The sequence below is a fragment of the Macaca fascicularis genome, chromosome 16 (genome assembly GCF_037993035.2).
Source record: "Macaca fascicularis isolate 582-1 chromosome 16, T2T-MFA8v1.1".
NCBI classification, from domain to species: domain Eukaryota; kingdom Metazoa; phylum Chordata; class Mammalia; order Primates; family Cercopithecidae; genus Macaca; species Macaca fascicularis.
In genome coordinates, this window is record NC_088390.1 from 87,777,651 (window position 1) to 87,915,547 (window position 137,897).

The window sequence follows — 137,897 nt, forward strand, 5'->3', positions numbered from 1 at the left end:
ACAATCCACGGCCGGGCGCGGTGGCTCAAGCCTGTAATCCCAGCACTTTGGGAGGCCGAGACGGGTGGATCACAAGGTCAGGAGATCGAGACCATCCTGGCTAACACGGTGAAACCCCGTCTCTACTAAAAAATACAAAAAACTAGCCGGGCGAGGTGGTGGGCGCCTGTAGTCCCAGCTACTCGGGAGGCTGAGGCAGGAGAATGGCGTGAACCCGGGAGGCGGAGCTTGCAGTGAGCTGAGATCCGGCCACTGCACTCCAGCCTGGGTGACAGAGCGAGACCCCGTCTCAAAAACAAACAAACAAACAAACAAAAAAAAAAAAATTCACAATCCACACGTGCACTGTCACTGAGGCCAACCCCAACCACCAACCCCAACCACTGCCCGCCCCAGGTGCTGGCCTCGGCCCAGTGTCCCTAACCCCACAGAAAGACCGCAGGCAGGAAGTTCATGGGGGAGCCACAGGGTACGTGGACTTGAATAGGACATTATCATCTTTTAAAAATTATTTGGAGGGCCGGGCACCGTGGCTCACACCTGTAACCTCAGCATTTTGGGAGGCCAAGGCGGGCGGATCATGAAGTCAGGAGTTAGAGACCCAGCCTGGCCAGCATGGTAAAAACCCATCTCAGCTAAAAAATACAAAAATGAGCCAGGTGTGGTGCTGCGCACCTGTAGTCCCAGCTACTCGGGAGGCTGGGGCAGAAGAAGTATCACTTGAACCCAGGAGGCGGAGGTTTTGGTGAGCAGAGATCGCGCCATGGCACTTCCAGCCTGGGTAACAGAGCAAGACTCTGTCTCAAAAAATTAAAAAAAAATTTTTTTGGGGGGGCTTGTTTGGTTTTGTGGAGTTTTTTGAGGCAGGGAGTACAGCAGCAGGATCACAGCTCATTGCAGCCTCAACCTCCCAGGGTCAAGCAATCCTCCCACTTCAGCCTCCCAAGTAGCTGGGACCAGAGGGTTTGAGCCACTACACCCAACTAATTTTTCGTGTTTGCTGTGTAGAGATGAGGTCTTGCTGTGTTGTCCAGGCTGGTCTGAAACTCCTGGCCTCAAGTGATCCTCCCTTCTTGACCTCCCAAGGTGCTGGGATTACAGGTGTGAGCCACCACACCCCGTCCCACTTTTCTTTTTTTTTTTTTTTTTTGCTAATCAACCCCAACTCATTATTCATTTTCACTGATCTCTAACTAAAATTTGACATTCCCTTCAGAGATGAATGTACGACGTAACTGAAATAACTAAAATGACTCAAATCATGCTGTGATCGTTGCAGATATCATTTTTTTGAGACGGAGTCTTGCTTTGTCACCCAGGCTGGAGTGCAGTGGTGCCATCTTGGCTCATTGCACCCTCTGCCTCCCGGGTTTAAGTGATTCTGCTGCCTCAGCCTCCCAAGGAGCTGGGACTGTAGGTGCACGCCACCACTTCTGGCTTATTTTTGTATTTTTAGTACAGATGGGATTTTACCATGTTGGCCAGGATGCTCTTGATCTCCTGACCTCATGGTCCATCCGCCTCGGCCTCCCAAAGTGCTGGGGTTACAGACGTGAGCCACCGCGCCTGGCCAGCCACGCTGGTCTTAAACTCCTGATCTCAAGTAATCCACCTGCCTTGGCCTTCGAAGTGCTGGGATTACAGGCATCAGCCACCACACCCGGCCACAGATATCTTTTTTTTTTTTTTTTTTTTTTTTTGAGACGGAGTCTTGCTCTGTAGCCCGGGCTGGAGTGCAGTGGCCGGATCTCAGCTCACTGCAAGCTCCGCCTCCCGGGTTTACGCCATTCTCCTGCCTCAGCCTCCGGAGTTGCTGGGACTACAGGCGCCCGCCACCTCGCCCGGCTAGTTTTTTGTATTTTTAGTAGAGACGGGGTTTCACAGTGTTAGCCAGGATGGTCTCGATCTCCTGACCTCGTGATCCGCCCGTCTCGGCCTCCCAAAGTGCTGGGATTACAGGCTTGAGCCACCGCGCCCGGCCCAGATATCTTAAAATACTGTTTCTGTTCATCATAAACACATGTACTGCATGTACCAGAACTTTTGTGATGCATTAATATGTATAATTAATATGCATTAATGTGTACAAGTATAAAAAATATATGCAGGGGCGGGGCGTGCTGGCTCATGCTGTAATCCCAGTGTTTTGGGAGGCTTAGGAAATAGGATTGCTTGAGTCCAGGAATTCAAGACCAGCTGGGCAACATGGGGAGGCCTTGCATCTCTACAAAAAATTTAAAAATTAGCTAGGCATGGTGGTGCATGCCTGTGGTCCCAGCTACTTAGGAGGTTGAGGCAGGATTGCTTGAGGCCAGGAGTTCAAGGCTGCAGTGAGCCATGATTGTGCCACTGCACTCCAGCCTGGGCAACAGAGCAAGACCTTGTCTCAAAAAAGAAATTAAGAAAGAAAGCAAGAAAAGAAAAAAATATATATATATGCAAACTCATATACATTTATTATTTCAGTGTAATTGGTTCTCTTTATAATCCTATATACTTTATTTTAAAAACACTTTTGAGATGGGGTCCACCGACTTCATCAGTGCCAAGAGGGGTCCGAGCCAATTATGGTGACCATGGTCACAGCCGGGCTGGGTGGATGTGGGGCAAGAATTGCACGCTGGACACAAGGGCAGTGTGCCCCAGGGCTGCTGGGGGAGACGCTCTCCCTTCCTCTGGATCCCCTGGGTGTAAATGGGACACCTGCCCCTACCACAGTGCCTGCCAACTGACTTGCTCCTGTCCTGAGTCAGAGCTGAGAAGTGGAAGGACTCGGGACTGGGAGGCGCTGGGGCCTCTGGGTGCTGCCCCTGCACCTGCCCATCTCAGTCGTGTGAAACGTTCTGCTTCTTGATCATAGAGGTCCGTTTGAGGCAGAGGCTCTGTGACCCGCACACACCTCCCAGAAGAAGATAATGCAGAAACACTGAAACTGGAAAGAGAGAAAAAGTCACCCCACACAAAGGTTCTGTTTTTTGACCCGGGTGTAGGCTGCATGGGTGTGTTCATTATGTGAGCATTCGTAGGACAGTACATTGAAAATAGGTGTACTTTGGGCCGGGCGCGGTGGCTCACGCCTGTAATCCCAGCACTTTGGGAGGCCGAGGCGGGCGGATCACAAGGTCAGGAGATCGAGACCACGGTGAAACCCCGTCTCTACTAAAAATACAAAAAATTAGCCGGGCGCGGTTGTGGGCGCCTGTAGTCCCAGCTACTCAGGAGGCTGAGGCAGGAGAATGGCGTGAACCCGGGAGGCGGAGCTTGCAGTGAGCCGAGATCGCGCCACTGCACTCCAGCCTGGGTGACAGAGCGAGACTCCGTCTCAAAAAAAAAAAAAAAAAAAGAAAATAGGTGTTCTTTGATATATGTTTATTATCCTTCAATAAAACAGACAAATGCTAGCAAAAAAAGAAACAGATATCATAATATTAATAAAAGACACAAAGAAATAAAGACCACCAATATGGGATGGGTAGAAACCCATATGATTTCCGCTACAACCCTCGCAGAGATATGCCAGCTGGATCAGCTGCTTCTATAACCGTCCAGCTACAAATGACAGGAAACTTCCCAGCGCACGGGTTTGTCCTACTGCAGTGCAGTGAAAGAGGGTAGAAGTCCAAGGTGAATGCAGCCACCTGTGACATCATCTCAGATAAGGGTTCTGTCTCTTGGTGGTTTTTGGCTTCTGTCCTTGTGGTTGGGGGATGGTTGCTGCCCCCCAGTCAAGATATCCTGTTCCAGAAGAAGGAAGAGCTGAAGCAACAGGCCATCCCCACAAAGCTTCTCTCTTTCTACCTACATCTCCTTGGCCAGAACCAGGTCATATGGACAACCCTATCTGTGAGGGAGACCAGGAATCTGGGCATTTCCCTTGAGAAGAGGAAGGCAAAGAGAAGGGTGGGAGTAGGTGACGAGCCTCTTTCTTAGAGTCTGCCACACCAGTTGTGAACTACCATGGACCAACCAACATATCTTCAAAACAGAGAGAGCAAAAAATCATAGAAGCACACATATTAATAAATCCACATTTAGTCTCAGAAATTGAGACACAAGCAGACCCAAAGCAATTAGGGATATAATAGATTTGAAAAGCACAAATAGGCCGGGCGCAGTGGCTCACGCCTGTAATCCCAGCACTTTGGGAGGCCGAGGCAGACAGATCACGAGGTCAGGAGATCGAGACCATCCTGACTAACATGGTGAAACCCCGTCTCTACTAAAAAATACAAAAAAATTAGCTGGGCATGGTGGCGGGTGCCTGTAGTTCCAACTACTCAGGAGGTTGAGGCAGGAGAATGGCGTGAACCCAGGAGGCGGAGCTTGCAGTGAGCCAAGATTGTGCCACTGCACTCCAGCCTGGGTGACAGAGCGAGACTCCATCTCAAAAGAAAAAGAAAAAGAAAAGAAAAGCACAAATAACAAATGATCTAATGGATCTATATAATGGAACTTTATAATCATTGAACAGAGACTATATTATTTTCACACATAAGTCAGTCCCCAGAATTAAACATTTATTGGACCACAAAAGAAATCTCAATAGGTTACAAGCAGAAACCATACAGTTCACATTCTTTGACTATAATGAAATCACTTAGAAATTAAGAGTAAGAGCCAGGTGCAGTGGCTCACGCCTATAATCCCTCCTAGCACTTTGGGAGGGCAGGAGGACTGCTTGAGGCCAGGAGTTCGAGACCAGCCTGGTCAGCCGGGCCCGGTGGCTCATGCCTGTAATCCTAGCATTTTGGGAGGCAAAGGTGGGTGGATCACGAGGTCAGGAGATCAAGACCATCCTGGCTGACATGGTGAAACCCCGTCTCTACTAAAAATACAAAAAATTAGCCGGGCACGGTGGCACCTGCCTGTAGTCCCAGCTACTCGAGAGGCTGAGGCAGGAGAATCGCTTGAACCTGGGAGGCGGAGCTTGCAGTGAGTCAAGATTGTGCCACCGCACTCCAGCCTGGGTGACAGAGTGAGACTGTCAAAAAAACAAAACAAAACAAAACAAAAAACAACGCCACCAGGCCCAGATGGTCAAAAAAAAAAAATTTTTTTTTTTTTTTGAGATGAAGTCTTGCTCTGTTGCCCAGGCTGGAGTACAGCGGCATGATCTCGGCTCACTGCAAGCTCCACCTCCCAGGTTCAAGTGATTCTCCTGCCTCAGCCTCCCAAGTAGCTGGGAGGACAGGCACCCACCACCACCCCCATCTAATTTTTTGTATTTTTACTAGAGATGGAGTTTCACTGTGTTAGCCAGGATGGTCTTGATCTCCGGACCTCGTGATCCGCTTGCCTTGGCCTCCCAAAGTGCTGGGATTATAGGCGTGAGCCACCACGTCTGGTCCTCTCTCCCTGTTTTTTTGACCCATTTGAGAGTAAGTTGCAGACTTAATGCCCATTGTTCCTTATCACTGGAGGGCATGTTTCCTCAAACAGGGAAAGCGCCCGTGTCTCCCCTTAACCACAGCAGACCATCGCAACCAGGGCCAGATCCAGATATTGGCATGACATCACCATGAACCACAGACCCAGGAGAATTTCACGGGCGGCCCCAGTGACATCTTTTATGGGTCCAGATCCAATCCAGGCCCCCGTGGTAGTTTGTAGTGTGTTTCTTTCGCCTCCTTCAATGAGGAATTCACAGCTTTCTCTGTGGCTTGTCCTGTAAGGGTTTTGTTCCACATTTGAGTCTGACAGTTGGAGTTGGCTGCTTGGAGTCTGGTGGGGAGGGCAAGGGGAGCGTGTCTAGCCGGTAGGCAAACTGAGGCCAGAAGGCTTAGAGGCCTGCTCAGGCTCTCACTGCAAGGTGACACAGGTGGCAGGGTTTGGGGGCTCACTGGCCCTTCCCTAAGACCACTGAGGGCTGGAGCAGGGACTCTTTTTTTTTTTTTTTTTTTTTTTTTTAAAGATGGAATCTCACTCTGTTGCCCAGGCTGGAGTGCATTGGCGTGATCTTGGCTCAATGCAACCTCTGCCTCCTGAGTTCAAATGACTCTCCTGCCTCAGCTTTCCGAGTAGCTGGGATTATAGCCACCCATCACCTATAATTTGTATTTTGGTATTTAATCTGTATTTTGTATTTAATCTGTATTTTTAGTAGAGATGAGGTTTCACCATGTTGCCCAGGCTGGTCTTGAACTCCTGGCTTCCAGTGACTCGCCTGTCTCATCCTCTCAAAATGCTGGGATTACAGGCATGCACCACCATGTGTGGCTAATTTTTGTATTTTTTTTTTTTTTTTTTTTTTTTGAGACGGAGTCTCACGCTGTTGCCCAGGCTGGAGTGCAGTGGCACGATCTTGGCTCACTGCAAGCTCCGCCTCCCGGGTTCCCGCCATTCTCCTGCCTCAGCCTCCTGAGTAGCTGGGACTACAGGCGCCCGCCACTGTGCCCGGCTAATTTTTTTTTTGTATTTTTAGTAGAGACGGGGTTTCACTGTGGTCTCGATCTCCTGACCTTGTGATCCGCCCGCCTCGGCCTCCCAAAGTGCTGGGATTACAGGCTTGAGCCACCGCGCCCGGCCTAATTTTTGTATTTTTAGTACAGACAGGGTTTCACCATGTTGGCCAGGCTGGTCTTGAACTCCTGACCTCAGGTGATCCACCCGCCTCGGCCTCCCAGAGTGCTGGGATGACAGGCGTGAGCCACCACGCCGGCCTGGACTGGGAACTCTTGAATGTCACTGTTGACTGATAAGGCGGGCCAGTGAGGTCAGAGAGCAAGAGGACCACTCTTTGAAAATCTAATTTAAAACATGATCCATTTTTATTTTTTGAATTTGTCTTTCTTTGTATTTCATGACTGTGGTATTTTTGAACAGTACAGACTGGTTACTTTGTAAAATATCTCTGAGTTTGGGTTTGTCTAGGGCTTCCTGATGATTGGATACCATTTCTGCAGTTTGGGCAGGTGCAGCACAGAAGTGATGGTGTTCTCCTCGGTGCGGTGTGTCATGAGCCACACGATGATATGCTGGGACTTGTTCCACCCTGGTGATAGTACAGTTTATTATCTGGCTAAGGTGATATCTGCCAGGTTCCTTCACTGTACAGTTAATGAATTTACTTTGTACTTACTAATTAACAAGTAGTAAAGAGTAAATGCTGTGTGAGGAGATTTGAGGCTACACGGATTGCCTGCTTCCACCGGCCTTTCACCAGTAGTTTTAAGTGCTGGAGTTCACGCTTCCCTGAATCAATTAATATGCTGGTTGCCAAATGGAAGTTCTCTTTCTTTTTTTTTGTCTTGCTCTTTTGCCCAGGCTGGAGTGCAGTGGCGTGATCTCAGCTCACTGCAACTTCCACCTGCCGGGTTCAAGCGATTCTCCTGCCTCAGCCTCCTGAGTAGATGGGACTACAGGGGTGTGCCACTATGCCTGGCTAATTTTTTGTATTTTTTGTAGAGACAGGGTTTCACCATGCTGGCCAGGCTGGTCTCAAACTCCTGATCTTATGATCTGCCCACCTCTGCCTCCCCAAGTGCCAGGAATACAGGCATGAGCCACCATGCCTGGCCTACTTTTTTTTTTTTTTTTTAAGACGGAGTTTCACTTTTGTTGCCCAGACTGGAGTACGGTGGTGTAATCTCAGCTCACTGCAACCTCTGCCTCCTGGGTTCAGGTGATTCTCCTGCCTCAGCCTCCTAAGTAGCTGGGATTACAGGTGCATGCCACCATGTCTAGCTAATTTTTTGTATTTTTAGTAGAGACAGGGTGTCACCATGTTGGCCAGGCTGGTCTCAAACTCCTGACCTCAGATGATCCTACCTGCCTCAGCCTCCAAAAGTGCTGGGATTACAGGTGTAAGCCACCATGCCCAGCCATGCCAAATGGAAGTTTTATAATTCCATTATTCCTTCTGTTGCACCCCCCATTTATATATAAATTGTCCTAGGTTTGGCCAGAGGGAAGCCCCTTGAGCCATCTCTTACCTTTTGACACATCTCCATCTTTATTTTGAGATGGTCTCACTCTGTTGCCTGGGCTGGAGTGCAGTGGTGCAATCTTGGCTCACTGCAGCCTCGACTGTCCCAGCTCTAGTGATCTTCCTGCTTCAGCTTCCTGAGCATGTGGGACCACAGACATGTGACACTGATATGGTGTGGCTGTGTCCCCATGCAAATCTTGTCTTGAATTGTTGCTCCCATAATTCCCCTGTGTGGTGGGAGGGGCCCAGTGGGCGGAAATTGCATCATGGGAGTGGGTCTTTCCCGTGCTGTCTTCATGAGGTAGTAAATAAGTCTCACGGGATGTGATGGTTTTTTTTTTTGAGACGGAGTCTCGCTCTGCCGCCCAGACTGGAGTGCAGTGGCGCGATCTCAGCTCACTGCAAGCCCCGCCTCCTGGGTTCATGCCATTCTCCTGCCTCAGCCTCCCGAGTAGCTGGGACTACAGGCGCCCGCCACCACGCCCGGCTAACTTTTTGTATTTTTTAGTAGAGACGGGGTTTCACCGTGTTAGCCAGGATGGTCTCGATCTCCCGACCTTGCGATCCGCCCGTCTCGGCCTCCCAAACTGCTGGGATTACAGGCGTGAGTCACCGCGCCCGGCCGATCTGATGGTTCTATAAAGGGGAGTTCCCCTGCACACGCTCTGTCTGCCTCCATGGAAGACGTGACTTTGCTCCTCCTTCGCCTTCCACCATGATTATGAGGCCTCCCCAGCCATGTGGAACTGTGAGTCCATTAAACCTCTTTCCTGTATAAATTACCCAGACTCAGGTATGTCTTTATTAGCAGCATAATAACAGACTAATACAGACCATTCCTGGCTAATTTTTTTGCGTGTCTGTTTGTAGAGACGGGGTTTTGCCATGTTGGCTAGGCTGTTCTGAAACTCCTGGGCTCAAGCAATCTTCCTACCTTGGCCTCCCAAAGTGCTGGGATTACAGGCATGAGCCACCGCGCCCGGCCTGTTTCCTTGAGTGCTTCCTGACTTCCTGGCACAACAGGATATCCCAGGCTCATCTCAAACATTCCCTGCCCCAGCCCTGGATGTAGCCTTCGCTCCAAAGAACCTCTGTTCCTGTTAGTGGGAAACGGAACTGAGATCTGGGCAGGGCATTGTGCACATGACTACTGGGACTTCATTGTTTCCGGGCCCTTCTGACAGGCAGAGCTGGGAACTGCACACACACACACAAACACACACCCCTCTACCTCGCTATATTCATTTACTGTATGAAAAAGCATGAAGCCGTGCATGGTGGCGCATGCTTGTAGTCCAAGCTACTCAGGAGGCTGAGGAGAGAGGATCAGTTGAGCCCAAGAGTTCGAGGTTACAGTGAGCCTTGATCACTGCACCCCAGCATGGGCAACAAGAGTGAGACCCTTAACAAAAGAGAGAGAGAGAGAGAGCAAGACCGGGCGCGGTGGCTCACGCCTGTAATCCCAGCACTTTGGGAGGCCAAGGCAGGCGGATCACAAGGTCAGGATTTTGAGACCAGCCTGGCCAACGTGGTGAAACTCCATCTCTACTAAAAATACAAAAATTAGCTGGGCGTGGTGGCGCATGCCTATAATCCCAGCTACTCAGGAGACTGAGGCAGGAGAATCGCTTAAACCCGGGAGGCGGAGGTGGCAGTGAGCTGAGATTGTGCCATTGCACTGTAGCCTGAGTGACACAGTAAGACTCCATCTCAGAAAAAAAGAAAAGAAAAGTTACATGCATTCACACCAATACTGCAATTGTAGTCCAGCACATTAGCGGGGCATGGTGGTGGGCACCTGTAGTCCCAGCTTCTCAGGAGGCTGAGGCAGGAGAATGGCGTGAACCCAGGAGGCGGAGTTTGCAGTGAGCCAAGATCTTGCCACTGCACTCCAGCCTGGATGACACAGCGAGACTCCATCTCAAAAAAAAAAAAAAAAAAAAAAAACCCACAAAAAAACCACAGTGTGGCGTGGGACATCTCCCATCCACCCATATGTCACCCAGGACTGGCTCAGCACCTCCCACCCGCCACCACTAGCTCACCCATGACACATCACCTCCCACCTGTCACTGCTGGCTCACCTGTGACACCCCAGGCAGCTCAGATGCTCAGCAGGTCCTGCTGGTGAGAAGGAGGCAGCAACCTGTGCTGTCTGGGACACAGGCATTGCTGGGCACGGAGGGACCTGGGACCTCAGCCACGCTGGAAGCTGGCCTCTCGTACAGACGGTGCCTGGCAGATGTGGACGGGCTCCTCAGGCTCCTGGCAGCCCACCCCTGCATTCTCACCATTCCTCCTGGAAGTCTCCTGGCCAAAGAGGACTCAAGGCCTGTCCCATCTGTGCCTGGGGCTCACTGTGGCTCCCTTCAGTGGGGCTCTGCTCTCTCCCCACCTGCTTCTCCTCCAGCTCCCGGGCTCTGCCCCAGCACCCGCCCTGAGCCTCTTCCATTCCTGGCCCCAGCCTGTCCAGGGATCCCAGGGATCCCAGGGGGTGCCTTCGCCAGCCCAGCCCCTTGCCTGGTGGATCACCACTTCTGTCTCCTGCTGCTCTGCCCCCTGCCCCAGGCCTGAGAAACCTGGGAGGACCCTCAGGGAGGGTCAGGGATGTGTGATGCCAGCAGGAGACCAGCGAAGCACACTGGCAGGAAGCACACTGCACAGGGAGCCTGCTGCCATGCTGCCACCCGCATGCACCTGTCAGGCCGCAAGGAGTGATGCCCAGGGCGGGGCGGGCAGTGGCTGCTGTGGGGGAGGCACTCTGGGCAATGCTGTTTCCTGAGAAACTGCAGCCCCAAGGGGCCTAGGCAGAGCCTGGCCTGAGTGGGGTTGAGGGGGAGGTAGGGTGGGGATGCCCTATGATGTGAGGCCTGTTGCGCCCTGGGGAGGAGACCCAGTGCGGTGGGGCCCAAGCTCCAGCGTTCAGACTGCGTGGGAGCCCTGAGGCTCCCTCACCCCGCAGGACACCCCATCCTGTGTGGAGGGGAGAGTAGGGTGGGCCAGAAGGCCCACCTGGACAACTGAGGCCCCTCCCCGCCTGCTACCCCATCTGCTTGGGCCCAGGAAGGGAGGGGCCAAGGCAGACCCCTCAACATACGTGCCAAAGCCCGATGTGGAGCCGCCCACACACCAGGAGCCCAGATTCTGGCATTCGGCATTTTTTCTGACATCAAAAGAGTCTCGGCCGGGCGCGGTGGCTCACACCTGTAATCCCAGTACTTTGGGAAGCCGGGGCGGGTGGATCACCTGGGATCAGGAGTTCGAGATCAGCCTGGCCAACATGGTGAAACCCTGTATCTACTAAAAATACAAAAATTAGTCAGGCATGGTGGCGGGTGCCTGTAATCCCAGCTACTTGGGAGGCTGAGGTGGGAAAATTGCTTGAACCCGGGAGGTGGAGGCTGCAGTGAGCCGAGATCATGCCACCTGCACTCCAGCCTGGGTGACAGAGCAAACTCTCTCTTTAAAAAAAAAAAAAAGGCCCGAGCCCGGTGCAGTGGCTCACACCTCTAATCCCAGTACTTTGGGAGGCCAAGGTGGGTGGATCACCTGAGGTCAGGAGTTTGAGACCAGCCTGACCAACATGGAGAAACCCCATCTCTACTAAAGATACAAAAAATTAGCTGGATGTGGTAGCGGGTACCTGTAATCCCAGCCACTTGGGTGGCCGAGGCAGAAGATTTGCTTGAACCGGGGAGGCAGAGGTTGCAGTGAGCCGAGACCACGCCATTGCACTTCAGCCTGGGCAATAAGAACGAAACTCCATCTGGAAAAAACCAAACAAACAAATACTGAGCCAGCTCACGTGTGTCGCTTCACCTTCCTCAGGACTCGGTCCTGTCTTACTGCTCCAGTTCAGCGTCATGCCTGGGAGATTCGTCTGAGTCGCCACGGGCATCGGTGGTTCCTCTTTGTTGCTGAATTGTATTCCATTGTAGGAATAAACCACAGCACGCTGACCCAGCCTCCCACTGATGAACATTTGGGTTATTTCTGGTTTGGGGCTTGTTGAATGGTGGCACCCAAAAGATGTGTCCACCCAGATCCTATGAAAGGAACCTTCTTTGGAAAAATAATCTTTGTAAATGTCATTCATTAATGACATTGAGCGGAGATTATCTTGGAGTTGGGTGGGTCCTAAATCCAATGACAGGTGTCCTCAGAAGATCGAGGCGGAGGGAGTCTAGACACAGATACACGGGCGGCATTGCTGCAGCCCCCAGCAGCTGGGAAGAGGTGCTGGAAGGATTTTCCCTCAGAGCTTTCAGAAGGAGCCAATCCTGCCCATGCCTTGATTCCAGGCCTTGGTTTCCCAGACTGTGAGAGAATGCGCTGGTGTTGCTTTAAGCTGCCCGATTGGGGAACTTTGTTACGGTATCCCTAAAGAAACGCACAAGGGCTGTGATGAGGAACTCTGCTCGGTAGGTTCCTGTTTGTGTCCCTTGGTCATAGAAGCCCTTCTCCATCTTGGGTGTGTATTAGCCGGGGTTCTCCAAAGAACCAGAGCCAACAGGAGACAACACCCGTCTCTGTATCTGGAGAACGAGATCGATGAGCAGGAATCTGCTCTTGTGATGATGGAGGCTGACAAGTCCCGAGAGCCACAGTTGGCACCCTGGAGACCCCGGAGGGCGATACCACTGCTCCAGGCTGAAAGCTGGCAGGCTTGAGACCCAGGGAGAGCCGGCCCTCCGATTCCTGGGATTTCTTACTCCATCCCAGTGTTTCCTCAGCTGAGTGCATGGGGCCAGCCCACACTGGGGAGTGCGGTCCGCTTCACTGAGAGCCCCCAGTCATCTCATCCAGAAACACCCTCGAAGAAACAGCCCAAATTGTGCTGAGCAAACATCTGGGCACCCCGTGCCCCAGACAAGTTGACACAGTAAATTAACCATCACAGGTTAACTCCACCTAGGAGCGGAATTACTGGGTCATAGGGAAGGCATAGGAATTCACAGAAGTCACCAAATGGTTTCCAGGAGGTTGTGCCACGTTAAACTCCCACTGGAAGGAGAGGAGAGCTGTGGTTGTTCCACATCCTCACCAACGTTTAGAATAGGCAGTCTTTGGCCAGGCGCAGTGGCTGAAACCTGTAACCCCAGCACTTTGGGAGGCCATGGCGGGTGGATCATCTGAGATCAAGAGTTCAAAACCAGCCTGGCCAACATGGTAAAACCCCGTCTCTACTAAAAATGCAAAAGTTAGCCTTGCGTGGTGGTGCATGCCTGTAATTCCAGCTACTTGGGAGGCTGAGGCAGGAGAATAGTTTGAACCCAGGAGGCTGAGGTTGCAGTGAGCCAAGATCGCACCACTGCATTCCAGTCTGGGCAACAGAGCAAGACTCTGTCTCCAAAATAAATAAATAAAGATGGAATAGTCAGTCTGTAATTTTAGCCTTTGTGAAGGTATGAAGTGGCATCTCAGTGTGGTTTAAATGCTTATTTCCCTGGTGACTAATGACTTATTTCCTCAGACTAATGAGGCTGACCAGTTTTTCACTGCATTTAGCCCTTTCAACGTGCTTCAGGTCTGTGAAGTGCCTGTTCAAGTGTATTGCCCATTTTAAAAATTGGTTTGTTTATCTTTTTCTTATCAGTTTGTAGGAGTTCTTGATATATTCTGGGCAGAAGACCTTGGTCCAGAATCTATGGAGACACACCAAGGCGAACAGCGCATTCGTCTGCAACTTACCTTTTCACTCTCTTGATGGTGTCTCGAAGTGGTTGATTTTAAGGAAGTCCAGTCTTTTATGGCAAGTCCCTTTGTGTTCTATGTTAGAAATCTTTGCTAACCTCAGTGTCTTCTTTTTTCTTTTGAGACGGAGTCTCGCTTTGTCACCCAGGTCGGAGTGCAGTGGCGTGATCTCAGCTCACTGCAACTTCTACCTCCTGGGTTCAAGTGATTCTCCTGCCTCAACCTCCCAAATAGGAGGGATTTCAGGTGCCTGCCACCATACCCAGCTAAGTTTTGTATTTTTAGTAGGGACAGGGTTTCACCATGTTGGCCAGGCTGGTCTTGAACTCCTGACCTCAGGTGATCCGCCCTAAGCCTTACCTCAGCCTCCCAAAGTGCTGGGATTACAGGTGTGAGCCACTGCATCTGGCCTGACCACAGTGTCTTGAAGAGATTTTGCTATGTTTTATTCTAGAAGCTTTGGGGCTTATTTTTCACACTTTGTTCTACGTCTTATTTTATTTCATTTATTATTATTATATTTCGAGACAAAGTCTCGCTCTGTCACCCAGGCTGGAGTGTGGTGGTGCAATTTCAGCTCATCGCAACCTCTGCCTCCCAGGTTCAAATGATTCTTGTGCTTCAGTCTCCCGAGTAGCTGGGATTACAGGAGTGCGCCACCATGCCCAGCTAATTTTTGTATTTTCAGTAGAGACAGGGTTTCACCACGTTGGTAAGGCTGGTCTTGAACTTATGGCTTGAAGTGATCTGCCTGCCTCAGCCTCACGAAGTGCTGGGATTACAGGTGTGAGCCACCGTGCCCAGCCCGCTCTATGACTCATTTTACATTAATTGTGGGGATGGGGTCACTTTCTTCTGTCAATGTCCAACCGATACTAGATACCTGGCAGGGAAAGGCCACCTCTGCCCCCTGCTCTGCAGAGGCCTTTGTTATCGATCAGCATAGGGGAGGCGCCGCTTTCTGGACCCGCCCTTTGGTCCAGGGTCTCTTTGCTTATTCCTGCGCCAATCATCCAGGCCCCGTGCCGCCATCAGTGCACCGCCGGCTTCAGCAGAGGAGGCTCAGGGCTGGGCTGTGGGGCCAGAGAGTTCATCGTAGTGTCCTGGGCCCCTAGGTCAACTTGCTTGTCCTGGCCATGGAGCACAGCTACCTTGACAGCAGCCTCTGCAGTCATCCCAGGCGCTCCAGACAGGGGCCCAGCCCGGGGCCAGTCTCTGAGTACCCTGTGGATGAGGAAGGAAGCAGCTCTCAGGGAAGGGGCACCCCATGGGTCAGCCGGCTGCCTGGTTCAGTCACCACATGGGCACATAGGGCCAGTGTGGGTGCACAGGAGCTGGGACACGGCACGGAGCCAAGCGCTGGCGCCTACGTTGTCGAGAGTGTGCATAGCTGCTCGAGGGGCTGCATGGGGGCTGCAGTGTTCAACGGGGCAGCCAAGGTGACCTTGAAGCACAGTACTGCAGGCAAGGAGGAGGCGTACAGCTGGGGGCATTTCTGATTAGGGGACTGGAAGGCACAAAGGCCCTGGGGCTTCCAGGAAGGAAAGGAGGCAGCTGGGCCTTCAGTGGGGCAGGAAATGGGGAGGAGAGAAGGGATGGGGTCAGAGGGTTTGAGCCGGTGGCTGGATTCCAGAGGTCTTGGAAGGCCGAGGGGAAGACTTTGGCTCCGGGACTGTGCCTTGGGAGGTCCGTGGAGTTCTTGGAGCCTGGGCTGCTTACAGGGAGGGAACCAGAGGGGGTCCCAGTGGAGGGGATGCAGAGCCAGGGAGGAGGTGACGGTGCTGGGTCGGGGAGCGAGCCGACTGGCTGGGAAGGCCCAAGCTGGACATTGCCTGGATTTTGAAGATGCCCTAGATCTGTTGTGGGTGTTCATGTGGGTGTGGGGGACACAGCCACGGGCCTGTGCTTCTGGGGTGGGGGGGTCCTCACTGAGATGGGTGCCAGAGGGCCAGCAGATTCCATGGCAACTCAGGGCTCTGCGTGGCCGTCTGCCAGGCTCAAAGAAGTTGTCAGGCGGCCGGTTCGAGCAGGAGCATGTGAGGGACGCCTACTTGGCTTGGAGATGCGGACTCCAGAGCCTGCCGCAGAGCACGGAATGGGAAACCGGTGTGGATGAGGTCATCTCAGGGACGCTGGACACAGGATGGAGCTTCAGGAGGGAGGAGGGGCCGGGAAGCAGAGACCAGAGACACAAGAACGCCTCCTGGAAGCCTCAAGAAGGGAGGTCCCACCAGGAAGGAGTCATCCCCGGGTTGACTAAGAGGCCGAGTGGTGTCCCTTGGAGCTAACACTGTGGAGGCCACGTGACCTGCACAGGCCCTGGTCTCCCCCGACACTCAGGCTAAGTGCCCAGGCACAGGCCGGATCGCCCCAAGCCCGTGTGTGGCCGCAGTTCCAGGGCCCCTCCCTGGAACAGCCTGTTTTCTCCAGCCGCAGCATCCAGAGCTTTCAGGAACCCCACCCTGCGCTTCCTGGGCCCACGGGCATTCCTGGGAGGCGGAGCTCCCTGAGGCCTCCCAACCTGCCCTGGAGGAGGGAGGAGCCCTGTCCCATCCTGCTCCTGGGAGACCCCCCCCAAGCACTGACCCTGGCAGCAGAGAGTCCCCCTTACCCTCTGCTTCCCCAGGACTCACACATAGCTGGGTCTGGGCCTTGGTGTCCTCGGCTATGCAACAAACGGCCACAGACTGGGCACTTCAATGGCAGGAAGTTCTTTTCTTACGGATTGAGAAGCCAGAAGCTGGCCACCGACGTGTGGCGGTGTGAATCCTTCCGGGGGCTCTGCGGGGAGGCCTGTCGCAGCCTCTGTCCCAGCTTCAGGTGGTCTCCAATCTTTCTCTGCCTCACTCTTTTTTTCTATATTCTTTCTAAAATTGCATATTGTCAGGTGGCGAAACTGAATGAAGTATTTCAGTAACTTGCCTGGTAACAACGCCGGGTTTGAATTTGTCCATTTGGCTTCATATACTCAAATGCCCTGCAAGCAAACCTCAAAATCAGAACCATTTGCAATTTTTCCTTTTTTTGATGGGTGTGTGTTTGTTTCCCTAGGAGTTGACAGATGAAAGCTGCCGGCGGGTGGTGCGGTCCCTCACTGTGTACACGCCCCACAACTTCAGGCTCCTAAAATTTTATGTGATTATTTTTAAAATTGTGGTTATATATATAATGTACCATTTTAACCATTTTTAAGTGCACAGTTCATTGGCATTGGGACTGTCTCAGTGTCTCACTTATTTATTTATTTATTTATTTATATTTTTTGAGATGGAGTGTTGCTCTTGTTGTCCAGGCTGGAGTGCAATGGCATGATCTCAGCTCACCGCAACCTCTGCCTCCTGGGTTCACGTGATTCTCCTACCTCAGCCCAAGTAGCTGGGATTACAGGCATGTGCCTCCACACCCAGCTAATTTTTTGTATTTTTAGTAGAGAGGGGGTTTCTCCATGTTGGTCAGGCTGGTCTCAAACTCCCAACCTCAGGTGATCCACCCGCCTCGGCCTCCCAAAGTGCTGGGATTACAGGTGTGAGCTGCCGCACCCGGCCGACCCTATTTCTAAATAAGGTCACATTCACAGGTATGAGGGTGTCAGGACTTGGACATATTTGGGGGGCACAATTCCACCTTCTGAGTCAGGCTTGAAGTGAAGGGGATGGATGACCCGCTGGGCCGGTTCCCGACTCCGGCAGGCAGTGACATCAAGTATGATATCACAAACTCTCAAAGTCCATCTCAGGAAGGGCTTCCTGCTTCTGGTGGAGACGGCCAGCTTAGCCCTGTCCCCCGCACCCCTGCCCCCGAGGCCAGCACCTCCTCTCCTTCCTCCTCCTCTGGGACCCGGCTGCCTCTAGCATGTGCCTGACCCCATAGGGCACTGCAGTTTCCATCCAGATGTGGCTGCTCCTGGCTCCAGTAGGTTCCCAGGAACCCTGAGGATTTTTTTTTTTTTTTTTTAGATGGAGTCTCACTCTGTCACCCGGCTGGTGAGCAGTGGCACCATCTCGGCTCACCACAACCTCCGCTTCCCGGGTTTAAGCGATTCTACTGCTCAGCCTCCCGAGTAGCTGGGATTACAGGCACCTGCCACCACGCCCAGCTGATTTTTGTATTTTTAGTAGAGACAGGGTTTCACCATGTTGGGCAGGCTGTTCTTAAACTCCTGACCTCGGGCGATCTGCCCACCTTGGCCTTCCACAGTGTTGGGATTACAGGCGTGAGCCACTGCGCCCGGCCGACCCTGAGGATCTTTGCTCTAGGACCCAGCCTTGAGAGGGTTGTTTTGAAGGAGAAGGTTTAGAAAATGGGAGAGGAGCCCTGAGGGAAAGAAGGAAAAGGTGAGAGGCTTGAGGGTCAGAGGCTAGGCAGGCTCTGGGGTGCCAGGGACCAACGGCCCAGGAACTGAGGCTCGGCGACTTCCCCAGGTATCCAGGGCTAGGCCCCCACCAGGAGTAGGGTTAAAGGCTCTGTCTGCAACAGGTCCCAGGACCCCACAGGAAACCACCTTCTCCCAGATCTGCCTGTGCCTGTGGGTGACCAGGTAGCTCCAGGCCCTGCTGAGCCTCATTTGAAAATCAGACTTAAGGCCGGGCGCGGTGGCTCAAGCCTGTAATCCCAGCACTTTGGGAGGCCGAGGCGGGTGGATCACGAGGTCAGGAGATCCAGACCATCCTGGCGAACACGGTGAAACCCCGTCTCTACTAAAAAAATACAAAAAACTAGCCGGGTGAGTTGGCGGGCGCCTGTAATCCCAGTTACTCGGGAGGCTGAGGCAGGAGAATGGCGTAAACCCGGGAGGCGGAGCTTGCAGTGAGCTGAGATCCGGCCACTGCACTCCAGCCTGGGTAACAGCGCGAGACTCCGTCTCAAAAAAAAAAAAAAAAAAAAAAAAGTAAAGAAAATCAGACTTGGCTGGGAGGGGTGGCTCACACCTGTAATCCCAGCACTGTGGGAGGCCAAAGCAGGCAGATCATGAGGTCAGGAGTGCAAAACCAGCCTGGCCAAGATGGTGAAACCTTGTCTGTACTAAAAATACAAAAATTAGCCAGGCGCGGTGGCAGGTGCCTGTAATCCCAACTACTCAGGAGGCTGAGGCAGGATAATCCCTTGAATCTGGGCGGCAGAGGTTGCAGTGAGCTGAGATTGCGCCATTGCACTCCAGCCTAGGTGACAGAGTGAGACTGTCTCAAAAAAAAAAAAAAAATGGCCGGGCGCGGTGGCTCAAGCCTGTAATCCCAGCACTTTGGGAGGCCGAGACGGGCGGATCACGAGGTCAGGAGTTCGAGACCATCCTGGCTAACACGGTGAAACCCCGTCTCTACTAAAAAATACAGAAAACTAGCCAGGCGCGGTGGCGGGCGCCTGTAGTCCCAACTACTCGGGAGGCTGAGGCAGGAGAATGGCGTGAACCCGGGAGGCGGAGCTTGCAGTGAGCTGAGATCTGGCCACTGCACTCCAGCCTGGGCGACAGAGTGAGACTCCGTCTCAAAAAAAAAATAGGACTCACACAAGTCTCTCTCAGGGGGTGCCTGGGAGAATGAGGTACCCCTGGGAGAATGAGAGGGGGTCATCGGCTCCCAGCAGTGACCAGGAGCAGGGCCAGCCATGAGGAGGCACTGGCGTCTCAAAAAAAAAAAAAAATCAGACTAAGCCAGGCATGGTGGCACATGCCTGTTATCCCAGCATTTTGAGAGGAGGATTGCTTGAGGTTAGAAGTTCAAGTCCAGCTTGGGCAACATAATGAGACCCCCACTCTACAAAATAAAAACAAAAAATTGCCTGGGTGTGGTGGCACGTACCTGTAGTTCCAGCTATTCCAGAGGCTGAGGCGGGAGGACTGCTTGAGCCCAGGAGGTTGGGGCAGTATTAAGCACTGATCCCACCACAGCCTAGACAACAGAGTGAGACCCTATCTCAAAAAAAGAAAAGGGCCAGGCACGGTGGCTCAAGCCTGTAATCCCAGCACTTTGGGAGGCTGAGACGGGCGGATCACGAGGTCAGGAAATCGAGACCATCCTGGCTAACCCAGTGAAACCCTGTCTCTACTAAAAAATACACACACACACACACAAAACTAGCCGGGCGAGGTGGCGGGCGCCTGTAGTCCCAGCTACTCCGGAGGCTGAGGCAGGAGAATGGCGTGAACCCGGGAGGCGGAGCTTGCAGTGAGCTGAGATCGCGCCACTGGACTCCAGCCTGGGCGACAGAGTGAGACTCCGTCTCAAAAAAAAAAAAAAGAAAGAAAGAAGAAAATAGGACTCACACAAGTCTCTCTCAGGGGGTGCCTGGGAGAATGAGGTACCCCTGGGAGAATGAGAGGGGGTCATCGGCTCCCAGCAGTGACCAGGAGCAGGGCCAGCCATGAGGAGGCACTGGCGCCCCCCTGCTGGGGTCAAAGAAAGGCTGACAAAGATCCACCAGGCCCGTGCTGCAGGCCATAAGACACACCCTCTGGGCATTTATCTTGCGTTTTGTATGTCCTCGCCAAGGCTGCCGAGGGACCCCATCTGGATGCGAGCTCCTCACAGCCCGTTTCTCTGGAGCCTTCCTGTCCGGCCCCCCGGAGTTTCTGTGAAGGCAGATCATGGCTGGGGAGCTCCGGGGCACATTTGTGCACGTGAAGAGCCAGCCCAGAAAGGGCCTGCAGCTGCCCCAGGACCTCCAAGCCTCCCGGTCTCCACAGAGAAGGCCTGGGGGCACGAGGAACCCTGAGCTCTGGCGAGGGTCCTCTGCCACCCCTCTGTACCCTGCCTCCCCGCTAAGGCTGCCATGGGCCCACTGGGCAGAGAGAGCAGAGCTGCCCCTGGACCTTGGGGCTCTGTACTCTCCGCCCACCCCCAGCAGGGTGCTGGTGCATCACAGAGCTCCAGCCCGAGACTGCGTCCAACATGGAGAAGGAAGTTCCAGAGCCTTGGTCAGCGGGACCCAGGGCCCAGCCTTCCTGCACCACCTTGTTCTGCAGACCTACACACAGGGACACCGTCACGAGCCCCAGACTCCAGGGCAGACCCAGCAGGGCTGGGAGCGCAGAGCCTGGACAGCGGCCACCTGGTTCTCTCGGCGCCTCTCCGTGAAGGCAGCAGCAGGACCAGATCAGTCCCGCCCGAGAATGGCCGCTGGGGCCCGTCTGTTGAAAGGTAGCCCCTGGCTGGGCACAGTGACTCACACCTGTAATCCCAGCACTTTGGGAGGCCGAGGCGGGTGGATCACTTGACATCAGGAGTTGGAGACCAGCCTGGCCAACAATGGTGAAACCCCATCTCTACTAAAAATACAAAAATTAGCCAGGTGTGGTGGCGCGTGCTTGTAATCCCAGCTACTTGGGAGGCTGAGGCAGGAGAATCGCTTGAACCAGGAGGCAGAGGTTGCAGTGAGCCGAGATTGCGCCACTGCACTCCAGCCTGGGTGACAGAGCAAGACTCCATCTCAAAAAAAAAAAAAAAAAAAAAGTTGACCCCTGAGCTGTCCCACTGGGTAATCCCACCAGCCCCGAGGCAGCCACCGTGATGCCGCTGTCCAAATGAGCACCAGAGGTCCCTTGTCCAAGGCCCCCCAGCTGTGGACAGAGCCCAGGCAGCCTGACCCAAACACTGCACCTGCTGGCTTTGGGGTTGCCACGTGGGAAAGCACCACAGGAGGTGGGTGGGGACTCCCCAGGGGTGCAGTCTGGGATAAACCGCCTCAGCTGCACCAGGCCTGGCCAGCTGGTCTTTGCATGGTCCACACTCTTGGCTGCACTCGGTTCTGAGGCCTCAAATACACATCGATGCCTCAGTGGTAGCTTTCGACGCCTTCCTTCTTACCACCACCCCCTCCTCCTTGTGGGCCCTGGACACAAGGCCAGTCCGGGAAGCCTGGGCTTGGGGAAAGGGGCGTTGTGGGGGTGTCGAGGTGTCCTAGCGTCCAGATGTCCATGCTCCAAGTGTCCAGGTTCCCAGGTGTCCAGGCGTCCAGGTCCCGCTTGGACAGTCACCTCCTCCCAGGACATAGACTCTGCATTCATAGAGCTGGGGCCCCATTAACCTCCAGCTTCTGATTGACATCTAATTTCCAGACGAGGTCACCCTGAACTTAGGTTGGGCCCTAAATCCAATGATACTTAGACTTTGGAGAAAGAGAAAGTCAGAGGGTGACTGAGACCCAGAGTGGAGACGGTGCGCCGAGGCGGGGCGGAGGCTGGAGCCCTGTGGGGCGGTGTGCGGCGGTGGGGGCGGAGGCTGGAGCCCTGTGGGGCGGTGTGCGGCGGTGAGGGCGGAGGCTGGAGCCCTGTGGGGCTGCAAGCCCAGGAGAACCTGGGGCCGCCAGAAGCTGGAAGAGACCAGGAAGGATCCCCCCGGCCCCGCCTCCCCGGGCGCCTCCAGAGGGAATGCGGCCCTCAGGCACCTTGATTCTGGACTTGCGGCCTCCAGACCCGTGAGAGAATGGAATTTTGTTGTTTAACATAAACAACTTTGTGGAAATTTGTTACAGCAGTTTAGGAAAGTAAAACAACGCTGCTTTTACACCTCAAAGGCATAGAAGATTATACTGTTTAGGGACCCTCCAGGCACCGTTCCCCTCCCATTTGGTTTTAGCAAAGTCCCACCCACGGCGCGGGCGTGGTCCACGTAATCTCCTTCTCAATGGCTACCAGACTCCATGGCCTTGGCTCACCTCTCCCTTACCCAGCCGCCCCGTCCCAGGCACTGAGCCTGCGTCCAGCTCCAGGTGCCGCCGGCACGTTCCCACAAATGTCCTGCCTCTACATCGTGGCACCCTGGTGGGACTTGGTGGTGGGAGAGATCCCTGGAAGTAGAATTGCTGGGTGAAGAGCATTTTATTGGTTGAAGGTGGCTGGAGGAGTCTCTCCAGCAGTCACAGGCACCTCCCTTCCCACCCCCAGCTGGACTACTTCACAGGAAGGACTGAAGGACCGGGGACCTGCAGCCCAGGGCAGGCCTGGCTGTAGCACCTGGCACGCGGGGCTTCCTGCGGGGCTGGCACCCGCCACAGCCCCTGCCCACGGGCCAGAGCGCTCTGGCTGCAGGAATCTGTGGCCATGAAGGCGGGAGGGAAGGCTTGGCTCGCTCCCCGGGCGTGTTGATGGACACGCAATTAACCTGCCTGTGGTTATGTTGGCACTGAACTGGAACAGGAAGTTAGCATATAAACCAGAGCCTTTCAAGTTATGACAAATTCATCAAATGAATGAACCCGTGAGCGCAGAGGGCGGTGTGCGTCCAGCCCCTGGGCGCTCTGGTGGAGATAAGCGTCCACTCCCAGGCCCTTTCCAGCCTTTCCTCTGAGCTCTAGGCCCGCGTCTTCCGGGCCCCAAACAGAACCTTGCCCAGGGCAGAGACGGGGGCTGGTCCGGAGCAGACACAGGCAGGTGGTCCCATCCCACCAGTGACTCCACACGTCTCTCTGGGCCTCAATTTCCCCAGCTCTCCGGGGCGAGGCCGCTTCCATGATTGGCCCAGCAATGTCTGATTTTCCTTCTGAATTCCAGGCGCCAGCTTTGACACAGTCCTGCTAAAACGCGACAGCATCCCAGCTGACGCTGCTGCGAGAGCAGGTTCCAGAGCCGGTTCCCTCCAGGGGCGGGGTGCTTAGCAACACCCAGGGGGCAGCCCTCTCCGGCCTCCGTGCCAGCCTGTGCTCAGCGACGGTGCTTATCAGGCTGGGGGTGTCCTTTAAGTCAGGGGTCCTCAACCCCCGGGCCACGGACCTGTTGGTGTCCTGTTAGGAACTGGACCACGCAGCAGCAAGTGAGCTGCGGGCGAGCCAGCGTCCTGGCCTGAGCTCCGCCTCCCGCCAGGTCAGCGGTGGCGTTGGATTCTCATAGGCGCGGAACCCGAGAACCCTACTGTGAACTGCGCATGTGAGGGATCTGGGTTGCACCCTTCTTATGAGACTCTAACGCCTGATGGTCTGAGGTGCAACAGTTTCATCCCAAAACCACCACCACCCTCACTGTCCGTGGAAAAACTGCCTTTCACAAAACCCATCCTGGGTGCCAAAAAGGTTGGGAACCGCTGCTTTAAGTTGTAAGCCCAGCACAGGGTTCTAAATGGCCCGATGCTGCCGCAGAGCTGGAAGGGCGGCCTCCGGGCAGGGGTGCTTGTGGGCACCAACTCAGATGGGGGCCTCCGGTCAGCCCCTTTACTGGACATGAAGGAACTGAGCCTGGGAGGTCTTGACTCTCACTCAGGGTCACTCAGCTCACACTGCGGGCAGCGCTGGGACTGGGGGAAGCCCCCTCACAGACCCCCTGGGCAGTCCAGGAAGAGCCACTCTGGCCTTCCCAGCCTGTTGGACTACAAGTGGTGTGAGCCACTGCGCCCAGCCCCAGGCCACACTGTTTTTTTTTTGTTTGTTTGTTTGTTTGTTTTTTTGAGACAGAGTCTCGCTATGTCGCCCAGGCTGGAGTGCAGTGGCCAGATCTCAGCTCACTGCAAGCTCCGCCTCCCGGGTTTTTACGCCATTCTCCTGCCTCAGCCTCCCGAGTAGCCAGGACTACAGGCGCCCACCACCTCGCCCGGCTAGTTTTTTGTATTTTTTAGTAGAGACGGGGTTTCACCGTGTTAGCCAGGATGGTCTCGAACTCCTGACCTTGTGATCCGCCCGTCTCGGCCTCCCAAAGTGCTGGGATTACAGGCTTGAGCCACCGCGCCCGGCGTTTCCCACTTTTAAATGAGGTGACTCGAGACCCTCTGAGATGAAGGGACCCTGGACATTGATCATTTTGGCCTCCCATCTCTAGGAGCATGTCCAGAGTCTGCCATTCCTTCCAGAAAGGAAAAAGGAGAACTCACGCCAAGGTCTCCCTTGTTTAGCCAGGGAGGTGGGAGTGGGGTCGGGGGGCAGCCAGGAAACACGAGCACATTCGTCATGGAGGGCAGGAGTCCACGGTCAGCACCAGCGGCAGACTGTCCTCTCCCTGTGCCTCAGTTCCCTTCTGTGTAAAACAGGAGAACTCTGCACCACCCGCCCCCCATGCCGAAGTGTGGGGCAAAGCTGCGAAGGTGCTGGTGCCCGGCCACCCTCAGTCAAGGCGGCAAGAGCCCCTCGGTGAGTGGGCATGGCCCCACAGGGATGGAGGGGATGAGGCAGAACCCAAAGCTCCCCAAGCTCCCAGTCCATGCTCCCTTGCACTCAGGCCCACCCGCCGCCCTTTCCAGAGAGAAAAAGAAATTTCTATCTAAAGCCTGTCAGAACAGCCCCAGACTCCACACTGGTGACGTCTGCATCCCCCTGGGAACTGGTGTGGCCTCAGTCCTTCCTCCCAGCCAGTTCACGCAGCCCTTGCTCCCTGCCCGCCCCCAGGTCCTGGTCCTTCTGCCACAGGCTGGCAGGCGCCCAACGGCCCAATGGCAGCTCATTGAGACTGGGGTCCTGGATCTGCTGGGGGGAAAGTCACAGCCACACCCTCCACCGGGCTGGGGACAGCTGCCCATGGGCCAGGCCAGTGCTGGGATTATGTCTGGGGCCACCCAACAAAGGACCACAAATGGGGCAGCTGCAAACAACAGAAGTTTATTCTCTCCCTGTCCTGGTGGCCGGAACCAAAATCAAGCTGTCGGCAGGACTGTCCTCGGTCCGCAGGCTGCAGGGCAGGTTCTTTCCGCCTCTTCTGGCGTTTGGTGGCCCCAGGCGTCCCGTGGCCTTGGCCGTGTCACTCCTCTCTCTGCCTCGTCTTCATGTGGCCTCTCTCACCTCCCTCTCAAATCTCCTCCGACCTCTATCTTCTAAGGGCCTTTGTCTCTGGACAAAGACCCTTTTCCCAAATAAGCCTGTTGTGTTCACAGGCTCCAGGTGGACCAATCATTTGGGGGCCACCACTGTGCCCACTGCAGTGGAGCTTCTACACTACTTCAGAGTCGGGGACAGGGCCACTCATGGCCACGAGGCCACAAATGGGTGTGGGGCCTGAGAGCAGCAGGCAGGTCACCCAACACCAGACAGGAGCAAGCCCAGGCAGGGGCGGCTGAGAAAGCCGGGAGGGTGATCGGGTAAGGCGCCTGCCCTCAGAGGAAGAGACGGGACAGGGCACACGGCAGGGCCTCACCCGCAGCCTCTGGTTCTCCCCGTGCCTTGGGGCCACCCCCACTCCATCCTGTTCTTTCACTCCCCTGTTGGAGAGGGTTTTCCCACAATGGCCTGGACATGGAGGGCTCGGGAGGTGGGTGACCTGCCCAGTGTGCCCAGCTGGAACTGGCCGACTTGCACCCAGGTCCGTGTGAGTCCCGGGCCCCGCCGCCTCCTGAGACCAAGGAGCATTTCTCTCTCTGGTGATGGGCACGGGAGTTCCCACCCTGCGCTTCTGGCAGGATGGCGACCGTCCGGCAGGCCCCGAGAGGAGGCAGCTGCTGTACCCTCTGCACTGGCTCTCAGGGATGGCTGGGCTGTTAGGCCCGAGCTAGACCTGGGGCCACCGTGTGGAGAGGAGGTGGCCCCAGGAGCCCACTGTCTTGGATGTGGGCCACCCCCATGCCTGTGCCTGTCCCCATCACACACCAGGCAGGCCCCACCAGCGCCCACACCCTTACCAGGGCTCTCCACGGCCCCTCCTCTGGTCCCCACCCATATGTCAGCTCCTCACAGTTCCAAGGGGCCACTCAGCATCCCCGGGGCCCAAGCCCTTGGAGGATGTGCTCTGGGAGGGTAGGACAGACACCTCTTCCCCAGGCCTGCCTCTGATGTGTCACCCAAACCTTTAAACTTTGCACCTCAGGTTTATTTATGTATTTATGTATTTATTTATATTTTTTTTGAGACAGACTCGCTCTGTTGCCCAGACTGCAGGGCAGTGGCGTGATCTCGCCTCACTGCAACCTCTGCCTCCCAGGTTCAAGCGATTCTCCTGCCTCAGCCTCCAGAGTAGCTGGGATTACAGGGGCGCGCCACCACACTAATTTTTGTATTTTTAGTAGACATGGGGTTTCACCATGTTGGTCAGGCTGGTCTCGAACTCCTGAGCTCAAGTGATCCACCTGCCTCAGCCTCCCAAAGTGCTAGGATTACAGGCATCAGCCAACGCGCCTGGCGGGACCTCAGGTCTAAATCATCTAAATCACCCAACAGGGGGAGGCAGCAAGACCTGGGCAGCCAGGGCCAGGCAGGAGGGCCATCCGCTTGTCCCCTCCACCCCCAGCTCTCCCAGGCACTACAGCCTGGGGCAGCCCCTCCCCCAGGGCCCCACCCTTAGCCTCCCGTGCGGGTGAGGAGGAGCAGGCAGCCTCACTGGAGCCCAGATGACCAAGCCGAGGCGCTCCCCTGCCCCACCCCACCTGCATTTGAGGGGTGGGCTCTGTTTGTGGCCATGGGGGAGGACAGACCACCACACTCCACAAAGCCCTCCCCTTGACTGCTCGGGCATCTGGGCCAATTCTGGTGGTCCTGAACCAGAGGCCACCAGTGGCCCCTGTGGGGGCTCAGAATCAAAATCCCACATTCTTGGAGGCTCTTGGGGTCCTCAGGGTTGGGTAGTGCAGCAGCGTGCAGGCTGGGAGGGAAGCCTGGGATCACATCCTGCCTCCCCTTCTTCCTGTTGGGTGGCCTTGACAGGGAGTGAGGGCTTCCTGGTGACTGAGCCTCGGTTTCCTCGTGTGTCCCGGGCTCGGAGAAGTCCCTTCTGGAGGCAGGAGGGTCCCTTCCTCTTGGTCAGGGCAGGGAGGAAATGCGCCCCAAGGAAGGATGGCAGCGCCCACTGCGCCCGTTTCTTCTTCCCCCCACTCCGGGATCCTTCTCTGATTCTGTGTTGGGGACTCTTTCCCACCCCTCAGAGTCTGAGGCTTCTAGGCCTGCGCTGTTCATACCCTGACCCCACCCCAGCCCCCATGTTCACAAGCCCGTGTCCGCCGGAGCCGCTTGTCACATACAACCCTCTCCTAGAAGTCCCTGGGCTCCACTCGTCCCCACAGGGTTTCCAGCCTGCTTGCAGCCCCAGGGTCCTAGGATGGGTGCAGGGAGGCGAAGTGGCCCCCAGCCCACGGACCCACACCATGCAGAAAATTCGGCACAACCCAGCTTCCCCCGAGTGAGGTGACTGTCCCAGGGCAAGCTTGGTGAGGGCATTGTTGCCCCCCTGTCCCTTGGCCTTGGCAGGGTGAGGTTATGGCATGGGCAAGACTCAGGGGTACAGAAATCAGAAGGGGGATCCAAAAGGGGGTCCAGCCCTGCCGGGCAGCCTCACCACCTGGTGGCTCATCACCCCCATGCTGGGCGATCCGCTCCCCCTCCAGGGCGGGGCTCCAAACCGCTCTGGGGGAGGCTGGCCTCAGCCCGGTGTCGGGGGGCCTGGGCCCATGTGCCTGGATGCTGCCAGGCACCCTGCCCCTCTGGCTCCCTGGGGCCCTGGGCCTCTCGCGGGCAGGCATGCTGTCTGTGCGGTCTGGCCAGGGCTCCCCTCACTGTGCACACTGGCGTTTTGGGGTATGGGAAGGAGTTCGAGCCTGGTTTCCGTCTCCCCATCAAGCCCTGACTGGAGTGCTGGCCAGTGGCTCCCCGGGCACCTAGGGGAGGCTGTGGGCAAACTGAGACAGTCCAGAGCCTACAATCATTCCAGGAGCCTGTGGGGCAGGGATGGGGCTGGGGGGGCCTGGCACCCTGTGGGTTCCCCAGCTGTGTGGCTGGGGACAGAGCCCACTTTGCAGCCTCTGATCTCTGGCAGAGGGAGGCTGGACATTTGTTTGGAATAGTGTTCATTGGTTTGCTTTGTTTTCTTTTTTTTGAGACAGAGTCCCTCTCTGTTGCCCAGGCTGGACTGCAGTGGCGAGATCTCGGCTCACTGCAACCTCCGCCTCCTGGGTTTGAGCAATTCTCATGCCTCAGCCTCCCAAGTAGCTGGGACCGCAGGTGCCTACCACCACGCCTGGCTAATTTTTGTATTCTTAGTAGAGACAGGGTTTCACCAAGTTGGCCAGGCTGGTCTTGGACTCCTGGCCTCAGGTGATCCACCTGCTTCAGCCTCCCAAAGTGTTGGGATTACAAGTATGAACCACCATGCCTGGCCTGTTTTGTTTTCTGATTACAATATGAATACATTTCAAAAGGGCAATTTGAAAAACATAGAAAATTCTAAAGAAGAGAATATAACCCACCCATCAACCCATCACACTATATACCCAGGTGCACTACCTCCAGCTTCCAGGTCTCCCAACCTTGGCCGAGGGTCTCCATATACTTCTCCCTTCTGTAATAGGGTCGTCCTGCAGGGGCTGGGGCCTGTGTGGATGGATGCCCAGGGTGGGGGCTACCTCCTCTGGACCACCAAGACCTCCCCAGCAATGCGGTGCATGCTGGAACCAGACCAGGACCGGTGCCTACTCACCATAAGCTTCTGTTGCCATCTGGGCCTGGGTTGGGAGCAGGAATCTTTGGGAAAGGCCAAGCATATTTCAGAGTCATCAGGTTCAGGACCACCCTCTCCCTCCCCCAGTGTCTGCAGCCATTTTCATAGGAAAAAAACTGGGTTTAAAAAAGCTGTTCCAGACCTCGGGACCTGAAACTGATTTCTACCCTTCCGTGTGGCCCTAAGGCTCCCCGGCACGAGGCACATAGCTCAGGAAAGACAGTGCCTCTGACACCCATTTAAGAGTTAACTGAGGCCAAAAAGCAGCTCTGCACGCCCCTCCTGTTCAGAGGCCCACTGATCCGCTGGTCCCATGGTCACCACGGGGTATGGGTGCAGACAAAGCCGTGTTCATGGAAGCCCTGGGCCTGATGACAGTGGCACAAGGACCCCATTCTCTACTGTCCCCAGCTGCATCCCCTCCCCCAGCGGACCTGACATCAGAGACAGCGGGTCAGACATCCTGGGAGCTCCCACTCCCACCCCAGGGCGCAGGCTCAGCTGCTGGGGCTCAGGGAAATTCACAAGGGGGCCTGTGTCGGGGAGACAGGGGGTGGATGAGCTGCCTGAGTGGTGCAGACAGCTGCGGCTTGGCCCAGCAAGTCTTCAGTGGGAAGCTGCCTGCATTTTTACAACTGATTTTTGAACCTGAAAGTGGAGGTTCACATACAGCCTGTTCAACGTAATCTTGTTGGTTTCAGTCCAACGTGACCTTTTGGAATCTGCTTTCCAGACTCTTGCCATATATTAGCAGTTCCTCCCGGCTGCAGGCTGCGATCTGCCTTGCTGGGGCCTCATCCCAGTGACAGAGAAACAGGCCAGCCGCGAGCTTTCGGAAGGGCTTCCCAGGGAGAGCTGGACCCTGACACATCTTTCCGTGGGTGCTGTGGCCAAGATGCCCAATGGCTGGTCACGAGGCCCATTTTGTTCTGCTCCTGGTCTACAAGGTAGAAGTCGGGACGCATCATGTCTGCCCCAGCCATGAGTCTTAGGGTGGTCCGAGGCCCAAAAGCCAGCCAACCCTAGGACTAGTTTTCCAGAAGAATCCACGGCCTAGGCACCCAGGCCCCAGGTGTGAACAAGGGCATGTTATTTGTTCTCACAGTCTCCTTCTGCTCATCTGTAAAACAGGCATGGCCACCATGCTCTCTGTGTCCCAGGCTGTCTAGAGGGTTGAACAGGCAGGGTAGGATCTGGTACCCCCGCTGCCCACAATAACCACGCAGGCCAGAGGGGTGAGGAATGGAGTTGGCTCAGGCAGCGCAGGATTGGAGTTGGCTGAGGCCTGGCCCTCCCGTTCCCTCTCTGGGCTATGAACCAGGGTTCTGTCCGTCCCCTGGGGCTGTCTCCCTCAGGCCAGGGCTCCTTTATTCTCCCTGTTTGGCCCCAGGGGCGTGGGGATGGCAGCATCATTTCCCCAAGCAGCCCCCACAGGGCTCCCTGGATTCCTCTCTGAGAAACACATGCGCTGGCTCCGGTCATGGCTGTGTGTAACCCAGCACGACAGGACAAGTGCCACAAGACCAACGCCTGCAGGGCCGCAGCAAGTGCCCCGAGGGGCGGGGGAGGGGGTAGGGGTTATGCCGGCGCCCGGCAGTGTCGCTGTCCCCGCACCACCCCCCAGTGTGACCTTCCCTGACACGCAGACAAAGGCCAGCAGAGCAGGCAGCGCCTTTAAGGACGCGGCGCGGCGGGTTCGGTGCCAGGAGGCACCGGGGGGCGGAGGGAGCGGGCGCTCGAGGCCAGAGGAGCGACCCCCGGCAGCCACCCAGGCGCGCCCCGCTCGTCTCTAGCTCTCTTCTACCACTTGCGCCGGCCGAGGGCGGGGCGCAGCGGCGAGGGTGGGGGCTGGGCAACCGGGGTCCTCCCTCCCCAGCTGTGCTGGAGGCAGCAGGGCGCTCTCCGGAGCTGGGGCGCGGAGGGAGGGCCGAGGGCGCGTCTGAGCCTCATCCGACCTGGGCCCTCCGAGCGGGAGCGACCCGGGTGCGGGGCCCCACTCTGCCTGGCCGCCCCAGGCACGTGGAACGGGAGCTGAGGTTGCGAAGGGGTGCGGTCCGGGCGGGGGTTGCGCGCCCGAAGCACGCGGCCTGGGCTCTGGAATCCGGGAGGTCTCCGGCACGGGCTCCCGAGCGCACAAACTCGGGGACGCCCTTGCTCTGGTCCCTGGTTCCCCCCCGAAAAGCGAGGGGGACCGGGCTGGAGGGAAAGGGATTCGGCTTCGCTCCGCTCTCGTCAATTTTCTGTTTAATGTCACCGGGGCCCACTGTGGGAGTAGGAAGCACGTCACCCGGGCCATAAATTTGCGGTGATGGCGCCTCCGGCCGCCTCCCCAGACAGAGGGACAGGCCCGACTCCGGAGCAGGTGGGGCCGCCGGGACTCGACCCCCGTGGTGGGCGCTGTGCGGCTTCTCCCGACGCGGGTCCTGGGCGCGCTCGGCCGCCCCTCCCGCCGCAACCGCCCGCGCCCGGCCCCGCCGCGGGATTTCCAAAGGGCTTTTGTTCCGGGCTTGGATGTAGACGCTTTGATTTTTTACCACCCGCCTCAGGAGACTTTTTGCTTGGAAAAGTCCTGCTATTAAAACAAAAACAAAAAACAATCAATTCCAGAGGGAAGAAAATGCCTCCAGTGTGTCTTCCCCCGGGCCGAGGTTGGGCTGCGGGCGGTGGTCGGGGCTGCTTATTGCCCGGACCCCGGGTAGGGCAGGCGCAGAGATCTGGCCCTAATGGACTTCGCTCGGAAAGGCCCCGGCGGAAGTGGCCAGGAGAGCGGGCTGCTGCGCGGGTCTGGGCCCTGGCCCGTGGCAGGCTCCTCTGGCCTTCCTGTCTTGGCTGTTGGGAAGGGGATTTTGGGGGAGTCTCCCTTTCGGGGCACTTTCCCCGAAACTCCTCTCCCGCCTGGGGAATTATCCCTGCAGCGAGTACTGATGCTTCATGAATTGAAGTAGAATACGTATTTGTGCAGGCCAGAAAAAAAATGAATCTATTGAATGATTTTTAATTTAATGGATCAACTGTCCCGTTAACAAAAGAGGCGGTGGCCGTATTTGGAGCAGGCGGAGGCAGCAGTCAGGTGGTCCAGGGGCTGGAGGTGAGGGCTCTGCCCCAGGCACATGCTGCTCTGTGACAACTCCAAATAACTTACTGGAGGGCTATAAATGCTGTAGATAACCAGGCCAAGGACTCCAGTGCCCCCAGAAGTCGCGGGGGAGAGACAGTCTGTCCCCTCTGGTCCAGCCCAGGGAGGGCCTGCAGCCTCCCAACGGGAGCCATGGCCAAGGGAGAGAAGTCTCCAGGGCTGGAGGGCAGGTGGGCCGTGGGGCTCATATCAGGGGCGGCGCGTGGGGGTTTGTGGGCCAGGACCCACTAGAGGGCTAGGTCTGGGAGGTGTGTGAGGAGCCCAGGTCGATCTGGTGTGTGCCCTGCGGGATGCCCTGAGGCCTCCTGCTTGTGTTAGCAGCAACCGCCTTTGGGAGCCCTCAGCTGAGGCCACGATGCTGGCAGGGTGAGGCCTGGCAGGGTCTGGGGCTTTTGGGGGGTGGGGGCTAAGGGAACCCCTGGTGGAAGCTGGCCTCAGAGTTCCTGCCTGCCTTGAGGATGGGTGAGAAGGGGCCGGGCCCTGCCCTCCTGCTGCCTGGGTCTGTAACTGAAGCTCAGAGGACAGGGTGGGGTTGGGTATGAGACCTAAATGCTCCATGGTCCTCTAGGTCTCCGCTGGCCTGGCCCCGCCACCCAGCCTGCACCCCTCCACTAGGGCCCTCCCACCGATGTGAGAATAGTCCTGGGGAAGTCTGGGCCGGCAAGGCCCTCTGAGCCCCACTGTCCAGACACCCTGACAGCGATATGTGTAAACACAGCCAAACAGTGGAGAGCCAAATAGTGAAGACAGGCAGCCCTGACGCCCCTATACCTCTGCAGCCAGGCCTGGTCTGGCAGGGAGTGGAGGCAGGTGTCCTTGCAGGGAGGGCCTGAAGCCAGGCTCTGCTCTGGAGGATGCTCCCAGAAGGACCACATAAGTAGTGCCCTCATTTGGATTGGTCCTGCCTGAGCACTGTCCCCAAGCAGGGCAGTTTCAGCCACTAGGCCCTCCCAACCCCCATCTGTCTGATCTGGACTTTCTCTCCCGGGTCTGGCTTCCTGTCCTCGTTGTCCTCGTGGGCAGGAAGACTGAGGGCTGTTTGGGGTCAGCCTCCTGCGGGGAAAACCAATTACTCTTTATTCCAGCGGATCCCCAAAGCACATCCCTTGGCCCAGAGATTCCCAGAGAACCCTGCCCCTCCAGGTCCCCTCCAGGTCCACCCCCAGACTGGCTGCCTGTGGGGAAGGAGCCGGCCTTTAGGGAAGGCAGCCTGGCACAGTAGAGATTCCCAGGGCTCCTGGGCCTTTCTCCAGTCCTCCAGCCGCAGAGGAGGTGACAGTGACCAGGAGGCTGGAGGGGCAGCGGGACAATGGTGAGTGGAAGGGGGCTGGGAGGATCCCTCCTCAGCAGGGGGGTCCCTGGCAACTCCCACCTTCCTTGATCCCCTCTAATAATTGCAACAATCACACCGTCACTAATAAAAAGGCAGAGGAAACCAGGCAAAGGGGTGCTTCTGCCCTTTATGAAAATCACTTTAATTTAACCCAGATGGGTCTCCTTGATAACCTCATACAACAAGCACCCTGAATTATACTTTCCGTGCGAACACACTGGTTATATTTAGCCACAAATTACGACTCTGTGTTTAACAAGCAACTTTGAGAGCGGGGAGGGGCCGGGCAGCCTCCTGACCTGGTTGGACAAAACCGGCAACTGCAGCAATGGAGCCCCCTCACTGGACGGGGAGTCCAGAAAGTCGTGCCACGGGCTTCTGAGTCCCTTTCCTCTGCTGCTCTGGTTTCTTTTTTTTTTTTTTTTTTTTTGAGACGGAGTCTCGCTCTGTCGCCCAGGCTGGAGTGCAGTGGCCGGATCTCAGCTCACTGCAAGCTCTGCCTCCCGGGTTCGGGCCATTCTCCTGCCTCAGCCTCCTGAGTAGCTGGGACTACAGGCGCCCACCACCTCGCCCGGCTAGTTTTTTGTATTTTTAGTAGAGACGGGGTTTCACCGTGTTAGCCAGGATGGTCTCGATCTCCTGACCTCGTGATCCGCCCGTCTCGGCCTCCCAAAGTGCTGGGATTACAGGCTTGAGCCACCGCGCCCGGCCTCTGGTTTCTTTAAAAAACTTACAACCTCCTCCCGAGGTCTGTCGAGGAGACCACGGCCTGCAGGTACAACCTGAGCCTCTCCCAGGATCCCTGGGACTTCTGCCTTCCCACATCTCCAACCTGGCTCCCTGCTTAGGCTGGAGCCAGGGACCCGCTGGGAGTGCCCAAGAAGGGACAGACAGCCTTGTGCGCCAGGCTGGGAGCTGTGTGTGCCTGGAAGACAATCTCCCACCCAGACCTGGCCGCTGACAAGCCTTGCTCCTCTGTGGCCTGCCTCAGCCCAGGCGCTGGGGACGAGGGTGCGGCGCTCCCTCCATGCAGCCCCCTCCCCTGCCACCTCATCCTCTGGGTCCTGAGAAATGAAGGGCCTGTGATTGGAAGCTTTGTTTTCAGTGGGGGCAGCCCCCTTCGCTTCGGAACCTTCGCCGTCCTCTCCCCTCCACAACAGTTCTGCTCCTATGAAGGGTAAGCTGCCGAAGGCAGAAGCTGTGGCAGAGACAAGGCTGCCCCCCACTCCAAGGCACAGACCCTGGGGCTTCCCAATCCTCCCCAGAGCCAGAGGTCACACTGCTGAGCAGGGGAGGTGAGGGGGGAACACACGGACCTTTCCCCCACACCCTCTTCCCTCCAGGCACCAGGAAAGACCCTGATGAAAAGAACTCCCCCCAGTCTATAGCAGAGGGGCTTCTACAGGCAGATGGGTGGGGTGGGGGGTCAGGACCTCTTCCGGGAGGGAGTGGGATTGCTCCTAACCCCCCGCCCCAGCTGTCCTCCCGAACACGGATTCTGGGGTGGGGGTGAGCTGCTGCTGTCCTCCGGTTGAGGGAAGTCTCCGCTGTGAACCATTTTAGGCCCCCCACCTCGACCCCTGCCTACCCCTCCTGATGCCAGCCCCAGTCTCAGGCCTGGCCCCTGGACTTGTCCCCCTGGCCTCTGGTGGGAAGAATTAAGAGTCAATTTTTGTCATCAAGAAATTGTTTCTAATTTGCCCTTTGACTAATGGCCCAGGGAACAATGGAGAGACACCTAACACGGGATTACTGGGGGCGCCGAGCTGCTGCTCTCTGGCCGAAGCAGGCATTTATTTGGAGCAATGGCTAATTCACAATTTCATGTAACTTGCCTGACACTCCCACCCCCTTGTATTAAAAAATAATTATTTATATGATTATTTCAGACAGAGCAGGATATCAGTGGTTTGGGAGCCGGGAGACCTACATCTGCTGCCATTCTTGGGGAGCGTGGGGGTGGGAGAGGAGTGCTGGAGGGGGCTCCAGGGCTGGGCCCAGTTCTGGGGGAACAGGGGCCCCTAGGCTGGAAGGGAGAAGGTGGTTCTCGGGAGTGCCTCTGCGTGTGTGATGTGCCTCTGCGTGTGTGATGTGCCTCTGCATGCATGTTTTGTGCATGTGGGAGTGTGACATGCTGCGTGAGGCTCACCTGTCTGCCCATCTGTGCTGTGGGTTTGGGTGTGTACACTTCCAAGTGATTCACCTGTTGGCACACGAGTGTGTACAGGCAGATGTATGTGCACACACTCAAGACAGTGCACAAGTGTGTGTATGCATTCAAGTGTGATGTGTGAGCCGGCCTGCCAGGTGTAGAAGCGCAGCTAGTTATGTGGGGTGGGGGGTTTATCTTCTACCCAGGCCAGAGGGCAAACCTGGAGTGATGTCTGCCAGGCCCATGGCAGTGACCCCAGATCCTGCTGGAGAGGGATCAAGGTGGGGTTCAAGGCCACTCCTGGCACTGTTCCAGGCCCCACTGGCTGTCCACAGGCCCAGCCTCACTTGCAGCCCACTCATCTGTAAAGCTGCAGGAACTTGGGAGACCTGGGCACTCCAGCATCAAGACTGACCGTGGGTTTATTATCCCCTCTCTTTTCTTCCTCCTGTCCCCTCCCTGGTCCTCTCCCCAGTGGAAGGCGCGTCTGCAGATCCCCACACCATGTTCCTCTAAAATTAAAAACATTTGTTAGCTCTGGACAGCAGGAAGAGTAAAAAAGGAAACCAGGGAGGTTTCCTCCAAGCAGATCACCAGCCTGAGCTCCCGGCGGCCCAAGTCTTCCAGGAGAACTCGGGAGCTTATTTTGGTATTGCGGGAGCTGCCCAGCGGCCAGGCGCCCGTGCTGGGCAGCTGCCAGCCCCTCTCCACCGAGTCCAGCAGACCCGTCTGCAGTTATTTGCTGTAACAACTGTTTTGAAACAGTATTGAAAAAAAAAACAAAAAGCCCACTACAATTTGTTTTAAGTGAACACTGGGGGAGGAGGAGGCAGAAATGGGGAGGAAGGAGAAGGGCAGGGAGCCTCTGCACTGCTCTGGAAGGCGCACTCAATGCCTCGGGGCCTTTGCCCGCCCAAGCAGCCTCTCTGGGGGACACGAAGGGGCCAGCACTTGGGGGATGTGAAGCCAGTGCTCATCCTAGGAATCTGGCGAGGCTGAGCTAGAAGGGTCTAAACTAGCTTCAGGAGATAGGGGCCACGCACCTGTGAGCTACTCTCTGCCCTCCCATGTCCCTGGCAGTGGGCATTTCTCGGATGGTGAACGATGACTGGGGATGGGGGCAGGCAAGCTGAGGGTCCATCCTTCAGGCTCCAGGACCCTAGAACAATCTGCCCAAGGGGGAGGGGAGGCTGGTTTAGGGGCTCTGTGGGGCCTTTCCAGCCACTCTCCTTGCAACACATTCTGGAGGGGACCAGGACTCCCAGGGGCTTGAGGCCTCCCTTTCCCCCACAGGTCGGTTTGAGGTGGAGCCCCTGCCCTGACGCGGCGAGCTCAAAGCAAGTCCTGGGAAACCACGGTGTTCTCTTTGTTGGAGCCAAGGTTTTTCTCATCTACATATTTTCCTATATTAAAAAATTCAAATGAGGCTTTAAAAATTAACTTGAAAAAGGTTCCTGATCCGGAAACAAGCTCATCGGAGGCAGTGATGGGAACTCGGATCCTTAGGAGAGTAGGAAACGCGCCGTCTGTGAGGGGCGCCCTGCGTGGACCCGGGGCCTCGGGGCGCGTCTACCCACCCGAGCCAGGAGAGACTGGGCCCCACGGTGTCAGCCCCGGGCCCGGGCCCGCGCGCCGCTTCCAGCTCGCGCCTCCTCCATCCCCGGAGGGTTGCGCGGGTCCCCGGCGACCCGTCCCTGTGCAAGGTCCGGGAACCTTCCCCTCCCCTCCTTTCCCAAGCGCCATTTCTCCGGAGCCGGGCCGGCCGTCCTCGGTGTACGCGGGAAGCGGGCAGCCTCCGCCTGCACCCGCGGGGCTGGGACCCAGAGGCGCCCGATTCCCCAACACACTCACTGGGGCCGCTACTCCAGCCTCCCGATGCCACGGCCAAAGCCCGGGGGTCGGCGCCAAGCACACCCCCAGCCGGCGACCGCGCCCAGGGACCTAATTCAATCGTCCCCGCCTTAATGAATAGCCGCGCGCTAATCTCATCTCCGCGCGCAACGGGGATTTACGCTTCCCGACTCTGCCCCTCGGGCCCCGCGGCCCGCCAGACGTCGCTTCCGAAGGCGCCGGCCTGGGGCCTGGCCAGGGGCTCGGTCGCTAGGGGTCCCGGCCGCCGGAGCCGGGAGACGCCGGAGCCGGGACCCGGGCCTGCGCGACCGCCACTCCCGAGCCAGCCGGGGCGGGCCCCGCGCCTTGTCCTGAGCCCCCGGCCCGGCCCGCGGAGCCCTGGCGCTTACCTGCGAGCCCCGGGCTCTCCGGAGCTCCCTTCCCGGCCGCGCCGCCCAAAGCCGGCGCCGGCGCCGGCGCAGGCCCCGACTCAGGCAGGCGGGAAATCCCGGAGTCCCCACCCGCGGCCCGCAGCCCCCCACCCCAGGTCGGCGTGGCCTGCGGGGGGGAAGGCCGGCCGGGGCCGGCCGCCCGCTTCCCCTTTCTCTCCAGATTCCTTTGATCCGCGGGTTCTCCGCCGCACCTCGGCTCCCGGGCTGCCCGGGTCGGCCCGCGGGGATCCTGGAAACGGTCCCCAGCTTATCTCCTTTCATCAAGCGGCCTTGGGCCGCCTTGAAACCGCGGAGCCAGTAATTGCTTTTTTCAGGAGGCCCAGTGCGGACTGGACAACAGCCAATCAGCGCCTTGTTTACACTCGGTGATGGACAGTCCGCTGGCGGAGTGCCAACCAATCCCAGCGGTCCCGCGGGAACGGGAGTGGGGGCGGGGAAACAGAGAGACAGCAGGCTTTGAGTTTAACTCTTTCGTGTCCCTGCTGGAATGAGACGGTGGAGAATTTCGAATGCGTGTGAATCTGTCATTTGGCTTCTAGTTTAAATATCCTTTTTTCCCCCAGAGGGGGAGGCAGAGATTCACAGGGAGAAAGAGGAGCAAAAATAAATGTATCCATCGCCACTAAGACATCACCTCGACTCCCTGAGAATAAATAGCATTTGGGTGGGAAACCAAATTCTAACAGAAATATTTGTTTGCAGAATATTTTAGAAGTGGTTTGCATCTGATTACGATAAAAATTGTTCAGTAGCTTGCTTTAGTTGGAGTGAGGATTTAGCAGATATGCAGACAGGGAGCAGCATTGAGAAATACTATACATGGTTTACCACACCATATCCCCTTCCCCCCTTATCGAGCTGAAAATATTTTTTAAATCTAGGTGTAGATGAAGAAAGGGCAATCCTTGAAATCTAGGTGTAGATGAAGAAAGGGCAATCCTTGTCTTCTCAATAAATCCCTGATTTTCATTTTAGTAGTTGCTCTGTTGCAAAGTGTGGCAGAGGGAGATAAAATTGAGAGCCACTAATGTAGACGGCTGGAGACTCAGAACTCACTTCCCAGGGTCTGATCCCCAGGTCAGGGGGAGGAGAGGGCCGGGCGGGCTATTCAAAGCTTGTACTGCCCAAGCAGCGGACGTACGTGGATCTGTGAGCTCGGGTCCGGGCAGGCAGCAGCCTCAGAGCGGTAGATGGGCCAGGCAACCTGGGGAGGCCTCTGGGCTTGGAGGTCTGGCCTACCTGCCACCTGCCAGACAGATCGCAGGGAGAAAAAGTAGCTACTTTTAAGGGGTGGTGGTATTTCTTCCTTTGGCCTTCTGTGCGGCAGAAGCCAAACGTTAGACCTGCTGGATTAAACATATATGTGTGTGTGTGTGTCTGTGTCTGTGTATACGCCTCCCCCTCCGCCGGGACACGCGCACTCGCTGGTTCCAGCTCCCTCTCCTGCCCTGCGCCACCACATTCCCATTCAGCAGCAATGATCTGCGCAGAGGAGCTGCGCAGTCGCCGGGCTTGAATTAGGCGCCATCGGGCTTGGTAGTAGCCCCGCTGCTTCCTGATTGGCAGCTCCCTGGCCCGGCGCCAGCCTATTGGGAGGCCTGTTTACGCCGAATGAGTGGCACGAGCTCCCGGCCGCGGAGGGCTGCGCGGCCAATCAGCGCGCTGGCTGCTCCGGGCTGAGTGGCACGAGCTTATTAGTATGCAGGGCCCGTGGCTCGCGGCGCCAGGCTGCAGGTTTGAGAGCCGCTCTGGATGGGCTCGCTAGAGTCGTTGTTGTGGAAGCGGTGCATTTACAGTGCAACAGTCAGCACATTGAAAATACCAATAGGAATACAAAACAAAGTCACATTTACTGATTTAATTGTATTGCATTCAGTTGTATCCAGGAAACAGCCTCCAGTAAGTAACTGAAATTGCTTTCATTTTTTTTTGTTTTTGTATTTTTATTATTATTTTTTATTCTGGCTTTGGGGTTTTACATTTTTTTTTTTTTAGCAAAAGAAATTCAGGGTTGTGATGTTAAGAAATATATACCTTCCCTTTTAACAAAATCCGTTAAAATGTCGAAGCTTTTTTTTCTTAAAAAATATGGACTATATAAGCGATTTTTTTCTCTGAAAAATCTTATCGATCGGTTTAAAATTCCCCCCGTAATGCGTCCTTGCTTTGCTCTGAACGCTTGTTGTCTCGATCGACACCCAGCATTAAAAATAAATACTCGAGACAGGGCAGGGACCGCCAGGCTGCGTCTGGCGCGAGCCGCGCGGGTGGCACCGGGCGGACAGTCGGCGAAGTCCGGGCGCCGCCAGCGTGCTCCCAGCTTTGGGTGACCCACGAACGAACCCCTACTATTCGCTCCCCTACCCTGCTCCCCTCCCCGGAGCAGTCCTGAGTTGGCCCCGCCCGGTCGGTCCGCGGCTAGGGGAACCGGCCGGCTCGTGGTACCCACGGCCGCTGCCCTGAAGGGCCTTCCGGGCCGAAGCTAGGGGCCGGGGAGGGAAACGGTCATGACGAGTTTTTCGGTCTTCGTTCCCATTTCAGAATTTTTTTTTCGGAGAAGGGGTGGAGGAGGGGGGCCGAGCGAGGCTGGCGCAGCGGGGCGTTATCACCGTGCGTTCGGGACAGCGCGCGGGGCTCGGGTCACGGCCCGTGTGGCGGGGCCCGCGGGCTGGTTTTCCTCAGGCGCGCGGGTCAGGCGCGACCCTAGTTCTCATGACTCTCCTCGGGAGCGGGTGCGGCTATTTCGCAGGGAGCGGGTTCTGCGGCGGCGGCCGAGCCACTAGCGCCCCCGGGCGCGCCAGGTCCCAGCCCGGCCTGCAGGCCCCACCGCGCCCGCGCTCCCGGAGACGGCGCCGGAGGGAGGCAGACGGGTCGGAGTCCGGGTCTCCGACAGGCGGGCGAGGAGAGAGCGGGTTTTTAGATGCAAAAGCAGAAAACAAAGCAAACCTGTAGAAGCCCCAGATCCTGGAGCGCGCCAGCCACGCCTGGGGCCGCGGGAAGAGGGACCCGCGGCTCCGGGGTCACGCCCTGCCTTCCCGGGAAGGAGTCCTGTGCTCCGAGGTTCAGCTCCTCCCGAAATGCCCTCGTCAGCGATTCTCCGCCCGCCCGGGGTCCTCTGCCCGCCATCACTTTTCGCTCCGTTTCCACCCTTAGCTCAGCCTGACCTGGCGCTGCGGCGCCGTCCTCGCGGTCCTCCTGCGCGGCCTCTCCTGGAGCTGGGCTGGGGGTGGGCCCCGGGCCTCGGCACTCGGCGGGTGGCGGCGTCGCGGCTGCGGGACTGTGGGGCTCCCAGCCCGGGCCTTGTGGCCGCCCTTCCTCGCCCCGCTTCCTGGCCTCCTCGGGCTCCCCAGGCCCCCGAAGCCCAGCGCTGGCAGACGCGGAGGCGCGGCGCGGCCTCTCCCCGGGAGGAGAGAACACAAAGAAAAGCCCCCTCCAATCCGGTCAGAGCCGTGGCGGCGCAGGCGGGCGACAGTAATCCGCCTCCTGTTTGCTTAAAAAGTCGAGCCGGCTGGTGAGAAAGGAACAATCGGGCCTGCGATCCGCCCGCAGGGGGTGCGAGATTAAAATTGCTGCTTCGTAGCCGAGCCCGCGTCCCGAGAATCGCCAGCAGCTCACGCTTTCTCAACTTTGAAATTTCTCATTGGAAAAAAAAAAACAACCACAAAACAAAAGCACAGCACACACGACTCCCCGGAGGCCTCCAGGAAGCCTGGCACCCCCGCGTGCGCCGCCCCCAGCCCTTCTCCGGCCCTCGGCGCCTTTGAAGCTGCAGGTTTCTGACCTCCCTCTCTTTCCTTCTTTCCCTTTGTCCCGCCCGGCGCCCTCCGGAGCTCGGGAGGCACCGGCCGGTGCTGGGGGCCCCCACGTCCCTGGTCCTGCCTGGGCAGCCCCTCCCCTGACCCCAGCGCTCGCAGCCCCCTCGCCAGAGTACTCTCCGGGCCCTGGCGGCCGGGCACTCGCTTTGCAGGCCGGGCTCGGAGCTTGGGACACGCCGAGCTGTTTGTTAGACCGGGGGAGAGAGCTGGCGATCCCCAGAGGGAAGGGAGCCCCAAACGCCTTTGTATGTAGTTACCAGACAAAGAGAACTCTTTGTGTAGACCCATTTATTTACAATGCAAAAGCTCTCCGAATAAATATTAAAAAAGCTTATCAGCAGAGCAAATATGTATTCACTTAATACATTATGTTTTCGGTTATAGATTAAATCAGACACAAAATAGTCTGCAAATAACACGTTTTAGAACCGGGAGCATAAAATATCGCAATTTAAAAAGGTATTCAGGAGATGGAAAACATCTTAATCGCTTTGTTGTCATGGTGGGATGGCTACAAAAACACAAGGTTTTCTGCAAAGTTCCTAATTAAGAATATCAAGCCTATCCATCTCCCTTTTGTTGGAGGCGATAAACATTAAAAACAATACGTATTTAGGAGATGAGGAGGAATATGTGAAGTGCGGCCGGGGAGCAAGGTGGTGCACGTAGCTTCTATCACTGGCTCCGATCCTCCGCACCCAGAGTCTGAAATTGTCCCCAATTTCGCCTGAGTGGATGTTCTGCGTTGGGTGGGGGTGAAAGAAAATGGAGGTGAGGGTCATTTTAGGTGGCCCCGCCGGAGGTCCGGGCGGGGTCTGCTGGCAGTAGGTTGTGCTGGGCCGGGCCCACCTTCCCCGGCTGGAGGGCCGAACTGGGCGCCGCAGACCCCGCGTACCCAGGCCGCCCCGCCATGCCGAGACCGGCCTCTGCTCGCGGTCCCCGGCAGGCGCTGAAGGAAGAAATCCTAGGGCCGATTTGGGCCGTTGAGAGAGCAGCATTCTGACTCTGAAAGCATCCCCCCCACCCCCAAGCCCCCAATCCGCAGAGGAAGATCCTGGGCGAATTTGATTGGGGGGCGGGGTGATTGTTACAGCCTCAACAGGAAGCTCCCGGCTCCGGGACAGCAGGCCGGGCACTGCGGCGTGGCGGCCCAGGTGATGCCGGTGGCGGTTGCGGGGCGCCCGGGGCTCTGAGGAGCCGGCCTGGGGTCCTGGAGCGATTCTGGGGACAGGAGCTGGTCCCGCTGGGGCTGGGGAGGGAGGACGACAGCGGATTCAGAAGAATGGGCCGAAAGATGCATGGGGGGGATGGGAGTGGGGGAAAAGGAAGGTTATTAAAAAAAAAAAAAAAAACTCTTGAGTTACAATCAATAAAATTACTCGCTTAATTAGCATGGTTATTCGGTTAAGCGGAATGCAGTAAAAGCTGGATCTCGGCGTGAGGTGGGGAGAGAGAGTGAGCGAGCGTGGACCCCAGGCCTTTTCCTCCGAGACACCTTTGGGCAGCGGGGGAGGGGAGAGGGTGTGCGTGTGAGTGTGTGTGTGTGTGTGCGCGAGTGTGCGTGATGGCTTCGCAGATTTGGGTTTTTATCACCCAGCAGAGCCAGCAGCCTCTTCGCCGCGGTGCCCTCGCTGCAGGGACCCGCGGGAACGAGAACGGGAGGCGGCTAGCAGCGCGGCTGGGCTCCCCCAGCTGCCCCGGGCCAAGCGTGGCCGGGACGGTGCGTGCGCGCGCGGGGTCCCAGGTGCTGGGCTGCGCGCGCGTGCCGCGGGGAGACACCGAGCGCCCCGGCCCCGCCACCCGGCCTGGCCGCCGCTCGCTCGAGCCGGCGGGGGTGGGGGGTGGGGGGGGAGTGGGCGAGCGGGCGGGGCGGGGACCCCAGGGCGAGCCGAGCCCCCCAGTCACCCGTGTCTCCTCTGCTTTTGCCTCCACAGACCATGAACCCGCACAGCGGCCGCCGGCTCGGTGCGCGGCCACCCGCCGAGAAGCCCAGTCCTCCCGTGTGCTGACCGGCCCCGCCGCCACCACCGCCTGTGATCCCGGACGCCGCCGCCTCTGCGCCGAGCCGCCCCCGGGCCCCGGCCGCGCTGCTCCGAGGAAGCGGCGGCGGACCGGGGCCGGGGCCCGGCATGGATGGCCGCGACTTTGCGCCGCCGCCGCATCTGCTGTCGGAGCGCGGGAGCCTGGGCCACCGCAGTGCCGCCGCCGCCGCGCGCCTCGCCCCGGCCGGGCCCGCCGCGCAGCCCCCCGCGCACTTCCAGCCGGGAAAGTACTTCCCGTCGCCGCTGCCCATGGCTTCGCACACAGGTCAGTGCCCGGCCGGGGCGGGCGCGGGACGGGAGCGTTCGAGAGCGGAACAGGGTGCCCACCGCTCCGCTCCCGGGAGCAGAGAAGCTTTGGTTTCATTTCCCGGCCCCGGCCGCGGTGGCCGCCTGGGTGCTGAGCGGGGCCGCGCGTCCCGCCAGCCCCCAACACTGCATCGCCGCGATTTAGAGCGGCCCTTCTCTGGCCACCCTCCCCCGGGGGTCTCGGAGGGGCAGCCCCGGAGCCGGCTGAAATTAAAGCCTTTCCGCGCCTCGCCACCCTCCCCCGCCCCCTCCTGCAAATCTAAATTCCACGGAAACCTTTTCTGCATTCTGCATTCACCTCCTTAAGACGTTCCGGGGCTGGGACAACGAGGCGCTTTCTGCGGGAACAAAACGGCTGTTGTGGCGGGGGGAGGGGACCAGGGTACGCCGCGGCCTCGCGGATTAGGGTGGTGTGTGCGCCGGGCGAGCGTTAATAGGGACTGCCGGTGTAAGACGAGCAAATCCTGTTTCTATATAAAGCCTTGAAGTGTCAGGGCGAGAATGGGTTTGCAGGGATGCATTTGCTTTAACGAGTGCCTCTGGTATCCCGCTAAAGCCGGACAAAGCGTGGCCGGAGTGCGGCCCAGCCTCACAGCCTGCAGCCCGGGGAGGAGGGCAGCGCGGGCTCGGGCTGGGGGTGGCGCGGGGCGGCGCTCAGGATTTCGGTGCAGGCGAGAGTGCGGTGGATTTGCTCCAAGAGGAGAGCGTGGTGGATTTGCTCCAAGAGGAGAGCGCGGGGCGCCGGTGCTGGGCCTCGCAGGGAGGCCCGGTGGCCGTCCCCTCGGACTCCCTGCCCCAGAGGGTCAGTCCTTGGCAGAGCGGGCCCAGGCCTCCAGGGCAGCTCTCTTCCTGGTGTCTTTGATATGAGTGTCGAGGGAGGTCAGGGAAGAGGCAGCTACCACACCTGAAGCCTGGGAGGTCACCGGGCAGCTAGCGTGGAGTTCAGGGGAAGCGCGCAGGGCTGCGCTAGGGACCCGCCGGGTCACCCTCGTACATGGGTGGCTTTTGTTTACAGTTTGTTCTAAACATCAGAAATGTTTACCGCTTAAAAAAAATTGGCAGTAACAGTTATTATTGGTAGCTTGATGAACTGTGAATACTAATAAAATTATATCTGCTTTAATGGGATTACAATTAGTGTGTGGATTAAAACGGATGGCAGAGACGGGGCTAGAAGGGAAAACGTCGGAAGAAGGGAGGGCACTCAAAGAAAAACGTACGTTTCTAGAAAAAAAACAAACTCGAAATTGCTTAATTGCTAACGGGCTTCCAGCATTTGCAGCGCCAGGAGATTGGAACGGGGAGCCGCCCATTGGAGGGGTCTCCCCAGTGCTTCCCCGGTTGGCCCACACCCGCTTCCCTCCCTGCCTGGGCCTTTGGTGAAGCTGCCCTTTTCTCTCTGTTGCCCTTCCTTCTTTTTCTCCCTTTTTTTTTTCTCCTCTAGATTTATAACTGGAAAGAGAAGGAGAAAAAGCACTTGCCTGAGCGATGGGTGATTTTAAAATACCTCTTCCGCTGTCCCTGTGGTTATCAAGCTTGTCTTCCTGCCCCTGCATGGGAGCTGCTGCCCACCCGGCTCAGGTGCACGGGGCGCTGAGGCTGGGCCCGCCCTGGCAGAAGGGACAGCTCACCAGCCTCCCCACCAGCCCCTCTTCTGGCTGCAGGCGGGTGGCCCCTACTGGGGGTAGGGGGAGCGTGTGCACCCCACCTCCACTGTGCTGTGCCCTCCAGCCTGGCAAGTAACAGCACGACAGAGACAGGAGCCCCTGACACCGAGGCTTGCATGTTGGTAGGCTGGGGCTGGAGCTGTCCCCTCCGGGAGGCCAGGCCAGATTACCCATCAGGTCAGGTCAGCGCTGCCTCCCTGACCCCATGCCCCAGCTCACATCCTGGCCAGGTCCAGGCTAGCCGCATTCTCCCCCTTCTGCCCTTACTTCCAGGTCTAGGCAGCACCCGGGTAGGTGGGCGCCGGGTCGGGTGGCCTAGCCCTTTGTCTTGCTCATTCTAAGTTTGGCCACGTGGTTCTTGGTGTGTAGGCCCCGGAGGGCTGTGAGAAATGGCTCTGGGCTCTGGCCTGGCCTGTGTCCTCTGTGCTTCGTCTTGATCCCAGGCCCTCCCAGCCTCCCTAAGCGCAGGGTGCTCTAGAGGGCGCTGGAGGCCCCTCGGGGCTACCTTGTTCAGGGTCTGAAGGGCCATGTGTCCCCTGTCCCTGGAGGCCCTGTTTCCTCCCCAGTGCAGACCGAAGGGACCGCTTGTGCTCGGAGATGTTCAACCCATTTGTGATGGGCAACTTGGCCACACAGACATCCAGCTAGAAGCATCTGTAGCTCAAAGAAAGCTTTTTGAAATTGCTAAGAGCCAAAATATTGTATTGGTTTTTAAAATTTAGCTGCATGTATTTTTTTGAAAAAAGAATTATACCCCAGATTATTTGTTTTGGTCTGTGTCTATATATGATCTAGTTTAGAGAGAAAAAAGTATAATTAAGTTAAACAATTTTTTTGCATCTCGTGTGCAGACTTCCAAATGGCCGGTTTGGCCGCCTTGCTTCCCATTTTCCTGGATGGCCTCCGTCCGCAGGCCACAGCTGCAGCCGGTCCGCCCCCCCTCTGCTGACTGCCCCTCGGAAAGGAAAATTGACCTGGATTCTTCCTGCCTGTCTGGGAGTAGGATCCAGCCATTGGGGATGGAGGCCCTGGCCTCTGCGAGGCTGCCTCTTTTTGCTGGGCTGCTCTTCCTGTGCCTGTCTGGCCTGGCACTGCCACCCCAGCTGGACTGAGGCTGTCCCCGCTGGCTGCCTGGGCTGCCCTTCCCCAACCCCACCCAGCACTTTCAAAATGTCAGCCTGAGGGGCCCTGATGGCTGGGATATGGGGCTGTCCGGCTTCTTCCATTGTTTTTCTAAAAATGAAAGTGCTGGGAGCTGTAGACTCGGGCTGTAGGGTTTTATGGTAAAGTGCTGTTCCAGTAACCTTGTCACCAAAAGGTGCAATTAAAATGTTTGGAATCATTATTTTTAGTTCAGTGTTAGATTTTGTCTCTAATACAGATGGTCTGGAGGCAAAGCTGTGAAATCTAGGGGGGAAAAAAGAGAAATCAACAAGAACCAACCCAAGATTTTTCATCAGTGCTACTGCCTGGAGCCACTGGGGCTGGCGCCTCTGCTGGGAGTGTGTGTGTGATCTGGAGCAGCCCCGGCCTGGGGAGAGGCCCACATAGACAGCCCACCGTCCTCCTGGCTTCTGACCGGGCCAGCTCCTGTCTGTCCTGTAGGCCTCCCCTCTCCAGGGGCCAGGGCTCCGCCTCCACCAAGGCGCTATTTCTCATCTTGGTTTCAGTAATCTGCTCAGATTCCCCTCCCACCCTTTCTCTTGTCTTCTTTGGGGTGTAAATTGCTGGGGCCTGGGAAACCAGGTGCTTTGAGCCTGGGGTGGTTGTGGGAGAAAGGCGAGGCTCCTTCTGGTGGGAGAACTGCAAACTACTTCTTTCCTGCTACAAAAGTGCTTCCTACTGCCAATCTCAAAAAGAAAAAAAAAAACACCAAAAAACAAAACCAAAAAATACCCCCAACTCGGTAGAGGAAAAAAAAAGATAATTTCCTAGTGTGGAAAGACCCCATCACAGGCTCCCCTCCCTCATCATGTGATATTTTTTCGTAAAGAAAAAAAAATACATTTTCTTAAATACCTCATTAACTCCATGACACGATGGAGTGTTTCTGCAACGGTTACCAACATTAAGTAGGTGTGAAAAGAGTTACTTTCCGAAGACATCACCCGTCCTGCTCCATAAGTGACAGAGGTAGACATCAAAGTTGCCCCGAGCCCAAAGGAGCTACGGGAATCCGGGAATGTAAGGCCCGTGGACCCGCAGCGGTGGCCCGCCACGCCTGCCCCGCCAAAGCCCTGTTTGGAATGTGGGTTTCCCCCAGTGGGGCTTGTGCTGCCACCACGTCTGATTATCCCTGTACGGAGCCGCCGCGCTTTCTGTAGGAATATCCAGGTCACGTGAGTAATAAGGGAAATTAGTGAGCCAGGCAGAGAACGGCGTTGTGCAAATAGCGCATCTCCCCTGGAAAACGCGCGTCCCCCCAAACGCTCCCCGGTTATTCTTAGAAATCTTCCCTCATCTCCCTGTGAGACAGGGTTCAACAGCCCCCACAGACAGGACAAAATGCATAGGAGGCTGTTAGAATAACATGGATGAGGCTAAAAATACCCCTCAGAAACACACATAAAAAAGCCAAATCCAACAACAGAACGAGCTAAAAATATTCCAGGCTTTGGCAAAGAGCACAGAGTTAAATAAATTATACACAGAGCCATTCATGGGAGCAAGTTGACTTTCTCTCTTACGGGAACTTGGTTCAAGCTAATAAAAATAATAATTTACTAGCCACTGAGCTTTGCATGAGTTTAAATTTAATTGGTGAGGCTTCTGGCGTTTGTCACTTCTTGGCGATTAGTGGGCTTGCCCTGGCCTGGGCCGGAGTGGGGAGGGGGTGCTGAGGCTGGGGCTCCTGGCAGCAGGGACATTGTCTCCTGAGGAGCAGGGCCTGGGTGCAAGGGCAGATTACCCAGGAGGTTAGAGGAGGATGGAGACTATTGGGGGTTCCATCCAGGAAGGTAGAAAAAGAACTGGCAAGGCACAGCTATTTTAATTTGATAAATGATTGTACACCTTTAAGAGTGTTTTAACAATCAAGATACACTCCAGCAAGTTGATAGGATGTTCGCTGTCAACTTACATATGTCATCAGAGCTGGCTGTGAGCATAAATAATGTGTGAGCGCTTGGGACAGCTGCAGTCTCTCCTGGAGGCCGAGGCATGGCAGGTAGCACCTCTGTCCCCTGGCGGGCACCTTTGTTCTCCTTCTCTCTGTGTGTCTGGGGGCAGGGGCCAGAGGAGAACAATCATGGAGAATCACTGAATGCTGCTTTCATCCTGGGTGGTTTGGTTGGGGTCCCTCCTCTCTGGGGACTTTCTAGGTCTCCCTACCAAAATAAGAGTCCTCAAAATTACTTGATCAGAAAAGCCGTATGTGGATATGATCTGAGACTAGAATGGTAGCATTGTCTGGTGTGTTTTTTTGTTTGTTTGTTTTTGTTTTTCTTTTCGTTTTTGTTTTTTGAGACAGTCTGGCTCTGTCTCCCAGACTGGAGTGCAGTGGTGCGATCCCAGCTCACTGGCTCACTGCAACCTCCGCCTCCCCGGTTCAAGCCATTCTCGTGCCTCAGTCTCCCTAGTAGCTGGGATTATAGGCATGTACCACCACGCCCTAATTTTTTGTATTTTTAGTACAGACAGGATTTCACCAGGTTGCCCATGCTGGTCTTGAACTCCTGAGCTCAAGCAATCCGCCCACCTCAGCCTCCCAAAGTGCTGGGATTACAGGCGTGAGCCACCGTGCCAGGTCTTTGGTGTCTTTTGAGGCAGCAGATGTTTATATATACAGCCACTTGCCAGGAGTTTTGAACATCCACCCTGGGGTTGGAGTAATGGTAACTCCCTTTACTCCCTCCTCTTCCTTGGCTGTTTCTTTTTTTTTTTTTTTTTTTGAGATGGAGTCTCGCTCTGTCGCCCAGGCTGGAGTGCAGTGGCCGCATCTCAGCTCACTGCAAGCTCCGCCTCCCGGGTCTACGCCATTCTCCTGCCTCAGCCTCCCGAGTAGCTGGGACTACAGGCGCCCGCCACCTCGCCCGGCTAGTTTTTTGTATTTTTTTAGTAGAGACGGGGTTTCACCGTGTTAGCCAGGATGGTCTCGATCTCCTGACCTCGTGATCCGCCCGTCTCGGCCTCCCAAAGTGCTGGGATTACAGATTTGAGCCACAGCGCCCGGCCTTCCTTGGCTGTTTCTTAACTCAATGTTCCCCCCTCTTCCTTGGCTGTTTCTTAACTCAATACCCCGCCCCCGCCCAGAAATCCTGGCCGGCCCTTCTAACTCCCAAAGGACTACATTTCCCAGAATACCCTGATCTTAGTTGGGGTCGGAGCCGAGACTGCCCATGTCCCTGGGCTGGGAATTCCCAAGCACAGATAGAGTTCAGCCAGTCCCACTGGGAATAAGTACTTTCCTGCTGGAAGAAAGCCTTGCTCCATTGTGCCCCCCTACCCTTCCTTCTGGAAGAGGCTTCTGGGCCCCCCCACCCCCGGCCTGGCTTCCTCCCTACCATAAATATCTGAATATAGGCCCGTAACAAATGGGACCTGTCCTCTGTCCTCTGCCCTCTGGATCCTGTGAAGCAGCTACTGTGATTGTCATGGCCAAAGCCCCACCAGAGAGTCTTCCCCGACCCCCTGAGCTCAGTACATGGCACATGCCCTCTTTTGGAACGGCCTTCTCAGAGGGACCTGGTCGCCCAGCAGCTGCTGTGGAAGTGATACCAGGACTCCTCCTGGGTGGCAGCGGGGCCAGCCTCTGCCTAGGGAGTCCCTCGAGAAAATACCTCCCAGCCTTTGAGGTGCCCTGTTGCCCTCCTGACACCCGCAAACAACAGAAGCTGTCTGTCTGCTTGATGGGTTCATCCTGAATGGCAGGTTTCCAAAAAGCCCTCCCTCAGACGTACTGCCTCGTTCCCCCGAGGAGGAAGGCAGGCTCGTCCTGGCCTGCCCAGGGGAGGGTCCGAAACCCTCAGCTCCTGGGCAGCCTCCTCGAGGGGAGGTGGCCTCCCCAGGTGGCCTCTGCCTCGAAGATGTGCTGTGAATGGACTTGGACTCAGGGCATGCCCCTGTCTGTTGGGTAGCTCTGCATTCACCCCCCGACCCCCGCTCCCCACCCACCTGGGAACAGCTTCCCTGGGGTTCCCCGGTCCCCATTAACCTCTGGGACCTCATTTCCCCTCACCGAAGACAGAGTATAACAAGCAAAAAACAAAATCAGAGCCAGCGTGCAGTGTCTGGAAAATCACTTGCAGCCCAGGCCCTTCTGCAAAGGATGGGGCCTGGAAGGGCCTTGGGCGTGGGGCCGCACTCCGCTCTGGCTCCGCTGCTCTGCCCGCTGACGTTTTTATGGGATAATATACCGTTTCGCTCACGCAGGCCTATTTGTCAGTGGGCTGCCCCTGTTTGTTGTAATCTATAATATTACTGCCTCCCGTGGCCCCGGAGCAGCTGCCGCCGGAGAATACAGGGACGGTGGGCGCTAGGCGTGGGCTGAGGGGATGTGGTGGCAGGCGCTGGGGGCAGGCGGCGCCCAGGTCCTGTTACGAGGTCGGCGTGGGGTTTGCAGCGAGCCTCAGGTCTGGTGGGGAGGCGTCCAGCGCCCAAGCTGGGAGGCAGCCGGGCTGGCTTGCTGCAGCTATCCACACGATTAGGTTCCAGATCGGATCAGCCAGGAAGTGGGTTTTTTTCATTCTGACCTGCTGTGGGGAGGAAGGGAGGGACAAACAGGTGGGTTGGGTTCCTGCCTCCCCTCCTCTCCCCTAGGATCCCCCAACAAAAAGTCCAGTGTCTTGACATGCGGGGACTCTGAGGCTGTCTGGAAGTGCTGCCCCTTCTCGGGTCTGTGGGAGACCCACTGTCTCCCAGCTCAGTGCAGGGACATGGTTCTCCAGTGGAAACTTACAGAAATGGGGGATGGGTGTGCTTCCAGTAGGGTCCTCTGAGCAGCAGGCGGGGCTCCCCGAGGCAGAGGGTGACATTGGGGGGCAGTGCCCCACCAAAAAAGAGAAGCCTTAGCCATATTAAGTAAGAAAGAGACCAGCCTGCTGGCGTCTTCAAGGGAAGTCCCGTCTCGGTGCGACTCCTTCTCCCTCTGGTTCTTGGGGCACAGTTGAAGCTTTGTTTTCTTCCCCTGGGACTTCTGCAAGCAGAGGCCCCTCCTGTTCTTACACATGGCACAGGTGAGAGTGAGCAGATCCAGGGAAGAAGAGATGGGGGATGCCCAGACCGGAGACCCGAGGGACCTGAGCCCAGGATGGGGGTGCCACGGTGGGTGGGGGAAGGGGCTGCGCTGCAGGGCAGGTGCCCCTCTCAGGCATGAACACACATTGCCGCCTGGCAGGGGTTTCCTGGCCCTGCAGACGGTGGAGTTGTGGCCCCTTCTTGGGTGAGGCCCACTCTGTAGACCCCAGGAAGGATATCCCAGCGGGGTCCAGTCACAGGTTCACTGACCAAGCTCACAGCTGCTCACACTCACAGATGTGGCAACATACACCTGCTTCTGTGTGCTCACACCGCGAGCCAGGCGTTCACCTGCGTACTCACACACACTCCCACTCCCACTGTTCACAACTGGCCCGCGAGGAGTCCCACTCCAGTGGCTCCTGGGAAAGCCAGGCTGCCTAGTGACTGGCACGGGCATCTGTCTGTCCCCTACGTCCTCCGCACCAGCTCCCTCCTCCGTCTCCTGGCTCATGGTTCCTGGCCACCTGCAGGAGGGAGCAGAGCCCCAGATCCGCATGACCCTCTGCGGCTCAGCCTCCCTTCAGCGCCTTCCCTGGCCCCCTTCCTCCTGCTGCCACAGTGTGGCTGTGGACCCTGTCCTCAGGCTCCAGCTGAATTTGGCCTTGCCCTTTCCTGAGCTCCTGCTCAGCAGGAGGACATTCCTGTCAAGATCAATTCTAGTGCATGGCGAATGCCTCGGGGTCAGGTCTGGTCCTGGGCTTGCCCTGAGACTGTCTGGCTGTCCTGGAAGCCACTGCCTGCATTGGGCGCTGCTTCCTGTCCTTTGTGGCCGCCTCCACCCCTGGCCTCTGTGCCTGGGGTCCTAGAGGTTCCTAGATGCTCGGCTACCCCAGGCCCCACCTTCCTCCCACCCCCTAGGCTTCCACCCTGCACTCCCACCTCTCAGCTGCCCCCAGTACCGTCTCTGCCCTCCTGGGGCCTACCCCTGCCCGGCCTTTCACTTGGTCAGCTTCTACAATCCCCAGTGCCTGCCGCTGCCACCCTGGAGGTCTGAGCCTGGCGTCACATCCTCTCAGAGCCCCCATGTGACCCTAAGTGGAGAGGGGCCCCTGACTGCTGCATGCCCACCTCTCCTTTCCTCCATGCCCCACACCAGCTGAGCTGTTCTTGGCAGCAGCATCTCCTGGGCCTGCAGCCCTTCTTGTCCCCCAGCCCTGTGACCTCCCAGCCCTGACCAACCACCTGGATCTGTCCCACAAAGTCTGGCAGCAGCCCCTGCCCAGCCCCCCGGCTGGCTTGCTTGGGGCCAGTGCCTTTCCCCTGATATCAGCCACCTTTCCTGGGGCACTGCAGGCTCCCGAGTCTGGGGGGGGCATGTCTTTCTGTCCCTTCCTGTCCCCAGAGCTGGGCTGAGCCACGCTGGCCTCCGTCGCCTGCCACGGTACATAAGTGCCCATCCACACTCGGGTGATGTACACAGGCACACACGTGTGGGTGTGAAGAGCTCTGCCTTTCCCCTAGGATTTCACCCCCATGCTGGAAAAGATGAACGATTAACTCTGGGAAAACTAAGGAGGTGGCAGTGGCGAGAGGCCCAGCCAGGGTCTCTGGTCTCTTTATTAAAAATCAAGGTGTTCCCCCAACACTGAACCGTGGCATGGGGACACAGGCTGTGTGGCCACCTGCCTGGGGGACATGGCAGCGTCCCCTGGCCTTCCTGTAGCGTCTTCAGCTGTCACGGCAGCTCCTGAGGCTGCGTGCCCTACACCTGAAAGGGTGTCAGAGCCCAGGGAATTGGCAGATGGAGCTGTCCTCTGGTGATTAGCACCACATGAGGTGGTGGGAGACAGAAGTGGGGGTGGGGCTCCTGTCCCCCGAAGACTAGTTGGAGCTGCGCTGGCTGAGTGGCCTGGGGAAGGGGGGAAGTGTGTGTGAGTGGAGGGAGGCGGCCCACAGCTGTGAAGGAGAGTCATGGAGGGCCAGGAGCGGGCTCAGGGTGGGGGCCAGTTCCTGTTCATCTCGTGGCCCTGGCTGGGGCTGTGAGGCGACTCCCCGATTGTCCACGCGGGGTTGTGGGGGTACAGCTAGGATTGGGAGCAAAAGCCAATGGCTTCGTCTGGGTCATAGGGCACTGGTGGGTGAGAAGGGACCCTGGGGAGGGCTGCTCCTCCCCCACCCATGGGCCTGCCCCCTCCCACTGACCAGAGGGAAATCAGGGCCTGGGGAGAAGGCCGGGTGCGCATCAGCTCCCTCACCTTCTGCAACGTTTCTATGCACAGGCTGGTCCTGCAAGCACCTCCTCAGCAGGCTGGGCTGTGCCAGCGACGGGGAGGCCATGGCCCCGGGACTCATGTCACCAGGCCACAGTGCTGCTTCAGGCCCTTCACATTGTGGGTTTTGCCTTCCAGACTTCGGTCCCTGGAGAGCTCCTGGCCTCAGCGCCTGCCCGAGCTGAGGGGAGCATGCGTGATGGGGCCCTGCCAAGCTGCCCCAGCCTAGGGTGGGGGTCAGGGGCCCCTCCTCTTCCCTCCCTGAGTCTAGGCCTTCCACCTCTAAAATGGGCAGTGGCCCTGCCCTGCTGGAGGGTTGAGTGGGATTGGGGGATGCAGTCCTGGCCCTGGTGCCCTCCCGGGGGCACTGCGGCCATCCCTGTCACCTGCAGGGTCCTGGGAGCCTGCACGAGCTGCCGGAGGCACACAGCCAGCCTGTGCACTGCCCTTCCCTGGCGGAGACTGAGAGGACTGGGGAGGAGGTGGCTGTGTCCGGGGCCCCTTGGTGGGACCTCTGCTCTTGGCAGGCAGTGAGACTCCTGAGGGCCCCACCTCATGCCTCAGAGGCCCAGGCTCTCTCCTGTGTGTCCGTCGAGGGGTTCTGTGACCTTGAGGCCTTAGTCTGGCCACAGAACTAGGAAACCTGGGCCCTTGGCTCCTGTGCCCTGGCATGGGGGTCCAGCTGCCCCACTTACCCACGTGTTCAGGGGCCGGCATGGGCTTGGCATGAAGGTGGATGCCCACCTTCCAGCGTGTCTTGGGGCATTGGATGTGACTGGGATGGGCAGATGTGGCCCTGCTCTGAGGCACCACGGGTTGAGGCACCATGGGTCCTGGCACCCTGGGCAGTGCAGGCGGTCTGGACCCCCAGATGGGGCCTGGGTGCTGGGGGACCTTCGTGACCTTCCGGGTCTGCCGGGCTCTGGGACTTCAGAGGGCTTCCCAGTGGCAGAGGGGGACTGACCCAGGGGAGACACTAGCACATGACGTGCGATGGGACCGTCAGAAGAGCAAAGATGTCCCGGTATAACCCCCAGTCTCGGGCGGGGGCGGGGCTGTCTGCCTGGGGTTGGGGGACAGTGGAGCAGGCTATGCTTCCCCGAGTCCAGGGGTGCGGAAGGCCATTCGTCAAACACTCCACTTGCCGGGGGTGGGTCTCAGAGCTCTCTAGGTCCCTCCCAGGGAAGGAGGGCTTCGGAGCTGTGCCTGGGTCTTTGCTCTCCCTGTGTCTGTGTGAAGACCTGGGGCCCCCGTGCGCCTCCCCTCAGGCCTGAGCGGTGGTCCCTCTCTCTGAGGTCACGCTCCCTTGTTCTCAGTCGTGCAGCCGTCCTCCGCCTGAGCCCATTCATTGTGTGCCTGCAGGTGCCCGTGTCCTGTCTCTGCCCTGAACTGAGGCCGAGGGTCCGCGCCATGTGCCTGGTGGGTCCCCAGGAGGACTCGCCACCCCCAGTTGAGCAGCTCCCCAGTCAACACCTGGCCTGCTCCCCTTCTTGGCAGCCCCCAAACCCGGACCCCAGACAGGCAGCAGGAGGTGGACCTGCAGTCAGCCCAGGCCCGAGAGAGAGGCTGGGGAGACGGGAGGCACCGTTGCCCTGTGGGTGGGAGCACGGCTGGCTCCATCCGCCACTGCATTCAGATTGATCAGGGAGGGTGGGGTTGGGGGGGAGCGGGGTCCTTGAGGTTGTCGGCCAGCCCCACTCCCACTTGCCTGCCTTCCTTCCTTCCTTGAGAGGCCTCTCCACCCAGCACCCACAAAGACGGGTGAGCTGCTGGCCACCCGGAGAGGGTGTGGGGTGGCCCGGGGTGTAGGTTTGGGGCATCCTAGACCTGAGGCCCTCTGGGCAGCTCCCCTTACACTCTGCCCAGCCCACCCTTCCAGGGAGGCCTCAGTATAGTCCTTGAGCTCTGGGGACCCCAGCCCAGCCTCCCTGGGTCTCTGGGCCTTTGTCTCTGCCCACACTTGCACACCTCAGCAAGGTCCTTCCCAACAAGCCCCTTGCTGCCCTGGTCCCTGCCCCTCCGCGCCCTGGTCCCTGCCCCTCCGCACCCTGGTCACTCTTCCCTCCAGCTCCGCACTCAGCATCGTATCCCTGCGTCTGAGAGTAGCTTTGCTGCAGGAAGCATTTACATTCAGTGAGACACACAGGTGCAGAGACCCACGTGTGGCCACGGTGAGGGTAGGACCAGGGCCCCGTGGCCTCCTGGTTTCTGGCTTCAGCTGGTGACCCCCAGGAGGCCCGATGGCAGGTCCCCCGTCCCTGGCCGGTGAACTGGCCCTGGAGTGACAGGAAAGAGCCCAGCTCTGTGGTCGCCCAGGATATGCCGGGTCTCCGTGGTGGGATGGCTACCCCATCGAGCCGGCCCTGCTGTGGGCCCTGGTCACCCCAGGCCAGCAGGTCGCCTTGTGGCCAGTTTTCCTGGAAGCCAGTCCCCTCTCTGAGCGTTTTCGCATCCCTTTGGTATCTAAAAATAAACTTTTAATTTATTTTAATGTAATACCAAAATTAAATTGTAATGCATTTTTCGACTAACCCTTAAAAAGCTCTTAGTGTGTGTAAATACAGATAAAATCAAAGAAAATTCGAAAACTGTATGTGAGGCCATGCCATCCTTCCTAACACATTGAGAGTTTGATGGTAAATACTTAGCAGAAATCCAAAGTACCTAAGTCTGGAGGGCCTCAGGTGGGAGGCGGCTGGGTGGACACCCTTGAAAATGCTGAAAGCCAGAAAAGCCAGGGAGAGACACGTGGCCCGCGAAGGCCTGGGGGCAGCTTCCCACACCTTGGTCAGACACCCTTGGGGCCGGTCGGCCAGGGCAGGGAGCAGCCACCAGGCTTCAGTGGCTGACTCATGCACGAGGCAGATCTGTCTGGAGTCACCGACTCTCCCTCCTGGTGCTTCCCATACCTTCCCAGGGGCTCTCCCTGTCCGCGCCCCCCGCCCCACCCTGTGGCTCTGTCTCTTCTCTGCATGAGTAGCCGGGGCTCTCTCCCATTATCTCAAAACTCGGTAGCTTAAAACAGTGAACATTGATTATTTCCTAGCTTCTGTGAGTCGGGAATCTGACTCAGGGCCAGGTGTTGGCTGGGGCCTCGGACATATCCAGACCCAGCTGTGGGGAGTCGCCTCCCAAGGCCACCCTCCGGGTGTCGTGGGTGTCGGATTCTTGCCGGCTGCTGGCAGGAGGGCGAGAGTGAGAGAGCAGGACGGAAGCTCGGTGTGGTGCGGCCTCACCTTGGGGGGCAGTGGGTGGTGTCACTTCTACCATATCCTATTTCTAGAAATGAGTCCAGGTCCTGTCCACACCAAGGGCTGGTTACATAAATGTGAACACCAGGGTCCGGGGTTCTCAGGACCTTCCCTGAGGCCACCCACAGCAGTCATAGCCTCCCCCACCCCAGAGTGGGCCATTGGGACCCCACCCGTGGCTGTGGCTGCCTCCCCTGTGCTGACCATGCCCTCCTCGGGCTCTGGCTGCTGTCTGGGGCAGACCTGCCCTCAGGGGTTTGTGCCTCTCCTCTGCCCCATGCCCTCGGCCTCCTTCCATGTGACTTGGCCAAGTGCAAGCCCCGGACTCAGTGGAAGCCTGCTCCCTCTCAGTCTCTGTACCCGCTGTGCCAGCCTGGTCCTGGACATCTGAGGCGAGGCTGGCCCTGTTGTTCATCCCTCACCACTCTTCCTCCCCCTTCTCTCTTCCCCCAACACCACACCACCACCTCCACTCTGGGCTGTCCCCTCCGCAGCAGCAGGCCCCTGGATACCCGTGGACCGTCCCCACCCCAGCCAGGGCAGTGCTGTCCACGCAGGCGCAGTGTCGTCTCAGCACCTGTGGGAGGTCTGTTCCCAGATGTTCTGCCAACTGGTGGAGCGAGCCGAACCCAAAACAGCCACGAGGCCACAGGGTCTGTAGCAAGGCCCCAGGGCCCATGCAGGAGGCAGGCCGCTCAGACCACCTGTGGTTTCCCTGGACTCCAGGCTGGACTCAGGGCGAGGGTCGGTGACCCTGGCCTGTCATGGGCACTCAGCAACTGTTCGTGTACCAGCCAGGTTAAGGTATCCTTCTCTGGATGGAGCGCAGGGCTTGCTGTGGGGGGCTGGGGCCGCTGTGTTCTCTGATCTAGGCAGCGCTTTCTCCTGTTTCTGCATCAGCTGCCTGCCTGGGTGGGGTGCGCAGGTGCGTCAGTCGCCCCGGGGGCTCCCCCAGCCCACCTTGGGGCGACACTGGCAGCCCACCTGGGTGCCCTCGGGATGGGGAGCTGGCCCTGGACCTGGCCTGCTGGACCTTCTGAGCATGTCTCTGGACTCTCCTGCGAAGCTGTGGGGGTGCCTTCTGGGCCCTGACCCCCACCGGGGAGGCCCAGCACAGCATCCCAAGCCACCTGCCCGGGACTAGCCATGGCCCCCTTGATGTCCCCCTTGGCAGCAAAGTGGCTCCTCCCGAGGCAGGACCTGTCCTGGGGCAGGGGCAACAGTGTGGGGGTACCTCCTTCAGCGAGGGCCGTTGCCTGGCACCCTGGTCCCTGGGGCAGGTCCTGTCTGGGCAGCAGAGGCTCAGGAGTGTGCTGGTTCTCCCAATGGTCCGTGAGGCCGGCAGGGGTATGCAGGCGGCCAGCATCGCTGCCCAGACCCCACAGAGGTGGAGCTCAAGCTGCAGGGCCGGGTGCTGAGGGCACCAGGAGCTGCCGGACCTCACCAGGGCCTTTTCTCCCTTGGGCCTCCCACCCGGTCCCCAAGCCGCCTCGGCCAGCCCTGTCTGCCCCATCCCAGAGGTCCCTGCCTGAGCCACCCACCTTGCCCGCCCGCTTGCAGAGTTCCTAGGAATGCCAAGTTTTTACCTCGGAAGGCTGAGGTGAAAAACAAGATGAATAAGATGAACGTGTGTGTTGTGAGGGCGTGGGGCCGTGCAGCAGGAGTGCTGGCCATCAGGAGGGCCTGGCGTGCTGCCGCCCCATCTCTCGGGGTAGGAAGGACTGAGGCTCCCTGGGGTTCATAACAGCTTCACCACGTGTCCCCAAACCCCAAGGCCCCAGGACAGGGTGAGGCTTTGGGGTGGAGGTGGCCGGCACCCCCTGGGCCCAGCCCTGCTTGCTCCCGTCGGTGCCACACTGCGCTGAGAAGTCTCGTGGGTTCCCTGGATCCCAGCATGGTCTCCGTCTCCCTGCCCCAGCCTGTCCTGTCCCCACCCGGCTGGCCGTCACCCACCACGGCGCCCTGTCCTCGCCAGAGGCCATGCACTCTGCACGTTTGCTCTGGGCTCCCATTGGAGCTCTGCCCTTTCCGCCCCAGCCCCCCTTCCAGGGCCACCAGATGCTGCACAGGGGGGCTGGGGACAGGCCCAGGCAAGGGGGCTGGAGGAGGGCACCTGGCCGGCTGACCCCCGCCCTCTGAGACCCGTCTGCTGGCAGCTTCCTGGTTCCTTCCTTCTCCACCCATCTCCCTGGACCCTGGGATAGCCCAGAGCCCGTACCTGGCTCGGTGCCACACAGCAGCAATAGGCGTGCTCAGCCCCTTGGGGTCTCCGCAGGTTGCTGCCTGGAGGGTCCTGCAGTGGTGGGGAGTTCCAAGGGGGGACCTTCATTGTGGAGGAGGCAGACTGGGCTTTTTGGAGGTGGCTGGGTGTGAACCAAGCCTTGAGAAACAAGAGTTTGGCAAGGGGCACACGTCCTCCTGGAAGGGTAACACAGGTGCGAGGCCCCATGTGGCGGGAGCCAGCTGTACCAAAAGCAGTTGGCTGGGAAATAACAAAATGGCACTTCAGTGGGGGCCGGTCCTCAGTGGGGGCTGGTCCCTGCCCTTTCAGCCTCCAGTGACCTGTCCTGGCCCCAGCCCCCACCTAGCCCCTTCCTGGGATACTGCACCCTGAGCCAACCTCGTTTTGGGAGTCAGGCCCTTGGCACCCGGTCCTTCTCAGCACCAGGGGCAAGGGTGATCTGAGCCCTCTCGGTGGCAGGTGGACTCTCGGCCAACATAGCAGCCACCTCCACACTGGACGTGGTGACCACACTGGACGTGGTGACCACAGCATGTGAAGCTGTCCCTGCTCCCTGACCTACCCCCAGCCCTGTATAAGCTGACACAGACCATCGTTTCTCTCGCCTGGGTGCAGGGACCCCAGCTCTGGGGGCTGCAACTACCCACAGAACCATCACAGACAGCCCAGGGTGGCTGTGGGCAGAGCACCCCACCCTGCCAGGGAGACCACGGGCCTCACACCTCCAGGCAGGCCAATCTGGGAAGCAAGTAGTGTGTGTGTGTGCTCCCATGAGGATGGGTGTATTATGCACATGTGTACGTGTGTGTGTCCATGAGGATGGGTGTATGCATGTGTGTATGTGTGTCCATGAGGATGGGTGTATGTGCATGTGTACGTGTGCGTGTGTGCGTCCATGAGGATGGGTGTATGCGCCTGTGTACGTGTGTGTGTCCATGAGGATGGGTGTATTCGCGCGTGTATGCGTGTGCATGAGGATGAGTGTGTGCATGTGTACATGTGTATCCATGAGGATGGGTGTATGCACGTGTGTGTGTGTGTGTGCATCCATGAGGATGGGTATATGCATGTGTGTCTGAGGATGGGTGTATGCACGTGTGTACGTGTGTGTCCATGGCGATGGGTGTATACACGTGTGTGTGTCCATGAGGGTGGGTGTATGCACGTGTGCGTGTGTGCATGTGTTTGTGTGTCCATGAGGATGGTTATACATGTGTGTACATGTGCGTGTCAATGAGTTTGGGTGTATGCACGTGTGTGTGTGTCCATGAGGATGGGTGTATGCGTGTGTGTCCATAAGGATGGGTGTATGCACCGGTGTACGTGTGTGTGTTCATGAGAATGGGTGTATACGTGTGTGTTCATGAGGATGGGCATATGCACATGTGTACATGTGTCCATGAGGATGGATGTATGCGCATGTATATGTGTGTGTGTTCATGAGGATGGGTGTATGCACATGTGTATATGTGCATGTGTATGTGTGTCCAGGTCCATGAGGATGGGTGTATATGTGGGTGTGTGTATATGTGGGTGCGTGTGTCCATGAGGGTGGGTGTATATGCGTGTGTGTACGTGTGTGTATCCATGAAGATGGGTGTATGAGCGTGTGTACATGTGCGTGTGTGTGTGTCCATGTCCATGAGGATGGGTGTATGCATGTGTATGTGTGTGTGTTCATGAGAATGGGTGTATACGCGTGTGTACGTGTGTGTTCATGAGGATGGGTATATGAGCATGTGTACGTGTGTGTGTGTGTCCATGTCCATGAGGATGGGTGTATACACGTGTGTGTATGTGTTCATGAGAATGGGTGTATGCACATGTGTACCTGTGTGTTTGAGATTAGGTGTATGCACGTGTGTACGTGTGTGTGTGTGTATGTCCATGAGGATGGGTGTATATGCGTGTGTACGTGTGTGTGTGTGTCCATGAGGATGGGTATATACACGTGTGTACGTGTGTGTGTGTCCATGTCCATGAGGATGGGTGTATACGCATGTGTACATGTGTGTGTCCATGTCCATGAGGATGGGTGTATACACGTGTGTACATGTGTGTGTCCATGTCCATGAGAATGGGTGTATACGCATGTGTACATGTGTGTGTCCATGAGGATGGATGTGTAAGCATGTGTACGTGTGTGTGTGTGTCCATGAGGATAGGTGTGTATGCGTGTGTGTGTTCATGAAGGTGGGTGTATGTGAGTGTGTATGGGCATATGCGCGTGTGTACATGTGTGTATGCCCACAAGGATAGGTGTATGTGCGTGTGTACGTGTGTGTCCATGAGGATGGGTATATACGCGTGTGTATGTGTGTGTGTCCATGAGGTTGGGTGTGTATGTGTGTGTGTGTGTGTCCATGAGGATGGGTGTATGCACGTGTGCATGTCCACAAGGATGGGTCAACATGCAGGAGGGTGAGAGCCTGCCCCCCGGCCACCCCGAGCCTGCACCTGCCTCTGCCCACCCTTCTTCAGCTGCTCTGGTATGGAGCCTGTGTCATTGATGTCGCCTGTGTGGGCCAGGTGGCAGGAGTTAGGAGCACACTCCCAGCCGCGGCTGTGGCTAGTCCACTGGAGGATGGGAGGGGCCAGCCAGCAAGGCCACATGGCTGTGTGGACGCGGGGCCAAGAGCACTAGAGTCTCCCTACAGCCCGGCTCTGTTGGGGCTCATCTGTGGCTGGTATGTCTGGGCAGGCCCTGGGTCCCCATCCGTTGCCCTGTGTCCCCTCCACGTCCACAGCTAGAGTGGACACGTCCTGGGTCAGGGCAGGGGGCGGGGGCCCCAGTTGAGAGGCCGGAGTGCAAGAGGGCAGAGTGGGTGTCCACATGGTCTCCCTTGCTCTGCGGGGACCTGTGGGCCAGGGTGGATACCTGGGCTGGGGTGTGCGTGCGTGTGCCCCTGACATCTTCACCGGCGTGTCCGTCTCCCGCAACTGGCTCTCTCAAGATGGTGGAATGGGGCGTGTTCGGTTTGGGGCGGGGAGACTCATCCAGCTGTGGTGGGGGGTCGGCGAGGGAGTGGCGCTGACCACCCTGAATGCCTTCCCACGCCCCTGGCCAGCCGCCCCACGGCCTTCCAGAGTGTCTTGGGGGCAAGGGGAGGTCCTGGCCACCTGCCCGTCCAGGAGAGCGAGTGAGAGACATGGGAGAAGGTGTGAAGAACTGTAGAAGCAGAGAGGGAGCCAGCCTGCGCCCCGCCCTCCGCCCCCACCATGGCTGCTCTGAGTCACTTGGCCCAGAGCTCTTGGGGGAGGGAGACCGAGGAGGGACCCCGTGGGGCGCATCGGCCACCCCTACCCCGCCCTAGCCAAAAAGCTAAATTTACCCCTTTAATAAGAACCAGACTTATATCCGATTTTCCTTTTCTTTTATTAGTTCTGGGCTGTCGGTGGCTGAGCCCATCCTCTGTCATCATCGGCTCCCGGCCGTTTCCACGCTGGTTGGGTTGGGTACACAGAAACCACAGAGTTTTCCTATTAAGGCCTGAGAGATGCTGCCTCTGGGCCAGTGCAGGCTTCTGGAAGGTTCTCCTGAGCCAGCCGAGGGGCTTCCCGGGTGACGTGCTCCTATTCCTGGGCGGGCGCCCCTCCCACAGGCTGCTCCAGATCCTGGGCTGAGCCCATGGCTGCGTGCTCTTGGCCTTCCCTCCAGCCTCTCCCTCGCTGCCCCCACGCTGGTTCCTGTCCTTTTGTGCCCCATTTCTTCTCTGTTACTCCTTTCTCACTGTGCCCGCCTCAGTCTCCACTTGTCTAGCCTCCTCCATGGAGCCGTGGGTGGGTGGGGAGGTTTGGTGACCCCAGGGGGCCAAGGCACCCTCAGACACTTCCAGGCTGTGGGGGCAGAAGAGGCAACACTAGGCAGGGCAGGCCCTGTGTCCCGCCAGGCATGGAGGGAGCCGTGCTGGACAGACGGACATCTGGTGGCAGCAGGTGTGCAGTCGGGACAGAGGGCCGCCCCGGATCTGGACAGTTTGCGGGCCCTGGAGAGGGCTTCAGATTGGAGAGGGCTCCAGGACAGCCCAAGGAACGCTGGGGCCTGCTTCTCCACCGCAGAGGGCAACTGGGCCTGGCCACATGACCTGCTGGCCGGCCCCAGAATCTACAAGACTCCTGGAGGCCACTCTAGGGTCTGGGGTCTCACTGCCACAGGAGAGGCAGCTCAGAACTGAGCAGCTGTGCTGGGTGGGGGGCTGGCTCCTATGCAGCAGGGGACTGGGGACTGGAGCTGCAACTTGGTGCAGATCTGAGGCCCCCTCCACCACCAGTGAACCGGGACGTGCCCTGACCCAGGGCAGCTGTTCATCCCGGTGCCCCTTCCATGCCACCTTGTGCACAGCGGAGGCCAAGAGCCTTTGCCAAGGTTTAGGCCAGTAAGGGGATAAGCCTGGTGGAGGCCTGAGCCCTGGGAAGCAGCATCTTTGAAGACTTGCCTAGCTATGTGGCTCCCGTGCCCAAGAACAGAGTCTGCCAAGGTGTGCATACCCACAGACGTGCGTGTGTGTGTGTGTATAGCCACTCATCCCAGACATGTGAGTACAGTCAGACCTTGTGTTCATATCCATAGTCACGTGCACATGCCCAGAGACAGGTTTGCACACTCAGACACACCCCTTGAGTCTCACACACACTCCCTCCCCTGCCTCCGTGCAAGTGTGAGCGTGCACAAGTGTGAGGTGCACCCCACATCTTCTCCAGTTTGGACCACTAGTGATTGCAGTCAGGGTGGGGGAAGCATCACTGGGTTGCATCTGGGGGTTGAGCCTGCAAACACCTGCACACCCAGCGTGCACCTGCCTGTCTCCTAGCCACATCTGCACACCTGGGGTGGCATGTGGCTGGGCCTCTAGCCCCTGCCACAGCAGCTTCTGGTCTCCTGGTGCGGGTGGCGGTCCCAGAGTGGCCTCTCACCCCAAGGCAGGGCCTGGTCTCCCCACCCCTGTCCCTCACTCCTCTTCCTTGGCAGCCAAATGGTCAGATGCTACACCCCTGCCTCCAAGCAGGCTGCACCTCCCCTCTGCATCCACCAGGAACCTGTGCAGCGTGGCTTCCTCCCCCGCCTTTCCCGGAATGAGGAATGTGGGGCAGGGCCAGCAGCGGGGCTGCTCCTCCTTCCTGCCTCCCTTCCCCTCCTGCGCAGCTCCCTTGGGAGCCTGGCTCGTGGGAAGGGTGCTTGAGACCGCCCATCACTCCATTCCCAGCCACTCCTGGTGTCTTGGGGGAGACCAAGGGACAGCCCCAGGGGAGCCTGGTGTCCCCCGCCTGGGCGGGCCCTGTCGGGGGCGGGGAAGGTGTGGAGCGGAAGCCAGTGCTGAGGGAAGAGGGGAGCCTGAGCGGGTGTGGGTCGGGGGTGGGAGCTGGCGCAGGCGGCGGGTGCAGCCGCCAGACTCGGAGCTGGGGAGGCCCATGCCAGCAGCCCGGCAGCTGGGCTTCCGGAAACAGCGGGAGCCGGGAGCCTGGGAAGGGCCTCGCTGCTTCTCTGGAGCTGCCGCCATCTCAGCGAGGCTTTTTTTTTTTTTTTTTTTTACAACCCATTTCACAGTTTCCAGAAAAGGAGGCTGTCTCGGCGGCTCACTTAACTCAAAACAAATGCTCGTTCTGCCGGCTCTGCGCCCGCCTCTCCCGGCTCCCAGGCCCTGCCGTCCTCTTGTTCCGTCTGTCTTCAGTCTGGTGCCACAGGCAGAGCAGGGTCAGCCTGGCAGGAGAGTGGGGTGGGGCACAGTGGGCACCTGGCCATCCGGTTGCCCAGGCCCAGCCTCTGGTGTGTGGTCCTCGGGAACCCTGGATGGGGGCTGCTGGACCGACCTTTACGGAGGGAGTGGCTCGCCGGGGAGTCCTGGGCTCCAGGGCTCCAGCATGCTCTGTGCCCCTCAGGCTGCCCAGCATGTGTTGCCTTTCTTGGCCATCCATGGCAGGGAGCCTGGCAGACAGGTTGGCAGGAGGTAAGCCAGCTCCCATCGGCGTCCTGGCCACTTAGGGCCACCTCTGCTGCAAGCCCATGTGGCCAACTCTCACCTATTGTGTGCCAGCCTCCTCATACAGCAGCCCTGGGCCGGGGCCGGGCTCAGTGGGCATCGAGACTCCAGCCCAGCTGTTGTGCAGCTGTTCCCCAGTCCTCCTGCTGCTGGGCCGCCCTGGGACAGCAGGTTCAGGCACAGCCTGCCTCCATGTCTAGTTGGCTGGACCTTGGGCGCCAGGTCAGACCGGCCTCCCAGGGATGGGGCTGTGCCTGAGGACGAGCCACCTGGGGGTGGCCACAGCCCTCTGGGCATTGCCGTCTCCCGAAACTGTTTCCTCAGCTAGCCGGGCGTCCGAACCAGGCCTCTGCAGCATCTTGGGCAGAGCTGAGGTGGCCCTGGAGCTGGAGCCAGAGCCTAGTCCGGATCTAGAGTTGCAAACCCGGCCTGGGCTGGCTGGGCAGTGGGGGCAGCCGGCTGGAGGCCAATGTGCAGTCCTCGGTGGCCCCGCTGACACTGCATCCAGCTTCCTGGTCCCTTCCCCAGGAACATCCAAACTTGCGCTGCATCTCTGTGATGAGAGCTGATGGGAAGCCTGGCAGAGCGGCCCCAGGCAGGCTCTGTGCGGGGCCAGGGCACCCTGACCGTGCACACAGGTGGGGACAGGCCATGTTCAGCCCCCAGCAGAGCACTTGGGGCTATGGGCCTGGACCAGTAACTTAGACTCGGTCATGCTCCATCTCTTACCAGCCCCATGGCGGGCCCACGACCGACCTTGGGAGCATGGTGGCACTAGGTCACATGAGTCTGAAGCCCCAGGCGAGGAAGGTGCCACTGCAGGCAGTGCCAGGATGGGGCACTTGGCCTGAGGAGGCCTAGGTCAAGACCGGCCCCCAGCTGCCTCCTCCTGGGCTGGTAACCACAGCACTTGGTAGACAGGGACTTTGCCAAGAGGAAAGAACCCTCAGCCCAGTTCCCGGCTGGCCTTGTCCCACGCGGTCTGGCCCTGGCTGGAGCCCAGGCTACACTCGGCTCCCAGGCAGCTGAGGCCCAGGCTCTGTCTGGGGTTGGCCACTGGTCGGCAGGCGGGGGCTGGGGAGGTGGCAGCCTGGTCTACCTGTGGCTCTGCTGGCCAGTCACAGTGCCATCCCCAAACACGTGGAGGTGGGGGTGACAGTAGAGGTGTGATGCTCTGTCCTGGGGTTTCCCGGACTCCTCAGGAGCTGGGTGGGATAGGGAAGGCCTCAGGTGGCCAGCAGTCCCATCCCCCACACTCGCGGGGGTCACCACAGTAGTGACCACCTGGCAGGGCCTGCAGAATCTGCTTCCAAGTTTCAAGCCAAGGCCAGGGCCATGGGGGAGAAATCCCCCCTTTAGAGTAAGCATCTGAGCCCCCAGCCATGTGCAGGGCTCGTGCTCTTGGGGCAAGGGGGATGCCGGGCAGAGGCTCCTCCCCTGCCTGGTCCCATCTCCGAGGTGCTGGCCTGCTGAGCCGCCAGTGAGGACCCCTGGCAGCAGCTGCCGCCCGAGTCAGGATTTCCAGAAGCAAAAGAGGCTACCCCAGTCCCTTGTGGGGGATGGTAGGCCTCTCATGGTAAGCTCAGTACCCAGGATGCCCGGGCATGGAATTGGGGTGCAGCATGCGACCCTGTGTGATACCGGAGAAGTATGTATGCCGCTGTGTACACAGTGGTCCTAGAATGCTCACGCGAGGGCCTCGGGGCAGGGGGCTTGGGTGACTCGGCTTCCTCTCTCGTGATTTTTTTTTTCTTGGAGGCGGAGTCCCACTCTGTCATCCAGGCTGGAGGGCAGTGGAACAATCTCGGCTCACTGCAACCCTCGCCTCCCAGATTGAAGCGATTCTCCCACCCTCAACCTCCCGAATAGCTGGGATTACAGGCGCGCACCACCATGTCCGGATAATTTCTGCATTTTTGTAGAGACGGGGTTTCACCATGTTGGCCAGGGTGATCTTGAACTCCTGACCTCAAGTGATCCACCACCTTGGCCTTCCAAAGTGCTGGGATTATAGGTGTGAGCCACCGTGTCTGGCCTCTCTTGTGCTTTATTACCTGAGCTGATTATGGTGAAAATACAAAGACATGATGTTTGTATGACAAGGAGACAGCAATCCAGATGGCCTGTTTCCAGAATGAAAGGGAAAAGAGGTGAAAGAGACCCCCACGTCAGCGGCCCTGCCTGACTCTGGGCACAGAGTCAGGGGCCCCCAGCTTGGTGAGGCTGGTCAGGTGCAGGGAGGGGCTAGGCTGGAGCCCCCATCCCCTTCCCTCTCATTCCCCAGATTCTGGGGCTGGGGACCCTTCCTTGGTGGGCTCAGATAAGGCAGCACAGCAGGGTCCCCCAAGTCTGGAGACAGGCTGGTTGCCTACTGAGGGCCCCGTGGGACACCGGGGTGTGGCCCGCCCCCGCCTGACATGGTGTGGGAGAGCTCAAGGTACGGGGTTCTCAGGCCAGGATCCTGGAGAAATCCCTTCTCCAGACCCAACTTTTGGACTTAGTTGCTTCCCACCATCCCAGGGAGGAAGAGGCGGGAGGGACTTCCCCAGGAGGGTGTGGGGGTGGGAAGGCCTGGGGGACTCGAGGCGGGCCTGGGCGAGGCAGCGGCAAGCTTCCAACTCCGAGGGGAGCCCACACTCACCCCACAGGCATGCCCCAGTGTCCCCAAGCAGGGGAAGCCAGCACTTCCCTTCCCAACCCAGAGTCCCCTCCCTGGCCGCCGGGCCTGTGGTCTGGCCCTGGCCCATGGCAGTCCCAGCCCTGTGGTCCGGGAAGCCCCTGGCTCGCAGGCACCTTCGCCCCCTGCCCTGGGCCTGGACCTGGGCCTGCTCCACAGTCCCTTGGGCCGGCTCTTCCTCTCCACCCGCCCACCCGCCGCAGAGGCCAGCTCACACCCCACGTCCCCCACCAGCACTCACAGACCCTCCTCTGCTGCCACGACCGGGAGAGGCCCCTTGAGTCCACGTGGCTGCGTTCACACACGAGAGGGGAAGGGGCCTTGGGGGCCCTGGGCTGGGAACTGGCTCAGCACAGCAGGACCCTGCCAGGGCCCTGCAGGGCAGCCCCCGCCGCCCCCCTGGCCCCGCTGCCTCTGCTGAGTCACCTCATGTCTGGGAAGTTCCCAGGGCCAAGCCAGGCTGGATGAGGCATCAGAAATTCACAAATTCCCCCTGCCTCCCGGGCAGGGGAATGGCTGTCCTGACTCACCTCGGGCTGGGCCCCTGCAGACCCCCACTGTCCCCACACTCAGCCTCATACCCCTCTTTCCCGAGGGGGCAGTGCCCCCGCCCTGGGTTCCTGGGATGGTCCCAGGCCAGGCTTGCCGCCCGTGGAATGGAGATGACAAGGTGCCAGGGTGCCTGGCTGGGGTGGGGGCTGCTCAGTGACAGCCTCAGACCACCCACGGAGCAGCAGGGCCACCGTGTGCAGAAATCTGTGTGTGCCGTCCTCCGTGTGCAGGAGCTGGTAGTCATGGCAACCCTGGGAGGCTCCCTCGGGCTGGCCTTGGCCACTGGACTTGGGCAGAGGGGGGCACGGCCAATGGGCCACAAGTGAGCATGCAGGCGGGTCAATGGGCCGGGAGGGCTGGGCTGGACAGGGCCTGGGGTCCTGGGGGCTCAGCATTTCCCACACTCAGGCTGCCAGAGGAAGTGCAGGGTATCCTGGCAGTACCCAGGAAGGAGCCTCTCGCTGCCTCCACCTGACCCAGAGGTGAGCGCCATTCGCAGCTCTGTGCCAGCCCAGTTGGGGCCCAGCCCTAGGAACCCTGAAGGGATTTTAGAAGCAGATCTGTCCCCAGTGCTGCCCTTCCTTCCTCTGTCCCCCACCCTCGGTCTTCCAGCTGGCTCAGTTTCTCTCTCCGCTCACCTGGGACTGGGGCATTCCTCTGTCTGACAAGTCAGTTTATTGGGTCTGGGTAGAGGGATGAAGACCCCACTCAGGAGAGAGAACAGCTCCTCCCAGTGCTGCCTGGAGGGGCCGAGACTGCGGGGCCCGTGGAGCTGACACGTGGCCTATGGCTGGGGCCCCGCTGACCCTGGTGCTTCATGTGTCACCTTGGCCTTTTTAGCAAGTTCGCCAGTGTCTAAGGGGCCTTGGAGCTGCCCACCACTGTGGGCTGGGAGAGTCGGGGTGCTCTCCCTGTGAAGAGGAGGCCTATCCACAGGCCATGAAAGTTGATTTGGCACAGTACCCAGCACCTGGGTGGTAGTGGTGGTGACGATGATGGTGGTAGTGAGTGATGTGGTTATTGATGGTGATTGGTTATTGATGGCGATATGGTTGTTGGTGGTGGTAATTGGTTGGTGATGGTGATGGTGATGTGGTTGTCATTGAATGTGGTTGGTGATGGTGGTGGATGATGTGGTTGGTTGTGCTGGTGGTGGGTGATGCGGTTGGTGGTAATGGTAGTGGTAATGTGTTTGGGGGCATGGTGGTGGAGGTGATGTGGTTGGTGATGATGATGTGGTTAGTGGTAATGTGGTTGGTGGTAACGTGGTTGGTGTTGTGATGGTGATGCGGTTGGGGTGGTGGTGATGATGTGGTTGGTGGTAGTGGGTGAGGTGGTAGTGATGTGGTTGGGGGTGATAGTGGTAGGTGATGTGGCTGCTGGTGGTGGTGGTGATGTGGTTGGTGATGATTATGTGGTTAGTGGTAATGTGGTTGGTGGTAACGTGGTTGGTGTTGTGGTGATGGTGATGCGGTTGGGGTGGTGGTGATGATGTGGTTGGTGGTGGTGGGTGAGGTGGTAGTGATGTGGTTGGGGGTGATAGTGGTGGATGATGTGGTTGGGGGTGATAGTGGTGGGTGATGTGGTTGGGGGTGATAGTGGTAGGTGATGTGGCTGGTGGTGGTGATGTGGTTGGTGATGATTATGTGGTTAGTGGTAATGTGGTTGGTGGTAACGTGGTTGGTGTTGTGGTGATGGTGATGCGGTTGGGGTGGTGGTGATGATGTGGTTGGTGGTGGTGGGTGAGGTGGTAGTGATGTGGTTGGGGGTGATAGTGGTAGGTGATGTGGCTGCTGGTGGTGGTGGTGATGTGGTTGGTGATGATTATGTGGTTAGTGGTAATGTGGTTGGTGGTAACGTGGTTGGTGTTGTGGTGATGGTGATGCGGTTGGGGTGGTGGTGATGATGTGGTTGGTGGTGGTGGGTGAGGTGGTAGTGATGTGGTTGGGGGTGATAGTGGTGGATGATGTGGTTGGGGGTGATAGTGGTGGGTGATGTGGTTGGGGGTGATAGTGGTGGGTGATGTGGCTGGTGGTGGTGATGTGGTTGTAACAAAGATGACATTCTTGGGTTTTGCACCAGCAGGAGGGTGTCAGTACCGGGACACCTGAGGCACCAAAAGACTCAGGACTCTGAGTATGGCTGTCAAAGGCCTATGTGGGTAGCCTTTCCCATCATCGGTTTCTTGGATATTGAAAGACAAAGACTCCAGGGGCGATGGGGGCCTGAGGGTCCCCCATGGAGAAGGGCTGGGCTGTTGCCCCTGCCCTGCCTCAGGCCACACCCTGGGAGCTGCCCCCAGACTCACTCTTGCCCTGTGTCCACAGCCAGCAGCCGCCTGATGGGAAGTTCTCCGGCCTCCTCTTTCATGGGCAGTTTCCTCTCCAGCAGCCTGGGCTCGGCAGCCTCCACGCACCCCAGCGGCCCCAGCTCCTCCCCCTCTGAGCAGGCCTACCGTGGCTCCCACCCCGCCACCTCCCAGATCTGGTTCTCCCACTCCCACGAAGGTAAGTTGGCAGACTGGGCTCTTGGCGACGCCCTGGTGGCCAAGAGACTGACCCTGGTGCCCGGGCCAGGGGCAGGTGAGGGGCTCCCACGAGGGCAGCGGGAACCTGGCCGGTGGACGTTGACAAGCAGGCTCTGGTGAGGCTGCCTCCCTGCCGAGGAAGCCCCGGGGGAAGTGGTGATTGGTTGGAAACAAGGGCGGCCTGTTCGGCAGTGGTCCTGACCAGATGTGTGCTCCAGATGGGCAGCAAGGGGGAACGGGGGAGCCAGGAGGGGCTCTGGGGAGCTGAGAAAATGTGGAGTACAGCTGGGCCGGCCGGGCTGGGCTCACCCTCACAGTGGCCGCGCCCCACTTCCCCAGATGCTAGGAGGTGGGCTCCGGATCTGCCAGCCGGGAGGGGAGGGGGCGGGGAGAGCTGTCAGTGCACACAGGCTGCCACCGTGGGGCCTGGCCCAGGACAAAGAGTTCCTCCCAGGCCACCTGCCTCCCCATGGGACACAGCCCTGGGCACACAGTAGGCACCTCACGAATACTGGCTACTCTCAGGCTGCCTGGCCAGCAGGAGGCCCCTGGAGGCCCCCCTGGCCTTTCCCTGGCAGGGCACCCCTGCCCGGATCCCCTTGCTTGCTCAGACCCCTTGCCCTGCAGCCTAGGCGGCGGCCCTGGGCCCCCATGTCCCTGGGCCCACAGTTGCTGGTATTCCCTCGGCTACCCCAACCCTGCAGTGTGGGAAGGGTTAAGCTCCCCCCGCCCCCTGCGGCTGGCACGCAGAGAGGTAATTGCAGTTGGCAGCGGGCACACAGGGCTCTCTGCTCCTGGCACCCGGCACTGCCGTAACTCAATGACTGCTGAGCGGCGGGCGTCGTGTTTACAGAGCGCTGCGGACCCACACACCACGCCACCGCCCCGTTCCAGGCAGGGAGATTAGCACCCGGCACTGCTGGAAGCAGAGAAACCTCTCTTTGTGCAACAAGAAAGGGGCTGTTTTCCAAGCAGAACAGGTGACGAGTGAGGGGCAGTTGCTGAAATAATCTGGGCTTTGGGCGCAGGGCGCACATGTTGGGCAGGCGACAAGGAACAGCCTCTTCCTGGGTGCAGGGGAGGCCGCTACCTTGGGATGCCGTGGGCAGCATGGGGTCCTCGGTCCAGACTCCCCTGCCCAGACTCCCCTGCCCCTTCCTCCCACCCCTGCACTCCTAGCGGCCTCCTGGAGGGGAGACCAGGCTGGCCATGGCTCCTGGGCTGGCTGTGGGGGCCCCGCCTTCCTGGCTCATACCCCCCACCCCGCCTCAGCCTTCTGTGTCTGTGGGCAAACGCCCCCGCCAGCCACAGCATCTGGCTCCCAGGATGTCTTCGGGAGGGAGGAGGGTGGCCTGGCATGGGGGGAGCAGGAAGGCGACGCCTGCGGCAGCCGTGGTAAACCCCCCCCCAACAGACGCAACGGCCGCTGCCTGGCCCTGGCCCAGCCACAGGTGCACAGATCCACCTAGGACCGCTGACTTGGTTTCCCCTCCTGGCAGTGGTGGCCCCTAGTCAGGGCCCAGAAGCGGCACGAACCCATCCCCAGTGTTCTCTGCACCAGGAGAGAGCTCCTATTCCACTCCCTCTGCCCACGCTGGGGGACCCCAGCAGCAAGGAGGGCCGTTTGTGGGTAGCACCACCTGCCTTGGAGCCCCCGTCCCGCCCCTCTGGGGGCTGCTCAGAGGGTGGGTGTGCGGTGGCCCACAGGCAGACAGCACCCACAACGGCCTCTAGACACTCACTTCCCCTAGTGCCAACGGCTGCCTGGGCGGAGCTGACCACATCCCACCCCGGGGACCCCACCACCTCTCAGCCCCTCACGTGGGGCCCAGCATCAGCGGGTTCCATCTGCTCCCGAGCCCCTGGGAGTCCCCCTGGCTGGGTGGGAGACCAGTGTCCTGCCACAAGGGTCAACATGAGCCCCTGGCATCTGGGTTTCTGAGCCCCTTCTGTCTGCGTCCCAGGGAAGTAGCTCCTCCAGGCAGGGGTGGCCTGAGCAGGAGGAGAGGACTGTACCCACAGTGGCCCTGGCTGTGTCACACCGAGGAGGTTCACCTGTCTAGCCTGCTGGGCACCTGGCACCCTGGCTGGGCGAGATGCATCTCCCGCCATCCGTGTCAGGTTGGGGCGGGCATGTGTGCGGGACAGTGGACTGGGTGGACCAGCACAGGTGGAGGCAGGACAAGAGAACGCGGGACGTAGCCTCTGAGCCGCCCGCCTGGGCCCCAGAACGCAGGGCCCACCCGGGGCTGAGGATGGGTGTGGGTACCCCCCGAGGGTGGCAGAGCCTCCAAGGCCACACACCTGTGAGGCCTGTGCTCCGGCTTGCTGTCCCCTGCGCTGCCTTCAGTTCAGTTGCCCCACCCCCCGGGATCCCCTCCCCTCCCTGCAGGGGTTCCCTGCCACGCAGCCGTGCTCCCCGACAGACCACATGGAGCTGCCGCACTGTGAGCTGAGCGGCAGAGGCCAGGGCGGGCGGGCCAGGGTGAGAGGCTGGCTGGCTGCCCGGGCAGCATGCCTGGCTGCTAGTTTGACAGGGTGCCAGCTGGCTCCCCGTGCGCAGGGCCTGTTTCTCTGCCGTGTGTGTTCATGGGGGAAGGGGAGCGAGGTGGGCGGGGGGCACGCGACTCGGCTGGAGGGTGGGGGCCAGCAGGCACAGCGGGCTGCCTGGGCGGTCGGCCTCGCCCACGTATCCTTCCAGTGGCCCAGGATGGGCAGGAGGCAAGTGCCCCGCCAGGCCAGCTTGCCACTCCCTCCCCAGCCCAGGGCTTTCGTTGAGGGCAGGGAGGCCAGGATGGGGCAAGCCAGCAGAAACCCAGGTTGGGGTAGCCCCAGGAACCCCCCGACGCCAGGCAGGGCCTCCTCTCTCCCCATCTGCAGGGCAGCCCCTGGAGCGGTCCAGGGCTTCCTGCTTCCCTGGGGGAGCAGCCGGGGGTGCAGCAGAGGCAGCCTGGAGCTGGAGGAACCGCCTGAAACATCTGGCCGGTTCAGCTCCCCCAAGCCCGCAGCTCACACGAGGCTTGGGCTCCCGCCAGCGGTGGGCCTCCCTGGGGCTTTGGGTGGGGTGGGCAGCGGAACTGGCCAGGAGCAGAGGTGAGCTTCTGTCGGCCAGCCTGTCCTGGGTGGGTGAGAGCGGGGGTGGAGGCACGCACAGCTGGTCCTATTGTCGGCAGGCCTGGTCCCCTCCCTCCCCACCGCGCCCCCCAGCTGCCGGGCCAGGACCACCCACAGGGCCAATGAAAGAGGATTCTGTTCCTGGGGGGCTCAGCTGGGAAGGGTGGGGGCAGGGGCTGCTGAGCCGCCCACTGAGGCCACTCGTGGTCTCTTGTGCCACCTGGGGGGAGCCATGGCGGGGACAGGCACACACATGCGCTGGCTGTCCGCCTGGCCAGCCTCTTGGTCAGAACCACGCCCCCCCCAGCGGCCACCTCTCACTGGGCCTGGCCAGCTCCCAGGGGTCCGGGGCTACGCATGTGGAGTGCTCCCTGCCGACAGAGCCCTGCAGCTTCCTACGTCCTGCTGGCTGCACCCCTGTCCCCTTCATCCCCTCTGAGGTCTCAGGATTCGCTGGTGCTGCTGGGAGTGAGCAGGAGCTGGGACCACATCTGTTTGAGGGACAGAGATCCCACCAGCCTCCACCCACCCTGAGTGCCCTCAGAAGTGCTGCAGCCCCAGCTCCATCCTTCCTGTGATGCCTGCCCGGGACCCGCCACTTCCTCCCAGATCTCTCAGCAATTCCTTCCTCTCCCGGCCTCGGTTTCCTCAGTGGCTAAAACAGCCTCTTGACCTGTCCTCCACAGGCCCACTGACCACCCCAGCACTGACGTTTCTACCTGGGCTCACTCCAGGCCCCCCACATCTATGCGGGGGAGGGGGAGCACTTGCTCTGCCCGGACCTGCTGTCCCCTCCCATGTGCGAGGGAGAGTTGGGCCAGTGAGGACAAGCTGGCTCCCCTGGGATGCAAGGGACAGCATGGGGGTCCCGGTGTGGGGATGGAGGGGACAGCGTGGGGATCCCAGCGTGGGGATGGGAGGACAGGGTGGGGATCCCGGCGTTGGGGTAGAAGGGCTCTGCCAGACTGGCTACCTCTGGCCAGCTTCTTGCAGCCAGAGGGCGGCCGCCCCGTCCAGGTCTGTGACCCTCCTCCAGCCAGCTTCTTGCAGCCAGAGGGCGGCTGCGATCATCCAAGCCTGTGATCCCCGCTCCGGAGGCATCCTGTGGCTTTCTGGAGCCAGCCCTCCCAGACCCTCGGCCCCTCACCATGGTCTGCCCTGGCAAGCTGCCCTGCTCTCCTGTCCCCACTAGAGTCTACCCTCAGGCCCTGGCAGTTCCCGAACCCCAGCCCGCTAAGACTTTATGAGTGTCACGTTCACGGCCTGGCTGAGTGGTGCCAGTCACTGTTGAGGGCAGGGGTTTCATCTCATGGCCATGGTGACCAGCACCTAGGTCCTCACCTGGCAGAGGGCTGTGTGGAGGTGGCTGGGGGAGACACAGGCCTGGGGAAGCCAGGGTAGGGGCATCCCAGGTGGTAGAACCTGAGCCCCAGGGAGGTTGGGGAGAGGTCCAACCCTAGTTTGGATAAAGGGCCTGGTGCCTGCAGCTGCAGGGTTCCCAGGGCCAGCCCAGGCTCGAGGTTGGGCAGGATGACACTTCTGTCATGAGCCTGGCCCTGGGACGGCACCTGCCTCCCTCTGGCCACACCGCACAGCACAGTGGTGCTTGCGCCCATTTTACAGGTGAGGAAACTGAGGCTGAGGACTGTGTGTGACTGAGAGCCTGTCCCCTCACCCTCTCCCCGCCCTCTGACCTGCCGTGCTTTGGAGTGGGTGCCCCCTCCGCTCTCCAAGAGCTCCTGCTCTCCAAGAGCCAGGGACTTGGCCAGGGACTTGGGCTAGAGGCTGCTCTGGGACCTAGGAGGCTGCACCCAAGGCCCTGCCCACACCCAGGCACCGCAGGACAGGGCGGGACGGTGGCGGATGCGGCATGGGCCCCGCCATGTGCAGAGCAGGTGGGCAGCGCAGGGGTCTTCACAGACCCAGAGCTGCCTTAGCCTGGAGTTCACACGCCGAGCCTCAGTTTCTCCATCTGCCACACCAGTGAGAACAGCTGTCCAGACCCCATGTGATGCAGGCACAGAGAGCAACTTCCCTCCCGTGTCCGGAGGCGGCTGTCCACTGCTGGGGCCAGTGGCCTTGGTCACTGGGGGTGGGTTGCGACCTTCCTGGGCTGACATCCCTGGACCTGACCGGTGGGGGTGCAGCCCCTCCCGGCAGGTGCACTGTCCACTGTGTGCCTGTGTGTCGGGCTGGCTGGTGTTGTGTCTGTGGCCCGGGGGCTGTGACCTGTGTGTCAAGGATGCTGCCTGGAGAACGTGAGGAAGGTCCCAGTGGGCAGGCGGGAGGGAGTTCCCTGGCAGCCAGAGCTGCTGTCCAGGGTGCCAGCGAAGGCTGTGGGGGTCGTGAGGTTGCTTCTAGCTCCACACTCTGAGGATTGTCCATTACCTCCCGTGGTTTGAGGATGGCCCCAGCCTCGGACCCACGCTCCCTCCCATCCCCGGGCCCACCCTACCCCCAATCCCTGGGCCACCATCCCCCAACATCCCCAGGAAGGCTGTGCTCCTCCCTGTGGAGTTGGTGCCTGGATCCTGGGCAGGCTGCTCGCTGCGTTTGTTCTAGAGGCTCCCATGGGAACCTGGCACCTGCCCCCGCTCTTAGCCTAGCAACAGACGGAGCTGGCCCGGCCTGCCCCTGAGGCAGTTGTGGGTCACCACTTGGGCCAGTTCCCTGCAGGCCTGTGGATGGGGAAGGGGCTGAGCTTCCCCAGCCTCAGGGGCCCCCAGGGATTGGGCAGTCCAGCTCCAAGAAGGAATCTCCTGCCATGCCTCCCACCAACCACTCATGTCCCGGGAGCTGCACTTTGAAACACAGCCTGGACGCCCAGGGGTCTGCCCGCCTGGGGTGAAGGGCCTGTGTGTAGGAGCAGCGTGTTTGGCAGAGAGCAGACAGGACTAGGGAAGGGGCCGCTGGAAGGTTGTAGGCCCTTCCAGCCCTAGAGTGGGAGTGAGAACTGCCTGCAGCTGCAGTCATCACTACGGCCCCTCCTGTGCCCAGGGCAGGCGTCCTCAGCCCACCGAGGCCCCCGTGTGCCCAGGGCAGACGTCATCAGTCGACTACAGCGCTTTGTGTGCCGCATGCAGACAGGGTTTCAGAATCCGTGTCAGCCCAGCACTTGGGGACTGGCAGTCATCAGATAGACCCGTGCACTGCACCTGAAACCCACTGACACCTGAGTGAAGGGGGTGTCCCCTGAAAAGCCAGCGCCGAGTTGCGGCTGGTGGAGGCCAGGCTGAGCCTCATGCATGTGGCTGCATCTCATGCATGTGGCTGCATCTCATGCATGTGGCTGCATCTCATGCATGTGGCTGCATGGCAGGGAGGCAGGGATATCCTACGTGACGGGGGATGTATGGGGTCACAAGAAGAGCAGGGACCACTTGCCGGGCCAGGGGTCTCCCAGGACTCCCCTGGGGTCACTGTGGGAGGAGTAACAGGGGATTTGGCAGACTTGGCAGGAGATGGAGGAGGGTTGTCTGCTGCTGAGTCCGGAGGATGGGCCCTTACTGGACGGTGGGCATTTGATACAGTCCCCAGAGCCTCCCACGTTCCCCCAGGGCCTCCCAGGCTGGCTGCCCATGTGCAGATTTCAGGCCTGGGGCCACGCCCAGTTGGCTGCGTGACCCACTGCCCGCCGGTCCAGGTGCGTGTGGGAGCCGAAGTGGTACCACAGTGGGAGACAGGTCGAGGCTCAGCCGTGGGAGGCCGGCGTGGCGGACGCAGGTGCCCAGTCCTTCCCCCAGGGAGGAGGCACTGCTGTTTGTCAGGATGGTGGGGTGTCCGCTGCAGAAGGTTTTGTCCTCAGAGGCGTGGGGGCTGGGGCAGGGTGCTTGAGGCACGCTTCAGCACCCCCAGAAGTTTGCTAAGCCTAAGCTCCGTGGCCCCAAGTGGGGCTCCCTGGATGACCCTGCAGTGGGAAGTCCCCTGACCCTCCCCGGGTGATCTCAGTCTTTCTGCTGGCTGGCGTTCTCCCTCCTAGACCTGGCCATGAAGACACCCCAAGTCCAGCATCCTGAGAGACCCAGGAGCAGCCCCCCGTCTTCCACTGCAGGGATGTTCCCTGGGGGGTGGGGTGTGGCCACGTCTCCAGTCTAGCAAGAGGAGGAAGGCGCAGGGCTGGCCTGGAGAGGGCAGGGCCTCGACGCGCTGGGCTGCTGGGAAAATGTGTCAGAATGCAGGAGGGATGAGGGAAATGAGGTGCCTAGAGTGGGGGTGCCCGGCAGGCAGCCAGGGCTGGTGTGAGCAGAGACACTGGGCCAGGCCCTGTGTGCCGTGGGTGGGGGCTGCTTCTCCCTCCCCAGGGGTGAGAAGCCTCCAGGCTTCCCTTCTCCAGGTGGGCAGGAGGAGAGGAAGGGTCCCCTCACCCCTGGCTGCCTCCAGCCCCCATTTCTTGGCACTGTGCCCTCCCATTCTTCCGTCCTTCAGCCCTGCCCAGGGGCAGCCTTGACCCCCCCCCCCGACTGCCCACTGTCTCTCCTGCCCACACCACAGGCCTCCTACCTGCAACCCTTGACCTCCCCAGACATGGTGAGCTCAGGCCTGGGGGAGGCTGGGAGGGGTTTGGGGATGTGGCCATTGTGCCCCCCGCCAAGCCCATGCGTGGCCTCCTGGCTTTACTCACCCATCAGGTGCTTGTGACCTTGAGCCTCTGTCTCCTGCAGTCCATCCCATCACGGGACTGAGTTTGGAGGCTCTTGCCCGCCACAGTAGGAGGGGCAGGATGTGGGGACCTCGGTGCAACCCCCACTGCGCACAGGGTTCTTCCCCACACTCTGCCAGGCTCTGAGGGCACCAGCAGCCTGAGTCCTGCCTGCCTCTCTGGGAGGTTCGTTTAGCCCAGGGCTTGCCCTTGTCTGCTGGGGTGATCATGAAAGCTCCCATCTCAAAGGGGTGTGGGAAGGGGAGGTTCTGGGGCCCTGGCGTTCTAGCAGGAACTTGCAGTTGAGGACCTCTGGCTCTGGTCTCATGTGCCCCGAGGCCCTGCTGGCTGAGCCCTCTTGGTCTCTGGCCCTGGAGTGTCTCCTCCATGCCATCTGGGGCCTCTGCGGTCCCCCTGGAGCCCTCCCCAGGACCACCACCCCTACTCCTCAGTGGCAGCCCCTCCCAGGACGCCGGTGTGTCCCCGGCCCAGCCACAGCAGCCCTGCCTTCTGGCTTCTGGTCTCAAAACAGCTGCTCAGATTCATGAAAATCATTTTTTTATTTTCTTTTTCAGTTTTGAGAGTACAGTCTTGTTGGGAAAAAGAAAGGGGCTTTCTGTCGCTGGGCCAGAAGGACCTCTTCCGTTCCTCTCTCTGCCCCCTGCCCAAAGAGGACCTCACCCTGCCGGCTGGGCCTCTCCGGCACCCCAGCCCCTCCCTGTCTGCTCCCTGCCCCTGCATCCCATCTCCCCATTCCCTCCTCCTCCCCGCTCCCTAACTTCCCCTCTGGGGCCTCAGAGGTGGGGACTGAGCAGGCAAGGATGGGGGCACCAGCCAGGCCTTTGGTCTTAGGGCCCTGACTAATGCTGCCCTGCTCCCCAGCCCAGGGGCCACCAGTCAAGGCCCAGCAGCTGAGGGACAAGCATAGCTGCCCACCCTCAGCTGCCCGCAGAGGGGACCAGCGGGAAGGAGCCCACTGCTCGGCCAGCTGAGTGCTGCTCCCCCCTGAGAGTGGATGGACTTGGGGACAGGGGCTCCGTGCCTGGGAAACAGAGTCTGGGAAGGAGGAATTTACAGACTTCTGTTTACCAAAACGAGGCCTCGTAAAACATTTAACAGCAGCCAGTTAAAGGGGGACAGCTGCGGAGGTTTAGCCAGTGCCCCCCAAGGCCCTGCCCCTTGCCCTGCCACTCCCCTACCCCCGCCCCAGTTCGTTCCCACCCAGTCCCTCTCAGCTTTGGTCAAGTCTTCCTGGGGCAGAGTTCAGTCTGTTCAGTCTGGTAAACAGCTGCTCCAGAGGCAGCTCCCACACAGACCAGGCCAGTCGGCCAGGCTCGAGCCTCAGCCCCGTGTCCCCAGCTGGAGGGCAGCTGCAGGGCCGCACCAGGGCCGGGGCGCCTTCCCCAGGTCCCCAGACTTGGCCTGGGATGTGTGGCCTCACAGGGAGATGGGACTTCGCCCTGTCAAGCAGGCTTCCGTGTCTCAGGACTTCCCAGAGCCTTCCCTGTGCTCATGCCCTGCACAAGACTCCAGATGGGGTGGGTGTGGGGTGCGTGCTTGGAGCTGGTGACCCAGAGCTTGGGTTTCCTGGAGCATCTCCTGGGGCTCAAGCTCCACAGATTTCCCTGGGATCCATTGAGCCAGAGAAGATCGAACGCTAGCTGGGTGGTGCCTGCCACTGCCGGGGGTCCCAGTGGGATTAGGGTGTGGGGTGCACGAGTTGGACTCGGGGGCCCATTTACCAGGAAAGATTCCGAGCAGGAGTTTTAGAAGGTGAGGCCATGGCCGGGCGCAGTGGCTCACGCCTGTAATCCCAGCACTTTGGGAGGCCGAGGCAGGCGGATCACAAGGTCAGGAGATCCAGACCATGGTGAAACCTCGTCTCTACTAAAAATACAAAAAAAAAAAAAACTAGCCGGGCGCGGTGGTGGGCATCTGTAGTCCCAGCTACTCAGGAGGCTGAGGCAGGAGAATGGCGTAACCCTGGGAGGCAGAGCTTGCAGTGAGCCGAGATCGCGCCACTGCCCTCCAGCCAGGGGGACAGAGCGAGACTCCGTCTCAAAAAAAAAAAAAAAAAAAAAAAGGTGAGGCCCCCGCCATCCTGCCCTGCCCAGCTGCGTTCGTTCTGGTTCATTCTGGCTCATTCTGGCAGGTTGAAGCTGTAGGTTGCTGCCTCAAATGTCTTCTCCTCAGGCCTATAGAGGGCTGCCAGACCCCCAACCACAGCCAGCCCCTCGGCCCTCATGTTCAGGCAGCTGCTGTGGCGGGCCGGCCAGCACCAGCACCACCGGGACTGCACGCGGGGCTGGGGATGGGGCTGGGCAGGTCTGAGTCTGAGAACTCTGCCTGTGGCCCAGGTTCCTGCTGGGGAACCAGAAGCCACACTCCTTGTGACTGGTGTCTCTGGTGTCCAGCAGACATGCTCTCTGCAGCACTTGGGCTGGGTTCTGGTGCCTGCAGGCCTCCCAGGCCGTGCTCAGCCCTGTCCTGACCTGCCAGCTGTGCTTCACCCCTTGGGTGGGGGCAAGTGTGCCCCACACAACCAGAGCTGTCCCAAGGCCCAGGGCCAGCCGTGTGGGTGACTGGGAGTGGCTGGCTTTCCTGTATTGGGCAGAGGCAGGTCGCTCAGAAATGTGGCTGCCTTGAGGGACAGACAGACTCGTTAGCCTAGAGAGGGGGCTGTCTGGCATGACTCGGAGTCACCACCTGGGGTTTGGGGGCTGGGGCCTGTGCAGGGAACTCTTTGCCCCCATCCCCTCCCCACCCTGTGCAGACCTCAGAGCTGGAAGAGGCCTGGCCATGGTGGGAACTCGGCGTTGGATGGACACACCTGTGACCTCCAGCCAGGGTCGGGGGAGGCTGGCCACACCCCAGCAGCGCTGGTCCCTGGCCTGGGCTGTCCACTGGGCCCTGGGGCCTGCCTTGGGGAGGCCAAGTCCGGGCCTGGCTGTCCTTTGGCCAGGACCTTGGTACCGTGTCTGTCCACCGTGCCCCCTCCTCCCACAAAACTTCCCTGGAGTCCCTTTTCTTGCCCAGCCTGGGAGCTTCTGTGATCCTGAGTGCTGCTGGGAGGGAAGAGAGGCCCCCTCGTCCGTCCTCCCCTCTCCCCAGCCCATCAGCAATTCAATTTGTGCCGCACCGGCGGGACGGCATTAGTCGAGTCAGAGTTAATATGATGTATTGACGGGTTGATTTCCCCCCGGCGGCGGCGTGCTGGGCTCTGCGGGGCATCGCTCCTGGGCTGCCTGCCGGCTTCTTGCCTCCCTGGGGTCAGGGCGAGTGTGGGCCGGGGGCTAGGAGTTGCCTCTGCAGCTGGGTCTCCTTGCTTCTCTAGCTCCGGGGTACCCCAGATTTTCGGGGAGTCTGGCATCCACCTTCCTACCCGTGAGCCACTTGGATCACCATGGAAACAGCAACGTTCTCTATGGGCAGCACCGTTTCTATGGAACCCAAAAAGGCAAGTGCAGCATGGGGCCGGCGTGGGGAGCAGGCGGGGAGGGGGCGCAGGAGCTTCTGGGTCACCAGGGAAAGGCCAGCCTAGGTGAGCCCTCCCACAGGTGTCATCGAGGTCAGGGTGGGGGCTAGAGGAGAGGGTGGGTCTGCCCCTCAGGATTTAAACCCAGGGGCCCAGGACCACCCCCAGGCGCAGGTTCAGTTCCCAGATCACGCTGTCTCAAGACCTCTCGCTGCTCAGGTGGGAGCAGCTGAGCTAGTGCCCACCTTCCTTATCACCCTAGTCCCACCAGCTTCCTCAGGATCTGGCCTTGCCCTGCAGCCCCCAACAGCTCCCGGATCCTGGGGTGGCTCAGGAGGAGGACACATCCGGTGGGGGCTGGAGGAAGCCCACAGAAGCCTGCACTTCCCGGCCTACACACTCAGTGGTCTGGGCTAGAGCTGGGCTGCAGGAGCCCCGCCCCCAGCCCCCAGCCCCGTGTCCCGGTGGACAGAAGGGCGAGCTGGGCTGCAGGAGGCCCAGCCCCCAGCCCCGTGTCCCGGAGGACAGAAGGGCTGCTTACCCTACTGGCAGCAGGCATCCCCAAAGAAGGGATGCAGAGTTTGAGTCTTTGCTGAGAAATCAGAATCGGTGGGGCCTTGGGGAAGAGGAATCGCAGGCCCAGCAGAGCCAAGTCCCGGTGCCAGGGAGTCCCCCCCGGAGTCCCTGAGACGGCCTGGCTGGAGGTGGGATGGGTGTGGGTCCTTATCTCCAAGTTGGTAGGGTGACATCTCATTTGCATTTTAAAAAGTTCCCCTTGGGGTGACACCAGGAGGCTGGAGCAGGAAGCCGAAGGTTAGTTACTGGCCTACAATGAGAAGCAATACAGGTGTGGGGTCCCACAGGGGCCGGCATCAGTGATATCTAGGAGGGGGGTTGGGGGCAGGGAGGGATAGAGGGGTCTAGGTGACCCTCAGTTTCCGGCCTGGGCTATGGGAGGGCGCACCTGGGAGGAGCAGTTGGATGGCGGGGTGAGTTCTGCCTCAGTGCAGAGGGGCTGGGACGTCTCCCCAGGAGGATCTGAGAGGTGTCTGGACACATGGGGTGCGGTCAGTGCGGAGAGGTGGACTGGGAGGTTGTCCTGGCTGTGGAGAGGGACACCCAGGCTGTGGGGGGTGAGAAGGGAGGTGGGGACAAATGGCTTCCGCACAGCCCCTGGGAGCCCAGGAGCCCTGGCGTTTAGGGCTGGAGCTCTGGGTCGGGGCAGAGGAAAGGCCCAGAAAGCCCCTGCAGGGCCTGAGAGGCAGACTAGACACCCTGCAGGGAACAGAGTGGGGGACCCCAGTGAGCCTGTGGTCATGATGACCCCAACTCTGAGTGAGCTGAGGGGTGGGGACCTGAGGCCAGTCTGCCCACCCTCGCTTGGCTGCCCGTCAGCCCCTTCTCCCCACCTCACACTCACTCCAGGACCTCTGTGTGGCCTGCACCTCCGCACCTGCAGGAGCCCGAGATTTGCTAAAGCTCGGGAGGGCTTTGGCCTTGCCCGTGCCAGCCAGCTGCAGGGGAGCAGGCATGGGGGCCAGGAACTCACCACCAGCCCCACCCAGGGGATTCAGCTCTCACCCAGGACAGGCACCCAAACCCGTCTCCTCACCCTATACCCCAGCTCCTGTGGCTGCAGGCTGAGGGGCTCTGCTGCCCAGAGGACAGCCCCGCAGGCCCCGTTCCCCCAGACCCACGTCAGCCCCTGCGCGTGCAGTTATTTTGACAGTGTTTGTCAAGGGCGGGCAGGTGGCTGGTCCCAGCCCCAGAAACCCAACCCCTCCACCAGCACAGGGGACTCCCTCCGGGCAGTGGCCAGCCAGGCCTCTCGGCTTTCATAATATTGTGGTGCAGCTACGTCCAAGAACAGTATTTGGTTTTGGAAATAGAGCTAATTAGGTTTCGCTGGGGCTAGCCCCTTCCCGCTCCCCTTCCCCCTTGTTTCTAATTAGCAGGAAATTGACAAGGAATTTACATGCCTGAGGACAATTTTACAAGTTCCAAATGTTTCTTTTGTTTCCCCCCTTGTCTGCTCCCTCCCTTCTTGGCACCACCCTGCTGCCCACCCATCCAGCTGGGCGTGGAGAGGGACAGCCCCCCGCCCAGGGTCCCCAGAGGCGGTGACCTGGCCCCCTCTGTGGGGTGATGGGTACCCCCAGGGCAGCCAGGAGTGTGGAGAGCTTGGGGCAGACCCTAGCCGGGAAGAGCGGGCCCAGGCCGAGGGCCCAGGCTGGGCAACTGTTTCAGGGACCGGCAGAGGGAGCCCCCAGACACCCACCAACCACCAGGCAGGGCGAGCATAGCTGCTGCTCTCTGCCCCCGGAGCCACTGGCCTTTCTCCATTTCAACCCATTACCTTAGCCCCACCAGACTGAGACACCCAGACGAGAGGCCGAGGGGCTGGGAGCTCCCAGGGGGTCCAGCAGGTGGGTGAGCCCCTCCTCCGTGACCGCCTGTCCTTCCTCGCCTCTTCTGCGGGGGCGCCAGGAGCTGCGCCTGCCACCTGTCCCTGGTTTCCAAGGTCCTGGTGCCTGTTTGTAAAGACCCAGTGGGGATGCCCTGTAACACTCACTGCCTGCCCCGCGTCCCCCAAAAATCCCTACTGGCACTGGGCCAGGTAGGGGAGAGACGGGCCTTGGGTTTGCATCTCCCATCTCTGAGGTGTGGGGGCCGAACATGGGGGCTGAGGGTGAGTGTTTCACGGGGACAGAACTTCAGTACGGAGAGGTGAGAGGTTCTGGCCATGAATGCTTGTGACGGCTGCACGGCAGGGGGAATGTGCCCAGTGCCCCTGAACTGTGCACCAAAAATGGGAAATTTTATGTTATCCATATTTCACTACAATTTTATAAAAACAAAAGCAAAAAATGACCGGGCACGGTGGCTCACGCCTATAATCCCAACACTGTGGGAGGCCGAGGCGGGTGATCACTTGAGCTCAGGAGACCAGCCTGGGCAACATGGTGAAACCTTGTCTCTAAAATAAAATAAAATAAAATAATAGGCCGGGCGTGGTGGCTCCCACCTGTAATCCCAGCACTTTGGGAGGCCAAGGTGGGCGAATCACGAGGTCAGGAGATTGAGACCATCCTGGCTAACACGGTGAAATCCCATCTCTACGAAAAATACAAAAAATTAGCTGGGCGTAGTGGCGGGCGCCTGTAGTCCCAGCTGCTCGGGAGGCTGAGGCAGGAGAATGGCGTGAACCCGGGAGGTGGAACTTGCAGTGAGCGGAGATCGCGCCACCGCACTCCAGCCTGGGTGACAGAGGACAGGGTGAGACTCCATCTCAAAAAAAAAAAAGCGAAAACCTTCCCTAGGCTGTAACCTGGGGTCAGTGCCAGCTGGTGTCCGGGAGGCACATGGAGCACCTCTCTCAGGGAGTCTTCCTCCAGCCTCACCCCTAAGGCCTCCCATCGACCTTGGCTCTTTCCCACACAGATAACTTCTACCTGCGCAACCTACCGCCCCAGCCCACGCTGCTGCCGGCCAACCACAACTTCCCCAGCGTGGCCCGGGCCGCCCCTGCTCACCCCATGGGCTCCTGCAGCCGGGATCGAGACCGGGGCGAGGCTGGCTCCCTGCAGAAGGGCCCCAAGGACTTCGACCGCTTCCTCGTGGGCAAAGAGCTGGCCAGAGAGAAGGCGGGCAAGGCAGCTGAGGGCAAGGAGCGGCCGGCGGCAGAGGAGGACGGTGGCAAGGAGCGGCACAAGCTGGTGCTGCCCGTGCCGGCTGATGGGCACTGCAGGGAGGGTGGCCCTGTACCCCGAGGAGCCTGTGAGGGCCGCTCCAAGCACCTCACCTCCTGCCTCCTCAACACCAAGGTGCTCAATGGCGAGATGGGCAGGGCCGCGCTAGCCAGCTGTGCGGGGGGCGTGCTGGGGCGGCCTGGCGCGGGGGTGGCAACCTCTGGGCGCTGTGCGAAGGAGGCAGCAGGCCCCCCGGAGCCCGGGCCAGCCTTCAGCGAGTGCCTGGAGCGGCGGCAGATGCTACACCACACCGCGTCCTATGCCGGGCCGCCCCCGCCCCTCAGCACGGCCGCTGGCTCCTTCCCCTGCCTGCAGCTGCACGGGGGCCCTGACGGGCTCTGCCCGCTGCAGGACAAAGTCCCCCGGGACCTAAAGGCCAGCGGGCCCACCTTCGTGCCTTCTGTGGGACACCTGGCCGACAAGGGCCGCCCCTTCCAGGCCACTGAGGCCTGCGCTGTGGCAGGGGAGGGCAAGGACCGGCACCTGGAGGGAACCATGGCCCCTGACCACGCTGCAGCCTATGGAGTCTCCTATGCCCACCTGAAGGCTGAGAGCAAGGGCGAGCGGCGGCCTGGGGGCTTTGAGGCGGCCCTCAACCCCCGGCTAAAGGGCCTAGACTATCTCGGCAGCGCAGGCCCTGAGGCCTCCTTCCCTGGACTCCCTAAAGGTAGTCTGGACAAAAGCGGCTACTTCGAGTTGCCCACCTCTTCACAGGACTGTGCCCGGCCTGGTCACCAGGACCCGCTGGGCGGGAAGGCCCCCCAGGCCTGCTGCACTTTAGATAAGACTGCTGGCAAGGAAGCCCCGGCCGGCCCCCCGGGGGCACAGAAGGTGGCCCGGATCCGGCACCAGCAGCACTTGGTGGCCCCTGAGGTGGAACAGGGGGGCATTGGGGCTGAGGCCAAGCGCAAGTCCCTGGAGCTGGCATCCCTGGGCTACAGCGGGCCCCACCTGCCCCCATGGGGTGTCCAGGCAGGCCCGGGCACCGCCATGGCCATCAGCGAGGAGCGCAAGGCTGGCGCCTACCTGGACCCCTTTGGCAGCGGCCTGCAGCAGGCGGCCCTTCTGCCCCAGGAACTGCCTGCACCACCGGACGAGGTCTCGGCCATGAAGAACCTGCTCAAGTACAGCAGCCAGGCCCTAGCGGCGGGCCAGAAGGCACCTTTGGTGGGCCTGGGCGGCCTCAAGGCCAGCTGCGTCCAGCAGGAAGCGAAGTTCCTGTCCTCTAAGGCCCCAGGCCAGTCGGAGAGGCCGGACTGTGCCCGCAGCCGGGAGCACGACACCATGCACGGTGACGGGGAGGTTCGGCAGCCCCCTGTGGGCATCGCAGTGGCCTTGGCCCGGCAGAAGGACACGGCGAGCCGGTCTGAGGCAGCCTACGGCACCAACACCGCGCGGCAGGGCCGGGCCGCCCCCGCTTTCAAAGGTACAGGCCCTGCGCAGAGAGGGAGGCAGGCCGGGCCAGTCTAGGATGCCCAGCTGGCCCTGCCCTGCGCCCCCGCTCCCCAGCTCCCACACCTGCCCTTGGCAGACCCTCCGATGCCCCAGGACCAGGGGATCCTCCTCAGGGCATCAGGCCCCCCAGCTCGAAGCGGGGTCACTGCTTGCCTTAGCCGGTGGCTCCCTGGCCACCCAACCCTCTCCTTTCTGCTGTCTCGACCCTGTGCAGCTGGCGGTGGGCCCCGTTCCACACACGCGCTGGACCTGGAGGCCGAGGAGGAGAGGACCCGGCTATGTGATGACCGCCTGGGGCTCGCCGGCCGCGAGCTGCTGCTGCAGTGAGAGCTGGGCCTGTGGCCCTGGGGAGTGGGGCTGGGCCTGGGCTTGGGGCTCCCCACTCAGAGCCACGTGGAGGAAGAGGGTGGTCATGGCTGGGGCAGCAGATTCTATGGCTGGCTGTGGGTGGGTTTCTACCCACCCCTAGAGCCTTTCTGGGGTCTCACCCTGGGTTGGGGGTCTCAGCTAACCCCCTGCAACAGTCAGGTTGCCCACTCTCAGGGGCCAGGAGAGGGCCCCCAGTCAGCCCTGCAGAGCACTGAGGCTGGAGCCTGGGGTTTTCCCTGAGCCTCCAGGTCCCATTCTCTCTCCCAGGTTGATGGCAGGGGGTGGGATGGGGAGCTGGGCGTTGGCGCTGGTGGCAGGGCTGAGCCCCGGGTCTTACAGAGACAGCAAAGGGCCGGGGGTGGGATGGGGAGCCGGGCGTTGGCGCTGGTGGCAGGGCTGAGCCCCGGGTCTTACAGGGACAGCAAAGGGCCGGGGGTGGGATGGGGAGCCGGGCGTTGGCGCTGGTGGCAGGGCTGAGCCCCGGGTCTTACAGGGACAGCAAAGACCGCGTAGAGTTCGCCCGGATCCACCCACCGAGCAGCTGCCCTGGGGACCTGGCCCCCCACCTCATGATGCAGAGCAGCCAGCTGGGTGGGGACCCAGCCCCCCACACCCACCCGCATCCCCCCTGGCTGGCCCGCACCCGCAGCCCCTCCCTGTGGATGGGGGGCCACTCCTACGGTCAGTGATCCCAGGGCGGGGGCTGGCCTGGGGCTGATGGGGGATTCCCTCCTGGTCCCTGAGAGTGGGAGGCCTGACCACTGTGCCCTCTGCCTCCCAGGCCTGGGGCACCCTGCCCTGCACCAGAACCTGCCCCCCGGCTTCCCCGCCTCTGTGGCTGGCCCCGTGCCCTCTGTCTTCCCCCTTCCCCAGGACGCCCCCACTCAGCTGGTCATCCTGCCCTCAGAGCCCACACCCCACAGCGCCCCCCACGCACTTGGTAAGGGCCCCTGGTCCAGGCTGCCACACTCGGGGGGCTGTTGGAAGGAGGGGCAGCTGGGGGTGGGCTGGCCAGGGCTCAGGAGGGAGCAGTGGGCTTGGTGGGCTAAGGAAAGGGTGACGGGGACTCGGGGAAGCAGCCCCGGAGCTGTCCCCTCCCCGGCCAGGCTGACCCCTCCTGGGCTCTGCCCGCAGCGGATGTCATGGACCAGGCCTCGCTGTGGCCCCCCATGTATGGGGGCCGGGGCCCTGCCTCTCACATGCAGCACCCCGGCCAGCTCCCCGTGTACTCGAGGCCACAGCTCCTCCGGCAGCAGGAGCTCTATGCTTTGCAGCAGCAGAGGGCCGCCCAGTTCCAGGTACCGCCCCCAGCCACGCCTGCCTGGGCCAGGCACTTCTCCCCCTCCCTGCCTGGCCGGGCCTGGCTCCGGGAGACCCCTGAACGCCTGCCCTCCGGCAGGATGAACCCAAGCAGGGGACCCTATGGGGTCGGGGGAGCCTGAGCCTGCCTGAACTTCCCCCCATCCCTGACAGCGGAAGCCCGAAGACCAGCACCTGGATCTGGAGGAACCCGCCCAGGAGAAGGCCCCGAAGTCCACTCACAAGCCAGTTGCCTTAACCCCCACGGCCCCAGGCGCCCCCTCACCCGCTGCAGGCCCCACCAAGCTGCCACCCTGCTGCCACCCGCCTGCCCCAAAGCCCCCTGCCAGCTGCCCCACCCCACCACCTCGGCCCAGCGCCCCGTGCACTTTAAATGTCTGCCCTGCCAGCAGCCCCGGGCCTGGCTCCCGGGTGCCCAGCGCCGAGGAAAAGACTGGGGAGGGTCCGCAGTCCACGGCTGACATCGTCACGTCCGAACCAGGTGAGAGCAGCCGCCTGGCCTGGCCCGCTGTGCTCCGCTCCAAGCCCTCCCGCCCCTGCCTGGCAGGGCTGAATTCGGGCTGCCTGCAGGGCTGCTCCACACCGGCCCAGGCCCAGGGCAGCGTGGCTGTTCCCTTCCTTTCTCTTCCCTCTTCCCAACCCTCCCAATGGGCATGGGAGAAGCACACAGCGGCCCAGCCACCTCCTTCCTGGCCCTGGGCTGACAAAGGCACGATGAAGACGGTCCCACTGGCCGTCATGGGGACGCTCCAGCAATGAAGGCAGGGCCTGCTGGTGGTGGTGCTGGCAGCCTGGGGGGCACCGGGCGTGGGACGTGACCAGGCTGCCATTCAGGGTCTCAGCAAAGCTGGGTGAGGGAGGGGCAGTGAGGCGGGGTGCCTGGGTTGGGGGGTCTCGGACCTGGCCTCGGCCCCTGCCACCCGCCCATCCACTCCCCGCCAGCCTGTTTGATTCTGTCTGAATGGGGCTGAGTTCACACTGGAAACCGTGTGGCGAACATAAAACCCGTCCTAGTTTCACGGTCAGGAGACGGAGCCAGCCGAGGCTTTCAGTTTTTCTCCCTTCGTTTTTTTTTTTTCCTGCAGTTAATGGGACGTGATGCCTCTGACGTGCTGCCGGCTCGTTCTGGTTCAGGGAAAACCCTGATTCAAGCATCACGTTTTACAAATTTCCCCTTTTCTGGTTGCCCACGGCACACCATGCCAGAGATGGCTCCTGAGGCCACCCTAGCCCAGGCGGCCAGGGTTGTTGGGGGAGCATTAGAGCCACTCAGTGGGGGAATGAGGGCCTGGCGTCAGGCTGCTCACACTTTTTTTTTCTTCTTTATTTTATTTTATTATTATTTTTTTTTGAGGCGGAGTCTCGCTCTGTCGCCCGGGCTGGAGTGCAGTGGCGCGATCTCGGCTCACTGCAAGCTCCGCCTCCCGGGTTCACGCCATTCTCCTGCCTCAGCCTCCCGAGTAGCTGGGACTACAGGCGCCCACAACCGCGCCCGGCTAATTTTTTGTATTTTTAGTAGAGACGGGGTTTCACCGTGGTCTCGATCTCCTGACCTTGTGATCCGCCCGCCTCGGCCTCCCAAAGTGCTGGGATTACAGGCGTGAGCCACCGTGCCCGGCCTTCTTCTTTATTTTTTTGAGACAAGGTGTCCCCCTCTGTCCCCCAGGCTGGAGTGTGGTGGCACGAACATGGTTCACTGCAGCCTCGGCCTCCTGGGCTCAAGCCATCCTCCCACCTCAGCCTCCCGTGTAGCTTGGACCACGGGCATGCACCACCACGCCCAGCTAATTGTTCTTTTATTTTTTTGTAGTGGTGCGTGCACTCTGTTGCCCAGGCTGGTCTTGAACTCCTGGCCTTAATGATCCTCCCTCCTCAGCCTTCCAAAGTATTGGGATTACAGGCGTGAGCCACTGTGCCCGGCCAGGCTGCCCCCTTAATTAACGTTAACACTTTCGCCGCCACCAGTCTTGCAGACCTGCAGCTAGCCCGGGACACTTCCGCATGGGCTTGGGTCTGAGGGTTCGAGGTCGCTGTCCTCCGTCCTATTGCAGGACACCCCCTCACCACCACTCCCAGCTCCCTGCTGACCTGTCCCCTCCTTTGCAGACCTGCCTCCCGGATACCTGCGCCCCGTGGCTGGCCTGGGCTTCTCCCTACCCTCAGACGTGCACTCTTCTAACCTCGAGGACCCTGAAACTATGCAAACCGCCACCCTGGGGGCCCAGCCTGAGCCCACAAGGACATTCCTGCCTGGGGAGCCACCTCCCTGCAGCCCCAGGAGCCTGGAGGAGCCCGGGCTGCTCTCAGGGGCCAGGGAGGCCACCCAGGACCTTGCCGCCACCCCCCACCCTGCCGAGCGGGGACCCCAGGGGAAGGCAGCGGACCCCAGCCCACTTGAGGGGCTACAAGAACTGCAATGTGGGGCCCTCCTCGAGGCAGGGGGCCCCGAGGCCACCGGCCAGGCTCATTCTACTCAGGGAGAGGCACGAGAAGAGAGGAGCAGGGAGGAGGGGGAGCAGGAGCCCTCATCAGGGGCCTCCCCGCAAGTCCTACAGCAGCAAGCAGGGAGCCCGGGTGCCCTTGAGGACGAGGGAGAGCAGCCGACCGCTGAGGAGGACGAGCTGGAGGAAGATGAGCTGGGGCAGCAGAGTATGGAGGACTCAGAGGAGGACTGTGGGGGAGCTCCCAACAACAGCCACCCACCCAGGGCGCTACCAGGCCTGGATGCTTTGGTGGCCGCCACCATCGACCTGGGGGACCTGCCCAGCGACAGCCCACCAGACCCTCAGCCCCCAGCAGCCTCTGGACCCCCCAGCACAGCCCCCCTGCCCCATAGCTCAGGGACTCATGGAATCGCTCTGCTCAGCGAGCTGGCCGACCTGGCAATCCAGCGGCAGAGGAGTGAGAGGGCTGTGCCAGGTAAGCCCGGTGGTTGCCGCCACCCCCCAAAGCCCTAGCGGTGGGACCCGCAGGCCTGGCTCAGGGTCACCTGGCCAGATGGCAGCCTTGGGCCCCGCTCAGTTGTCCCCAGAGTGTGGTGGGTCCCCTGGAGAGTGTCCACCTCCCCTTGCCGACCCTCATCCGTGGAAGTCCGAGGCAAGTGTGCCATTTCCGAATCCCCCTGTCCCAGGTGGGGTCCTGGGAGCAGGACTCACCCACATGATGGTTTCAAAGGAAGGGCCTCTCGGGCAGCACCTCCTATTGAAAGTGGCTGAACAGGGGCCCGTGTCCTGGCAAGGGGAGAGGAGAGCCTGCCTCCTGCTCTGCCAGGCCTCCACCACCTCAGGCTCCGTGGCTGCTGCCCTGGCCTGGGGGGTCCAGTTCAGGAACTGGCGGCTCCCCACTCAGGCCCAGGGGAGGAAGCAGGAGGGTGGGGCTCTTGCTGCAGGGAGGCCTGTGGGACCGGGAGCTCCTGGGCTCTTCCAGCCACCCAGAGGCCCCAAGGACAGCCGGACAACAGTGGGCGGAGCCAGATCACCTAAGGGCCAGGTCTCTGCTTAACCCACCCCAGCCCTTGGTCTGGGCACTCCCTGCGGTCTAGCGCTCCTGGGAAAGCCCCTGCTTCCTGCCGTCTTCTTTGTGGACCCCGGAGAAAGCCCCAGGGCGGAGGGCGTCCCCCAGCCGGGCACGGTGCCGTGGTTCACAGCACGAACCTGACAGTCCTCAGGGCTTGGCCACTGCTTTCTGGACGCATAAATCTCACCACCACGATCAAGAGAATGTTCTCAAGCAGTGCATTTCCCCAGGGGCCTCTGGTCACCTCTGCTGGACGAGGCTGCTGGCTCGCACCCGGCAGGGGTGTTCCGCGGTGCTGGGAGCTGCCTGCCCTCGGGGGTATCTGGCCCAGAGTCTCTGCCTCTGGGTGGGGCTGTGCAGAGGGTTTGAGGAAGCTTGGAGTCCTGTCAGGGTGGGCTCCACCGGGACCCCCCAGAGGCCCTCCCTTGGTCCTCCAGCCGGCGGTGTATGAGAAGGTAGATAGGGCGAGGTGGAGGCACCTCGGGGCATGGCCTGAGCTGCCGGGGACCCTCACCCGGCAGCATGAGGAGGCGTCAACAGAAAGCAGGTGCCGTGTGTGTGGCCAGAGTGGCCCGTCTGCCTGTGTGAATGCCTGCAGGACAGGAGCCTGTTCACTGCATGAATAATCAGGTGTAGACCATGTGTCCCAGGTGGGGAGCCATGTGGCTTAACCCAGCATGGATCTCATCACACTCTGGCCAGACCAGGTGTCCCAGTCACCAGGGTGTGCAGAGGCAGAGTCAGGGCCAGCTCTGCCCTCCGGGTCTCCACCTCACGGTCCCCTCCTGGGCCCCCACCCTCGCCCCTCCCCTCCCCTTGTCCCAATTAATGGGCAGGTCTGTGCAGCTGCTGGGCTCAGAGCTCAATCCTACAAGTATAGTGACCACTTTGGTTGAAATTAATTAGGAGACTGGTTTTGTCCTGTGCCAGACAGCAGGATTTCAGACAGCAGGATTTGCAGAGGGGAAAGTGGGGAAAAAGTCCCCAGCATCGGGGCCGGGCGGGCATAGAGCCCCCAGGCCTGGCAGAGCCATCTGGGTGAGGCCATGTGGGGGCCACACGCCTGTAGCCTGCAAGGGCAGGGAAGGCACAGAGAGACCTTCTGGCCAAGTGCAGTGACCCGGAGACCAGGAGACCTGGGGCCTTCAGTGGAAGGGGCCTGCAGATGCATCTTCCCGGCTGCTGATGGCAGCAGCTGCTCAGTCCACCCCCCTCGGCCCTCTCTCCCCTCCCGTTCCCTGTGGACCCTGGACCCAGCAGCCTGAGCATTCCCATGGTCCCCACCAGATCTGTGCTCTCGGTCCAGAGCTTTGCACCCCAGCATCTGCCCCTCCGAGCTCCTCCTGGCTTCTGAGTAATGACCTCTGGGGATGGATCAACCCTTGGGCTGGGCTTGTGGCCTCCGGGCCCTCCCTCGTACTTGAGGAGGGAACTGGCTGCGCACCGTGGAGCGCCTCCCAGCCGGGGCGTTTGGGTTGATGCCTTTGGTGGAATCTCAGGTGCATCCCCCAGCGGTCAGGCACTGATGTGTCCCATTAGGGATGGGGTTTGCTCTGGTCACCCCGCACTCCTGCCTGTGGCTGAGATCAACCATGTCTAGGGAGCCCAAGTCCGTTAAGTGGAGCATGGGGTTCCGAGGCAGAGACCAGGTTTGGGGTGCTCATTGCTGTGAGGTTATCGTTACTCCTAGGCTTTCCCAGGAGTGCCAGCACCTCTACTCTGACCCCACAGGGGTCCCCCAATTCTCCCGCCTTCCTGGCCATAACCACTTACCCCCACCTCAAGCTGTCTGGCCCCTATCTCCTGCTGGATGTCCTTGTGGGATCAGCCCATGGGGGCCCTGTTCCTGGTCTCTGTTGTCAGCCCCCAGGGCTGGGTCCCCCTACTCAGGCCCTGAATCCCCATGCTGGGCCCTCCCCTGCATGATGCCAGCCTCTGCTGGCCCAAGCTCTGACCCCGAGGTGGGCCATCCCTTCCCCAGGCCACTCCCTGGGCTGTTGGGCTGCCGCTGTTCCTGCAGTCACTGTGAGGGTAGCGCCCCCGCCCCCGCCCCCAGGTTGAGGTCCCAGAGGACGCGGCCCTGGCAGCCCCTCCCTCCTGACCTGTGCTCAATCCCTGGCCCTCCTGCCTGCAACAGGGCTGGAGTGTGTGGAAAGGGCCTGGCAGAGCCCAGCACTGTGTTCAGAGACAGGGCAGTGGCGGGGGCTTGGTGCTCTGAGGGAGGATGGAGGAGTGGTGGGGGCCCCTCTGAGAAGGGTCACAGCAGGTAAGGCTGCATCCAGAAACTCCTGCCGCTGCCCTCCTCACAAGGAATTGAGGGCCTGGGGTCCCAGCTACCCAGGAGGCTGAGGGGAGGGTGCTGGAGCCCAGGAGTTCGAGGTTGCAGTGAGCCGTGATGGAGCCACTGCACTCCAGCCCGGGCAATAAAGCAGGGCCCTGTCTCAAACCTAAAGGTATCGAAGGGACTTGTCCCCTCCCTCTGCACTGACCGCTGGCCTCCCTGCAGCCACTGCTCCTTAGGTGTCCACACAGGCGAGTAGATGGAAGGACTGATGGGCAGATGGATGGGCAGTGGCACGTCTTAGCTACTGGGGGACACCAGCCTCCACCACCTGGGTTGAATGATGCCCAGGTACTGAAGCCCACAGTTCCAAAGCCATCTCTCCACGTGACTTTGAACTTGGTTAAAGCCACATGGACAGACGTCTGAGGGAACCGCGGGCTTGAGCCACTGAATTGAACTTGGTTGAACTTCAACAGCTTCTATGCTGGAAGCCTCAGTGGCCTCTTGCAGCGCTGCCTGTGTCTCTGAGGGCCCCAGAGCGAGTGTCCCTTCCCAGAGCTGCCGTTCGAAGCAGCGCACCCCCGGTGAGGGGACACACAGGCGTTTCTGTTAGAAGTAGTAACGAGCAGCTTACTTTTACTTAGATGGTTTGGGGCCTGTCTTGCTCTGTGACACGGAGGACCCTGCCACATGGGTCCTCCCAGCTGGCCCGGCCCTACAACCAGCCTGGAACCAAACAGGGGTGCTGGATGCCAACCCTGATGCCCACGTCACTCTTCCCGGCCTCCTGACCCTCATCCTGGTCTTCACGGCTGGGTGGCTTCAGGGGACCACAGCTGATGTTGAGAGCCTGTGAGGGGCAGTGTGTGCCCAGCTATGCCCATTCTGACCTTCCCATGCCCCACAGAGGAGGAAGAGGACGTGCTAGCCTTCAACCTACAGCACCTGGCCACGCTGGCCACAGCCTGGTCCCTGGTGGAGGCCGCTGGCCTAGACAGCACCACTGCCCCAGCACAGCCACCCACGGCCGACCCCTGTAGCGGCCCCAGGCTCACCCCCCGCATGCAGATCCTGCAGCGCAAGGACACCTGGACCCCCAAGACCAAGCCTGTGAGTAGGGGTCCCAGTGCTCACATTGCCCAATGCATTGCCACACAGCCCCAGCCTGGGCCCTGGCCCGGCTCACAGGCCCCTGTGCCCCTGCCCACCAGGTGTGCCCCCTGAAGGCCGCCATCGACCGGCTGGACACACAAGAGGTGGGGATGCGTGTGCAGCTGGCGGAGCTGCAGCGGCGCTACAAGGAAAAGCAGCGGGAGCTGGCCCGCCTGCAGCGCAGGCACGACCATGAGTACGCCCGGCGTGGTGGGAGGGCCTGGGAGGGTCGCTGCACCCCCACCCCTGGGAGGTGTGCACGGTGCTGGGGCCTATGTGGGAACAGGCCAGGACTGAGCTCTGCACCCTGCCTGTGGGCAGACACTGGGGTCTGTCGGGGAGGCCTTCCCAGAGGCAGTGGGGCCCAAGGAGGGAGGCATTCGGCCAGGCGAGACCAAGCAGCAGGACTGGGGGTCTGGAAGAGCCACTCGGCAGAGCCTGGTATGCAGGAGGCCGGCTGCAGGGTGGCGGGTGAGGGGACAGTGGCAGAAAGGGGAGTAGGGAGGACTAGGGGCACTGGGGGGCCAGGGCAGAAGTCGGAAATTTCTCTGGGGGAGGGGACACCCCGCAGTTGCAACAAGGGCAGGGGCACCGCCTGACCAGTGTGTGTGGATGGTGGGAGGTGGGGGCGGCGGGGGCCCTGGCTGGCCTTGCCTTCTGCTTGAGGGGTTAGGCTCCCCAGGCCAAGTCTGGGCCCCACCTTTCCCCGCACCCAGTAGCCATCTAAGGCCAGTGCCCTCGGCTGGAACCTTGTTGGGGCACTGGATTCTGCATGAGCCTCTGACCATCCCCCTTGTGGCCCCCAGGAGAGACGAGAGCTCGCGGAGCCCTGCGCGGCGGGGGCCTGGCCGGCCGAGGAAGCGCAAACACTCAAGCTCACTGCCTGCCCCACGTCCCACGGGGCCGCTCCCCAGGAGCGATGGCAAGAAAGTCAAGTGAGTCCTGGGCACTGGCATCGCAGGGCACCTGTGGCTGGCCCTGGGCCCTCGAGGCCGGGGCAGCAGGGTCCAGCTCCTCTGAGGCTTCCGGGGCTGCTGGTGCCCCTTCACAGCCACTCTGAAGGCCTGGCCCTGCCCCTCCTAGACCATCGAGAGTGACCAGTGGACAGAGCCCTGCTCCAGACAGGCTTTGCCCAGCTGGCAGCTCCCAGCAGCACCCTGGCCCGGGTCCCCCTCTGGAAGCCACAGCTCCCAGGCCCGGCCACGCCGGCTCTGCACACCTGGCTGTGGCATCGTCCCCGCCCGCGCCCCACCCGGCCCCCTGGAGTGTGAGGCGGCATTGCCTGTAGGCCTCTTTATCTGCACTGTATAAAGTCGTTGGTCACGCTGCGGCGCTGCTCACGGCTGCCGGCGCGATGTTATTATCCATTACCCGCCCGGCACAGCCGTTGGTGCACTCCCGGGCCTGGTATAATTGTCCTTCTCGGCTACAAATTGCCTCTCCCGGCAGGCCCATTTGCATAAATCCTCCGAGCTCCTCCAAACACGATTGGCGCGTGCGTGTGCGCACTGCATCAATCCTGATGATTTGGTAATAATAGTTAAATCGGCACTAAATGGTTCCTTCAATTAAGACAGAGGCAAAAAATTAATCTCAGGGCTTTATGTCACAAAACATTAGCAAATGCAGGGAAGGTTATAGGGAGGGGCTGCGTGGCTGTGGGCAGTGGAGGGGTCACCATATGGCAGCCCCCCAGAGCTGCCCCTGCCCTGCCCAGGTGTCTCTTGGGGGGGTCTCCTGGGGTCTCCCTTTGAGAACCGGCCAGCACTGTGGGAGCTGCTGGGCAGGACAGGGCCCCTGGAAGCCAGGGTCTGGCTAGAAGGCAGCAGCCTCGGGACCTCACGGAAACTGAGTCCAGGACCCCTCTTCCTGAGGGTCAGGGCCCCACCTCACCCTTCCACCTCCTGCCCTCACTCATCCAGGCAGTGGTGGCGGAGGCAGTTGGCCCTGGGACGGGCCTTCTACTGTGCAGGAAGTTGGGGAGTGGGGGCCCAGGGGTGTCTTCTGGCCCACGGCTTCCTGCCTGGCCCCTCAGCCCTCAGAAACCTCCTCGGTGGGCAGGAAGGTGGAAAGGGATGTTCGGCCAGAGCCGGGCAGGGCTCTTTGTCTCCATCTGTGATTCATTTTCTTTTTTTTTTTTTTTTTTTTTTTTTTTTGAGACAGAGTCTCGCTATGTCGCCCAGGCTGGAGTGCAGTGGCCGGATCTCAGCTCACTGCAAGCTCCGCCCCCCGGGTTTACGCCATTCTCCTGCCTCAGCCTCCCGAGTAGCTGGGACTACAGGCGCCCGCCACCTCGCCCGGCTAGTTTTTTGTATTTTTTAGTAGAGACGGGGTTTCACCGTGTTAGCCAGGATGGTCTCGAACTCCTGACCTCGTGATCCGCCCGTCTCGGCCTCCCAAAGTGCTGGGATTACAGGCTTGAGCCACCGCGCCCGGCCCTGTGATTCATTTTCATGAGCAGCTGGGGCTCACAGGTGCAACTGTGAGTCGGGGTTGAAAGGTGAGAGGCCAAGCCCCCAGCCCCTGTCTAGCCAGGAACAGGCAGAAAGACTCCGCGAGCCTTGGCTTCCCCATGTGAAATGGGGCAGTGGGAGGTTCTGGGGAGAGTGGGTCACCCACACAAGATGGGGAGTCCGGGCCGGGCGCGGTGGCTCAAGCCTGTAATCCCAGCACTTTGGGAGGCCGAGACGGGCGGATCACGAGGTCAGGAGATCAAGACCATCCTGGCTAACACGGTGAAACCCCGTCTCTACTAAAAAATACAAAAAACTAGCCGGGCGAGGTGGCAGGCGCCTGTAGTCCCAGCTACTCGGGAGGCTGAGGCAGGAGAATGGTGTAAACTCGGGCAGCGGAGCTTGCAGTGAGCTGAGATCCGGCCACTGCACTCCAGCTTGGGCGACAGAGCGAGACTCCGTCTCAAAAAAAAAAAAAAAAAAAAAAAAAAAAAAAAAAAGATGGGGAGTCCGGGATGTGGGGGAATCAGGTGGGACCTGTTTGGGGGCATCTGGAGGTAGCTGCTAGGCCCATGTTGGCTGGAGTCGATTTCTGCCCCAGCTCCCAGCCTAGGAGACAGCACAGCTCTGGGGCATGGGGAACACTGAGGCTCGGCCCCAGCAGTGTCCCGGGCTCTATCTGGGAGGGGCTGAGGATGCATAGTTCTGTCCTCAAGACGTGCGTGGAGGACAGGACGGGCTCCTGGGAGGGCCTGAGCCAGGCAGTGGGGTCCCTGGGGACTCCGGGGAAAGCCCAGGCTTCTCTGGACCCTGCCCCGCCCGCCTGCCCCTACCGCCGCCCCTGGTGGGACTCCAGTTGGCGTGTCCTCTTCCAGCTATGGCAGAAATGTGGATGCAGTTCTCACAAACCTGCCTGGTGCCCACCCCACTCCTAAGGGTGGTAGCATCAGGCCCTGAACACCCGCCAAGGGCCGGGCCCAGCCTGCATAAGCCCTGCCTGCCTCAGACTCACAGACGGCGCATGTGCGGCTGTCCCTTGTTCCAGGTGCCAAGGCTGAGGCTGCAGCCCCACTAGAGCCCCAGTAGCAGCAGAGCCCTGGCTCCTGAGTACTGGGCGGCCCCTCAGAGCCCTCAGCGGCCCCAGCCCCTGACACCTGGCCTCTGGGTCACTATAGCTAGGACCAGACAGCACTGCCAGGGTGTTCCTTCCTAGCAGGCTGGAAGGATGGGATTCGGGTAACAGAAGCGTGCCTACTTCCAGTATAGCTTAGTGGGGGGTGGGGTGGATTTGAGGATGCAGGGACTGCTGAGGGCTGGTGGTTGGCAGGCAGAGGGGCTGGCTGGAGGCAGGTGCTGAGGGGAGGTCAGAGCTGGCTCAGCCCCCGGGGCCCCTCACCCTCAGCTCCGTCTGCCTGAGACGTAGGGACTTTGGAGGAGTGTGACCCACTACAGAGACAGTAAGGGGACAAGGCTGGGGCGGCCAGGACTGCATGTGCCCTGCACCCACCACCCCGTTCCCCCAGGGCGGTGCGGACGAGCCTGGGTCTGCTGTGCGCGGAGCTTCGAGGGGGCAGCGGGGGCGAGCCTGCAAAGAAACGGAGCAAGCTGGAGAGGAGCGTCTACGCGGGCCTGCAGACCGCCTCTGTGGTGAGTGCTGAAGCACCTGCCTGGCCCCAGGGCCCTTCAGGTCCCTTCCTGGGCAGGTAGCAGATAGCAGACTCTCCCCAGCCCTGTGCTGACACCCGTTGCTCAGAACCAAGCGAACCAAGGCTGGGAGCTCTGAGTGCCAACGGCAGGAGGAGGAGCCCGACCCTGTGGGGTGACGTGGGAAGGTCTGACCGGGCGGCCCTGCTGCCACTTGCCCGTGTGTCTCCACCCTCCTCGTCTCACCCTAGCAGGAAAGCAAATGCTGAGGCCACGCTCTGCTCACAGAGACTCCCCGGAGCGAGGCCCTGCCTTTCCTCAGGTGGCCCGGGGCACACTTGGTGTGGCAGGGGCTCCCCCGGCTGCCGGCACCCCTTCCTTCTTGGCACAGCAGACGCCTCCTGCCCTCCCCTCTCCGTGGCCTTGGGGCCGGGTGAGAGGTGGGCCCCAGTGTGCTTCGCCTGTCTGCCCAGGGGGCCGATCCTTCTGTCCAGATGCTGTTTCATCTCTGCCTTGAGAAAAGCTAATGGCCTGGCCCCACAACCCACAGCCACTGGGCCCTCAGCCTCCTCCGTGCCCCCTAAGTGGGGTGGGCAGTTGGTAGGCAGTGGAGTGGGTGGGAGAGGCCCAAGCGTAGGCTCCAGGGACAGGCCCCGTGTCTCTGAGCCAGACATCCCTTCAGTGCCTGTGGATCGAGGGCAGGGACCTGGGAGGTACCAGTTCTGAGCCGGGCATCAACAGAGAGGCACCTAACCACCCAGGGGCTGCGGTTTGCAGAGGGCGCCCTGAGAGTGCAGCTGCCCCTCCCTGTTCACAGGAGAAGGCACAGTGTAAGAAGAGCGGCTGCCCGGGCGGGCTGGCACCCTCTGTGGCCCACAGGGTGGCCCAGCTGAAGCCCACGGTCAAGAGCAAAGGGCTGCCCGCAGGCCTCAGCTCTTTCCAGCAGAAGGAGGCCACCCCCGGGGGGCGCATCCGGGAGAAGCTGTCCCGAGCCAAGAGTGCCAAGGTGTCTGGGGCCACGCGGCACCCACAGCCCAAGGGCCACAGCAGCCGGGAGACACCCAGGTGCCCAGCCCAGCCCTCCGTGGCTGCGTCCCGGGAGGCAGGCAAGTTGCTGGCGTGAGTGGCCACTGCCAGGAGCCCCGGTCATGGTCACTGGGGGGCTGGAGGAGGGGGCGGCAGGTTCACGGCCACCACCAGGGCTGGGTCAGGGCTCGTGGGGTGTGACAGGTCCAAGGAGACCTTCTCACTAGACAGGCTGGGGAAGAAGGCGAATGTCTCATAGAAGGAGACCCCCATCCGCAAGGCAAGCTCAGTGGCTCTCGGTGTGCCTCACCCCCATGTCGGGGCCGGAGGGGAAGGAAGGACGCCCCCTGGAAGCATCCAGGTTAAAAATAGCCCTCCCAGCAGCCCCAGCCCTTGCGACTGTAGCGTCCGGCTGGGCTGACCCTGAGGCGTTATCTGACCCCCCAGCAAACACGTGTGTCCAGAAACAGGAGCCTAGAAAAATAGAAGCTTCCTTTCTCCCGCCAGCCCCTTCCCCCAAGGTCTCAGAAGCCTGAGAAAGAACAAAGGGAGGGCTGCTTGGGGCTGGGGGAGGGGCAGAGGGCCATCTGGGCGGGTGGGGGACAGCAGAAAGAGGGGAAGGGACTTCCTGGGGAGGGGGCACCAGCCCTGCCAGGCAGGTGCCCCATTGCCCAGGGTATAAAGAAAAAATCCCGTGTCCCTACACCCATACAAATCCCTTCAGGCTGGAGGCCAGGACCTCAGGCACCTGCCCCCAAAGCAGCCCCACAGAGCAGCCCAGAGGGCGACAGTGACTGGTTCCACTCACAGCCCCGCCATAACCGCATGCCCAGAGGGTCATCTCCCCCACCTCTCAATGGCACAGCTTAACATCAAGTCATCGGGACCCCTCTGCCTCTCTCCCAGGCAGTGGCTATGACAGTGAGGACTGTGAGGGTCTCCTGGGGACAGAGGCACCACCCAGGGAGGCAGGGCTGCTGCTGCGTGCCGGGGCCAGTGTGGCCGTGCTGGGGCCCTCGCCCTCCTCTGTGGTCAAGATGGAGGCCAACCAGAAGGCCAAGAAAAAGAAGGAGAGGCAGGGGTTGCTAGGTAACCAGGAGGGAGGGCAGGAAATGCTAGATAACCAGGAGGGAGGGCAGGGGTTGCTGGGTAACCAGGAGGGAGGGCAGGAAATGCTAGATAACCAGGAGGGAGGGCAGGGGTTGCTGGGTAACCAGGAGGGAGGGCAGGGGTTGCTGGGTAACCAGGAGGGAGGGCAGGGGTTGCTGGGTAACCAGGAGGGAGGGCAGGGGTTGCTGGGTAACCAGGAGGGAGGGCAGGGGTTGCTGGGTAACCAGGAGGGAGGGCAGGGGTTGCTGGGTAACCAGGAGGGAGGGCAGGGGTTGCTGGGTAACCAGGAGGGAGGGCAGGGGTTGCTGGGTAACCAGGAGGGAGGGCAGGGGTTGCTGGGTAACCAGGAGGGAGAACAGGTACAGTCAGCCCAACCAGCCAGGTCTCCAGGATGGGGATCCCTGCGACGGTCTTCCCTCCCTCCCCCAGGGGCCTGTCGCCTGTCCAGCCCTGAAAGTGAGGTCAAGATCAAGAGGCGGTCAGTGAAGGCCAAGGTGGGCACCACCCTGGAGCGGGCCTCAGGGCAGAGGCCCCCAGGTGCGCTGGGCAAGAAGAAAGCCAAGGGCAAGGCCAAGGGCGGCCTGCGGGCAGAGCCAGGGTCCACCCCTAGCAGGGATACCCTCTTCAGCCCCTCTCGGGCCTTCACCTGCCGTGAGGAGGGCAGCCAGCTGGCCAGCGAGCGCCTCAAGAGGGCCACGCGCAAGGGCACGGTGCTGCAGCCAGTGCTGCGGGTGAGGCTGGGCTCTGGGGTGCTGGGCCAAGAGGGTGGGTGCTTGTGAGGAAAAGCCTTCCCTGCCCTCCCCCACATGCCGGCTCCTGAGCCCTGGGTCAGCCCCAGGCTGTCCCACCACCCTCGGCTCAGCCCCTTCTCTGCCTGCCCATGCACAGCGGAAGAACGGGGCCCTGTCCATCACACTGGCTGCACGCAATGCCAAGGCCATCCTGGGGAAGGGCCGGAAGCTGAGCAAGGTGAAGCGCAAGGCTGGCAAGCAGGTAGCAGCGCCCCCAACCCTGGGAGCCCACTGTGCACTCACCTGTACCCCACCCAAGCCTGACCCCTCTGGCCCCCCCAACCCTGGGAGCCCACTGTGCACTCACCTGCACCCCGCCCACACCCACCCAAGCCTGACCCCTCTGGCCCCCAGGGCAAGGGCCGGGCCGTGAGCCGCCTGCTGGAAAGCTTCGCTGTGGAGGACGACTTTGAGTTTGACGACAACAGCAGCTTCTCAGAAGAGGAGGAGGACGAGGAGGAAGAGGAGGAGGACAGTGGCCCCCTGAGCGCAGAGCAGAGTGCCGCCCTGGGTGAGCGGGGCCAGAAAAGGCGCCAGCCGCCTGGGGAGGGACAGTGGGTAGGCCATGCTGGCTGCTGACACTCTGTGCCCACAGCGCGCTCATGTGCCATCCACAAGGAGGACCTGCGGGACGGGCTGCCCGTGCTCATCCCCAAGGAAGACAGCCTGCTGTACGCGGGCAGCGTCAGGACCCTGCAGCCACCCGACATGTGAGGCCTGGGCACGGTGGGGCAGGGCAGGGGCCTGGAGGGCAACTGAGACCCATGACGCCTCACACTCTCCAATGCCCCCAGCTATAGCATCGTCATCGAGGGTGAGCGGGGCAACCGGCAGAGGATCTACTCGCTGGAGCAGCTGCTGCAGGAAGCGGTGAGGACCGGGCTCGCCTGCCCTGGGAAGGTGCCTGGCTAACTCGCCCCAGGACAAAGGAAGGCCTTAGCCTGGGCCACAGCCACTCCCGGGCCCAGGAACCAGGCTCTCGGGCAACCCTGGGCCGGACCCCACCTGCTCACAGCCGCCGCCCGCGTTCCTGCAGGTTCTTGACGTGCGGCCACAATCCAGCCGGTACCTCCCGCCCGGCACACGGGTCTGCGCCTACTGGAGCCAGAAGTCTCGATGTCTGTACCCGGGCAACGTGGTCCGGGGTAAGCTATACCCAAGGCGGGAGCTGGGGCAGGCCCTTCTGAGACCCACAGGCTCGTGTCTGGCCCCAACAGCCTGACTTCCGAGGCTGGCGAGGGCAGAACCAGCTCTCTGCTTAGACAGAGTACGACAATAAAATGAGCTCCCCAGGCGCCATGAAAAAGCACAGGGTGTGTGGGGAGGGAGGGAGGGGGCTCCGGCCTCCAGCCAAGCAGAGAGGGCCCAGCAGGAAGGGACCCAGAGCGCTGCTGCTGGGGGTCACAGAGTACATCAGGGGGGCACCAGCTCCCCTGGGCAAAACCGGCTGACTACAGGCAGGGCATGTAGGTCCCTAGGGTGAAAGGCGCAAAGACCCCACAGGCAAGTGGCCAGGCAGGTGGGAGGTGCCGCCAGGAGGGACTCGGCTGGGAGGTGGGCACGTGGGCATCAGCACGTGTGGGGAGGTCAGGTTCCGGTCGGGGTGGGATGACGGTGGCATCGCACGGGAGGCACTGCAGGAGTCGGAGAGGAGGCCCCGGCTCCCGGGCTGCAGGGCGGCTCCACCCTCCGTGTGGTCAAGGAGAAGAACCCTGGAGCCCTCCCCTCACCCTCCCGACCGGCCTCGGCAGCCCCGCCTCCTTGTTTCGGGCACCTGCTGGGGGTTCCAGCCACAAGCTCAGGTGTGCCGTCCACAGGGGCCTCCGGTGACGAAGATGAGGACCTGGACTCGGTAGTGGTGGAATTTGACGATGGGGACACCGGCCACATCGCTGTCTCCAATGTCAGGCTGCTGCCGCCTGACTTCAAGATCCAGTGTGAGCCCGGGACCTGCGTGGGGCAGGGCCCTGCCTGGGCTCCACTGTGTCCAGACAGGCTCCCAAGGAAGGGTTGGGGTGGCAGTACCCCACAGCCATGGCACTGAAGCCCTTGGCCCATGCTGTCCACAGGCACAGAGCCCTCTCCAGCCCTGCTAGTGTCTAGCAGCTGCCGGAGGACCAAGAAGGCATCCAGCGAGGCGCCCCCGCCCAGTGAAGCCACCACCCCCAGCCTGTCCCCCAAAGCACAGGATGGCCCCGAAGCTTTGAAGACACCCGGGAAGAAATCCATTAGCAAAGACAAAGCTGGTATTTTGCTGGACTTCCCAGAACCCAGATGGGGGAAGGCATCCTCTGGGGGCTGGGGGAACGAGGAGACCCATGGGGCAGGCAGGGTCCAGGGAGGGGCAGGCAGGGTCCAGGGAGTGGCAGGTGGAGGCAGTTTTGTGGGCCCAGCTGGGGCTGACTCCGCTGGGCTTTTGCCCTCAGGTAAAGCCGAACTCCTAACCTCAGGTGCCAAATCCCCCACGGGGGCCTCCGACCACTTCCTGGGCCGCCGTGGCAGCCCCTTGCTGAGCTGGTCCGCAGTGGCGCAGACCAAGCGGAAGGCAGCGGCAGCGGCCAGCAAGGGGCCGGGGGTGCTGCAGAACCTCTTCCAGCTCAACGGCAGCAGCAAGAAGCTGCGGGCCCGCGAGGCCCTGTTCCCCGTGCACAGCATGGCTACACCCGTGTTCGGCAACGGCTTCCGCGCTGACTCCTTCAGCAGCCTGGCCAGCTCCTACGCGCCCTTCGTCGGGGGGACCGGGCCGGGCCTCCCCGGGGGAGCCCACAAGCTGCTTCGGGCCAAGAAGGCCGAGAGGGTGGAGGCCGAGAAGGGTGGGCGGCGGCGGGCCGGCGGCGAGTTCCTGGTCAAGCTGGACCACGAGGGTGTGACCTCCCCCAAGAACAAAACCTGCAGGGCGCTGCTCATGGGGGACAAGGACTTTGGCCCCAAGCTCGGGCGGCCCCTGCCCAGCCCCAGCTATGTGCACCCGGCCCTCGTGGGCAAGGACAAGAAGGGGCGGGCGCCCATCCCCCCGCTGTCCATGGGGCTGGCACTGCGCAAGTACGCGGGCCAGGCGGAATTCCCACTGCCCTACGACAGCGACTGCCACAGCTCCTTCTCGGACGAGGATGAGGACGGGCCGGGGCTGGCGGCCGGTGTGCCCTCCCGCTTCCTCGCCCGCCTGTCCGTGTCCTCCTCCTCCTCCGGCTCGTCCACCTCCTCCTCCTCAGGCTCTATGTCCACTTCCAGCCTCTGCTCCTCTGACAACGAGGACTCGTCCTACAGCTCAGACGATGAGGACCCCGCCCTGCTGCTGCAGACCTGCCTCACCCACCCCGTGCCCACCCTCCTGGCCCAGCCCGAGGCCCTGCGCTCCAAGGGCGGCGGCCCTCACGCGCACGCCCAGCGCTGCTTCCTGTCCAGGGCCACGGTGGCTGGCAGTGGTGCGGGCTCAGGCCCCAGCAGCAGCAAATCCAAGCTCAAGCGCAAAGAGGCCCTGAGCTTCTCCAAAGCCAAAGAGCTCTCCCGGAGGCAGCGGCTGCCCTCCGTGGAAAACCGGCCAAAGATCTCAGCCTTCCTGCCCGTCCGGCAGCTCTGGAAGTGGTCGGGGAACCCCACACAGGTAGGTCTCCAGAGGGTGGCAGGAGGAGTTCCGTGTTCCCCAGGAAACCAGGGCAGGCTCACACGCCCCTGCTGCCCTTCCTCTCCTTTTTGCATCTTCCTACTTGATTTCAAGTTAAAAAATGTGGAAAACTCGGGGCTGGGCGCAGTGGCTCAAGCCTGTAATCCCAGCACTTTGGGAGGCCGAGACGGGCGGATCACGAGGTCAGGAGATCGAGACCATCCTGGCTAACACGGTGAAACCCCGTCTCTACTAAAAAAATACAAAAACTAGCCGGGCGAGGTGGCGGGTACCTGTAGTCCCAGCTACTGGGGAGGCTGAGGCAGGAGAATGGCGTAAACCCGGGAGGCGGAGCTTGCAGTGAGCTGAGATCCGGCCACTGCACTCCAGCCTGGGCGACAGAGCGAGACTCCATCTCAAAAAAAAAAAAAAAAAAAAATGTGGAAAACTCAAGGGAAGAACAAAAACCCATCCATGACCCAGTGAGGCAGACAGCTACTTCCGCGGGCCCCTCGCTGGAGCCCACGGCCTGCGTGACGGTGGAAACGACTTCACGTCGGCGCCGGGCCCGAGCTGCACTCCACATGTTATGGCCTCACTGTTCCACGTCAATAGTGGCACGGCCAGCTGGAGAGCTGTGGATCCCCGCGCTCAGATGCCAGCGTCTGTCCTCGCCAGGGCACTGCTCAGGGATGCACAGGGCCGCTCGTGGGTCTTTTGCCCTCGTAAATAACACTGTGGTGAACGTCTCGTCCACACCTCCCTGCCCCAGGTCCAGTGTCCAGATGTCATGACTCCGTGTGCAGGCTGAGTGGAGGCGCGGCCCCTGCTCCGGATCCATGGCTGCCATGGCCTTCAGCCGCGGTGCTGCCGCTTCCCGTCCTTGCGGGCGCCCCGCACACTCACACTCTCAAACTCAGACTCACACACCCACACCACGCCCTCCAGGCCTCCTGGCCGCCGCCTGTCCCCCCTGCCCCTGGCCTCTCAGAGCCACCCTGCCCATGTCCCCCACAGCGGCGTGGCATGAAGGGGAAGGCCCGGAAGCTGTTCTACAAGGCCATCGTGCGGGGCGAGGAGACTCTGCGTGTCGGGGACTGCGCCGTCTTCCTGTCAGCTGGCCGGCCCAACCTCCCCTACATCGGCCGCATCGAGAGCATGTGGGAGTCCTGGGGCAGCAACATGGTGGTCAAGGTCAAGTGGTTCTACCACCCCGAGGAGACCAAGCTGGGCAAGAGGCAGTGCGACGGCAAGGTGAGGCCCAGGCAGGTGCGGGGCCCAGCCCCCCTCAGGGCCCCGGGGAGGGGGCACGACAGCAGCCAGCGCTGTGCTCCAACACAGGGCACCTGGCCCCACCACACATCTCCCGCTCAGCAGGTCCCACGGCCCCGCGGGGAGCCACACAGCCTGTAGCCATGCCCTAGAGCAGGGCCCCCGGGTCCCTCCCCACTGTCGGGGTCTGTGGCCCACGGCAGTGCTCAGCATCCGGCAGGCCCAGTTCACTCCTGGGATGTGTAGCAGCCCCCACCCCGTGGGTCCTCCCTGCCTGCGATGCCAGCCCAGGACAGAAATTGCCCTCAGCACGCCCTCTGCTCCTCCCTGAGAAGAAGCCGTTTTCCAGACCATGGGACGTGTCCATCTTCCAGGGAAATTAGTATTTCTCTGACTCCGACAGTCCCCAGAGGGTCCCCAGCAGGCTCCTCGGGCTCTGGACTGGTTGCCCTGTTCCGGTCACACAGTTGGAGGCCCGTCCGGTGACCCTTACAGAGCATGGGGGGGGCAGGGGTCTTTCCTGGCCGGCCGCTGACGCCCCGCACGCCTCGCCCGCAGAACGCACTGTACCAGTCCTGCCATGAGGATGAGAACGACGTGCAGACCATCTCCCACAAGTGCCAGGTTGTGGCGCGTGAGCAGTACGAGCAGATGGCCCGGAGCCGCAAGTGCCAGGACCGGCAGGACCTCTACTACCTGGCGGGCACCTACGACCCCACCACCGGGCGCCTGGTGACAGCCGATGGCGTGCCCATCCTATGCTGAGCCGCCCACCGCAGATGCCTCCCACCTGTGCCAGGGACCCTGTGTGCGGAGCCTGGCATCAGCCAAGCCGCCGGGCAGGAGGCAGCCCCAGCCTCCCAGGGGCGAGTCTGAGCAAATATGCAAAAGCCCACAGGGCAAGACCAGGCTTTCTTAGGTTTTCCCTGGAAACAGTGTTCCAGGTGTCGGAACCCAGTCCCGTCCCATCCGCTGCGGAGGGTCGGGCTGTGGCCCTGATGGGTCCCTGGCCCGCCCCGCCCACAGCACCCTCCGTTTCCCGCACCGGCAGTTCACGGGAGATTCGAATCCAAGCCATATTCCCTAGTACCTCCGACTGTCTCCCACCAGGGAAAGCAGAAATCAGGTGTGTTGTCTATTTATTTCTCTATGTAAATATTGTATTTCTGCGGGGAAGTTTTATGGAAAAATGTGGAAAAGGGTTTTTCCCCATCCGCGTGACAAGGTGTGTGTGAGCGCATGTGTGTGTGTGCTTGTGTGTGGCCATTTTTGTCCTGGGGTTTCCTTTGGAAATGCACTGTTCTCAGCCCAGCTGGGTTCCAATGGGGGCGCCTGGGACGACAGAGGCAGCTCGGGGCAGGGGGCAGAGGCCACGGGAGGGTCAGGTGGGACCCTTGGTGGCACCCTCCAATCTCTTGGGGGGACAACCGTGTAAGATGAAAGTCAGTTGAGTTTATTTGCTTTCAGTGCGTCTCCTAGAAAAGACGTGTTAGAGCAGGGGGTGGTGATGAGGGGCCTGTAGGGAAAGAAGAATTCAAGAGGCAAAGCCCAGACCAGGGAGTGTGACAGCAGCCGTGTGCATCTCACCTCTGTTCAAAACAAGACAAAGACGAACAAATATTTTAAAGTATTGATAAGAAAAAGCGATGTTTGGATTGTATTTCCTGAATCATACTCCAACTTATATCTGATTTCTGTTTCCGGGGCCAGTTGGTCTGAGGCTGAGGAGTCTGGCCTCCACCCAGAGCAGGGAGGGGCTGGCCCCTCACCCCCCTCACCCTCGCCGCCCTGGCACACTCGGGAAGCAAGGCCCAGCTCTGAGCCCTCCTCACCCCTGGGGTCTTAACTTTCCTGAAAGTAGCAGGTGCCGCGTGAAGGGGCAGCTTGGCCAGGATCCTGAACTGGGCAGGGCTCTGGGCCTCCGAGGGCAGGTTCACAGTCCAGCCAGATTGTCTCCTCACCCCCAGCAGAGTGCATGCGAAAGACACCCCTTTTCCCACCCACGTTATCGACGCCCCCAAACCCCTGGCCTGCTGGGTAGATGGTGGTGAGGCCAGGCCAGCAGTGCTGTGGCCAAGGGAGAAGAAAATAAAATGCAGACTCTGCCCCACGGCCCACCCCAAGCAGGGGAAGGCCCCTTCCTGGGCCCCCTTTTCCACCAGCCGAATCTGCCTGGCCCTCGGACACCTCTGCCTGCCCCAACGCCTTTAGAGGTTTCTTGGTCTTTTCAGTGCCACTCGGTGGGGCAGATGGCCTGATGGGCGTGCTCGGGGCATAGAATAAGGGTCCCTCTGACCACCCGAACCCACATCCTGGCCCCAGGTGCAAGGAGCACCCCTCGGGGGCTCTACCCCAGTATCCCAGGAGAATTCACACCCCTCCCTTTCTCCCACAGCCAAGGATACATAGGGCTGCCTGGACCTGAGCCTGACAGCCTTCAGCTTCAGAAATGCATGGGGGACCACGTACTCCCCATGTCCTCCCACACCAAGGTTCCCCTGGCCCTACGGGAGCTTCAGGAAAGCCCCCCCAAGTTAGCCGCTGCTCTAGGACAAGCTCTGTGTCACCCACACACCACAGGCCTCGGAAGCAGGGGTGCTGGCGGGTGCCCTGCGCTCCAATCCCAGGTCCCCTTGGCCCCTCTATTTTTCTTGGGCCCATTAGGGCCTGTTTCTCATCTGCTGGGCGGACCCCCTGAAGGGCCATTCCCAGAGGCTCCCCAGGAAGCTCAAGGCTGGGGGCTTACGTTGTGGTCAGGGGTCCCTGCCCCCAGCCCCCCGCTCCCACCCCCGAGCCTAGCCTTTGTCTCACATGAGTGCAATATTTCATTCCCGGTGGTTGTCTGGGGAGGTGGTTGTACGAGGTCCTGCTCGAGGCTCGGGGATCAGAACAATGTCAAGTGAAGAGAAACACACTGGGGGTACGCCGAGCCACTGGAGTTCCAGGGAAGGCTGAGGAGGGCGCGGCCACCTCATCCTCGTCCCGCTTCTGCTGGGTTCCGCTTTGTCCCTTGTTTTTTTCTTTTTTTCCTTTCTGTGTGCGTGCGATTGGTGTGGCCCCTCCCCTCTCGCCGTGCTTAACGTGACGAAAGCACGATTCCTGTAAATGTGTAAACTAAGGGGATGGTTGGATTTTTTTTTTTCAATGTAAACACTAAAAACAAAATGGACAAAAAAACACACAAAGGTTTTATGAACAGCAGACTATGTAAAGGCATTTTAGTATCAAATTTTTTATTGATAACTTGCTTAAGAATAAATATATGGACTATTGTACAGGTTTTCGGGGGTCCAGGGTCCTGTGTCCCACGGTACTCCTGGGGGGGCCAGGGCTCCAGGGGCTCAGCAGAAGCCTCTCGTTCCCAGAGCTGGGGCTTCTGGACCAGGCCTCCCCACTGCCCCCTGTGTAGCCCCTCAGGGCACTGAGCCTCAGGCCAGAAAAGGGTCATGTGACTGGAATGGGGTTAGGGTGGTCTTAGGGGTGGGGTCCCTCCAGCCTGAGCCAGAGTCCGGGGCCAGAGTAGGTTCCGCTGGAGGGGACAAGGGCAAGAGCAGTCTCTGAACCACCATGCTGGGCAGGGCCTCCGATGTGAATGGCCACCCTGCGAGGACCGGCCCACGACCCGGGTGTGGGAACACAGATCAGTGCACCCCCAGCTGGAGGGAGCCCTGTTGATGAGGCTGCAGACCTAGAGGAAGCTGGATGCTTGCAGGGGGTGGGGGACCCTCCTTGTCCCCCCTCTGCCACTGGGATCTCGGGAAGCTGCGTGAAGTCGGTGTGCATCTGTCCCAGTGGGCCCCGAGCGCCTGGTCACAGCTGTGCCCACGGCCAGGAAACACGGTCCTTGGAGGATGCCCTGGGCCAGTGAGTGCGGAGGGAGGTGCTCAGGGACCGACCATGCCTCAGGCTGCCTCGAGGGCAGGGAGCAGATGAGGACCTTGGCTGGGCCCTGAGTAAGGAGGGCCTGCTGGACCAGGTTTCCGGGTCGGGGGTCCTCTGTGGTAAGAAAGGAAAGATGGGTGGGACCAGACACTCCCTGTGGGCTCAGGAGACCCTGACTTCTGTCATCTCAGTGACTTTTTGGGGCAGAAGCCAGCCCGGAACAGGGAGGAAGGCCTACAGCTGTTGCCCCGGCTCCTGGAGCCCTGAGCCAGGCCTTGGCTGCCACCTCCTGCCCACCCCAGGAGCTTGCCTGATGGAGCAGGTCGCACAGAGAGGCCACAGGCAGCCAACAGGGACTCTGGGGCAAGAGAGCCAGGTGACGCCCAGGCCGGAGAGGTGACACCTGCCTGGGAAGCCCACAGGAAACCTCTGCCAGCAGGTCTTGGGTTCAAATCCTCCATTCATCCAGCACTGCCTGGTGCTAGCAGTGTACCAAGCAGTGAGCCACGGTGGGAGTGAGCCGCCCATGGCCCCACCTTCATGACAGGCAGATGGGAGAGAGAGAACAGTGGGGCCCAGCAGCTATACCTGGGGCTACACGGCCGAGATAACCTCGCCCATGGAACCCTAAGGTCGGCCACCCCCATCTCAGCCAAAAGTGTGGTATTAGGGCTGAGCCAGGCCTGGTGGGGCTGCACGGCAGCTCCCTGCCCCCCCCCCCCCACTGCATGTGGCAGCAGGGACATCACACCTGGCAAAGCAGACAACTGACTGTCTCGGGGGCAGTCCAGGTGGACTCCCTGGAAGAAGTAATACCTGGGCTATTTTGGAAGAGCCCAGGGCAGGGGAGAGGGTAGTGAAGGAACAGCTGGGGTGGCCAGCAGGTGGTCAGTAGGGGCGGGGGGAGGTAGGGGACTGATGCTAGAGCTAGAGGGTGGCAGAGTCCAAATCTCAAGCCCCTGAGAACAGCGTGAAGCCTGTGTTCTCTCTTTGACAATGGATGCCCCAAGAGCTCTAAGCAGAGTCTGCAGTCAAATTGAGGCACTCGTTCTGCAGCCTGGGAGTCAGGGTTGGAGGTCCCAGGCCAGCCAGGCGCCTGGGGGTCAGGGTTAAAGGGCCCAGGCCAGCACAGGTACCTGTGGGGAAGGGCTAGCACCAAGAAGAAAGGCTTTAAGGATGGCACAGGGCCAGGGGTCCAGGTGGGACTGAGGGCTGGAAATGGCTACAGAGGGGGCCTGGCTGAAGGGGGTGCCACCAATGGGCCCAGGAATGGTCTGGGTGAGCCCAGGAGGCAGGTGACCCGGGCACAGCGAGTGGGGTTGACCACAGGCTTAGGTGAGCCCCTGACCTCAAGGGACTGACATCCCCAGGAGCCCTGCAGGGCGCACTGCTGAGTCTTAACGGCAGGACTCGTGCCTGGGCCTGGCCTCAAAACACCAGCGTGCTACCCTCCCCTCCACCGTCTTTCTGCCACTCATCCTCCCACCTTATCTCAGACACAGCCATCCTTGCCTTCCAGAACCTCCTGCCCCCAGAACCGGGCTTGGACAAAGGGTGGGGCGTTGTGGGAAGGACGGTCTGGGGGCTGGGCACGCACAGCTGCAGAGCCCCAAGGGTTAAACATGTAAGACTACACTTTGATCAAGACAAACGGGCCATTATGTGAAATGCTGGAGCAAGATGAATGCTGGCGCTGGGTGAGTAAGATCAATAAAAGTGATGTTTTATCAGGTAGAAATGACAACCTGGCTGATCGCAATTCGTTTTTAATACCACAAACCAATTGGGGACCAGGGGGCTTTAAGTGTTCGTCCCCGGCCTGCCGAGGTTGCTGGGGGTTGGTGGGGAGTTGGGGAGAAGCACCCGCACCGCTCAGCCGTCGCAGGGTCACCGGGCACTGGAGCTGGCCAGATGCCCATGCCGGGTGGGCCCCTCAGTGGTCTCCTGAGTCTGTACCAGGCAGGGTGAGGAGGGAACTGCCTCTGGCCCCTGGGTGCAGGCTAAGAAAACAAGCAGAGGCAGCATCCCAGGGGAATAACTGAACGGCTCCCTGCCTCCCACCAAGCCCCTACCAGGAACCTGCGCCTCTCGGCCTCCATTCTCCCCCAACAGCCACCCCTCTCCCGCTCCCCAGGAGTCCCAGTGAGAAGCCAGAACCTCCCTCCTGTAAGAGCCAGAGGACCCGGCCTTGAGCTTCCCGTGCCCGCCCTGTCAGTGCAGCCTCGGTACCCGCCTCAGGCTACCTGGAGCCATGATGGTGATGAGGATGCGTCTAGGGGAGCGAGAGCTTCCCAGGGACAGGCGGGTGGATTGTACAAGGCCCAGCCACCACTCAGTGCCCACCTGGGACCACAGCACAGCTGCCAGGGGGACCAGGCCTGCCCCTGTCTCGGGTGGGGAGCTGGGCCGGGCCATGGGTCAGTGGGGTAGAGGTGCGGCCCTGGGGCCAGGCCTTTAGGTGCAGCCTGACATTCCAGTAGCTCGGACCTCAGTGTCCCTGTCTGTGAATACAGACCTTGGTCTCTTTCCCCACCCATGAGACCAGGATGAGGCTCACAGGCAGCCCAAGGGATTTCTGGACAGATGCACAGGCAGAGCCCAGTCGGCATGGTGGTCTCAGCCCCTTTCCCTTGGCCCCCAGCCTCAACCCCCAGGTCTTGTGTCCTCACCTACACCCAAGGGAGGCTTGAGAGGCCCAGTTCAGGCAGAAAGAGGAGCAGGGCTGGCCTCCAAGCCTCCCCTCTGTCAGCGCCTCATCACAGAGATCAGGTCTGTGGTCAAGGCTCTCAGGCCACTTACATCACTTCCGAAGGCCAGACACACTTCACTTCCATTCAGCCCCCTGGACTCCTGAGGGCCTGAGCAAAGGCTTTCCCGAAGCAAGAAGCAGCAGCAGACCAAGAGCAGACACTAAGGCCGGGCGCAGTGGCTCACACCTGTAATCCCAGCACTTTGGGAGACTGAGGCAGGCAGATCACCTGAGGTCAGGAGTTCAAGACCAGCCTGACCAATATGGAGAAACCCCGTCTCTACTAAAAATACAAAATTAGCCAGGCGTGGTGGCGCACGCCTGTAATCCCAGCTACTTGGGAGGCTGAGGCAGGAGAATTGCCTGAACCCAGGAGGCAGAGTTTGCAGTGAGCTGAGATCTCACCACTGCACTCCAGCCTGAGCAATAAGAGCTAACCTCTGTCTCAAAAAAAAAGAAAAAGAAAAAAGTAGACACAGACAGCCGCCACTCGGAGCCTGGAGCAGGGTTTGCCATGAGCGTGCCACATGGTCTTGGGCCTGATGTCGCCGCAGAACTGAGAAAAGCATCTGTTTTCTTACATTCCACGTCCCCCTGGAGTCTTTTGCCCCTTTGCTGAGATTGAGTTTTCAGGCAGGCTCTCTCCTGTGCTTTAGAGTCAGCAGGGCCCACTCTGATGGGTGTTTCCTGTCTGTTTTTTGGAGGCTCCTGAGGCTGGCTGTACCCATTTACAGAAAGAAAAGGCAGGGGATTGACACAGCACCCTAGGCTTCCTGGGCCAACACCTACTGTTCAGGGAGAATCTCCAGTCCTGTCTCCCTGGACAGAGAGGACAGCAGGGTCCCTCATGATACCCAGGGCTGGTGGGGAAACTCAACACCTCCAGCCTATCCCAAATATCCTAGAATCTGTCGTCCTGCCAGAAGACGCCTGTGATGTCCCTGTCCCATCAAAGCAGGGGACAGTGCATGCTGGTTCTCAACCCCTGATGATGTGATCTGTTCTTGGCAAGGACACATCTTGTTTCCTTCTCAGACATCCATTCCTCTGTCCATCTGCCTATCCATCTGTCCGTCATTTCAACAAGTATTCATACAAACTGAAGACCTACTGTGTGCCAGGCCCTGTGCCATGCACCAGGATGCAGTGTTGAGAAGATTACACAAAGCCCCCACCCTCAAGAAACTCAGAGCCCAGTAGGGAAGAAGGCCAGCACACAGAAGCCGTGGCACCTGGCACACCAGGAACTCCAAGAAGCCACATCGAAGGGTACAGGACAGGCCTTTCCGCAGTACAGAGCAGCTGCAAGCCAAGGAATCCGGCTTCAGGCCCCCAGGGAGAGGAGCCGTCTTGTTGCCCTTCCAGGAAGCTCAGCTCCTAGCAGAATGCACTTCTGGGGGCATCCACAGTTGCTTCCTTTAACTAGTTTAATCCGAAGACAAAAGTTGAGCTAAGGCAGCTTGCAGAGAAAGGCAGGACTACGGGCTTGCTAGGTAGGACTCGTCTTCCACTGGCATCACCTCAGAAAACTGACTCAGAGAACAGTCTCCAGGCCTGGGCCCTCAGCCCCGGGGCAGACTGGCTAGGCGGCCAGTGGGAACTCTGGTCTCACTGAGACTGGGGCTGGGGGCTGAGACTTCACTGAGAAAAAGTGTTCCAGATGGCAGTGGGGTGGGCTAAGCCAGCGGCCTCCCAGAGCCCGTCTCCCCTAAGGTTCCTAGCAGTCAGGAGCCTCAGGCTCTCAAACCCCTCCTGCGGTGATGGAATGGTCTAGAAACCTCCTCACAATTTGGTTTGCTGAGAGGGGAAAGTTAAAACCACCCTTTTTATTTGGGAGCCTTTGAACAAGTTTATGATCTTGCCCCTTGTCAGGAAATCTGTTTTCACTTATAAGAAACAGGCTGGCTCAGGGGCCGGCGGTGAGCAGACCAGTGAGGGAAGACTCCACACTGAGAGGCTAATTGTATTTTCACCACTAGCCCGGTTATTCTCCACTCTGGTCCTGGGCAAAGCACCCCTGGCCTGGTACTCCCAGAAGCCCCCACTATGGCCCGTCTTTTTGGGGGGTGGGGTTGGAAAGCCAATCTACAGCGAGGGTACAGAAGGCCAGAGGTGATGTCGGGGGGCCCGGACAGGAAGGGGACGAGCACCCACTGACAAGGCAGGTCTGCACAGCCAGAGCCCAGGCAGCCTCTGCTCAGGGCTGCAAGCTCTGTGGGGCAGCCGGAGATTCTGAAGGATCAGCAGGCAAACAGTGCTGCCCCCAGACATGTGGAGCTCCGAAAAGCCAAAGCCCTCAGAGGGTGTCCAAGGCCACTGTCCCAGGGCCCTGGAAGCTGCTGGAAGAGCCTCCTCTGAGGAGGGGCACAGGCATGCCATGCACGCACGTGGATGCGAGGACAGCCATGCCACTCTCTGGTCACATGACCCAAGCCAGGCCAATCACAACACCTCTGCTTCCTCTGCCACTGTGATTGGCTTTGGGCTAGGCATGTGACCTAAGCTGAGCCAATCAGGGTTCACCCCTGGGACCCAGTGAGGGCACAGTTCTTCCCCGCTGGGCTCTGACCGTGGGGGAACCTGGGAGTCCGGATGGGGTTGCAGAACCCGCAGTGTCATTCACATTACTGGTGAAGAACAAGTACTTTGTAACATAAGCATGTTCCATGCAATATGAGGGGTATACTTATACTAAAAATTATTCATTATCTGAAATTTAAATTAACCTGACGTCCTATTTTATTTATTTATTTATTTATTTAGAGACAGAGGGTTTCACTCTGTCACCCAGGCTGGGGTGCAGTGGTGCGATCTTGGCTCACTGCAGCCTCCACCTCCTGTGCTCAAGCCATCCTCCCACCTCAGCCTCCCAAGTAGCTGGGATTACAGGTACACGCCACCAAGCCCGGCTAATTTTTTTATTTTATTTTTTGTAGAGTTGGGTGGGGGAGGGTCTCACTATATTGCCCAGGCTGGCCTCGAACCCCCGGTTCAGCCTCCCAGAGTGCTGGTATTACAGGCGTGAGTCCCGCACCCAGCTTCTGTATTTTATTCTTTAAATCTGGCAGCCTGTCTTCACAACTGCGGTTGACCTTGAAACCCAGCTGTCCAACATAAAGTGGGTCTCCTCAGCCCACCTGGCTGCACGCAGCTGCACCCAGCCATCCATCACTGGCAGAAAAAACCCATGCAGGACCTGAAGGCTCAGGAAGCTGCTGGAGCCCACTCCTGCTACACTGACCCTCCCTCACCTCAAACTCATGGCCTCTGCAAAGCGCCATCACCTGCTGACCGAGGAGGCAGCAGCCTTGGTTTACAGACAATGCTCTGTAGGATGCCAGCCCCAGCCCCAAGTGGACGGCTGCACCCTCACAGCCCCACCTTGCAGGACACCCCTTCCAGGGTGCACACTGAGTGGACGCCTCAATGTTCAAGGCCGAGGCCTACACAGGGTCCTGGGCAGTGCCTGGCCATCTGGCCAGATGTGAGGGACTTGGAAAAAACACATGGCAAGCGAGTCGGGAACAGGAGTCCGGGGAGTTCGAGGAACAGGAGGATCCGCAGGCATTTGGGCTGTGCCTGGAGGCTGAGCACGTGCAGGCTCATGTGAGCCCACCAGAAGCCCCACTGCAGAAGAGTTCTTCAGAGTCAGGTGGGCACATGACCCACCCAGGGGTGCCCATCACCTCCCTCTCCCCAGCCAATCTGCAGCTCGCCCCACGGATTCGCAGTGTGCAGGGAGGAAGGTCAAGCACAGGCACTCCGTCTTGAAACTGCCGTCCCCGTGGCTGGTCTGGATTCACACTGAGGAAGGCTCAATCGTAGAAGCCACAGCGGACCTGAAATCCCAGCACAGTGCCATGCTTCACGGGCACCTGGCCGCGCTGTGGGGCACATTGATGACTTTGGTCCCTTCCGTTATGGCATGGCAGCAACTTGTCCTGGTCAGGAATGGGCACTGCTCTGGGTGAGGTCGTGCCGTGGGCCTAGAGAACGTCTAGACCTGCTCAGGGAACCCCACCCCGCCCCTGCAACCAAGGAACTCAATTCCAGGCACAAGCACAGACAGGAACTAAGTCACGGCCATTCCCCATCTCACCCTCTGTCCCTGGCGTTTGCAGCCCGGGAGCCACGCAGCCTGGTTGGTCTGAGGCAGGGCACCCCACGAGCCAGCAGAAGCTCCAGTCCTGGCTTCAGGAGGCAGGAGTTGGAGGAGGAGTTTCAGCCTCTCACTGTCACACTAGTGCCCCTAAGCTCTGCCTCCGGTCCTGACTCAGAGCTGCACTGGTCTGCAGTGTGGCACCCAAGGGGGACATCGTTACAGCCCAGGGATCTGGAGCCATTTCAGGTTCCGTGGGCCACAAGGTGAGTAGAAAAAAGAGGGTGTGTGGTTGCCATTCTGGCCTGCAGTTGAGCAAGGGGACGTGGGTGGAGCTGGGGACCTCAGAACATAACTGTATGACACACCAATGCACTGGTGGGAGACCTCTGCAACCCCAAGAGGGCAAGAGCCACAGGGGCTCAGACACCCCAGGAATAAAAGTTAGGTCTCCCCACCAGGGAAAGAAGCCACCTGTGCAAGGCTCTGGCTGGAGACGAGGGCAACGGTGGTAAGGCCAGGCGTGAAGGCACTGCAGATACCCATGGTAGCTCGGGGCCCCTCAGGAAAAGGAGGGCACCTTGACTTTCTCGCCTGGGGCTGTGTGCTTTCTATTTTATTTTCTCCTCTTCTTCCCCTTCTGTTGGGTGTCAGGTAGGTTGGCAGTGGGTAGTTCCAGCATCTACTCCACAGCTGCAGACACCCGGCAGACCCTCCCGAGAACTCAGGGAGGCGGACATCCCAGATAGCAGGCACAGCTGTCACCCGTGCAGCCACAGCTGAGTGGCCTGGCTCATCTCCTGGGGGGAACAGGAGTGTTTGTTTGACCATCAGATGGCTGCACAGTGCCCCTGGAGTCGTGGGAGTGGGTCGGGGGAAATGTGTGGCTCCCACGGGGGCTGAGTGTGGCCCCCGCTGCCATGTCTGCCCCAAGGCCTTCCTGCCACCTTCTCCTGATAACAGATGCCCCTGTTTCATGCTGGAACTGCCCTCACCTGACCCGCGTGGTTCTGGTAGAGTTGTTACCCGACCCCCAGGCCTGGACGATCACACAGCCATGTCCCCTGGCCCAGGGGAGCATGCCCTTTCCTGGAATGAGCAAGGACCCTGCATCCCTACTGGGCAGCCACACTGGAAGCGAGCCGGCCTGGCCCTGCCTGGGTCATGCCCCCATTCCCCGCCCCTATTCCCCTCCCCCATTTCCTCCCCCATTCCCCTCCCCAATTCCCTTCCCCCATTCCCCTCTCTTATTCCCCTCCCCCATTCCCCTCCCCCATTCTCCTCCCCTATTCCCCTTGAAGAACAGGGAAACACGTGTTTGTAGTGGAGAAGCAGAGGCCAACACACAGAGAGAAAGAGCGAGGGACAGAAACACGGAGACAGATGTAAAGACAGACAGAACCCAGATGACAGCTGGGTCCTCGGAGGCTCAGAGGCCCAGAGGCCCACGCTGCCCAGGCAGTTCCGGCCGTAGCTTCCTTTTGTGCTGACGGCATTTGAGCTGATTGCATCAGTTAAAATCCTAAGGGTCTTGGTGCTGTCAGCTCCTGCCCTGCACGGAGTAGTGACGGATCCACCACCCCTGGTGACAGTGCATGCTCTGAGCGTCTCCAGGTTCCCGGCATCCCACAAACACTGTGGTGGCAGGTGGGGCCAACGGAGGCCTGACGAAGGGGGAAGGTAGCCCTCCCTCCCAAGTACCCACAAGTACCCAACACAAAGACCTCCTCAAAATACTGGACTGGACGCTCCTCCATCAGCAGGGTCTACCTCACTGATCCAGTATGAGTGACAGCCCAGCCACTCGGTCAGGGAGGTGAGCAGGGCCAGTGGCAGCACAAAACCCACATCCCAGGCCGGGCGCGGTGGCTCATGCCTGTAATCCCAGCACTTTGGGAGGCCGAGGTGGGCGGATCAGAAGGTCAGGGGATCGAGACCATCCTGGCAAACACGGTGAAACCCCGTCTCTACTAAAACATACAAAAAAAAAAATTAGCTGGGTGTGGTGGCGGGCACCTGTCATCCCAGCTACTTGGGAGGCTGAGGCAGGAGAATGGCATGAACCCGGGAGGCGGAGCTTGCAGTGAGCTGAGATCGCGCCACTGCACTCCAGCCTGGGCAACAAAGCGAGACTCCGTCTCAAAAAAAAAAACAAAACCTACATCCCGTCCTGTTCCATACACGTGTGTGTGTGAATGCAGCCCTTGTGTGTGCATAGAAAATGCTCTGGACTGGGTGCAGTGGCTCATACCCATAATCCCAACACTTTTGGAGGCCAAGGCAGGAGGATCACGCCCAGCTCTGCTGCTGGGGAGGACACTATCCTTGAGCCCAAATGGGTACTGAGGCCAAGATAGAGGGCAGTGGCAGGTCCAGCCTCTTCTCTCATCAGTCCAGGTTTTTGCATGAGGCAGGAGGCTGCCAGTGCTGGGCACACCTGGCCATCCAGAGCGTGGTCACCCCGTGATGGGTCCCTGCCATGCCTGCTGTGCTCCAGGAAGATGGGAAGGGGTCTGTGGCCACACCTGTGTCCTGCTTAAGGTGGTAACGTCACAGCCTTGATCATCCAGGGACCCGGGGAGGAGGAGCATCTCGGGGAAGAGAGCAGTGGGGGCCTCATGGTCTGGAGCCCTCTCCCCACCAGATAGATGGAGGTTCTGGAAGGTTCCTAGCTGGGCCTGCTTCTCTTGGCCTGCCTCTTGCTGTGGGCCCTTGGGCAGGACACTGGCCTTCCTGAGACCTGATTTCCTTGTCCATGAAAATGACATGGAAAGTGACAGCAGCAGGACGGCTCATGGGAGATGCGGCTGAGCACTGGACCTGCTGGCTCCTCTTCTCCAGCATCAGCTCTTCCTTTCCAGTTACCAGGGGTGGGGGGAACTATATTGCCTAGTACCTGCCCCTGCTTTTTCCTCAGTAATGGAAACCCCCAACTCATAACTGGGCACCTGGCCTTTAAGAGTGAAAATTACATTTCCCAGCGTGCCTTGCAACTAGATGCAGCCATGGGTCTGAGTGCTGGGTAACAAGGGTGAACAGCAATGACATGTGCAGAAGAAAGTATCCTTAAGCATAAGGTTGTGCTCTTCTCCCTTCCTGCTAGTTGGAATGTAGGTGTGATGGCTGGAGCCCAAGCAGCTATTTTGGGTCATGAGAAAGAAGCCACAGTTGAGGATGGCAGAGCAACAAGACAGAGGAGCCTGGGTTCCTGATGATGACAGAGGCTCCAGAGTGGCCCTGGAGGCCTTATGTAAAAGAATAAGAAGCATCCCCCTTGCTTAAGTTACTACTATTTCTGTGGTATTTCTGTGGAGCCTGAATTGAATCCTGATGTCTGTGTTGGTTACCCTTCGGTCCACCCTCAGTCTCTTTGGCTCTCCTCTGTCACCAGCCCTGCCGGCCCACACCCAACATCCACTCTCCACTTCTCCCCACTCTTGTTCTGCTGAGACCCCCCTTTGAGACTCCCAGGGCCCCGTGGTCTCTGAGGTTGAGGTCCACGCTCAGCTTGATGTTGCTGCCAAGCCAGCCCCTCTCACAGCACAGAGCTCTCGCGCAGCCTGTAATTATATATTTATTGTGGGTTTATTTGATTGCTGCCTCCCCAGGACTGTCACTAATGTGAGGGCAGGGCCCCTGCCTGGTATTCACATTATATCCTCAGCTCCCGGCCGGGAGTCTGGGCTCAGGCAGGTACCCAGTCAACGCTGGGCAGGTGAGTCTCATCCTGGTGAGTGCCGACTCCGCGACCCACCACCCTCCCCACCCCTTCCTCCCTGGCCCAGCCACTCCTGTCCCTCTCTCTACCCTCCCCCCATGCCCAGAGTCCCCCTCCCAGCCCTTTTCTTCCACCCCATTGTCTTCTCTGTCCCCTTCCTGACCTTGCGTTGAGGCTGCAGGCCTCAGGGCCTTCCAGTGACCCACACCCAGCCACGTTTCATTTTCTGAACTCGGTTTCAAACATGAGGAAGGAATTGAGGCTGGCATTCCAGGAGCGCCACCAGGGCCTACTGGTGGCTGTGTGGGGGGTAGCGCAGGCCCCCCAGTAAGTCTCCCGTCCACAGGGACGTTGGAAGGATGGAGAGGTGGAGTGTCTCCCCCACCCCACAAACGGCCTACGGGAAAGGACAGACAGTCCCCAGTGCTGGCACCGTGTGGGGCAATCAGAACCCACCCACACTGCAGGTGGGAGCAGCGGGCAGGGTAGCGGCTTGGAGAGCTGGTGGTGTCTGCTAACATCCACCAGAAACCCCCACTGTCGGGCACTAGACACACACTAGATCGTTTGTAGCAACACTGTGCATAAACTGTGGAGATGACCTAAATGTCTGTCAACAAGAGACTTGGTAGATAAAGCGTTACATCCATACAATGGACTACAACACACTACAGACTCATGCAGTGACCCCGCGATGCAGTGAACACAGGGCAGCACTGTGCTGCGTGAAGGTGCCAGCCTCACAGAGGACGGCTGTGCAGTTCCGCTGGCGTGGACTAAGGATCAGGCGGAGCAGTCTCCGGGATGGGTGTCTGAGCGCTCCTGGGCTTGCATGGGAGGGGCATGAGGGAGCCTCTGAGAGCTGGGAGTTCTCTGGACTGCACTGGTGGTTGCATGGGTGTGCGCGCATGTGAAAGTCCAGTGATCTGCAGTTTAACATTGTTGCACCTGGCTGGGCACGGTGGCCCACACCTGTAATCCCAGCACTTTGGGAGGCCAAGGAGGGCAGATCACAAGGTCAGGAGATCAAGACCATCCTGGCTAACACGGTGAAACCCCGTCTCTACTAAAAAATACAAAAAAAATTAACCAGGCATGGTGGCAGGCGCCTGTAGTCCCAGCTACTCGGGAGGCTGAGGCAGGAGAATGGCGTGAACCCAGGAGGCAGAGCTTGCAGTGAGCTGAGATTGCGCCACTGCACTCCAGCCTGGGCGACAGAGTGAGACTCCGTCTCAAAAAAAAAAAAAAAAAAAAAAAAAAAGATGCACCTACTTCACGTTTTTTTGTTTCTTTGTTTTTTTGAGACGGAGTCTCACTCAGGAATGCAATGGCGTGAACTCGGCTCACTGCAAGCTCTGCCTCCCGGGTTCACGCCATTCTCCTGCCTCAGCCTCCCGAGTAGCTGGGACTACAGGTGCCCGCCACCACGCCCGGCTAATTTTTTGTATTTTTAGTAGAGACAGGGTTTCGCCATGTTGGCCAGGATGGTCTTGAACTCCTGGCCTCCAGTGATCCCCCTGCCTTGGCCTCCCAAGGTGCTGGGATTACAGGTGTGAGTCACTGCGCCCGGCCCACATTTTTAATAAGAATATAAAGATGGAGGAGGCGTGGTCTGAGAATGCAGAGTGTGACTCTGCAGGACGCTCTCATCCCTGTAACCACCAATTGCCGCCTGCCCAACAATGCAGCCCTTGTTCCTCCTCCTCTGTCCCCTGTTCATGATAGCCTGGGCTTCCCTCCCTGAGGCTCGGGGCTCTGCACCGTCCCCAGGCCCAGTCCAGTGCTCCTGTACTCCAACACCTCCTTCTGGTCCATTCTCTCCCCAACCCTGACAGGTGCCATCCTTCTTGCCCTCCCTGGCTTTGGGTCCGGGCTGTTCTGACAGCACCAAGGGCACCCGCACATCCTGAACCTCAAGCCAGACATTGTTTTCCAGAGACAGGCTTCTGAACCCTCCAGCCTCTCTATTCCTAAGAACTCCTAAGAAAGATCCCAGGCTGGGCGTGGTGGCTTGTGCCTGTAATCCCAGCACATTGGGAGGCCAAAGCAGGCAGATTGCTTGAGCACAGTAGTTTGAGAGTAGTCTGGGTAACAGAGCGAAACCCCATCTCTACAAAAAATACAGAAATTGGCCGGGCACGGTGGCTCAAGCCTGTAATCCCAGCACTTTGGGAGGCCGAGGCGGGTGGATCACGAGGTCAGGAGATCGAGACTATCCTGGCTAACATGGTGAAACCCCGTCTCTACTAAAAATACAAAAAACTAGCCGGGCGTGGTGGCGGGCGCCTGTAGTCTCAGCTACTTGGGAGGCTGAGGCGGGAGAATGGCGTGAACCCGGGAGGCGGAGCTTGCAGTGAGCCGAGATCACGCCACTGCACTCCAGCCTGGGAGACACAGTGAGACTCCGTCTCAAAAAAAAAAAAAAAAATACAGAAATTAGGCCGGGTGTGGTGGCTCACGCTTGTAATCCCAGCACTTTGGAAGGCTGAGGAGGGCAGATCACCTGAGGTCAGGAGTTCGTGACCAGCCTGGCCAACATGATGAGACCCTGTCTCTACTAAAACTACAAAAATTAGCCAGGCATGGTGGCGACACTTGTAGTCCCAGCCACTCAGGAGGCTGAGGCAGAAGAATCACTTGAACCCGGGAGGGAGAGGTTTCGGTGATCTGAAATTGTGCCATTGGACTTCAACCTAGGTGACAGAACAAGACTCTGTCTCAAAAATAAAATAAAAGACAGAAATTAGCTGGGCATGGTGGTGTGCCTGTAGTCCCAGCTACTCGGTAGACTGAGGTGGGAGGATCACTTGAGCCTGGGACGCAGAGGTTGCAGTGAGCCGAGATCACGCCACCCCACTCCAGCCTAACAGAGTAAGATCTTGTCTCAAAAAAATAATAAAGGCCGGGCGCGGTGGCTCAAGCCTGTAATCCCAGCACTTTGGGAGGCCGAGACGGGCAGATCACGAGGTCAGGAGATCGAGACCATCCTGGCTAACACAATGAAACCCCGTCTCCACTAAAAATACAAAAAAATTAGCCGGGCGTGGTGGCGGCGCCTGTAGTCCCAGCTACTCGGGAGGCTGAGGCAGGAGAATGGCGGGAACCCGGGAGGCGGAGCTTGCAGTGAGCCGAGATCGCGCCACTGCACTCCAGCCTGGGCGACAGAGCGAGACTCCGCCTCAAAAAAAAAAAAAAATAATAATAATAATAATAAAATCCCATCCACCAGCCCAGGACTCCCTTCCACATGGGAAACAGGCCCAGGGTTGGGGGGCACTTCTGGTTCCCAGCCATTAAATCCCAACTTTTTTATTTTATTTTATTTTTTGAGACAGGGTCTCCCTCTATTCCCCAGGCTGGAATGCAGTGGCACAGTCACGGCTCACTGCAGCTTCGACCTCCCTGGGCTCAAGCAATCCTCCTACCTTGGCCTCCCAAAGTGTTGGGATTACAGACATGAGCCACTACACCCAGCCCAGATCCCAGCTTTTGATTTCAGTGGAATCGGAGATGGCAGGCAGGGCCATCTGTATGCCAGCTGTGATTGATTAGCAGGGGCTGCCTGGAGAATGAGCTGAGGGCCTGAGGCCACCGCTGGGCTCCGTGGGAGAGAGCGGCTGATGGATTAGTGATGTCTGCCACATGCGCTGCAGGAATGAGAGGCAGCCTCCACATCCCTGAAAGAGGGCCATCCTCGCGCTAACCTCACAGCCCCCCACAGGCAGCTCACTCACTCCGGCCAAGCCCACCACCACCTCCTCAACTGCAACGAATGCTTATAATGACAGCTCACGTATATTTATCAAGCCTGTAATTACCAAGACACTGTGCTGCACGTCACCTACATCCCCTCACCCTCCCAACAACCCTATCATCATCGCCATACCACAGGCAGAGAAGCCAGGGACGGGGTGCCTCGCCCTGGCCTCCTGATGCCCGAAAGGCAGAGGCCCAGCTGTGCACAGCCACACTCCCCCGGACGCCACGTCCTTGATCCCCATGGTGGCACCTCCTTGCTCCCTGCTTTTCTTCAGCTTCTCCACCACTCCTACTCCTCCTTGCCCTTCAAAGCCACCTCAAGTGCCACCCCCTCTCTCGTCCTCATTATCCAAGAGTCCTTCCCCTGCTGAGCCTCTCAGGGGACCTGGGCCCAAGTCACATTATCAGGAACTTGTGCATGGCTTCACTGTTGGGCCACAGACGTCTCCAAGTCTGGACTACATCCTTTCTTCCTTGGGCTCCCCGGGGCTGAGCCCAACCTGGCAAAGAAAGGCTCCCCTGAGAAGGTTTGGTGAGTAAATAAACGTCCCCTGCCTCAGAGGGACCCCCCGTCTCAGGCCTCACCCAGGCAGATTCATTGTCCTTCCAGATGCAGGCCCCACGAAGGGGCAACAGTGAACAGGATCAGTCCTTGCCCTGGGGAATTAGGGTCCCAGCAGTGGCTTGTGAGAGCTGCTAAGATCGGCAAGCATCAGAGCATCCGGGAGGACCCCCAGGAAGAGGCGACTGAACAGCACCGTGCACGCGCACTGACACGGGGCATTCCTCGTCCACAGTCCTGCCTGGTTTTGTGACTCATCACTTACGGGATGGGAGGCCCTCCAGGGAAGTTCCCCTTGGCTCTGGGGTGGGTGGGTCCTAGTGGATCTGCAAGAGGCGGGGCCCAGCCTGGCCTTGCCCCATCTTAGGCTGCCTCTACATGGGCTACACATCCACAAAACAAAGCAAAACAGCAACATTTTCCATGATGCTTTTATTCACACCTCAAAACAGGTGCTGGACACCTTCCCATTGCCCCACCCCAGCCCCCGCTCTGTGTCCCAGGAAGCTGACTGCAGGTACAGGATCCATGGGGCCTCCTTGCTCCCTGGCCTCCAACCTAGTTCAACCAATGCGCAGCCGGCAGACGAACCAAGCAGGCAGGAGGGATGAGGTCAGTGTACAGCAGCAGCTCCTCCCTGCCGGGTCGCTGTGTCCCTCTCCAAGGGCACGGCTCCTGGAGACGGCCTCTCCTATGGCTGTAGCTGCCCTCCAGGTCTCAGGGGGTAACAGCTCCCCTTTGTTGCTGGCCCTGGGTACTGCACAGCTCTCCTTTAATTCACATATTTTCCATTTATTCAACTCTCCTCAAATACCCTGTCTGAGGGTGCCATAAAAATGTAAGAGTGTGTCAATTGCCCATATCAAAAAACATGGTTGTACGTTCCACTTGGAGTAGTTTGGAGGGGAGACTAATGGAAACTGGGGGGAGGCGAGCCCCCAAGCCTCCGCTGGGGCCACCGCTGTCTGTGTCCCCAGGGCCCTGGAGTAGGAGGTGTCAATGACGGACTCAATCAATGAATGAATTGATCCCACCACCACCAGCTGCAGGCCCGCCTCTTCCTTCCACAGCCCACCTCGGCCTCCCAGTCTCGCCAGGTGGCACTGCCTTCGCTCCTGGTCCCTGAGCGCCGCTCGCTTCACCTCCAGCGTGGGCAGGGGGCAGCCGCGACGCCGGCCCAGCGCCTCCGAGCCGGGAACCGCACAGCTCCCGGCGATGGCCCCGAGCCCCGCGCGCCCGAAACCACGGCGCCGCTCGCTGGCGGCCTCGGGACGGCAGGGACGGCTGGAGGTGGCGCGAGGCGCGCAGCGCGCGACCGAACCACGCGCCCCGCCCGCTGCGGTCCGCGAACAGCCGCGCGCACCGCCCCACGTGGGGCCGCACGAGCTGGCGGTCCCCGCACCCGATTGGCCGCCGCACAGCCAATTAGAGAGCAGAGGAGGTAGCGGCGGCGCCGATTGGCTGCGACGGGCCGGCCCGGGGGAGGGGGCGGGGCCCCTTTTGTTCTCTCCGCACCCCGGGGTTCGCGCGACTGCGAGCGCCCCCGCCCCGGAGCCGGGGTCCGCGCTGGGGGTCGGGAGGGGGCGGGGGCGCGGCCCGACGCCCCACCCCCAGCTTGTTCACAGCCGCCAGGGCCCAGCGCCTGAAGCGCTGGGACAAGCGCTTTCATCTCCGTCCCTCAGTTTCCCTCCCCTCGTCTTCTGCCTGTGTCCTGGGAGTTAATGGAGAAGCGCAGCCCTTGGCAAATTAGCTTGGGACCTTCCTAAAATCTAAGCCAATGATAGACAGGCCTGATCTTGCCTGAGAGAGACCCCCAAGCCGGAGAGGCAGGTGTCCAGGTAACCCTAACCTGGGACAGTTTTCAGGGTGAGCTTTCTCCTAATCACGGCTGGGGCGTCTTCGTCCACGGTGGGGCTGGATGGGGGTGGGCAGAGGCCCCCACAGCCACAGCCTGGCCAGCTGTGCAAATGCTCCCTAAACCGTCCCCCTTTTCAGTCACTCAACCAACCAATCAGTCCATAGCAGGGGCCTCCCTCTGGGGTGGAAAGTGGTGACCCCAGGGACCAGGGACCTTCACAGGGAAAGGGCTGTGATCCGGGCCGGGGTGTCAGGGGTTCAGCCTGGGTCTCCTGACCTCCAGGCCCACGTCTTCCCTTAGACAACACCTGAGAGCATCTCCCAGCGCCACTGTAGCCACACACATCCCTGGGAGTAGGACGGGCCACCGCGCTAAAGCTGTGAACACAGGGCCCCCAATCTGTAGGCGAGGGGCCTCTCCCCTGCAGGGGACAGGATCAGGACCCTGGGAGCCCCCAGTCCCCCTCCCAACACTTATTACCTGGAAAACCCCCGAAGCCCAGGTTGATGAAGAAGGTGAGACCCTGACAGTGGCCTGGGCCTGGGATGGCAGCTTGACCAAAACGGGGGTCATCTTCAAGGTCATCCTCCCAGACCTGGGAGTCTAAAAACATTAAACCCTTCAGAATGACACATTTGCGTCAGATCACTGTTCAGAACGCCGCTGGTGCCATTGACAGAGCAGGAGCAGTCCCTGGGCTGAAGTGGCTGCACTGCTCTGGTGAGCGGGGGCACCCGCGCGAGCTCCCAGGCCCAGAGGCCTCCCCCAAATCCTGGTGTTAGTGGCCCATGGAAGGACTCCCAGCCCCAGAGCCTTGGCAGGTGTCTGCAGCTCCCCAGGGGTGGGGTGCTGGGAGGCTGACATCTGTGGAGTGTTTTTACTGTTGAACAAATTGAATCAATTAAACAGGCCCCATCGGGGTGGCTGGGAGCAGTGAACAGGAGGGAAGAGGGGAGTGGAGCCAAGAGGACAGCCTGAGGGCGTCTGTCTCCCCAGGCGGGGTTCAGAAGCACCTCTTTCCCTGGATGTTCCAGGGCAGGAGACCCCCGTGTTGACAAGAGGGAGGTGAGCTAGTGGAGGTGGAGTGGGAGGAAAGTCAGTGGGGACTGTCCCTGTTGTGTGTCCCCTGAAAGCACGCCAAGGCCTGTGTCTCCTACCCAGCCACCTCTGGGTTTCTCAGCCCCCAGCCCTGTGACCCTTTGAGGCACCGGAGCTCCCAAGACACCTCAGCCTCCTTTCAAAGGCATTTTATTGCTTTCACAAGGAGGCCTCCGGAAGCTGGAAGGCTCCACCAGAGAGAGAGAGGAGGCTGCCCGGGGAGGCTGGAGGAGGCGGAGAGGAAAGAGGAAACATTGTGGGGGTAATAGCAAGGGCCCAGGGTCACCCACCTGGAGCGGAAGCCTCCCCTTTGGGCAGGCTGAGAATGACGCAGGCGCCGGCTGCTCTGTGACCCAGCTGACCGAGGGACAGCCCCTGCCCGGGAGCTCCAGCAGCTGCTGCAGCGTCCCTCCTGCCCAAGCAAGGCCACAGGGCCACCCCTCTAATCCGTCCCCAGAGGTCCAGTGCCGCCGCCTCTCCTCCAGCTGCTGCTCAGGGGAGTGAGGTTTCCTGAATGAGGCCACCGGCAGCGGGCGGCCAGCCCCTCTCAGCATGGCGCTTGCCCAGGGCCTGGGCTCCGTCACATGCCAGGATAGTTAGTGGTCACCGTCACCCTGGACAGACCACCTCTGTCCCTTCATGTCAGGTGACCATTATTGGGCCCCCTGAGGCAGAGGAGCGTCTCACCAGCAAGCTCCCAGGGAGGACAGCGTGGTCAGGGCCTGCCCATCCGCCAGCATTCTGGCCCCTAGGCCCGCAGGCTGAGGGCACTGGCAGGCACCAGGACAGGGGCTGGTTTGGCCGAGGAACCTGCTTCTTGGGCAGCACCAGGAAACAGCCGGGAACCAGGACTGGAAAGGGCGGAGACCCTCCCAGCGCCCACATTCATGGCGTGAGCCCTGCGTGGGTGCAGCCCCTTCCGCAGCCCGAATTCCAGGCCCAGCTGCTGCAGGAGGGACCGCCAGCCAGGGGCGCAGGGCAGAGGGTGGGGGAAGGCGCGGCGCTCGCGCTCTTCTTGGTTCTTGCTTGGATGGCGCGGGCTGAGGACCCCCACACATGCGCTGCGGTGCAGAGGTGTTAGGATCCGAGGGGGCTGCAGGTCTGGGCCGGCGCATTCAGGCTCCGGGCGGTGGGGTGGCCTCGGCGTGCGTGGCTCGGTTGTCTGCAGGCAGGCACGCGGCACTGTGAGAAGCGAACGTCCGTGACTTAGTCCAAGGGACCGTTTCTGCATTTTCACGCCAACCTGAAGACCTGCAGCGCAGCCGCGAGACAGGAAGTCGCTGCCAGGTGGGCCGGGACCGCGATCTGAACTCGCCTCTGCGGCCTCCCGCTCTAGCCGCCGGTTCGCAATCCTGGCGTGAACCGGGAGATCAACCTCCGGCGCCCGCCACAGGCGCCCTCCCGCGGGAACCAGCAGGCAGGAGCGGTGCGGGGGCGCCCTCCAGCGACCGTGAACGGGATGGCGGCCGCCCGCCAGGCCCCAAGCGTGGCCGCGTGGGCAGCGCGCGCAGCCGGCAACTGAAAGCCAGGAGCTCCTCCTGGGTGGGCCTTGGGATCCCTTCGCACCCTGTGCGGCCGCCTCGTGGTGAGCGCCCCCGTCCCTCCCCGCAAGGCCGGTGTTCCCAGCTGGATGGGCAGGCAACCTGGGAACCAGAGGGAGCTGCTCCGGTTGGGAGGAGAAAGCCAGCTCGGTTCCCGCCTGAGTCCCGAAGGGGGCCTGGCCAGAGGGAAGGCGCACACTGGGTTCGGGGGGCTGGGGGAGCACAAAGGCAGGAACTGGGGAGCATCAGGCCAGGAGATAGGGGAGAACCTAGGCAGGCGCTGGGGGAGCAGCCAGGCAGGGGCTGAGGAGCAACAGGCCAGGACCTGGGGGAACATCCCGGCCAGGAGCCAGGGGAGCAGCCAGGCAGGAACTGGGGAGCATCAGGGCAGCAGCTGGGGGAGCATCGATGCAGGAGCTGTGTCGCGTGTTATCCCCGTCACCTGGAGTTGTGTGTCCTGGGAGGAGCACAGCATTTCAGGGCCCTCTCTGTACTGGAGCCACCTCTGTGCGTGCATGCCGAATGAGCCATCCTTCCCTCGCAGCTCTCCCAGTGGGACTGAGAACTGTTAGGCACACACCTGGTGAAGCATTGCTGCCCTTTCCCGGGCCCTGGCCTTGCCCTCCCTCCCCGGCCCCTGGCCTTGCCCTCCCTCCCCAGCCCCTGGCAACCTCTTACCTACTTTCTATTTCTGTACTTGCCTATTCTAGATGTTTTATAAGTGAAATCAGACAGAAGTTGTCCTTTGTGACTGGCTCATCTCACTTAGCATAATGTTTTCAGGCCATCTGTGTGTGGTGTGCGTCAGAATTTCCTTCCTTTTTAAGGTTAAATCATAGTCCATTGTATGGAGGGACCACATTTATTACTCCATTTATGGATGGACACATGGGTCGTTTCCACCTTTTCTCTGTGGTGAGTATCGTTGTCAACATTTGGAATAACCCGTGTTGAGGACACTGTTCGTGTATCCTGCCTCCAGTTCTCTGGGTGTGTGACTGCGTGGAACTGCTGGGTAATTCTACCCTCTGCTCTTTGAGAACCACTAAAGTGTTTTTCACAGCGCATGCATTGTGTGAGAGCTCCAATTTCTCCACATCCTCACCAACACTTACTGTTTTTATTATCGTTCTTGTTACACAGCTTTCATTTTTAAAAAGCAATTTTTTTTTTTTTTTTTGAGACGGAGTCTTGCTCTGTCACCCAGGCTGGAGTGCAGTGGCCGGATCTCAGCTCACTGCAAGCTCCGCCTTCCGGGTTTACGCCATTCTCCTGCCTCAGCCTCCCGAGTAGCTGGGACTACAGGCGCCCGCCACCTCGCCCGGCTATTTTTTTTTGTATTTTTTAGTAGAGACGGGGTTTCACCGTGTTAGCCGGGATCGTCTCTCGATCTCCTGACCTCGTGATCCGCCCGTCTCGGCCTCCCAAAGTGCTGGGATTACAGGCTTGAGCCACCGTGCCCGGCCAATTTTTTTTATTTTTTTTATTTTTTTTTGAGACGGAGTCTCACTCTGTCACCCAGACTGGAGTGCAGTGGCACAATCTCGACTCACTGCAGTCTCTGCATCCCAGGTTCAAGCAATTCTCCTGCCTCAGCCTCCCGAGTACCTGGGATTACAGGCACCCGCCACCATGCCCAGCTAATTTTTTGTATTTTTAGTAGAGACAGGGTTTCACCCTGTTAGCCAGCATGGTCTCAATCCCCTGACCTCGTGATCCGCCCACCTCGGCCTCCCAAAGTGCTGGGATTACAGGCGTGAGCCACATCGCCCAGCCCAAAAGCAATATTTTCATACAAACAATATTCTAACACTGACTGAAATAATTCACAGAGATGGAAAAAAAAAATTTTTTTTTGAGACAGGGTCTCATTCTGTCACCCAGGCTGGAGTGCAGTGACACGATCTCGGCTCACTGTGACCTCCACCTTGCCCAGGCTCAAGTGATTCTCCTGCCTCAGCCTCCTGCGTAGCTGAGATTACAGGTGCGCACCACCACGCCCGCCCGGCTAATGTGTGTGTGTGTGTGTGTGTGTTTGTGTGTGTATTTTTTTTTTTTTTTTTTTTTTTTTGAGGCGGAGTCTTGCTCTGTCGCCCAGGCTGGAGTGCAGTGGCCAGATCTCGGCTCACTGAAAGCTCCGCCTCCCGGGTTTACGCCATTCTCCTGCCTCAGCCTCCCGAGTAGCTGGGACTACAGGCGCCCACCACCTCGCCCGGCTAGTTTTTTTGTATTTTTTTAGTAGAGACGGGGTTTCACCGTGTTAGCCAGGATGGTCTCGATCTCCTGACCTCGTGATCCGCCCGTCTCGGCCTCCCAAAGTGCTGGGATTACAGGCTTGAGCCACCGCGCCCGGCCGTGTGTGTATTTTCAGTAGAGATGGGGGTTTCACCATGTTGGCCAGGCTGGTATCGAACTCCTGCCTGCGGTGCTGGGATTATAGCTGTGAGCCACCATGCCCAGTCACAATATTTTTTATTTACCTCCAACCCCACCACCTAGAGATGACCACTGCTAATTTTTGTGGATAGTTTTTGGCAACAGGCTTGTTTGCTTTCTAAGCACTGTTGTTTTGTTTTGTTTAGAGACAGGATCTCGCTCTATGGCCCAGGCTGGAGTGCAGCGGCGCAATCACAGCTCACTGTAGCCTCCACCTCCCGAGCTCAAGCGGTCCTCCCGCCTCGGCCTCCCGAGTGGCTGGGACGACAGACACGGGCCCCCTCCAGTCAAGCACTGTTTTTCTGACCCGCAGGATGGGAGCAGGGAGAGCGGGGCTGGCCGGGGGTCGACGGGGAGGCCCTGCGAGGGGCAGGCCCGGCCAGGTGGGACGGGGCTCCGCGTCTCTCTGCCGGCGCTTCTGCGCACGGGCTCACTACTGGGGGCGGCCGGGATCACGGACTCGCTGGCCTCGTCTCCGGAGCGGCAGCGGGCGGCTTGAAGGTACGACCCCGCGGGCCGGCGCAGGCCTCCCCAGGCCGCGAGACCCGGCCGGAGACTGACCCTCCCCGCCCCTAGCCCCAGAGGCCCGCGGCGAGCCAGAAGCCACGCACCCATTGGCCGAGAGCGCGGCCGCCCGGGCCAATCACAGGGCGCGAGGTGGGGACAGCGTCAGGCGCGTGCGCACTCGGCCCTCCCCGGCGGTCTGCGGACGGACGCAGCGCAGGCTTCTGGAGTCGGGGCGCCGTCCTGCCTCCCGGCGGGCCGGGAAAAGCGTCTCATACATGCGCTCCCCGCGGCCCGCGACCCCCAGCCCTCGGCCTAGCCCCAGGCGGGTCTATCGCGCTGTCCCCAACCCCGGACGGGCCTCCTCCAGCTGCCGGGTGGAGAGGCTGGGGGGCTTTTCCCGAGGTCGGCGGGAAGGCTGAGAGCCCAGGCCCCATCGCGCCCGAGGAGACGGCCCCTCGCGGGCTCTAAAGGCCCCGGGGCCGCCGGGATGTTCCGGGGCCGGGTTGTGCCCGCTCCAGTTTCCGGCTCCGCTGCCCTCGGGCACTGTCCCCTCCGGCCCTACCTTGGTCTGGGAGAGGTCGCTAAGGGGGCAGAGGGCGCTGCTAGGGGGCCCTGCGGGTCTCCCAGCCTCGGCCCCCCCAGGTGGCCCGAGCGGAGCTCTGCACAAAGTCCTCAGGTAGCCGCGGCCTTGGTTCCGACAAAACCCCTCGCACTGACCGGGCCTCAACTGACCTGGGCAGCCTACTGACCCGACCCCGACGCCTGGGCCCTCCAGGCCTCTCAGGGTCTCCAGGAAAGGGAATGGGCTGCGGGGCACAGCGAGGCTGGACAGCGGGCACTGGCCCAGGACTCCCCTTGCCCAGAGGAGAACATGGAGGCTGAGCCGCCGGGGAGCCCAGCTTGATGCCAGGAGCACTTTGCAGAGAGACACGGGTGGGGGCTGGCAAGCAGTTCACCCCTATGCAGTAACGGGAGAGCACTAAAGTCAGCAGCACGCCCCCGCCCCAACCAAGGCCACTGCCACCTCCCACCATCCCGACCGTCCTTTGATCCCTCAACCCTTGTTGCTGTGGGGGCTTGGGGATATGTTAGATTCTCACTGGCGCGGATCTTTGCTCCCCAAGGGCCGCCTGGCTGTAGAGCAGGACCCCCAGGTCCTGGAGAGAAGGGCAGAGGCGGGCCGACCAGGAGCTCTGCAGAGGAGCCAACTCTGGCCTGCGGACCCAGGGTTCTCACCAGCATGTAAACCTCTGGGTCACAAGGCTTGGAGCTCCATGCTCTGGCAAACTGGGCCTCATACCACCTGTCTGCCCTGCACCTGGAGAGTTGACAGTCTACACGCCCAGCACTCAGAGCAGAAGCCAAAGCATTCCCGGAACCCACAGACCCCCAGCTAGCCTGGCCCCCTGCCCCAGCCCCCCCGGCGCTGACCTGGCCTCCCTGCAGCTCCTGGAATGCACCCAGGCTGTGCTCGCCCCGGGGCCTCTGCGTGCCCATCCCTCTGAGGACTGCTCTTCTTGCTCTAGGCGCCCCCATGTCCTCCCACAAATCTTTGCTCACATGTCTTCTCAGAGGGCCCCCACACCCCTGTCTAAATGTTCAGTCCCCTCTCCCACTCCTCATTCCCCTCAAGCCCAATTCCTGCTTGGGTTCTGGTAGCTGGCGCCCCCTTCCCGGCTGCTGAGGACCTGAGCTCTTTCTGCCCCTCTGTTTCCTGCCGCATCCTGCCTGGCTCCCAGGAGGCCTCTCTAAGCATTTTCTGACAACAAAGCTGCAGCTGCAGATGCCCCATAAGATTCCAGGCCAGCGTCAGCCCTCCTCACCCGCATGTACCACAGCTAAAGCACGCATGAGCACCGCTGAACGCCACCAGTTCAGCTGCCAGAGGGCTGCATCCGTCGGCAAGGGAAATGGGGACCCTTCCATAGAAAACAGGCAAAGACTGAGCGGACATTCACAATGGCCCCAAACAAATGGAAAGAAGCTCACGCCCTCCAAAAACCAAAGACATGCAAATTCACACAGCCAGGAAGTGTCATTTCTCACCTTCCGAACTGGCAAACATGGACCAGGGTGGTCCTGGGTGTTGGTGGGGATGCTGGCAAGGTGCCCTCAGGGAGGGAGGGCACAGCCCTGGGGGATCATCTGAGCCTGCAGGGCACCTATTCGTGCCAAGGAATCAGGAGCCACAGCCCCCTGGGGACCCCATTAGCCTCACTGCGGCTAGGCCCGGAGAAGCCCCTCAGTGTGAGGACGCAGGAGCACTCAGCCCCAGCACAGGCCTATGACCTATTCCAGGGCCAGGACTGTTCCTTCCTGCCCCAGCTCCTTGCCTGTCTCTCTGTCCCAGTGCAGTTAATACTGGATGTTTCTGAGTCACCAGCTCGAGGGCATGTGGCCCTTCAGCCTGGTCAGGGGCCCCCCAGTTGGGGTGGGTGGCTTGGCTCATGACCTCGGTGGAGGGGTCCCTGGGCACCCTGCAGGTGGCAGGAGGAAGCCAGAGTGGCCCCAGAAACACTCCTTAAAGGGCCAATAAATCACAGCCCCGTCTGCCTGCCCCCTCCACATCGCTGCCTGACGTTTTTTATATTGATGCATTAATTTATCTTTAAAAATGGGCAACACTGCTTGTTTGATTTCCACAGAGGCCACACGGGGCAGAGAGTGACAAATTATTTCCTGACCCTCGAGTGGCTGATGTAATGAGTTCCCCACGCTGAAGACCCATGTCCCCGGCTCCCAGACCCTCCTCGGTTTGGCTTGGGGCCACTCTCTGGTGCTGGGACGTCACTAATGCTGTCCTTGACAGGTGACTTGTCTGAAGCCTGGGACGCCCATCCGTCTGGGACCTGTATCAGGACTGCATGACCTTGCCCCCTGCACTCTCTTCCATGCCTTACAGGGGGCTGGGGGCCAGGTGGGGGTAGAGGCACTGCCCCTTCCTGGGGCCTGACGAGGCTGTGACCTCAGCTCATGGGGACAGTTTGGATGCTGCTCATTCGTTTGCCTACATCGCCAGGACAGTCAGGATCTGGGAGCATCACAAAAAAGGGAGTTATTCACAGCAAATATGAGTGTGTTCAAAAATAAATCCGAAGGCAGCTTCCATAAGAATTCTTTGTCTACTCTGGACGGGCAGAGGCCATCTGAGCTCGGGACCTCCCAAGAAGGGATTCAGAGGAACCACATTCCGCTTTCTAAGCGTGACCCTCAATCTGCTCCAAGTGGACTTGAGACATCTTAATAGCAACACCGACTAGCTACTAAAACAAACACAGACAGGCCGGAGCACGTGTGCACACACACACACACACACACACAGCAGAGCAGCAGCCATCCAGGGTGGGTAGCCTCCCAGA

General features: G+C 60.0%; 1 protein-coding gene, 3 long non-coding RNA genes and 2 pseudogenes across 8 annotated transcripts in view; 3 read left to right on the plus strand and 3 right to left on the minus strand.

Moving 5' to 3' along the window:
- LOC135967824 (uncharacterized) overlaps nt 1-12,788 on the plus strand; it is a 16,339-nt pseudogene extending 3,551 nt beyond the window's left edge.
- A 26,786-nt stretch (nt 12,789-39,574) lies between these two features.
- On the plus strand, nt 39,575-111,609 carry BAHCC1 (BAH domain and coiled-coil containing 1). Of its 4 annotated transcripts, none has more exons than XM_065532140.2 (28): nt 39,575-39,751; nt 43,602-43,974; nt 71,157-71,336; nt 82,444-82,566; nt 86,026-87,759; nt 88,003-88,111; nt 88,651-88,838; nt 88,939-89,097; nt 89,292-89,455; nt 89,631-89,958; nt 91,584-92,396; nt 96,185-96,387; nt 96,489-96,625; nt 97,236-97,364; nt 100,406-100,529; nt 101,344-101,636; nt 102,463-102,641; nt 103,092-103,393; nt 103,551-103,655; nt 103,808-103,964; nt 104,049-104,163; nt 104,248-104,323; nt 104,490-104,598; nt 105,271-105,390; nt 105,523-105,699; nt 105,880-107,057; nt 108,075-108,311; nt 108,888-111,609. In XM_065532140.2, exons 2-28 carry the CDS (start codon nt 43,797-43,799, stop codon nt 109,092-109,094), a joined length of 7,824 nt encoding a protein of 2,607 aa, XP_065388212.1. In that variant the 5' UTR covers nt 39,575-39,751; nt 43,602-43,796; the 3' UTR covers nt 109,095-111,609. The 4 variants fall into 4 exon arrangements, with proteins under 4 accessions (XP_065388212.1, XP_065388216.1, XP_065388215.1 ...); XM_065532144.2 differs by having other exon boundaries at nt 105,904-107,057; XM_065532143.2 differs by having other exon boundaries at nt 96,489-96,613.
- Nucleotides 41,941-44,460, minus strand: LOC135967793 (uncharacterized). Of its 2 annotated transcripts, none has more exons than XR_010582065.1 (2): nt 44,314-44,460; nt 41,941-42,407 (listed from the first exon to the last, which is right to left on the minus strand). It is a non-coding gene; the product is annotated as an uncharacterized lncRNA (long non-coding RNA). The 2 variants fall into 2 exon arrangements; XR_012426335.1 differs by having other exon boundaries at nt 44,292-44,460.
- On the plus strand, nt 45,460-47,025 carry LOC141408868 (uncharacterized). The gene is made up of 2 exons (XR_012426336.1): nt 45,460-45,596; nt 46,534-47,025. It is a non-coding gene; the product is annotated as an uncharacterized lncRNA (long non-coding RNA).
- An 18,578-nt stretch (nt 111,610-130,187) lies between the features above and the next one.
- LOC123569514 (uncharacterized) lies at nt 130,188-132,112 on the minus strand (annotated as a pseudogene).
- A 33-nt stretch (nt 132,113-132,145) lies between these two features.
- Nucleotides 132,146-137,897, minus strand: part of LOC135967794 (uncharacterized) — a 9,725-nt gene continuing 3,973 nt past the window's right edge. Inside the window, exon 3 of the long non-coding RNA XR_010582066.1 lies at nt 132,146-132,160. This is a non-coding gene — a long non-coding RNA (uncharacterized lncRNA). The remainder of the gene's footprint in view (nt 132,161-137,897) is intronic.

What these genes read in the sequence shown, in the direction of transcription:
- BAHCC1 (XM_065532140.2), top strand. Translation starts at nt 43,797, where the DNA reads ATGGATGGCCGCGACTTTGCGCCGCCGCCGCATCTGCTGTCGGAGCGC. An exon ending in CAGCGCCCCCCACGCACTTG is followed by an intron (nt 89,098 to 89,291) that starts GTAAGGGCCCCT and finishes CTCTGCCCGCAG; the next exon opens with CGGATGTCATGGACCAGGCC. An exon ending in GCGTCCCGGGAGGCAGGCAA is followed by an intron (nt 101,637 to 102,462) that starts GTTGCTGGCGTG and finishes TCTCCCAGGCAG; the next exon opens with TGGCTATGACAGTGAGGACT.